Source organism: Phaenicophaeus curvirostris, chromosome 5, assembly GCF_032191515.1.
Source record: "Phaenicophaeus curvirostris isolate KB17595 chromosome 5, BPBGC_Pcur_1.0, whole genome shotgun sequence".
Classification (NCBI taxonomy): Eukaryota; Metazoa; Chordata; class Aves; order Cuculiformes; family Cuculidae; genus Phaenicophaeus; species Phaenicophaeus curvirostris.
The window spans coordinates 51,090,360-51,234,538 of NC_091396.1; the positions used below are offsets into that span (position 1 = coordinate 51,090,360).

Below are 144,179 nucleotides of genomic sequence, written 5' to 3' on the forward strand. Positions count from 1 at the left end.
GAAGCATTCAGTTTGTTAAAACTATCCTAGACTATTGGTGTATCAATGGGTCAACTCTGAGGAGCATCTTTTCAACATCAACAATTATTAAGTGGCCAGGTGAGAACTCTGTATTCCATTTAGATTACATCTCTGTACTTCTTCACTTCTCTTTTTCTTTTCCAAATTCAGTAATTTCCTCATCAGGTAGCCTTTTGTATCAGCTATCATAAAGCTACCAAAAGCCCTAGAAAATGCAGACTGGCTAATATGTTAGAACTTATAGGCAAATCATTTGATTATTACATTTGCCTGCCTCGCAACAAAAAGTCAGCATAGCAACATTGTTCTTCACTCACTGTTGAAGTACTACAGGATCTTTTTTTACAGAAATACAAGAACTAACAAGCCACACTACCTAATATTTTGCCAAGCACTGTTTCAGAAACAGAGATAAAGACATTTCTTGCACTCACTTCCAGTTGGGTTTAGGATGATGCCACTTTGCTTTTGTGCTGCTTTCAATCATTGGAACCCTTTGGGTCAAACTTTGCCATCACTGATGGGAATGTATTTGCCACCAGGTGAATGAGGGGAATCTGATACTGCTTACAGTAAGGGAGAAGTAATTGCACTTCAGCTGTTGGATGATAAAATTGATACAGCCTCCTTCACCCACCTGTCTACAAGACTGAGGTTTAACTGAGGGGAACTGTGTGTTTCTTTCAGACTTCCAAATGTGACAATATAAGGACAAAATAAATTACAAGCATCATTTTTAATATACTTACTTGTTCTGCACTGTTCTGAAAACATATCTGAGCCAATCTTCAAAGTGTCAGACTTTGCTACAGCACTGAAAGATTCTAAGAATTTTATTACTGAAATTTTTGAAAGTATCCATTCACTTTGGATATACTAAATTCTGCTTGTCCAGTTCCAAGTAATTCCATCTCTGAGAAGTCTGGGCTTCAGTGGTACTCAGACTTCACAATACCAATACATACCAGCGCGAGCTGTTGTGCAGAAGAATAAGTACTTGAAGATAAAATGATACAGAAGAGTCAATAGCTGGAAACTCCAGTAAACTATCCAAATTAATAGATAAAGCAGAAAAATAGGTTTAAACAAATCAGTTGTTGCACAAATCAACCCCCAACACAGCCAGCAGGGAAATGGGATAGACAGATATTTTACAACATACCAGTACACTTCAGCTCCTAGAACAGAAAGGTGAAGTAAAAATTATTGGCATCATGTTTACACTGCATTTAAGTGCAGTGTAATTAATCCAGCTCCTGAGGGTGAACATTTGATGCACGGTCCAGCTGTCCCCTTGATAATTATTAAGCTAAAAAATAAATATATATTTATATTCTTATGATTCTTGCTATTCAGTGGTTGATAACTTTCCCTTATTTTCTGATCTCTACCCCTCAAATATACACATGTAAGTGGCATGCCTTCCTCCAACTGTAACAGTATGTTGAAATGAACTGTGCCCTTTGCAGACAGAAATTGTAAATGTGATACATAGCAGACCTGCAATTATTAGTAAAATCACTCACTATGCTGATGGCCAATAGCAGATTATTCAAAAGGAAAATAAGCTTAACTATCCTAGAATTAACAAGTATTAAGCAGACATACAGGAAGGAACTGGTAGAAGAAGAATTATACTGGTTGTATAGAGTGCAGATTACTGCTAGTGCAGTGGTTTTACTACCTGATTCCAAAACACTTTGTCTCCAATTGGGACCAGGAGTATTCTTGACCCCAACGGGGGCAATCATAACTTATTGCTAAGGATATCAAGTTGTCTTTGAGAAGATCTGGTAGATTTAGAGACCTGGATTAAAGCATTATGAAACCTAAATGGGCTGCAAGAATCCATGCAGAAACATTACCTATTAGACTGATTGTTTCTGCCCTGGACAGGGAGATGCCCTGACCCATGGCTGATGCCTTTGAGTGGCAGGGGCATAAATTGGCTCTTATGAGACTCCCTCAGAAGTAAAAACCATAATGCTGATTTTTCAAGCTCTTCCTTGAGCAAATTAATGGGCAGATTTATTAGCACAGACTGTTACCTTACTCAGAGTTGGAGGATTTTTGCAAGGAATCACCAAACAGATTAAAACATGTTGGGATTCTGGAGTCTCATAAAGAACTATTACAATGGGCTTTAAAACTGTAAGTGCCTCAATGTCAGACAGACAGAATACCTCATGCTCAGTTGGCAGCAAGGAAATTATGGAAAAGAACGGAATCCTCAAAAAAAAGGGTGAGTCTCCTTACACTCCCTTGAGATACGATTTAAGAAAGATGGATGAACAAAATCAAAAGCAAGGAAAGCCATGGCAGGGATCTTAAATAGACAGTAAGGTCCCTACAACAAGAAAGGATCATCTTAAAGCACAATAATCTTTCAGTGTCTCTCAAGACCCTGAAAGACGCTTAACTTTATCATGGATACAGGAGCACAGAGGAACACGTTATCTCAGAATATTTGAAAGGGCATGGGGACTATGGACCAATTATACAGTTAAAGTTGAAGGAGTTGGGAATAATTTCATTTTTGCTCCTATAGGAAAAGTCAAACTATACTTTCCTGGTGATAAATATCCATGATGGGTACAAGTGACAGATACAGAAACTTCTGACTGCTTATTAGGACTGGGAGACCTTCAAGGTCTCAATTTAACAGACCAAAAGGAGAAAATGTGGACTTCTGGACTTTAATCTGAGTAAATTAAAGTTAACACCTTCAAAACTTTGGAAGAAGTGCCCCGATCTCATGTAGTGAACAAGAAACAGTATTCCTTATCCACTGCAGCTCTTTGTGGAATTAAACCTGAAATTAAGTGATTATTGCAAGAGGGCATTATTAAACACATGCAGTCTAAACGGAATTCACCCACTTGGCCAGTAAAGAAGACCAATGGGAAATGGTGACTCGCAGTGGGTTATAAAAAAACTAAATGCTAACGCTGATGCTTTGCATGCTGCTGTACCTATTAGGAAAGAAATACTGAGTTATCTAAGAAACAATGACAAACCCTTTAAAATGGTAGTTGACATTAAGGATATGTTTTTCAACATATCTGTTGCTTACGGTGATAAAGATAAGCTTGCTTTTACTTTTGAAGGTAAGCAATATACATTTAGTGGCTTACCACAGGGATATATATTTTCTCCCACACTAGCACATAATGTGCTAAGTGGTTTTATGAAGCCAGGGCTAGAAAAGGAAAAGCAAGATGACGTAGATACTTTACAATATATAGATGATATAATAATCTTGGGAAAAGATACGCCTTCAATCAAGAAAATTGGACAGACATTTGGAAACCCTATTGGGTTTCCCCAAAACCTCAAGGGGGAAAATATTATATCTTTAATCAAATTTGGGTATCATACGACCAAAGCTCAAGATCTGAATTTCTGAGCCTGATTCATGAAACAGATACACCATTCTGGTTTTGAGGTCCCAGACCGCAGCCAATTCAATCATTGTACACTGAATGTGACTGGTCCGTACCAATTTTTAACTGGACTAACCATGAAGTGGTTAACGTCACCCTCATTGGAAGGAATCGATACACCCCAAAGTGCTGGAAGCATGGAATCAATTTGTCATTTCCAACTCAATAGGAAATTTCCTGTTCTGCAACATAATGGCAGCCGGGTTTAGCCTGGAGAAGAGGAGGCTGAGGGGAGACCTCATTGCTCTCTACAACTACCTGAAAGAAGGTTGTGGAGAGGAGGGTGCTGGCCTCTTCTCCCAAGTGACAGGGGACAGGACAAGACGGAATGGCCTCAAGCTCTGCCAGGGGAGGTTTAGGCTGAACATTAGGAAAAATTTTTTCACAGAAAGGGTCATTGGGCACTGGCACAGGCTGCCCAGGGAGGTGGTTGGGTCACCTTCCCTGGAGGTGTTTAAGGCACGGGTGGACGAGGTGCCAAGGGTTTAGTGTTTGATAGGAATGGTTGGACTCGATGATCCGGTGGGTCTCTTCCAACCTGTTGACTCTATGATTCTATGATTCTATGATAACTCTGTGGACACTGGCCTGGCACTGTACAGAAACCCACTTTAAACACTCGGGTGGAGCATCACCCTCAGCAGGAATCATTTCCTCCTAGCGTCCGACCTAACTCTTCCCTTCCGACCTCCCCCTCAGGGCTGCCTCCGGAGGGCAGCGCGGTGCCGGGCGCCCCCTGCCGTTCGCTGCCAGCGCGGCGACTCCGCCCCGCCCCGCCGCTGCCCTGTCCCCGCGGCCTTTGTCCCTCGCCGGACACCGTAGTGGCACCTCCCCCCATTGTCGCGTAGAGCACTTCCGCCGGGGCACTTCCGCCGGGGCACTTCCGGCGCGGCGCCCAGGCAGGATGGTGAGGCGGCCGGTGGCTCCCCCGGCCCGGGGTGCCGTCGCGCGAGGGGTGGGGGGCAGGTAGGCCGGCCGGTGGTTCGGTCCATCCGTCCGCCTGTCCGTCCGTCCCTCCCTCCCGGGCCTCCTCGGGCGCCTGTCGCCGTCGCGCGGAGATTTGCGGAGTCAGCGGGCGCAGGGCCCGCGGGCCGGTCCTGCGGGAGCGGAGGCCCCGAGGCCGGGCGGGGCCGCCGCGCTGCTCGCTGCTGTAGGAGTGAGGAGGCTCGCTGGAGGGCGGGCGGCGGAGCCGAGGGGAGGCGCCGCGGCGCACGGTGCCGCCCGTTAATGTGCGGTAGCGAGGGGCAAGCGACAGCGCGGGGAGACCGAGCAGGGGCGGATGGGTTAAAACCCGCAGCCGTAAACGCGTCCTCCCCGGCCGCCTAACTCCACTTTTCTCTTTATTCACAGATTTCTGACGTTTGGTTTGAATGTAGTAGAAGTTTGCTTAGATGGGAGAAATCTCGTTATCTTGTTTGTTTATGTGTAGCTGCCCATAGGCTATGAGTTTCGTCGGGGTGTCCTTGTATCTGCTTGTTGTGTTGTTTCATAGAATCATACAATAGTTTGGGTTGGAAGGAGCATTAAAGATTACCCAGTTCCAGCCCCCCTGCCATGGGCAGGGACACCTCCCACCAGCCCAGGCTGCCCAAGGCCCCATCCAACCTGGCCTTGAACACCTCCGGGGATGGGGCAGCCACAGCTTCCCTGGGCAACCTGTGCCAGGGCCTCATTGCCTTCATGGTGAATAAAATCCTCCATATGTCTAGTGCAGTTTATTGTGTTTTTCTTATTACTTAGGGCCAGAGTCAGAGTGGCGGACATGGTCCTGGTGGCGGCAAGAAGGATGACAAGGTAACTGAAAACAAAACAAATGCCTTGACTTAGAAGGGTCCATGTTGTGGACACTTAGAGGCTTTTACCATTCCCTTTGAAGATGGAAATGTAATGTACATGGCAGATTGTGCCTGAGCTGGCAACTGAATGTGTTTTACCTGTTGATTAAAATGTAACAGAAATGTTCACATCCAGTATTTTCCCTATCCTTTCATGTGCGAGTTTTATTTGTGATTTACTTCAGGTCTCAGCCTTCTGCGTTCTATATTCACTGAAAATTGGCTGTAATCTAAATTAGAAAGAGGGGTCTAAAATATGCAGGAGGAATTTTTTTTTTAACTTTCTTAAAATGTAAGAATAATAGTCCCCTTTGAGCTTCTTGCTGTACATCATAAAGGAGATAATTTTGTTCTGTAGGTGTTCTGCTTCAGTTCAGCTCTCTCTGCGCATCCAATATCCATGTGTGTTTTTTCATTGTTAATACCCTGATTTTCTTTTTTTTCATGCAATTCTCTTTATGATTAAGGATAAGAAAAAGAAATATGAACCTCCAGTTCCAACTAGAGTGGGGAAAAAGAAGAAGAAAACAAAGGGACCGGATGCTGCCAGCAAACTCCCTCTGGGTGAGCATTCTGCTTGCCCCAGCAGTCCCGTGAGCTGTCTGAGAAGTACAGAGCTGTCCTCTCTCATAGATCTGGCTGTATAGAGGTTGCAAATGATTAAACAGGAGGCCAAGTGTGGTTTTGATTTTAATTAACTTAGCAATAATCTTACTTTGTGTTTTTATGCAAGGTGCAGCCCGTGAATTCCCAGGTTAGAGAGAGAAATTGAAATAAGAAAAAATGCAGGTGAAACATTATATTTATAAATGTTTCACCTAGAGTTACAGTGGAACAAGTGAAATAGCTACTGCTGCTTGTGTAGAAGCCGTCAGAAAAGTAGCATTTCTGGTAATGAATTAGTGAACGGTTGGTACCATGTCAAACTTGGTCTAATGTATTGTGATTCTGCTTTGATTACAGTGACTCCTCACACACAGTGTAGACTCAAATTGTTGAAACTGGAGAGAATTAAAGATTATCTCTTAATGGAGGAAGAATTTATCAGGAATCAAGAACAAATGAAACCATTGGAAGAAAAACAAGAGGTGAGGTTTGAGTGAACTGTTACTTCTAATATTACAATGAGTGCTCTATTATAAAATACTTCATACAGAAGCAACAGAAATAAAGTGCTATGAATGTGTGAGTCAATACAAATGTATTATGTATTTTACAGTTCTTCATTAGATGATATTGTCCATTTCAGTAAATGTCATTTTCTTGTGTTTTTAATGGTTTTAGTCCAAGCATGAGTTACTACAGAGGAGTCCACAGTGTCCTTCTTTTGTTTCTTAGTGATCTGTCAAAATGCGCTCCAACATATCCCTTGGTAGAGAAAGGATATTCTGGCTATGCACACCCATATAGTGATGTCAGTAGGATAGGACTAAAATACTAGTGGAGTTTGTTACTGGCCGAGGCTTTTGGGCTGCAAAACATTAGCAAAGGCTGATTCTGTTATGTTTGGTGTAAACTGTTGAGCCAGTGTTGTGCAAGAACGTTTTTCCCTGTGTTCTTGAGTTGCTTCTTGGATTCTTCTTGACAACAGGAAGAGAGATCAAAAGTGGATGATCTGAGGGGAACACCAATGTCTGTGGGTACTTTGGAGGAGATCATTGATGACAATCATGCTATCGTGTCCACATCAGTAGGATCGGAACACTACGTCAGTATTCTATCTTTTGTGGACAAGGATCTGCTGGAGCCGGGCTGCTCTGTTTTGTTAAATCACAAGGTGAGTTGTTTTTTAAAATGAACTTCTTGTACTGTTTTTAACAGGGCTTTTTTTTTCTGAGAGTCACAGGATCGTAGGGTCTGAGAGCTAATGCTGTTTATTTCACACACCTGCATAGATGGGCGTTGGGTTTAGGCTTGAGCTTGTATTAGTGATGCTGCTTGCTGTCTTTGACAACTCTTAATGCTTGAATTAGGTTCATGCTGTGATAGGAGTCCTGATGGATGACACAGACCCTTTAGTTACTGTGATGAAAGTGGAAAAAGCTCCTCAAGAAACATACGCTGACATCGGTGGCCTTGACAACCAGATTCAAGAAATCAAGGTATTCAGTTGTACTAATTTACACTGTAAGTAAGCCAGCAGTGTAACTGAGGTACTGGGAGCCCTAAAGTGTCACAGCAGGGACCAGCTGATGTGCGTGTAGTGTTCTTCTGGGTCTTGCTATAGTGCATTTCTTCATTTCCTTTTGCTTGGCAGACTCATGGACGTAAATCTCTTAAGTGGGTAGCGCACCCATCACAAACTGTACACATGTAAAACTTTCACAGTTGTGGAACCTGTAGAGCCCTCAGGTCGTAAAACCTCTACAATAACTTATTATTTTTACATGTAAAGTTGTGAATTGTTGCAAGATGAGTTAAATTATAAAAAGTACAGAGGTTGTTTCGAGTGTCTGGTGCTGTATGATCTGGGGATTTAGTGGATGGGGGGGTTTTTTTGGCTTGTTTTGTGTGCGGTTTTTTGTTTGGTTGGGTTTTTTTCCTACCAGTAGAGTCCTATCTGAATCCTGGTAAAATGCAACCTTTTTGTTTTGAGTATGTGTCTAAAATCATAAATCCTTTTAAAATATTGATCTGTGGTATCTGGTAACTCATGGTGAAAGGCATCCTCCCACTACAAGGTCTTCCATGAGTGTTTGGGAGTCAGGAACTCACAGGTTCTAAATGCAGCGTCATGCCTTTAGGTTGGAGGAGGAGGAACGCTCACTGCTTCTCTTCCATATGAGAAGTGGGAACAATAGACAGACCATTTCATATAGAGCAGTTGTCTGCCTTAGAATTAGAGGCAAGAGAGACACATACTCTTCAAGGTCTGTCTCGAAATTAGTTGAGTTCTTTCTGCCTCTGTTACTGTTCTCTAAAGTACTGTTCTCAAAATCCCCACAGAATTTCTGTAGAGAGTGCTCACTAGTGATAAAAATTCAAGTTTGTTTTTCTTGTGCTGCAGGAGTCTGTGGAGCTTCCTCTCACTCATCCTGAATATTATGAAGAAATGGGTATAAAGCCACCCAAAGGAGTCATTCTGTATGGCCCACCTGGCACAGGTATCTGACAGTACAAGAACAACTATGCTGAGCTAACACAAGTAAAATAAATTAGGCTTAATTATTGTTTAAGCATTGCCACGTCTGTCACAAATTCAAATGTCGTATGACTGTTGTTAGAGCGCGTTATTTTTTTTGCCTCTGCAAACTAATTACAATATTTATTTCCAACTAAAAATAGGTAAAACTTTATTAGCAAAAGCAGTGGCAAACCAAACCTCAGCAACCTTTCTGAGAGTGGTTGGCTCAGAACTTATTCAGAAATACCTGGGTGACGGTCCAAAGCTTGTTCGTGAACTGTTCCGTGTGGCCGAAGAGCATGCTCCATCGATTGTCTTCATTGATGAAATCGATGCCATTGGTACAAAGAGGTACGGTGTTCAGCTCCCGCTTCACACCCAAGTATCGCCAGGGACAATAAAAGGTTTACTAGAAACACTTTTGTAACTGTAGTGATACTCAGTTTCTTAGCTCTACTAACATTTTCGTAGTACTCTTTTTGGTGTAAGCAATTTTGTCCAAGTTGCATTGCTTTGAAAATCCCTTAGGCTGGTTGGAACTGTCCAACACAAATAGTCTTTACAGCAGTCAAATGCTTTTTAAATAAATAAAAAGGCCCTTTTGTATATTACTGCACAGCTACTGGCCTGAACTCTGCGATAAGGCAGTTTCTGCCCTGTGTGTTTCAGCATAGGTAGAAAGGATTGGACCAAGGGTGAAGTGCAGAACAGACAGAATTCTTCATTAATGTTGCATTGTTTCATGCTGTTTGGATGTAGATTATATAGTCTGATACTAGCAAAATGAAATGGATAAGTTACAATGCAGAGAAGTACCGCTGTGTTTCAGGAAGAGCAGAGTTAAACCAGGATCCACATCAGTAAAGCTAAGGGTGGACAGCTGGAACTGCATGCGTAAGGAAAACTCTGAAATGGAAAACTGAGTGACAGGCTGTATTTTTTATGGAGTGGATGCACGTGCTTTTACGAATGAGTGTTTTTTCCTTTTTTTATGTTTATTTGTATTCCCCTAACAGAATTAACAGATTTCCTAATACATAACAAACATAGAAGGAGGGCAGACTGCACATTGTTGCTGTTACTTTCTTCAGGTAGAATAGTTCAGTGTCTCTTTAGTTACATAGATGTCATTAAATGATTCTGAAAACCTGTTTTTTGTTTTCTGTGGGTAAACATTAAATTTTAAAAAAACCTATTATGAGTGTTTTAATAAGCACACACTGTTTAATTATACATCTGTGATAGTTATGTGAAGTGTGTTCTTAAATTTGCATAGTGCTTTTTCTAACTATATTATTGTCTTTAAAGGTATGACTCAAATTCAGGTGGTGAGAGAGAGATCCAACGTACAATGCTGGAGCTGCTGAACCAGCTGGATGGGTTTGACTCTCGGGGGGATGTTAAAGTTATCATGGCTACAAACAGAATAGAAACACTGGACCCAGCTTTAATTAGGCCAGGTAAGAGACCTCCTGCTGTGATGCTTAAGTCACTTTTCTTATGAAAGGGCTTGTCATAAGTCATCAGCCATAGGCTGGTAAAAAGAATGCGAGTTACTGGTTTGTCTTTATTCATCATCCTTCTATGTTGGTGTATTTGTTAAAATCTGAACCCATTCACAAGTTTCCAGATGGGAGAAAAACCTATGGAAGAGAAGGAATTCCTTCTCTTAATTCCTCTTACATATACATAAACAATTTGAATGTTGTTCCTTTGTATTAAGATGGCACAGGTACTTTCAGTACTCGTTAAGGCAAGCTGTAGTGCAGCAGCATTTTGTTAACGTCTTGAGCAGCTGGGGAAGGCAGGGCAGTCCCACTTCTGCTCCTTAGATGAAAACCTGAGCCTGAACATTGAAAGCCTGGATTTTGATGCAAGGAAACCAGTTTGCTTCCTTACACTGGTGTCACTGGGGGATGAGTGAAGGAGAAGTCATCTCGTACTTTGAATCTGTATTACATGTTGAGCCAAGAGCTTGAACAGGCAAAAGTAGTAGTTTTAAATGGCCACTAAAAATGTGCTAAAGTGTAGCACGCCTGTGGGTTCTGTTAAGTCAGAAGTTAGAAAGCATCACAGAGATCAAAAGAATAAGCTATGTCTCCTGTTAGAGTCTTCAAGTAAATCCTAAGTATCAAAGAGGTTGTGAAGATATTCCTCCTGAAGTAATGGGAGTTAAGACAAAGAGCAAAGGTAACTGAAGATGAATTTGCCAAAGAACTGCTCTGAGCAGTCACTGGACCCAAGGCATTTAGCAAACGCCTCCACAGTGTGAACCTGCTGAGGTGTTTTTTCAAAAGGTCTGGGTTAGTTGCCATCTTAGCCTTACTCCTCCATATCAAAACCAGTTGCTGTTACAGTACAGAGCAGAAAATGCGGTACCAATATTAAAAGATAAGGTAAGAGGAATCTAAAATTTGTTGGAAGGAAACTTCCTATGCTTATTTGGTATTATAAGCATTGCTTGAGCAACAAGGGCACTTCTAGCAGCTAGATAGGCTGATTTCCATGTGTGTGGTAGTCTGGAATATCCCATGTGAGGCCATTAACCCCTTTTTAGAAAAGGTGCTGTAAAACTAGAGAAAAAGAGGAGTGATCCAGAGATAGAAAATATCTTTTTTAAAAGGTTGCTTATTAAAGTTGGAACAATGACTACCAGAACATCCAACGTCTACTGACATAAAGGAAACATCTGGTAGGGACTTGCAACAGAACATCATAGGCAAAACCGTCCTCCTTCAGTTAGGTTTTGGGGTTTGAGGTTTTTTGGTTCTTCTTTTAGGTTGGTTATATGGAGCAGAAGAGTCCTTGCCATAGTGATTTATTTGGTGTGGCAGAAAATCAGACTTTGGAGCTGAATGTGATGTCAAAGTAGAATAAAATTTATTACAAGAACAATTATTTGATTAATGCTGTTCTGTGCTATGACACATTAGGGTTTTTTATATTTACCTGTGGCTCAAGGAAGTGATGACTTTCTGTGCTTCGCAGGTGAGATGTCTCTGCCCTGCACTTTCTACACTAAGACGCTGTTGATTGTGGTGTGAAGTAACAGTTACTTTCAGTCTAACCTTGAAATATTCTTCATGCTCCGTTTCTAATAGCTGCTTGCAAAACACCCAAGACTGAACTTTTCTTTCACACAGGACGTATCGATAGGAAAATAGAGTTCCCTCTACCTGATGAAAAGACCAAGAAACGAATCTTTCAGATTCACACAAGCAGGATGACGCTGGCAGATGATGTGACTTTGGATGAGCTGATTATGGCAAAAGATGATCTTAGTGGTGCAGATATTAAGGTCAGTGTACATGACTATTGTTATGCTTCAAAACACAAATCGGTTTTCATTGTTACTGCATCCAAAACCACTGTCTGTTCAAACTGGTCTCTAGTTACCTGTGGTTCCATCACTGAGGGACAGCTGGATGGCTTTAAAATACCTTTTGCGAGTGAGTGCCGTGTACTTGGCCTTAGTAACAGGAAACTTGTCAAAACATAATTATGAGGTAGCTTGTGCTGATAAGAGTACGTACCTCTGTTACCCGAGTATGAAATCTTAGAAGTAGCAAAGTGGAATGTTGCCCAAACATACAAGGTGTCTTAAATGTTACTTAAGACTGAGCAGGATGAGAGACTTATATTGCAAAGAGATAAAAATGTAGCTGTAGATTAGGAAGCTTCAGCCATGCATAGACTGCTTTTCTAAAGCAGACAGAACACCTTTCTGGAGTTGCCACACTAATGCACTTAAGTAAACATGACATTACTTCATCACCTCCTTGCAGAAGGATACCGTGGGCCACTGTTACAGAGCTGTGGCTGCATCTGTTCCTCAGAGGGAGATGTTGTTGCAAATCTGCCTTTCTGGCATGGAGATGTTACTGCAACTACAGGAGGACATGCTGAGGTAGCTTTATCCAGATTGCTGTATATGCTTCAGTGCTACTGAACAGCATCAAACTTCAGAATGTAGATTTTTGTTAATGCTATTTGGTTTTGCTACAGAGGAGTATGAAGATGCTGCTGTCTTCTGAGGTGCAGCTTGAAGGGCTACACAGAGCCAGCAACTTATTCTTGCTTTCTCTGTTGCAGGCAATTTGTACAGAAGCTGGATTGATGGCTTTGAGGGAACGGCGAATGAAAGTAACAAATGAAGACTTCAAAAAGTCTAAAGAGAATGTTCTCTATAAAAAACAGGAGGGAACCCCAGAGGGACTGTATCTTTAAGTTGTCAGTCTCTTTGGGGAACTTTCAGCAAGAGTTCCTGACAGTCTTGTGTAAAACTACGTAGTCTAGCTAATTTTTATTCCTGAAGAGGTTAAATCCCGGTGGACTGTGAGTTTTCAGTCAGTGCAACGTTTCCTCTCCCAATAAAACATGTGCTTGAACCAACCTGTTCTGGTGGCAAAGACCTGTTGTTTACAAGGAACTGGCTCTTGTCAGTCTTACAGTCAATAGAACGTGGTGGTGCTGTGATCCAAGCCAGACTGCTGCCACAGCACCGTGTCCAGCGAGGAGAGCGTAAGCAGGTTCCCCACCTCTCCATCCTTCCTCAGTAGGATGGTCTTTTACAACTACTGTGTGAGTGCTGTTGGTCTTAGTTCCTTTTCTGTGTCTCTCTTCAGGGCCTAAGTAAGTAGGACAAAAGGCACTTTTGAGTACCTCAGTGTCCTAAGGCACATATATAAAAATCAACGGGAAACATGCAACCTTAGGGAACGGTCAGATAGACATTTAGAAGTACCCATTGCTATCCAGCGCTTGTGCTTAGAGGAAAGCAAGGTAGACACTCATGAGTATTCTTAAAGAGCTACATGTTAACATTAAGGTAGCAGTAAAGAGTTTATAGATTTGTTTTTACCAGAGGGTTAGAGTTCATTATATAAACACACTTTCTTTACACTTGGAGAAAGCCTTGGGAAGGAACCAACATCTGTGCTAGAGCTGTACACTACCCAGGGCAAGCTGTACGTTCTGTGAAGGCACCAACCAGCCTGGGTGCTAGAGGGGTACATAGTGTGCAAAGAATAACTCAACTGCCTGTTGTTCTGCAGTGTAATCTTAAAATGGATTCTTCCCCTCTAAACAAATCTACTGCCTGCAGCTCCATCCTCATAGGAGTCAGATTGCTGTTTTGCCAAGTTGTAGTGATGCATGTGCTGCCTATTAAGTATTCTATGTGCTGTATTTTGTGAAGTACTTGTTGAGTTTCAAGTAATTAATTTCCAAACACTGTACGTGTGATTAAGGTTTATATAAAGTTCCAGTTAAGCAACGTGCAGTCTTTGTTCTTGAAACTTTCTGTGGGAGCAGTTCCTGGCCAGTAACAGCTGCTTGAGATTTACATGAACAGCAACCCCTTTGATAACCACTAGCGCTGTAACAACAATGGTAGCAGCAAGGCCAGAAGATTTTGGTTTTGTTTTTCTATGTTAAAAATTACGTAGTTCATTGTTAAAAACAAACTCTACAGATGAATGGAGTCTTTTATTTAATCTGGATGACAGGAACCCTGAAATAGACTTGTTTTTCATCTGGAGATAGAAAAACAACAAACAAAGTTTTATTACCCATTCTCATAAACCTTATGAGATTCGTCCTTGGAAAGGTCACAAAAACACAGTGATTTTTCAGCATTTCCTAATCATGGCAGTTGATGTCATCATTGCTTGAGGGGCTGAAGAGCATTATAGCATGTGGTGAGCATGGTTTTTCTTTGGGATGTGGCGGTTAATGCTGGCTAGAAGCACCAACCACCAAGGGGTCATTTCACCTTACTGAAGGAAAGCTGCAATGTATTAAACTAAACCTTGTACCCTGTCTGCCACAATAATAACCAAAGAAGAAATGTATTTGAAAATTAAATTATTACTTTTTGCAGCAGAATTTAACTTCTGCTACTTTTTTACAACATTTCTGAACTCGAGTCACAAGTTCAAGATGAAAAAGCAAACAATGAGTATATTCCCCATAAGGACAGGAAAACCTACTGGGGTCTGACTTTAAAGGCAGGACTTACTGGAGAATGGGAGCATCCTCTGACCACCCCAAATGAAGAGGTGGCACTGGGAGAAGCTGTGCGAAAGGAAGGACCCCAGGGAAGGAATGCAGGGAAGAGAAAAGTGACTGAAACAAGAGTCACCACTAAAGGCTGGAACTGAGGATCTGTGAAGGTCCCTCCCAACCATGGCTGTTCTGTGATTCTATGATGCTGAAAAGAAACACAAACATGAGCACAATCAAGCTTCTACCCTCCCAGGACTTTAGAGGAAATAACATTCTGCTTTCCTGGGATATGATTTGTGATGTTCCTGTTCAGTGCACCTCCAACTCAGCTCTGTCATTTCTGAAAGAAGCATAGATTTTTTTAAAAAGTAAGTATTCTTTACAAACACTAACCATAGAATCACAGAAGGGTTTGGGTTGGAAGGGACCTTAAAAATCATCCAGTTCCAGTTTCCCATGCTATGGGCAGGAACACCTCCCACCAGCCCAGGCTGCCCAAGGCCCCATCCAACCTGGCCCTTAACACCTCCAGGGATGGGGCAGCCACAGCTTCCCTGAGCAACCTGTGCCAGAGCCTCACCACTCTTAGCATGAAGAAATTCTTCCTAATGTCTAGTCTAAAGCTTCTCCCCCTCAAATATAAATGGACCCAACTACAAGCCTTTATACAAAGCCCCTCCGCAGCTTTCTTGTAGATCCCTTTCAGATACAGGCGGGTCACTATAAGGTCTCCTTAGAGCCTTCTCTTCTCCAGGCTGAACAAGTCCAACTCTTTCAGCCTGTCCTCATAGCAGCAGTGCTCCAGCCCTCTAATCATTTTCATAGTCCTCCTCTGGACCGGTTCCAACAGCTCCGTATCCTTCTCATGTCGAAGATTCCAGAACTGGACATAATACTCCAGCTGAGGTCTCGCAACAGTGGAGTAAAGGGACAGAATCCCCTCTCTTGACCTGCTGGCCACGCTTCTTTTGATGCAGCCCAGGATACGGTTGGCCTTGTGGGCTGTGAGCATGCATTGCTAGCTCATGTCAAGCTTTTCATCAATCAGCAACCCTAAGTCCTTCTCTGCAGGGCTGCTCTCAATCACATCATCCTCCATCCTGTATTGAAAACAGGCGTTGCTCCAACCCAGGTGCAGGACCTTGCACTTGGCCTTGTTGAACGTCGTAAGAGTCAGACAGGCCCACTTCTCCAGCCTGTCCAGGTTCCTCTGGATGATACTCTGTCCTTCTGGTGTGGCAACTGCACCACTCAGCTTGGTGTCATCTGCAAACTTGCTGAGGGTGCACTTGATCTTGCTGTCTGTATCACTGATGAAGATAATAAGCAGCACTGTTCCCAGTACGCATCCCTGAGGGACACCACTTGTCACAGATCTCCGTGTGGACTTAAAGCCATTGACCACTACTCTTTGAATACAACCGTTCAACCAATTCCTTATCCACTGAACAGTCCACCCATCAAATCCATCTCTCCCACATAGAGAAGGATGTTGCGGGGGACCATGTCAAAGGCTTTACAGAAATCCAGATAGATTACAGTTGTTTTTCCCCATGTGATGTTACCCCATCACAGAAAACCACTAGGTTGGTCAGGCAGGATTTGTCCCTGGTGAAGCCATGCTGGCTGCCCCTAATCACCTCCCTGTCCTCCATGTTCTTTAGCACGGCTTCTAGGAGGATCTGTTCCATGATCTTCCCAGGCACAGAGGTGAGACTGACAGGTCGGTAGTTCCCAGGGTCAACTTTTCTACCCTTTTTAAAAATAGGCACAGTGTTGCCCTTCTTCCAGTCACCAGGGACTTCTCCCTCCTGACCACCATGACTTTTCAGGTAGGGCTTGGCCACCACATCAGCCAGTTCCCTACAGACTGAGATGCATCCCACTGTGTCCCATAGACTTATAAATGTTCAGGTTCTTCGGGTGGTCGTGAACCTGATCCTCCTCTACAGTGCGAGGGGCTTTGCCTCTGGTCACCATCTTGCTGCTCCTTGACGTAGGAGGGGTGAGGAGAGCGGTTGTCAGTGAAGACTAAGGCAAAAGAGTTGTTGAGAACCTCAACATTCTCCTCATCTGTTGATACAAGGTCACCATTTTTGTTCATCGGTTGGGGTACACTTTCTTTAACCTTCCTTTTCTGGTTGACATACCCGTAGAAGCCCTTCTTGTTAGTCTTTGCTTCTCTTGCCAAGTTCAGCTCCAGCCGTGCCTTGGTGTTCCTGACTAATCAATTACTTTTAAAGCAAAATCAGCACCACCTCCAGCCACAGCAATAAAGTACGGCTCTCAAGAAGTGCTGCAGTACCATTGAAAAATCTGCATAGTCTTGGTAATATTTAAAATAATTTTTGAAAGAAATAAAGTAAGTGCAGCCAAACTAAAGTGTTTTATATCTTGCATTGTGCTTCTACAGGAAAACCCAAGCCTTAAGTTGAACAACTTTGTCATTCCATAGCCATAGTTTTCCATGTAATCATATCTCACCAGATGGATGATCCCAATCATCTCAGTGCTGTGACAGTTGTTAGTTTTCTCCTGAAAAACCTCTGAAACAATTTTGGAAATTCTGTGGGTGCAGGTAGTCTCTTCCAGAAAAGATCCATTTTCCGAGTACTTGGGTGTCAAGTGCTAAATACATATTTCAGCATATTGTTTCCTATAAAATGTATGTAACATAACTATCTTTAAATTGTTGCTGTATTTCGTATTACTTCTGTAGGAGTTTGCCTAAAGACTCTTGGATTAGAAGCTACTAATTAAACAGTCATGTTTTCACTACCTTGCCTTCTTTGGAGAGGATTAGACACAGAGCTGACCTCTACTTCTCTTATGATTGCCTATATTTGGGTCAAAATAGAGTAATCCATTACAAAAACTTGTTTAAAATGAGCTGCTTACAGATGCACTATGGATACAACTAACTTCATTTTTAATACATTCACAGTTCTGTTAATTTAAGAAATAAAAAATAATTCGTTTGTTTTGAATTTTCAAATATTCTGGTATATTTATCATAAATACTCATATTAAAATGGTCATCTGTCAAAACATACAACTACAAGTCCAAAATAGGTGCCTGCTGAAGCAAAGTTTTAGCTTTTAGTAACAGTTTATGTACAGCTGTAACTACTGTTTGACTTAGTTATATATACACACACATGCATACCAAGCTGAAGGAAATTACAGAAGTCTGCCAACTGCAGGACAGTGAAGCATCCATTTGGCAGATGTTTATTTCCTGTGCTGTTCACCAAACCATAGTTGGCATGTACTGGATCTCTACTGAACTGTAGGGAATGTAAATTCCAACAACAGAATACAAAACGTGGGCAACATTCAACAGGAGGATATTTATAAGAGGTATATTTCTATGGGAGCCAGCAATACTTCAGGGAAGTGGATGTATTTTTGTGGGCAAAATGCAGTACTCAGTTCCAGAATACCTGCAGACTGGAACTCCATCAGGATAGCAATTTATATAAAAGCTTTAAAAAAAAAAAAAAGGAACCAAACACAGAAAAAAAAAGTACATAGTACCCAAGTCCCAACAGAGTTCCTGTTTGAAAAGAGACAGGTCTAACTGGTAGTTTTGGAACTAGCTTCCATATTTTCTCCACTTTTCTTCAGCCTTCTTTTAAATCTCTAATAGCAGATCCAGCTCTTCCACAGGTACCCGCACCCTCAATTCTTTTTCAGTCATTAAGTCGAGTGTCTCTTGCAAATGATCAGGGAAATACTCCACTGCGTCCAAATAGAGTACCTAGAAAGACAGCGAGAACATTTTCTGTCACCTTTCTAAAGAAGTACACAGATATGCAAACAACTCTGTAGCAAGAACATTAAGAACTATCATGTATTTCTTTAAAACAACACAAACAGAATTAGTACTTCTACAGTGCTGGCAATATAGCTGTTAAAAGTCTTTTCCAACTCTTACTAAGTAATTTTATTCAAAAAGAAAAGACATAGGTCAAGAGAAACAGGTATTACCCAAGTGCTCCTGAATAATTTCCTGTACTATTCACCACATACATTTTTCTTGCCTATGTATTTCTAGTACTACCATGCTCATGATAAAACATGGTCTGAAAGACAGGATGACATCTAGATCACACAGAGAGAAATTTATTATCTCTTTGCCTCGTGCAATGCAACACCTTCCTGTTCTGAAATGCAAACGACACTGACCACTATGTACATTTCCATTTCAGATGCATCTCTTACTTGTAGAAATTCTGACAGTTCTTCTCGTTCAGAAATCTCTCCTTTCATTTGCATATGACTCATTACAATAACTACTAAATTCTAATTTTTTTTAAAATACAGAACTTCAAAAATAAAGAGTATGACAACAGCTTTATATTTTTTCTGTGCTTACCTTTGCCCAAGGACAGTTTTGAAGGGCTTTATAAAACAACCCTCTGCATTTTTCTTTTTCTCCTAGTGAAGCCTGCATGAGGAAAAAAGTGTTCATACTTCAATGCAGTAACAGCTGAAATAATAGAACAACTCTCTCTGAGAGAAATTACCGCTGAAAAGCTTAATGGCCCTCTGCTAAGGAATTCTTGTCGCTATATATTGTGGTAGCTGTGCAATTTGATTTACACTGGTGACATTCTTCAATGTAATCAAAGAGGAAATGTCTTTAAGAAGTTTCACGGCTTTACTTGTAAGACAAGTAATAGAACCAAGAGTAACAGAAAGAGCCTCTGCTGAATGGTTCAGTTACAGTCAGTCCCTGTGCCTGTATTTGCCAATAATACCACAAGGGGAAAGAGTGCAAATCATTAACTAAAACTTACACCTGATGTGCTACACACAGACCACAACAAAAGCATCTCTGGTACAGTGAAGGTGGTAATACATTATTTTTGTGCGCTGGAGAGATCATGCAAACACATTTTCTGAGTCAGCAGAAGCTTATTAAGGCTGGATCAGCTTATATTCACTGAATAATGATGCTACTCAATATTATTACTATAAAAGGGTTTTTTCTATCCTCCACCTTTTTAGCACCTAATAAACATTCCTGCTTGTTCTTATGAAAAAGATATCTTCGGTGAATTAATTGTTAGTGACAAAACTGTTCTATTGTGATAAAATTAGTGATAAAATGATCCTAAGATTCTATTCACAGCATTCTACTAAGGAAACTCTGGCCTGGACAGGCGCACACTCTCCTGGGTGGAAAACTGGTAGAATGGCCGGGCCCAGAGAGTGGTGGTAAATGGAGTTAACTCCTGCTGGAGGCGGGTAACAAGTTGTGTCCCCCAGGTCTTAGCGCTGGGTCCAGCCCTGTTCAATGTCTTTATCAATGACCTGGATGAAGGCATCGAGTGCACCCTTAGCAAGTTTGCAGATGACACTAAGCTGGGTGGAAGTGTTGATCTGCTGGAGGGTAGGGAGGCTCTGCAAAGGGATCTGGACAGGCTGGACCGCTGGGCTGAGTCCAATGGCATGAGGTTTAACAAGGCCAAATGCCGGGTCCTGCACTTGGGGCACAACAACCCTGTGCAGAGCTGCAGACTAGGAGAAGTCTGGCTAGAAAGCTGCCTGGAGGAGAGGGACCTGGGGGTGTTGGTTGACAGCGACTGAACATGAGCCAGCAGTGTGCCCAGGTGGCCAAGAAGGCCACACACAGAATAACCACACAGAATAACCAGGTTGGAAGAGACCCACCGGATCATCGAGTCCAACCATAAAAGATGTTAGCAGAGGATGGCCAATGGCATCTTGGTTTGGATCAGAAACGGTGTGACCAGCAGGTCCAGGGAGGTTATTCTCCCTCTGTACTCGGCACTGGTGAGACTGCTCCTTGAATCCTGTGTTCAGTTCTGGGCCCCTCACCACAAGAAGGATGTTGAGGCTCTGGAGCGAGTCCAGAGAAGAGAAATGAAGCTGATGAAGGGGCTGGAGAACAGGCCTTACTAGGAGCAGCTGAGAGAGCTGGGGTTGTTTAGCCTTGAGACAAGGAGGCTGAGGGGAGACCTGAAAAGAGGTTGTGGAGAGAAGGGTGCTTTAGCTTAAGAGGATCAGGTCACGATTACTTAAGCAAATGGGACATGCCTAAGCCCATGGGCCCTGATGGGACGCACCCAAAAGTGCTGAGGAAGCTGGCAGATGTCATTGCAAGGCTAGTTTTAATAATCTTTGATCGATCACAGCAACTGAGAGAAGTGTACAAAGACTAAGGAAAGTCAAATGCCGCTCACCTTCAAGAAGGGCAAGGAAGACCCAGGGATCTACACACCAGTCATCCTCCCCTTGCTCCCTGGAAAGGTGATGGAGCAGCTAATCCTGGAAACCACTTCCAGGCACGTGAAAATAAAAATAATCTAAAGTAGTCAGCCTGAATTCACCAAAAGTCACGCTTGACCCACTTGATAAATACTATAATCAAATGAGTGGCCTAGTGGATGAGGAAAGAGCAGCGGACATCACTTATCTTGACTTCAGTAAGGCCTTTGACGCTGCCTCCCGTAAGACCTTCCAAGACAAACAGAACTGGATGAGCAGACAGTGAGGTAGATTGAAAACTGGCTCAACATCTGGGCCCAGAGGGTGGTGATGAGTGAAACAAGTCTACTTGGAGGCCAGTAACTAGCAGTGTATGCCTAGGATCAATATTGGGTCCAATCCCACTTACATCTTCGTTAATTGTAAGTCTGATGGAGTACAGTATACCCTCAGCAAGCTTGCAGATGACACAAAATGGAGAGGTGTGGCCGATACACCTGAGAGTCATGCTGCCATCCAGAGGGAACTTGATAGGCTGGAGAAATGGGCCAACAGGAACCTCATCAAGTCAAATAAGCAGAAGTGCAAAGTTCCACTCATGGGAAGGAACAACCCCATGTGCTAATATACGCTGAGGGCCACCCAGCTGTAAAGCAGCTTGGCAGAAAAGGACCTGTGGTTCCTAGTGGACACCAAGTTGAACAGGAGCCAGCAATGTGCCCTTGCTGCAAAGAAGGGCTAATGGTATTCTGGAATACATTAGGAAAAGCATTGCCAACAGGTCCACAACAGCAAATCCTTCATCTCTATTTAGCACTGGTGAGGCCACACCTGGCATCCTGTGCCCACCTGTTGGCTTCCCACTAAAAGCTAGACATGGACACACAGGAGAGAATCCAACAAAGCATCACTACATTGTTTAAGTGACATGGTTATATCTCCTGAGGCTGAGAGCAGCGACTGTCTAGCTTGGAGAAGTGAAGGCTCAGGGGTGGATCTGATCAATGTGCAAAAATGCCTGAAGAAAGGGTGCAAAGGAGAGAGAGCCAGGCTCTTTTCAGTGGTGGCCAGTGACAAGACCAGAGGCAACATGTAAACTGAAACACAGCAGATTCCCTGGGAACATCAGGAAACACTTTTTTACTGTGAGGGTGACTAAGCAGTAGCATGAGCTGCCCAGAGAGTTACAGAGTCTTGGAGATACTCAAAAGCCCTCTGGTCCTTACTATGGACAACTGGCTCTAGGTAGCTCTGCTTGAACAGTAGAGTTGGACAAGTTGATTGCTCCTTCCAACCTCAACCATTTTTGATTGTGAAGTTATACAAAATCAGGAGCTAGATTTGACTGAAATATGAAAGTCTTTATAATTTCCTTACAGAACACAAAAGGTGGTTCTAAAATATAAGTAAGTCATCTTCGCTGATTTTACTTACATAAAAATAGTAAAATCCAAAGTTCCTAAAATTTGCCTCCTCTTTCCTTAAATTTTGCTGCTCTGCCCACTTACCTTTATATTGTGGGTAAGGGTGGGTGGAATTCATCTATTGACATCTTATGACATATTTATTTTTTAATCTAGGCAAGATGGCAATCACAATAATTTGCCTACATCTATATTAGAACACTGTCAGAAGCTATTACTCCTTCTAATCCATGTGAATTACATTTTCCCTAATATTCCCAGCAATAAAGTGCACTACAATTCAAATATATTACCTTGCAAACCATGTAGGTATGGAAACATTTAGTATTCCTTTTTACACAGTATTGTAGCTGTACTCATAAGAAATTCCAAATATGGTAAAAAAAAAAATCCAAAAAACAAAACTGAAAATTGATACTCTCTTCTTACCAGAAAGTTCAAATACATCCTCCACAGCAGTGGACAATGGGTACCATTTTCACTCTGAACTGCATGTTCAAATAGAGCTACAATCCGATTTGTTAACCCAGTTTCAGGAATAGTAGAATGTATTTCATCAACACCTGCCCTGAAACAGAGGAAAAAAACCACAATCCCTTAAAGCCAAGCTAAACGATCACATCCAGGTAAGAGAAGGTAAAGATCAGTGTACTGTCTCTGTTCACACAGCACTGTACAAGAGCCAGGTTTTTGCATTTCATTCTACAGACTGTTATAAACCAGACTTTTAGTAACTGCTAATGTAATCAACACATGTCTAAACATGAAAATCAGTTAAAAGAATATAAATGAGGTATTTTTGTAAAAATTCTTTTAGCATGTTGAAAAATTAACCCTGTCTAACTGGAGGAGATCATTTCTCTTTGAGTACAATAATCCACTGTCATACTATCTTAAGACACTTATCTCAGTGTTCCTTCAAGATCATTTATTATTTGAAACTTGGCATAGCAGCTCAAACCAAATTCCAGTCTGGGTCAGCAAGCCTTTTTCTGGTGCTCAGGCAAGTCTGTTCAAATTTACCCTTGGCACCTTTGTAAGACGATTCATTGGTCCTGGATTGAGGTCTAGCTTATAGCTCTGGATGTCAACCCCGATCACAATACTAATTTACTTTTTCATTCAGAGATTCAAATCCCCTAAATTCCAGGTGTAACAAAAAATCATGTATGTACTTTTCACCAAAGCACTTATTTCAATCTACAGCTGATACAGGCTGGCTTTTTTTTGAGGCTTGAGCTTGGGAAACAGCCTGGAGCACTCAGGGCAATATGACTTCTTTCTGTGTGCATTCTCTTAGCCTGACAGCTTGTTCCACTTGTTCCTAACTTGCCTCTTTTTTCAAGGGTCTTTGAGGTCATGTTTCCTCTCATCTTAACCTTTGCCATGTAGAAAAATTATGTAAGGTACTCTGCATAAAGTCAGGCATTTGAAACATTGTATCTCATGCTGACTTACACATGGTACTGTTTTACCCTTCGTGTTCGCTTTAAGTGAATTCTAGGCACTTGAACAGCAGAAATATAGGAAAGAATCTGAAATAGTCACATGTAACACAAACATTTTCTCAGTTTGTCACAATATCATAAAACATTATTTTTATGCATGTCTGACAGGCCACGTTTCTCTCTATTGGAGTAATTCAGCTCTGCTCTTGCAACATTCTATTTAGCCCTGTACAAGTGTAACCTATAGGAAAGGCTATGCTAGCAGAGAACAGTCTGGAAAGGAACTAAATGTCACAGAGAAAATAATGATTATGGAATGTTAACATTAGTTTCCAGTAACAATAATGAAAATCTATCATAGTGCCAGTCCGTAATTAACAGTAAAACAAATTACAATCTTCCTTTACATTTGGTGGCTGTAGAATTCTTATTACAATTTAGGACGACATACACTGACAGCTCAGGAATGTCACTATCATGTATGCATGCCTGTTGCTAGACTGTGGCAATCAAAGCAGTGTGTGTACCATCGTTTTGAAGTATACTGATAATTCTGTAATTTCATCAAGTGTGAATATTCTAAGCTTCCAGCTATGTAAAGCTTCCAGATAACGCTTTCCTAGAAATCTCTGTTGCTATGTGCAGACACAAAGAACCAAGCCACCAATGTTATTAGAGATAGGTAGGTAGCAGTGGATAGGTAGCTCCAAGCAACAGGCAGACAACAATTAGAGACTAAGGTTCACAAATGAACACATACCTCTGTTCCCCACATCTCCTACCCTCTCCTCCTTTCCCAAGAGCAAAAAAATCTGAGCCCACACCACACTGCGAATTCAGGAAATTTCCAGTCTCTTCTACCTAGCAACAGCTCCTTATGAAAACTCAACTCCCAAGTACTCACTATGGAAACAGATCTGTCACAACTGTATTCTGTGATCCAGGAGTAAAGTAGGGCAGCGAGCTCTGTCAGAAACTGCAGCGTAGCTCTATATTACACTCCTTATTGCTATAGTATTAAAATGCAGCAGTTTCTAATCCCACAGTGTCCTCCTTGGCCACCTAAGTAGGCTCTTATTTATTTAAAAATCACTTAAAGAAACGTGTACCATCTTGATGACAGCAGCAAGTGATCAAATACAAAGAATCACACAATTTGATCCCATAAAAAGGACTTCATCTAGGTCTTTAATTCTATTCAGGATTCTGCCACTGACTCACTATTCAGTCTTAAACAAATAACCTTCCCTAGATACAGCTTCTTCATCTGCAAAATGAGATCTATGACAGCATTTCCTCTCCCATATTAAGTGATTAGACAGACCATAAAAAGCATAATCATAAGGAGCCACAAGATATTACCTCTGGACTTTCTCAATGAGTTTTTTTCTCATCTGATCTGCTTGGATTGCAAACAGCCATGGCTCTAAAGCGTTAGTAGACCTTGTGACACCATCAAAAAATCTTCTTGCTTTGCTAGCACAGTGAGACTTCCTTTGGATGTGGATATATGACCTCCAAAGAGACTGGTTGCTAGGATACCGTTTCAGAGCCTCTGTTAGTGCCTCTCGCAGAGGATTCAAAGGATAAACACTAATTTTCATGTGGAATCTGAGTAAATTTGTACGCAGCACTGTGACAGCTTCAAAAGCAGTGGGAAAATTTTGAACACCAAAATTCTCTCCAGTTTTTTCACATTTCTCCAGACCAGGAGCTTGAAGTTTTTCCGAAGTCTGTGCATATATTAACACTGCAGCATCAATCCCAACAGTCAAATACTGGAACAGTGCGTAACAACCAACCAAGTTAACCAGCTGATTGGCAGCACTGACCGGATCAGAAACTGGTGTTTTACTTAAGTGATCTTGCAGTGCATGCTCGTATGTTTTACGAGCTTTCAAGATATTCACAGGTAACACTTGTCCACTATAGGGCACATATGGTCCATTTTCAGCCAATTTGGTCAGTACATGAACGGCACGTGACATAGCAGCTCCTTCTAGACTTTCTAGTAGTTCCACTTCAAGCTGAGCATAAAGCAGACTGAGGCTGCAGAGCTGGGGACTCTTCAGTCCTCCTGTTCCCGCTGTGCAAAGAGCTGTGTCAAATACCTTCCTGGCATCATCAGTGTTACCAAGCAGCCATTCTAGGTAGGCATACAGTTTCCAGAGAGAAAGGTGGTTACGGTTGTCAGGGGCTTTAAGGAGATTCTTGGCCAACTTTTTACTCTTCCTCCCTTGTGCTTTCAGCTTCTTCTTTTTTTTTGTTTGGAGACACTGAACTACCTGCAGGGGAGAATAAACAGAATAACTGTTGAGAGAGATAAGAGAAGAAAGGGGAAATAAAAAAAGAAACAAACCTCACAGCATTTTTAAAATTTCGTTAACGTGTTTGTTTTCATATTGTTCCATATTTCACCACCAGCAAGATCTGTTGCTCCCAAGTACTCTAAGTTGCCACCACTGCCTGTTGTCAGCTCCCTCCAACACAGCCAAACTGCACAGTCTTATCATTTGTATTCCCGCCACTGCCATTAAGTAATACCAAATTTCACTATTTTAAAATGCCAACTGTTCGAATAGAAGAGCTGCTAACCTGTGATAGTCAAGAAAAGGAAAATAAATGATCCTGACTCGCCAGATGCAGTTTATGACTAGCACAATTAAACCTCCAAGAAGATTTTCACAGTGGGGAATGTGCTGACAGACAAATGTGGAGATTAGATGGGAAGATTGCAGGAGATATTCTGGTCAGGTAGCATTTCAGTAAGAGACAGAACTTCTCCATACAGAAAGAAAACACTAAACTTTCTGAAGCATTAGGAAGACAACATGGACACTCATCCTCTTGTGGGCACCTATTAGAGTAGCTTCACTTAAATAAATCCATATTCAAGTGATAAGGTGTTTTTTCTTTTAATAACACTACACATGTAACTTGTATATGAAGTACTAAGTTTCTGGATAAAGTGTTTATACCATGGTACTGGGGATTATATACTTTGTAGAACAGTTTGGTTAGAGAACTTGACTGACTCACTTTGTCTTGTAAAAAATTACTCGTATGGAAGACAGAAATGGACGCAATGTACCATATAGTAACACTTATCCAAGACGGCAAAAAAATACTGCTAAATGTATGCCATTGTTTAGCACTGACTGAAAAAAAAAGGTTGAGGCTTTTTTACCCCCAGCACAATCTTCATCTTCTGATTTGAATACTTAGTCCTACAAGACTTGAATTTTCATCAATATTTATTTTAACTCAATATAAACATTAATATACAAGAAAGCCACACATCACAAAAGTTGAGTATACGCAGATTTCTCATTACCTTAAATATTTCATATTGTAACCAACAAAGGGACAGGTTAGATTTTTCCTTTCCTGGAAATAGCTGGAATAGAACATGAAAAACATTCTGTATGAACTCCTCTCCTTCTTTATAGTGCCCTATATGATGTCTCCGTCGTGGCATCGTGTCCATATGACCAATACTGTTGAATCCAGAAAGTGGACAATCAACAGAAGTCAGTGGCTTTTCATCAGAAAGCACACTGTCAAATATGTTATTTTCATCCATGGCAATATAGAGATTGGAAGGAAAGAGTTTACTTGTACAGGGAACTCCCAGGAATTGCAAAAATGAGTACAGAAGTTGGTGTTGAAGATCCAGACTAGAAATCCGGATTAAAGATGGTCCAAGATCATCAAATAATACCTAAAAAAGTAAAGAAAAAACCCCAAACTGTTAATTTATGCAAATGAAATTAGCAAACCTGTAATTTATGTAATTAAAAACCTTTTCAAGTCAATAAAGATCAATTACCACCATTAAATGGTAACAGAATTCAAACTAAAAACAGACAAATTAACGTGCTTTTCCAGTCAGACTAAAAATTTGTTATCAAAAGCCCTTCACAGAAAACTTACACAATGAAGGTCTGAAAGATATTACTGCCTAGGGAATTCTAACACATTTTTACTTGAAAAATCAATGTCTGACTTGACCTGTCGCCAAGAAGAAAAAAAATAATAAATCCATCTATCTCACTTGAAGGCAACAAAACCTTTGTTTAATGCATGATCATCTTAAACACAGATTTCTGTGACATGTCCACACACAGATGAGAGAAACCACAGAGCAGCACAGGCAGTTTATCTACTGCCCTTTCCAAAGGTTGCCATGAGCTTCCTATGGCTTTTAGCACTCTCAGCATGAAACCTTGCATAAATTTTGAATTCCAAATACAGAAAATATTTTTTTCCAAACAAAGAAAAGGATCACTCCTCTAAAATATTCATTGGCAATGAATTCAAATGAAAGGATAATTCGTCTTATCATCTCCCCTTGTTTTATTGTATCATAGCAACCTGTCTTTCTGGATCTTCACATTCCTCTTCAGTTTCCGTTTTGGTTTTGTCTGGCCTCCAAGGTAACCAGTGCCTCGCTTCACGAGAATATTCAATATCTAACCAAATGTGCCACTTAGGGAGTGTTTTATCCTTTATTTCTTGATCCTCATCTATCTCTTCATCATCATCATCATCTAAAACCAAATCAAGACACCCAAAATTATTAAGGAAAAACTGAAAAATTAATCCTGCCAATCCAAAGACCAGACTCAATGCACAATTTAACTACTTTAAAAATGTAAACAAACACAGTGTTAATAAAACAGATATAAGACAGAGATGAGAATTTCCAGACCACAGTTCTGGGTTTTGACACCAACTCTGTAAGATTAGCAAGTTTCCAAACCTTTTAAACCACTGAATCATTGTCAGCACTCAGGCTTTCTCATATAGGAGACAAGCTGTGGCCCACTTTTATAAAAAGCAGTTTGCAAGCAGTAGCCAAGAGGCAGTCTCCTTTTGTAGAACTGAGGTTCTTCACTTCATACCTGGGCACACAGACTGAAGTTTGCTCTGTGAATACCCGTGTGCATAAAACATTTTCAGAAAACCACTGTAAGTAAAAAGCAGTACATTAACATTTAACACTGCAAACAAAGCTTGGCAAGGTTGCTTTAAAATACCTGGTATTTTCAACATTTTAATTAAAATCTGCAATTGAAGCAACCAATGTAGTTAAATCCAGACAAAGCGCTTAACTACATCCCACTTTTACTATTATCTTTCTGGACTGACATTAGTGGCAGCACTGCAGACCAGAAGACATAGTGGCACTCAGCAGCAGGGAGGGGGTTTCTGCACCCCTGCTCACCTGGAAGCTCTCCAGCCAAGTGAAGATGCAATTCCTTCATTTTCTGCATCACAAAGAGCTAGAAAAGTTTTTCCACCTATTTCTACTGTATCATTTGGTATAAGACACTGAAATCTGATTCTAGAAATAAAATCTTTAGGCTAGGAACCTTTGAGGCAACTATCATCTAATACTACAATTCTACCTGGTCTACCAATATGATGAAAGAGTTAAGGGAAGTGGCTTCCTTCCTCTTTACATGGGCATGGGTCTCAACCAAGTACTCGCACCTTCAGCCTTTTCAACACAGCAGAGAATATGCCATCCTCACCCTAAATTCTCATACCTAGGAAGGACAATATTCCATAAACAACGGAACACGTACTTAACTCTGTGAAGTGTGATGCAATTTACCTTAATCCTGGTAAATATTTTTAAAAACTAGTATGCAAAAATATAAGAATCAGCTGGTATCATTCTAACCAGAATGTTTAGAAGAACATGTGGACATACAACTACAAATATCGACATGGACATACCAGGCTTAAGAGCAACCCAGCCACCCTTTTCTTGTTGGTGCATCCATGCTTTCCAGCCTCTTGCTCCTTTTTCTCCAATTCGTGGTTCTCCACTATCCCAAAAAGGTTCAAAGAATTCCACCTGTTGTTTTGGGCAGGGGGAAGCAAAACAGAACATGCAGAAAAATAATTTGTGCTGTTGTACAGACACTACAAGGGTCAACTTAGGTTTTCCAGGCCCTACTATCTCTTGCCTGGGTGTTATTTCTGTAACTAAAGACTTTGTTAGATGCTGCTCAAGAATCAGCAGGAACAACTAAGCACTCCAATTATGCCTGTGGCACAGCAACTCTCATCAACTTTTCTCATGAACGTAAAAAAATGTTTTCAAAAGGTACAAAGCTTTAAAGAAAGCAAAAGACTTTTGTGCCAAATGTCCCATACAGATTCTTCAAGGATAAGAATCCAAAGTCCCCAAGATGTGGCTATCTGAAAACATATCTCCCCTCCACCCTGTCTTCCACAGGACCATAAAGAATATGACTAACAGAATGATAATTCAGACAATCGTACACCTCCGGTCAAAGCAAAACGTTACAGTTGGTCATCAACATGACTGGACTGAGGACAAGAGGAAAAGATCAGTAAGTTATTTCATGGTGGTGAACAACTTCAGGTACTTTCCAGTGAGTCTGAAGTCCAGTCTAGTTCTGACTTTGTCACTGCTTATATGCAATCTGTCATCTTTAGATTCATCAATTCCTCCCCTGCGTTACGTGCACTTAGATCTAACGACTGCCTCTCTCCTATTACATGCTTCTGCTGTGTACCACAACTTGGCTTGTACATTGGAGATGTGATTGTTTAATACAAATATTAACAATAAAATTTACAACAATGCAAATATGAACAATAAAACTTACAACAATGAAATTTATAATAATACAAATATTAACAATAAAATTTAAGGTAAATCAAGCGTCAATATATCAGAAAACGCAGGGCTTAAAGCAACTGAAAAATCTCATCCTGCTCCTCAGGGATTTATTCTTTGCTTCAACCGAGAAAGTGAACTGTGAAAACAGTACAGAAACAAGTAACTGAAGACTGAGTCATAACGCTTCTGTGAGAGGGCAGAATGTGCGATCAGCTGTAAATCTGGCATTTCCCTATTTTCAAGACTAGTACCTTCCTAACTAAACATTGTCCTTTTAAATTGATGTTCCTTTCCATCCTGCTTTCTTAAGTTTTTAAACATTACAGATAATCTTGCAGTTTTTCAACAGATTGGAAGTGTAACTCCAGCTTTGCCTCTGTAACAATACCAAATCTCCTGTTCTGCATGATAATTATGATTGAATTCTGAACTTTTGGCTCTTTAAAAGGATACCACTATTATTTCAACTACAGGAGTGCTCCATTAGTAGGCAACAGCATTCATCCAGAGCTCAAAAAAAATTTTAAAAAAATAATAAATGGGTCTCAGTAGTGACTGCTGGGGAAGAAGGTGAGGTAATGAAAGGAAATTCAATTTCTGTCCTCTACAGTAGCCCAGCTGCCCAACTAGTAGCCCTCTCTACCACGCATTGAAAAGGAAGCGGTTCCCAACAATTCAGTGCCAGCCACACTGGCAACAGCCCCCTCTGAATATTAATTTACTAATTATTATTGGGGTGCATGTTCAACATTCTCCTAAGCGAATCAAGAGAAAAAGTGAGTTAGTATTTTTAACAGAATAAGCTGAATGGAATCTCATGAGTCAAATAAAAGATAACTTAAAGCATGAAGATATTGCTAATGTAGCTATCAAAGAATTACTGAAAACAACCGATAACAGAGAACAAACATCTGAAAGAACTGTTTGGAACAGGAAGAGACTATAGTTCCTATCAGCCTTCTCCATCAACAGTAACAAAACCACAGCAGTTCTGGGGACAAGAAGCAGGGGAAGTGCTGATCAGACACAGACTTTGGTCAATCAAATGTTTTGGGTTTTTTTTCCCCCATCTTATTTAATTAAAAAAAAGAGGTCATACATGTCCATTCATGGCTGATAATCACACTTCTATTACATACAGTAGAAGCAACCATTTGGCATGCAGTTTCAGAGGACTGACAAGCATTTTTCCAATGCAAGCATCACTATGAAGAGCCACGAAGCTGTGATTCAAAATATTTCCCTATGTCCTTAAAAATACATCAACATTTTTTTTATTATAGCATTCACTGTAACCCCAAGGACACACATGCATTTAAATGGAAATTGCTACCTGTCCCCTTGTTGGCAGGTCTTTCACACTGTCAGGTTTAAAGAAGGTGAAGTCAATCAGAGCCTGAAACAAAGACACCGCTTTCTCGGAATGGCCAGCCTGTCTCAGAAAGTGGCACTGCTGAATAAATATAGCTGTAAAGAGATAAAATTGTAATATTTCAAATTAATTTTACTGCAGGGTATTTTAATACAGCCCACAACTACACAAAAAGTATACATGAAGTGCTGTAGAGGATAACTGTTTTAGAACAGTACCCACAGGGAGTAACTAGCATAAACGCCTATCAAAATCTTTGTAGTTTAATGAAGACCACCTGCTTTAAATACACCAAATAGATGACTTTATTTATGCCACAAATGCACGGCCCTCGCTGATGAATAAAAGATACACGCACAGGTCCCAACTTCATTTTACCCAACATCTGTCAGAGTGGGTTGTAGCGCTCTGTAGATGCTAGGTATTATTACAATTCACACTGCAAGTGACTACAACAAATGTCCTTGTTGCCTAACGTTTGTATAAGATAGTTGCACTTATAACCTGTCAGTAATATACCATTTTCATTCCAACTGCTATACCTATTTTCTTTTCTTTTATATGAGAACTCAGTTAAGAGACATCTGGTTTTTTTGGCCAAAGTATTACTGCTTGAAAGTAGTGAAGTGTCCTGTCCCTTGACCATCAACAAATTACTTCCACAATCATTGCTATATCCTTCCTACACACCAAGCCTCAAGTCTCAGCTTCAAAACGGAAGCACAGCCCCAATTTTCCTATTCATGTATTAGCAATAAGAGTCTTAAATGAAAGAGCTGGAGAAATAGCAGGTATTATAAACACCTCTATTACCAGGTAGTTCAAGGACATTTCAGAGATATTCCATCACTCTAAATCACATTCAAGTCTTAACAAAACTGTTGCTGTCCAAAACCCAAGTTGCTTTAAATAATCTTAATCAGCTTACAAAAAACCCCAAACCCATAAATCAAGACTTAAATAATTCACTGACAGTTTTGAAAACAGTTCTTCTTAGTCTTCTTCATTTGGGGGATATTAAACAATTAAAATATTTAAGTGTCTAAATACATATATGTAACAGCATACATTAGCATCAATTGTTTCTAATGATCATCTCATTTTTTTAATACTAAGTGGCAAACTATTTACTCCCTTCACTTGTAAATCTGAATACATCAGATGAGTGCACATAAAAATTCAAATTCATCTAGAATAAAAAAACTAGGCATTTCATCTGATTTTCCTGCTAATTCAATGATTCTTTCCAATAACAAAGAATCTGAGATGTCTAAAGATACTTAAACAAAAAGAGTATGTTTAAGTATACACTGGAATCTTTTGAAGCATTTTAATACATTTAGGCACTTTCCCTATCAATTTCAGTACCCAACTGACACTGAAGAAGTTGTCCTTCCCTTCTTTCTCAGCTTCAAACAGATGAACTTTGATTAAAATAGTCTGATTGTAGAGACTTGCTGCCAAACCGGAGACAAAAATAAATGAAAGCATACGATTTTCTGCATGATAAAAAAGAAAACTATATTTGAAGAAACGTGAAGATCAGCATTTTCTTTGTGGTAAAAGCTGAACTCAGCATGCATACATACTTAATTAGTCCGTGATGCTAAGACACTTCTACAGCTGAACTGACCTAAAAGATAAGGATGTTTTTCATCAACTAGGTAGGCATAATTAAAAAAATAGGACTCCCTTTCAACAACAAAATTTACTTATGCTTACCTTCATTTGTTTTATGCTAACAGATCCTAGTAAATTTAAAATACTACAAATTACTATCTCAAAATTAAACTAAAAACTGATCCATAATTTTAAACCCATTTTTATCTGCTTTCTTAGACTTCACATTTTAAAAAGTGACCCGCTTATTTCCAAGCAGATAGCACTGTGTGCTGAACTGAACACTAGATGGCATGATCCACCACTATTTCAAATTAGTTCTTCTGCTTTGTCATTAGCAAAGGTCAAAGGCGGAAGATAACACACCTATAATACATCAACACTGCTATTCACCTCATAATGAATTTGTGAAACTCTTAGCATATTTATCTTAACAAACAACTTGGTAATCCTGCTAAAGTACGCTGTTGGTTCAAATTCAGCCCAAGAATTAGAGTTGAGTCACTAATAAAAATTCTCCGATCAAGAAGTTTCCTGACTGGAAATTTCTCCACTCCTATCATTCAAATTCCAAAGGTGAAAAAAAACCAAACAAACAAAAAAACCCAAACAACAAAACCAATGAAACCAAAAACCCCAAACCCTCAGTGTTCATTAACAAATAACTATAGTCTTAGTACAGAACAACACAACATTAAGAGTGAAACAGAAACACCAATAAATTTTCATTTTAACATACCTACAGACATTACTAGCAAGCATTTTGAAAAATGTCAATCAATCTAATATAGTTAACTAGTTAAAGGAATGCCATTAAAAAACACAGATTTCTCATAGCAGTTGATGAACAGTATTTAATGAGTCAAATATTTTCCGTGCTGGAAAACAAAATGAAAATAAAACCTTCCTGTCTGGAAAAAAAAAAAAAAAAGACGCTGAATAAAACATTTGTCCGAGAACCATTCATTGTAGTAAATGCATGAAGTGCTGGAAATTGGAGACAGTATAAGCAATTAGAAGCTATCAGGCAGTACAATATCCACCTGCCAGCAGAGGATTTTTCCTTTACAGCGCTTTTTCCGGCGCTTGATCCAAGGTGAATTAACTGAAAACCATAAGAGATCTGAACACCTGAAAGTAATTTGTAACCAAGCATCTTAATCTAGAAGTCTAGACTGGATATTGGATAACAGATAGCATCGCTGCTTGAACAGCAGTTATAGGGCTTGGATAAAAATAGAGGTTCCTTGGACTATGCCACATATGAAGAAATATGGACTGCTTTGTAGTAGTCTTTTCTAGATTTAAAACAATTTTTAAAAGGAAAAGAAAACCTCAAATATATTCGTGATTACACTAATATTTCTGACTACTCAATGTATTCATAGTAACCACATACTCATAATAACCATAATGACCCTCCAAGGTAGAAAAGGAAAATTTTCAAAATGAAAAAAATTTTCAAATGGGAGAGGTTAAGTCATTTAGCTCTGAATAAATTTAAAGCCCATGCCAGAACCAAGCATGAACTCGTTTCTTCCCTGGATACAGTCCAGCCTCCTAACCATCTGACTACTTTTCCTTCTAAGGGTAATAATGTAATAAATTATAAGTGGTAGATACATGCATACAATAAATACAAAAAGGCATAATCACATGGTATTCTAGTTTAGAATTCTCCATCTACAAACTGGGACGCTCAAGAAAATGTCACATCAGACCTCCCAACCATGTTCCTTCTTTTTTCTGTATTCAAGTTATTAACTATAAACTTTTGAACAAGAGATAACTGTTTCTCTCACAGGTCAACTTTTTTCTTTTTTTTTTTTAATGAACAGTTTTCAAATATAAAAGCACATATCTTGGCTGTTGGCTGCAATACCCCAGCCTTGACATTTCTACTGTAAACCACTCAACACGTTAGACTTTACTAGATGTTATACCACAAACTCTTCTTGGGAACAAAAGCATCTGCTATATCCATATTTGGTTGGAATATCTGCTTTAATTCTCAGCTAAGAAATCAGTATGCCAGGCACTTCGAAGAGAATAAAAATTTCCTGTAATACATAGGAATCTCTGTTCTTGTAGAGACTATGGTCAACTCCTATGATGATCGTTCTGACCTTAACATGAAATGGAAAGAACCTTACCTAGCATAGCTTCTTCTGTACCAGGCAGTAGAGGATGTGACACCATGCTGCCATCCTGTACAGCTGCCAATGTAGTCAAACATTTTCCATACAGACTATTGATTTTTGAAACAGAAAAGGTCGTGAACTGACTTTGACAGAACAGGAGATATTTCTTCCACAGCTCTGGATTATTGGGATGTAAGAAAATCAGCTTCTGCCATTCTTTGATCAAAGATGGTGGTTCCCAGAATTCTGTGCAAATCTTCAGCCTGGCAAGTTTCAGATCAACATTACTGGGATTACTTTCAATTGCCCTCTCTAAAATAGCCAGTTTCTTCTCCAAGATTAACTTCAATGATTTTCTTCTTATTTCCTGCTCTCCCTTACTTGCATAAGGGCTAGGTCCTCTCACTAATTCATCCTTAAAAAAGAAATAATGACAACATTAGGAAGAATCATCCTAGAATCATGAGAAGAACACTGACATTTGTGAAGATTAATAAACAGTTCATTCTTTACCGACAGAAGATATATACGATTCTACAATTCAGTCCTAAACAAAGGAAACTATAGTATAATGTTCATGTACTTATTACAACCAGGTCTTCAGAACACATACCTGAAAAGAAACAAATTCCATCCACGCATTAACATCTCTTGGGTTTTCTCTGACTTTCTTGTTATGTTCTTCCACTTTTGTCATTAGAATGGAGTTAATGCTGATCCCAGGATCTTGATTTGTTTGCTGCGTATTTACAGATTCATGGTCTGCACCCTTGCACGCTTTTCCTTGCAACCACACTGTAGTTGATGGATCATAAATCCCAAGAGGGTTTACCTCCGTTGTATCAGAAGGATCATCAATTTCCACTTGTAAAACTGGTATAAAAGCAGTTGAGTCAGGTGGCGAACTTTTATTGCAGACAGGAATCCCATCTATATTCAACATCTTCACATTGTCCTTTGTGAAGTAGCGCTCAGGTCGTCTCTGTAATTGCTTCCTTTTTGATGCAGAACTGTCCCAAGTTAAACATTGTTTCTTTGCATCTATGCCAAGACAAGACTCTCCTCTCCTTTTATATCTTAGAAAGAAAAATACAATTAAACATCTTCTGAAGTACACGTTAGAAAAGATACCTTTTTTCTGAAAGAAAGCATGAGTAAGTATTTTAACTCAAACTGAATCAAATAATTTATGGACAGACCTTCAAAAATGCAAGTACTTGGTAACTTTCTCCATAATTAAGACTTTATTTTCTTTTTTTTCAGGGCCATCACAACTTTTCTTATCATAATAAGGTTCCTCTGAGTTCAATGGTATCTATCAGCAGAAGAAAAATTAATTTTTCATCCTATCATTTTAAGCCATGTGGACAAATTTGGAAGAAGAGCAACAGACAGAATTATTTAAGGCTATTTAGATTAGATTTTAAACTGAAAAATCAGAAATCAGTAGTTCAGTCCAGTAATACCCTTCTGTATCCCTAAGCCTCTATACATTTTATATGCCAAGGAGTGGAGAACAAAACAGGGGAGTGGAGAGAGAGAGAGAGAGACGAGGTTCACAAAGGCTGCAATAAGCCTAAGGATTAAGAAAGGAAAATGTCATCTTAAAATATTACCAAGAACACTATTTCAGTTGCAGACATAGTGATGTGCAATGTTAAAATAACACTTTTCATCCCAAACAACAGCTGAGAATCCAAAAGTAGCAGAAAATTGCAATGAACTGTAATTTTCCTTAAAAAATACATACAGTATAAAAATAAAACCTGTAAGTCCTCCCTCCTCGACAAATAATAACTTTTAAAATACAGTAAACAACTTTCCTTGAGAACGTCACATAGTAAGTTTACATACATAACCCACAAGGTCAGTGTAGGCTCCTTTTGATGGGCTTTGCCATTAACTTGAGGAAATGTTCTGAAGGGTGACCATAGTACCAGAAACCCACTAAGAACTTTGAATGTGCAATTTCATCTATCCTCATTTGAAATGTAACAATGCATAAGACAGATATCCTTTGGTACACTGTCTGAGTCACCTAACAGAATCTGTTTAACATGAAAGTACCTGAACTGTGTTTTACAAGGATATCAAACTACTGAACTAAGTAAACCTCTTGGCAAATCTTGTACGAAATAATCAGTATTTCATTTCCCTTTTAGAAACAGAAGCAGAGATCACAAGGGACACTTGCCCAAAGATCACACACAACAGAATCCATGATTTCTGACCTCAAGACCATACTTTGCAATCTTCCTCATGTTGCTACCTCTAGATAGTAGTTGTACAAGCTCACCTGCCTGCAGTCTACCACACAGAATTTTTTTTAATTAAAATCATTTACTTTATCCCAATTTCACAGTATCTTTTGCCTTTTAAAGTATTTATTCCCAGTGCAAATTTAAATTTTGAAATAAACTATTCATTTATCTTATTTTCTCATCTTCTACATAAAAATTTCAGAGCTAGACCCAAGTTAATGAATTTTGACATAGTGACTCTATGATAGCTCAAATACCAGTAGAGGTCAACATACTGTACCTTGCTATGTCCCCTCGATACAGGGATTTGTAGGCCCAGTTTGCAGGGTCTGGTTTCTTGTCTATTCTGAAGGTTTCTGCTGTTAAAGTCTGGATATCATCAAGCCAAATAAAGCGATTGCTGGTAAGATTTGATGTTTTCTTATCTAGACTGCAGAAAAGGAAAAGCAATATATTCTAAACAGTTGTGCACATATTCAGCATTTACAAACCCCAGGAAACAGAGCATTTCTGTAGTTCATAATAATTCAATTTACTCGAAGTAATGGTATATGATCCACTACTGCAAAGTCAGCCATATGCTCTGAAAAAGACAACTAGAAATACACTAAAGAGATCATCAAAACAAAACAAACAGTCCTTGAACTTCCAAAAACTGGATTTAGAGTCATGAAAGGTAATAACCAGATTTAACTAATCAACTGCTTGGAAAACTACAATCTGAACGCCATATATTACTACTTCTAAAATTTACTTTTGTCTTAGTAAGATACTAAATCTAAGAAAAAGAGGATAATATGTAAGATATTATGTTAATTAACTATAGTTATACCTGTGCATTTGATAAAAGAGTGTATCAAGTGCTTTTTGGATTGTAGTTATACAACCGAACTTAAGTGGAAATTGCCACCCGCCTTGGAACTGTAGACAACTAGGAACTTCCAATCTGAATTCATGTTACAAGTATGTAACTTAATAAATTAGTTTTATAGTCTTGAGAAGCTTTCTAAAATTTCACAAGATCCACTGCATTTAGAATGATTTTGTGGTTCAGGTTTCAGAAACAGTATCTTGAAAACTCAGTATTCTCTCAGGGTCAACAATTTATGTAAAGAAGTGAAAACAGACACCCTGAAAGAACTTCAACAATTTTATTTGAGCAAAGCATTGGCTGGTCGGCCTATGTTCAGCATGTAAGTCCATTCCATCCAGCCCAGACACCCTTCCAACAAAGACACAAGTGTCTAGACAGAGCAGAATGGTTTTAGCATCCCAATGATTTTTACTGTGGTCCCTCACAGCCAAGTAAGCCTTAGCTGCCACAAGCCAGCAATGGAGTCTTCACAGGGGAGGCAGTGAGAGCATCTACAGGCATCAGCCAACTCCTCCAGACCCACTACCATTCTTCCACAGGGAAACACTGGCAAGATCCCTTGCGATAGACACATGCCCACAGCTCATGGTTAATCTGTCTTGGGAAAAGTAGTAAACTGGGGGAGAGTCAAGGACTGCCTGGACTATACCCAGCTGTAACAACAATTCTACCAGTTCTTCACTGTCCCCGGGAGCAACTGCAGTGCTATGAATTAGAGACAGAGCTATTGATGCTGAAATAAAAAAGTAGAAACTAGGTAATCAAAGAGAAGCAAGATGGCTGCTCAAACTAGAAAACATGATGAGATATGTGGCTATTGTAAGATGATGTGCACAGCCAGTCAGACTGGGCTACTTTGAATGAAATGATCAAAACCCAAGAGACTGAGAAAAGTATGCTATGTATGCTAGAACTGAACATGCAGTGTGTTCACAGAACCTCTGTTGCTGCTTAAAGATCACGCTAGTCACTAGACGCAGCATTTCCCATTCTATATAAAAATGACACCTCCACTAATTACGTAGTACTTTAAGGCTCCTGGAATTAACAAAAAAGATCTAGCAAAACAATTTCAATTGTTCCATTACCCATCTAGATGTACCATGAGTAAGTATGAAGCACATAGTATAGAACAATGAATGGTTAGACATAAAATAACTGTTAAATCGTACAACAAACTTTGCCTTAACATGAAAAAAGGAAATGCTAACTCTGTGAAGAAGTTATATTTACAAGGCAAACACAGCTGTGTATTACAACTTCTACAGTAATTAAAATTCATGTTCAATGCAACCCTTCTCCAAACTCTCCCAAGGCAACATCCATGAAAGGAAACAAGATGTTACACAAACTCAACATAACCCTCTACGTGACTAAAAATATACTTCACTACCACCATAGCATGATTTGTTCTGCAGAACAGTACTTCACAGAATACTTTAGTCACAGTTTTTCAGATATGACTCTGGTTCTAATTCTGTTTTCATTGCTCTGAATGTAGATTTAGTCATACACAGCTTAGAAAACAAAACCCACCTGTGGCAAGAATCTCATTCAAAGTTGAAGAGACAAGTACAAAACCACAATGAATTTACATCTGGCATAGTATTAATAAATACATACTTAGCTGCTGCTTCCTTTTTGTGATTTCTGCCACTTCCTGAGGCTTTGTCCTTGATGTGCTTAGTGTCCAGGTCCGATTCGCTGCTGCTGGAGTCCCCTTTGGTTTTCTTTTTTGTCTTCTTATAATGGTGATGCTTTTTCTTTTTCTTCTTCCTTTTCCTACTTGACTGTTTCAGACTCTCATCTGTATCGCTTTCCCCTGACAACTCTGATCTTGAAGCTGTCCTGCTTGGAAGCAAGAATATCTATCTTATTATATATACATCTATATATTCAAGTAGTAAAACTGTTAAGAAATACCACCATGAGGAAGTTCAGAATCATTTTACCATTTAAATTTACTCTCCTTGTATTTTTGGACAAGAGAGTTAGCAGCACCACATACAATGAAAATGATATAAATCCACATTGAATAACAACTATATTTTTTCAGCTGCTGGAATTACTGACAACCAGTCTTAAATTTTTAATTGTCAAAAGCATTTTAAAGTGCGATCTGTATAAATATCCGTCATCTTTGCCAAATTAAAGAAGATGACTCAGCTGATAAAATTTCCTAACTTTGCTAAGATAATTTAAGTCAAGCCAAAAGGATGAGAAATCTTCCAGGGTAACCTGCAAAATAAAAAAGTCTGTACTTTTTCTTTTCCTTGTTTTTTTTATGATGTATATAAGAAGTATCAAATATATACTTTTAAAATCACTTCTGGATTAGAAATTCAGATTTCGCCGATCAAAGAACAAATTTTGATGACTGCTGAATTAGTGTTATGATGTAATATAAGGTAGTACCAAACAGTCCATACACAAAACAACTGACAGAACAGAAAAGACAGTTTTGGCAAAACACAGGTATATCATTGTACATACTACACACACTCCTATACTTAACAGTCAACTGAAATATTGAGGGTCTCTAACCCCTTAACTAAAGCACAAGCTCTTTTTAAACAGTTTCTCTGGAATCATTCAATAAAAGGAGTGACACGTCTCAGTATTCCTAATAAGTCAATAAAAGAAAATGCAGCCTTTTACAAGCAAGGCACCCCAAAAAATAAACTTACACAATTTATTTAAGGGCACTAAGAAAAAAGAAACCATGGGAAAACCATTAGCAGGCCTTTAAAACAAACACATATTCCCCCAAACCAAAATAATCAAATCAAAACAGCTCAAAAAACATCAACTATGTTGGAGTAACTAGTTTTTATAGAACTGAGAATGTACCCTAGTAGCAAGCAAAAAGATTAAACGTTTCTCTGTACACTATTCTTTGAAACGTTCTTTTCCAAAGACTAAATATGGCAAGTTTATTACGTCATTCTGTCCGAATGACAATTTGTAAATTTATTAATTGTATGATGTTAAGTCCTGAAAAGATTTGAGGAAATACAAGCAGAATATACAACTAGAAACAGAACAGGGAGGGCAATTCAATCACACAATACATGTAAATATAAGAATATGTATAGGAAAAGATGTATCCAGCTGTGACTGTTATTATAAAGACATGGTATAACATGACCATCAACTTACCGTAAACACAGAAGCTTGTATCAAATTAAAAGTAACCAAATTTTTTAACTTGGCAGCTGCAACTTGATTCCATTAACTATTCCATGCTAATTATAGTGTAGATATGCCAAATATAACAACTATTCTAATGAAGGTACTAAAACTAGTTGTTCAGCAAATGTGGCTGCTTAAAGCCAATTTTTGTAAAAGAATAGCATCACCCACTTCAGTGATCAGCATGTTCTACACAGTCGCACAACCTGATACATTAATTCACATCTCCAACTAGCTTTTAAAAAGTAAAAAATTCAACTGTGGAATGGCTGATTGAACTGGTTTTCACAGAGGAATCACAAAGATGATGCGTAATCTTTACGCGGTTTCAAGGGTCACTTAGGACATTCAAAAGCTAATGAAGAATCATGATCACTCAGTTCCCTTTCCATTCCGAAATAATAACGATTTAAATGCAGCTGTGAGGGGAAAAAATGGGAATGTAATTGCATAAGTATAATTTCTCATTATTTTAAGTTGAAGGACATGGAAGTATTATTCATTCTTTTATATATGACTCAGTTCAGGCCTTTTTAAATACTGAACAGTGGAATGAAAAGCAGCCCTAGAAGCTCCCGATTTTGGTTTCACACAAAAAAAAAGATAAGAAGGACATAAGAAAGAGGCTATTTTAAAATATATCAAAGTATACTCTACCTTATTAGCGGTGATTTTTCAGGGATGAGATCTGTAACTTCTGTAGTGCGCTGATGCAGTAATAGCGCATCTTCTGTAGAGAAGCTTGGGTTACTAAGCCAGTCCAAATCTGCAGGTAAAGAAAAGTACAAATTAGCTGCTGTGCTTTCTAAAGCTGGGTCATTAATCTAATCAGCTGAATTCACAGCAAATGTCACTACATCACCTTTAACAACTGAGCATCTGAAAGCAGTCCATGAAATTTCCATTTAGAGATATCTCACACTCTTGTCTTTATTCTAGGTTGTAATGAAGTAAAATATTTGGAAGCTGGAATCCTCCCTTGATATCAATCTAAGCTTTAAAACCCTCAATATCGTAAGACTTAAAAGTACATGCTGAAAGCAGATGTTTCATACATTACTATGTACTTTAAAAAAATATCTGTCCATGTAAAACTTTTTATTTATGTATTATATAAATGTTATATGTGCATAATTATACAAGATCTTCTAATGAATCTTCATATATTTTACATGTATTAATCACTATACCAATATGTATATATTTACATATTTAAAGATTAACATTGAAACAGTATTGAAGGGCATAATTAAATGAAAGGTGCAGTTTATGAATACAATACAACTTAGATAAAGCTATAAAAATATAATTTATTCACTGGATGGAAAATAATTTTAACACTATTTTGTTGATAGGGACACCCATTACTGATAAAAATACTCAAGTGTTTTATATGAGGTCAAAACATGCCACCGGATTCTCAGTTTTCTAACCACCAAAATACTATTACACTTTTAAATAGTCTGAAAAAAAAGGCTAATTGATGGCAATTTTGATATATTACTTCGCATTAAGCATTCTGTATCAACACCTTGACAATCTCAGCCACAGGATAGGATCTGATACTGACAAGATGTGGAGAGGGATATTTTGGCCAAAATTTCACTGTTATTGAAACTTCTATAACCATTTTCGCCAGAGATTTCATTTCTAGAATTCTTCTAAGTATGCGAGTTTTTCTAGCATACAAAGTAAATACTATTTTTACATAAGCACAGAATTCAACATCAGCCTCTCCGGTGCCAGACCAAAGGAGGTAACAACAAAAGGAACAAATTTGGTCTCCCTGCCTGTTCTCCATGCTATTTACAACCATTTTGCCTCAGTGTTCTTCCTGTCACACTCTCTTTCTGCTTTTGATTACACTGACCTCTAATCCTTAAACAGCACGAACTTGCTGTCTGCCAAACCACACATCTCTCCTCCTTCTAAAGTATTTGCTTCAGAAATAGGTTTTCATATCAGAATTCTTTCTTCCACCTCATATCTCTGAATTGTTGCCCACAAAAGAATTTAAAACAGAGCAGGCTGCAAAACAGTTAGATAAGTTAAACTCATCAAGAAATACATAGAATCAAGCAAAGCTCCAGTTCTTGTTTTACAGGAGACTCTTCCTTGCTACCCCAACCACAGAGGACTTGGTCTTGAACTTCCACCTCCCTGTACAGCCAAACCCATGATCCAGAGCACTCTTACGACCAGAACACACCTCCCACCAGTGCCCCAACCCATGCACCACACAACACTGACACACACCACTTCCCAGATGGAAGTGGCAAACAGAATCACCAAACCTGAGGCAAATACACCACCTTGCTTTGTTGCAAATCAACATGAGATCACACACCCCCTCCCCAGAAAATGCTTAAGACAAATTAATGTAAAATTAGTATAAAAACTGAAACCTTAAAACCATGACCCTCACTTGCCTATATAAATATGACAAAAATCTGCTATTTAATTTTAATTTAAATTAATCCACCTCGGCACAAATGCCTGCATTTTATGCATGTGTCTATGATTCTAAACTTGCAAATCTACCATAAAGCATTCTTCTAAAACCTTTGGTGAGTTTAATTCCCTAAAAAATATTCCCATCTTTGTTCAGATTTGTGTTGTGTTACCTAGACACATCTAACAAAACAGAAAAAAAATCACTGTTTGGCAGAGTCTCTGGTGTAAAGTTTTATCACGTAACATCACAGAACTGTAACTTATTAGGCAGACAGGTCTCCTTAAAATTATTTCATCAGTTCCAGACAATAGATCTAATTTGTCTTTGTCCAGACCTCCAATAACATACTTCAGGCACGAAGATACTCTCTGTAGCCATGGAGTGTCAGTTCTTGTTAATAAATAAATAAATAATAAATAATTGTTTCCCTTTGTAATGCGTAATAAATCATACTTTTCAGTAGAAATAAATTTATTGTAAGGTAGTTCTGTATTGATTCGAATGAAGAATTATTGTTTAAAAATCACTTCAAATATATTAATACTAATATTCATGACAATAAAACACTGGGTTACATTTTTTTTTAAAAAAGCAAGCTTGAAAGCAGAATGAAGTTAAATAATTTGCCTTCAGTTGTACAGAGTTATGGATGACAACATTCAGAATTCAAGACTTAGACTATTCAGATCATTAGGAAAAATGTCTAAGATATTTAAGATCTTGATCTAAAGTCTTTAAGAATGCTGTAAGCATCAAACCAGGCTTTCATGGATTTCAAGAGCATAATACCAGGTTTTTCCAAAGATTAATGCAGATAATGCTTTTTTTTTTTTAAATACTATTCATCAGTGCAAACACGTTAGATACAGACCAGCCCACACTAGGGAAAAAAAAGTTTGCATACAACAGCAAGCATGCTAAATTTTATAACCTTGAGCCTTGGCATAACTTCCAAATGAAGATATGGATCCATAGCAGCCTTAAGAGCTTCAGTCTTAAAAAATAAAAAACAGAAAGCAACTGGTACATTTCTTTTTAAAATGGCATTATTGACCACACTGACAAAATGAATGGAGAAGAAAATAAACACAGCAAGCAGTAAAGCTCCAGCTGTTTTAGAAGACACAATAAAACACAGAGCTGACCAACCCCATACATGTAGGAGTCAAAAAACACACTTCAAACAAAGGCGGCTACACCTGAACTGGCAGAATAGTGGAAAGCAGTTGTCTTTATATTTCTCTGTTTAAGACCAGAACCGCATCCTTAGATACAAGTGAGTTGGCAAAATTGTCGCTCCTCTCCTCCTCCCAGCAAATTAATCCTGCAGCTCACAAAAGGATCAAGCCTCGATTTCTGATTTGTGTCCTCCATCCTTTACAATCCCCACTACTACCACATATTCAGGAATTATCTACGTTCTCTAGACCCTTCTATAGTATTTCGGCACATCCCTTAACCACTGGCTGGGCAAGAGACAGCCTGTGCTGCGTCAGACAGTGATCTCTGGAGACGTTTATTAGGTGACTGATGTACATGTGCTCATTGCCAAGCCCATACATCCTGGTAACAGCTCAAGCTACATGACAGCCTCTCTCAGCCCTGGCACCTAAGCTAGGTTTATCTTTTCTAAGCATATGTAGGTTTTCACAGACCTCCTCTACTTCTGCCATTTCTCTCTCCCACCACAAGAAATTTGACTGAAAGGGTTAGAACTCCTCAACAGGAAGAGAGATTGAGGAAGTAAGCTGGTAGACAGACGTACAGCAAACCTGCATGAGATCCATTTTCATAGGAAATCTGCCTTTAAATACATCAAGATAATGCCTATTATCACCATTAATGATTAGAAATTAACTTCCAAGATGTCGTTTTGACTTAACTTTACCTGAAAGTATCTATTATTCCCTTACAGATGTGAAGTCACTCACTAACTTGGTGCAACATGATTCTAACAGTGAGCACAAGCAGAATACAGTTTACTTTTTATGTTCTAAATTATTGTTCTAGGGCCTCCAAGTAAAATGTACCTTGAGAAATGGAGCCATAAATGTTAATCCCCTGACTGCACCTGCAGCTTGGTTCTACCTCAGCAGATGAGATTAAATTGCATTTTTAAAATGCTGAAGAATCACACCACAAGAACCAAGTCCTGTAGCACAGTCAATATTCCTCTGTGGATACACTGGGGAACATTTAGAATTCTCCAAATACAGTATTTTCTGAACAATTTAATCAAACTGATGTAATACTCAGAAAGAACTGAACAATTTTTTCCATTACACAATATGTAAGAACAAACCACCTTGTAAATAATGTTCAGTGAATCAGTCAGCTGGAAACAAAATTTCAAACATCAAAATGCATTCCAAACTTTAAATCTCTACCTTTTCATGTTTGCTATTTTTCATTGTCAGATGCCTAAGAAGTTTTATCATTTTCACAGACTACATTTACATTCTCAAAGAATAAAAGTTAGAAAAGACTTTTTTGTAACAATATGAACGTACTTGTTACTGTTCTACTCTACCAGCCATATTCATGAACGCAATAGTAGAAGCAATCCAATGGCATTCTTTTTACACCTTCACAAACAGAAAACAAATTAAGAATCTACAGTGCTTGTCAACAGTGGCAATTTTTAAGAGTTATGCAAAGCCTTTTGCTGCCTCTCACAATCCCTAAAATCCGCTCTCAGCAAAAAATCACTGCAATGTCTTACAGACTAGTTCGGACTGTAAATAACACTTTGTGTACCCCTTACCACCATGAATGGGCTCAATTATTACCCCTGCTTTGTTCAGTATGGCTACTGATAAAGTTGTGACTTATCTTCTACCAAAAACTAATTAAGCTTCACAATATAATTGTAAGAAACCATACACAAAATTACTTTGCACTGTAGAGGTTGCTGCAAGTCAGCAATCTGGCAGGATAGGAACAGCGTACAGCACAACTTCCGTTTCAGCAGCGTTTATAAATGGTAAAGGTAGGTTTGCGATAGTACAAGACACAGGTGGTCGGAGGAATGAAACACAGCCAGCATATTTACATTATTACCTCAACTTTTACAATAAAACTATGAAGCAGTCATAAATGACTGCAAAAGACACCTCAGTTTTGCATACCATGTTAAACACAACACACCCTATGATGTCCGTATTATGATGGACTTTGGCTCAGCTCTGAGCAAAGAGTCATCTATCAGAGAGACAGCGAAGTTGCCTGTCAAGTTCTTACGTTCTCTCAAGCTGAACACGTGAAATTTGATATACACCATCATAAACGAGATTCTGAGTTAATGCTTAATTTTTATAACTTACGCTGAAATGTGGTCATTTAAAAAAAAGTACAATATTGGCTGAAACATAAATGAAATAATGTTCCTCAAAGTTTTGGCAGTAATTGTCATATAAAGAACCTCTAGTAGATCAAAATGCAACTCAAACAGTGCTAGTAACTGAAATCTACATCCCATAAGTCAGCCTTAACATCTTTTTGGGTGTAATCTGATCATCCAGACAGATGGTCTGCAGTGATACACACTAGGCATAACAAACTTACTTGCCAGACTTTTAAAATACAAAGCCTTTCTAGTAAAGAGTTTTACTGTAACTCTGCCTGGCAGAGCAGCTCCTCTCTTCCTAGAAGCTGTAATTCGGGATCTTATTATGTCCACTACTTGTTGCACCAAGTGTCATTACCAGAAAGGCTCCTGACTGTGGCTAGAACATCTCTGCACTGGCAGGCTGAGCATCAGCAGCTGCAATGCCATCAGCAGGTAATGCAGAATTATTTAGAACAAGGAGCTAAGCCCAGCCTCTACTGCTAAAAGCTTCAAACATCCACCATACTGACTGGACCAAGCACACAAGAAATTAAACCCAGGTATACAACTCTCTTAGAGCCTCCTTTTGCTGTGGTGTCCAGAGAACGGGCAGACACAAGGGTAGTGGAAGGTGGCAACCAAAAAGCACAGTTCAAAACATCTCCCAGCAGAATTAATAAACTTTGTGCATACTTCAGAGTTTAGCATTATGCCTGACAGGGTTCTTTACTCGTTTAATAAAAACATAACTGCTGGACAGTAACCATGGCAGTCAAAATGACAAACTGAATCATAACCTCACTCATAACCTTTCAAGAGAATATCCTTTGCAAGCAAAACTTAGCTTAATAAGCAAGGAAATGAGAAAACATTTTTTCAGTTACCCAAGGCTAGCAGGGAAAATAAAACAAACTCAAAATCTGGGGTTTTTTGCCCAAAGCAAACCTTCTCTACCACACATCCAAAGCTAACATACTCAAGGATGAGTATTTCACAGCCCTGCCTCCGGCATCCACCATCAGAGATGGAGTTGATATCGAAAATGTCAGCAAATAAACTCTCTAAGACCCTTTTTGGAGTTTAAGAAAGGAAGCATCCTTCATCAGGTCTGGGCAACACGAGGGAGCAATCTCTATCAATTGTGTGCAGCGAGACAAGAGCTGGTCACAGAAAGTATTTCCCAGTCACATGCATACATATGAATTTTCCCAGAAAACTTATGTATGATCTACTATTTTCCAAGGACTCATTATAATGTTATTACAAACCCCACAACAGTCAAATCTCTTGCTAATTTGGAGCTTCGGAGCCAGCTCTCTGCCTGGCCTTGCACTTAAGATGGGGAAAGGCTGTGAATAGAGAAAACTAGAGAGGTCCAGGGAGGTTATTCTCCCTCTGTACTCGGCACTGGTGAGCCCGCTCCTCGAATCCTGTGTTCAGTTCTGGGCCCCTCAACACAAGAAGGATGTTGAGGCTTTGGAGCGAGTCCAGAGAAGAGCAACGAAGCTGGTGAAGGGGCTGGAGAACAGGCCTTATGAGGAGCGGCTGAGAGAGCTGGGGTTGTTTAGCCTGGAGGAGGCTGAGAGGAGACCTTATTGCTCTCTACAACTATCTGAAAGGAGGTTGTGGAGAGGAGGATGATGGCCTCTTCTCCCAAGTGACAGGGGACAGGACAAGAGGGAATGGCCTCAAGCTCCACCAGGGGAGATTTAGGTTGGACATTAGGAAAAGAATTTTCACATAAAGTGTCATTGGGTACTGGAACAGGCTGCCCAGGGAGGTGGTTGAGTCACCTTCCCTGGAGGTGTTTAAGGCACAGGTGGACGAGGTGCTAACGGGCATGGTTTAGTGTTTGATGGGAATGGTTGGACTCGATGATCCAGTGAGTCTCTTCCAACCTGGTTATTCTATGATTCTATGACTACAAAAGAAACATTTATTCACCACAGATCACACCCACACAAGACGTTATCATATCCAAAGAATGAAGAGCGTCTGGGAAAAAATCACTGAAGGAAAATACGCTATCAAAGGAGCATGGTGTTTAACTTTACAAGGAATACAGTTACTTAGGTGAAACTTCAACGGGAAATACTCCAATTCTCGCGACAGCGACCGCTCCTCCGGCAGCAGCCCCCCCCTCCCCGCCCCCCGCAAGGGGCCGCCCCTCCCGAGGACTCCCCGCGCACAAAGGCGCTTCGCTCGGGCGCTCCCAGCGCGGGGGAGGCTGCGGGCAGCCCCCAGGGCGGCAGGGTCCGTGCGGGGGGCCGGGGCGCTGCTGGCGGGGGAGAGAGAGGGCGCCTGCAGGCCTTTACCTTTGGTGGCGGCACCGGTGCCGCCGGCGGGGGGCTCCCCGGGCTCGGCGAAGGCCGGGAACAGGGCCATGTCCCCGCCGGCCAAGATGGCGCCGCGCGCGGGGCACGCCGGGAGGTGCCCTTCGCCCGCCCAAAATGGCGGCGGCGCGGGCGGAGTAGGGGGCGGCGCGGTTAGAGCTGGGGCTGCGGGGACGGGGGGGCACCTCACAACACAACGCGGGGAGCAGGTCTGGGCCCCTCGGTGTAAGAAAGACGTTGAGGCTCTGGAGCGTGTCCAGAGAAGAGCGATGAAGCTGGTGAAGGGGCTGAAGAACAAGCCTTACGAGGAGCGGCTGAGAGAGCTGGGGTTGTTTAGCCTGGAGAAGAGGAGGCTGAGGGGAGACCTTATCGCTCTCTACAACTACCTGAAAGGAGGTTGTGGAGAGGAGGGTGCTGGCCTCTTCTCCCAAGTGACAGGGGGCAGGACAAGAGGGAATGGCCTCAAGCTGTGTCGGCGCGGTGGGGGGGACAGGTGTCAGGCTGGATATCAGGGAAAAAAATTTCACCAAAAGGGTTATCCGGCACTGGAACAGGCTGCCCAGGGAGATGTTTGAGTCACCTTCCCTGCAGGTATTTAAAAGATGGGTAGATTACATACTCAAGGATATGGGTAAGTGGCAGATAGGTGCAGTTGGACTCGATGACCTCAAAGGTCTTTTCCAACCTGGTGATTCTATGATCAGGCCCACCCAGCATGGGTTTATGAAAGGCAGGTCCTGCCAAACAAACCTGATCACCTTCCATGACAAGGTGACCTGCTTGATGGATGAGTGAAAGGCTGTGGATATAGTGTGCCTGGACTTTAGTAAAGCCTTTGACACTGTTTCTCGCAGTATCCTACTTGAGAAGATGGCCTGGAGAGGCACACTGTCTGCTGGGTTAAAAACTGGCTGGATGGCTGGTCCCAAAGAGTGGTGGGAAATGGAGTTAAATCCACTTGGAGGCTGGTCAGAAGCGGTGTTCCCCAGGGCTCAGTGCTGGGTCAATTCTGTTCAATATTTTTATTAATGATCTGGATGAAGAGACTGTACCCTTAGTACAGACACAGATAACACTAAGCAGGGAGGAAGTGTTGACTTGTTTGAGGGTAAGGAGGCTCTGCAAACAGATCTGAACAGGCTGGATCGATGGGCTGAGGCCAATGGGATGAGGTTCAACAAGGCGAAGTGCGAAGTCCTGCACTTGGGACACAACAGCCCCGAGCAGTACTACAGGCTTGGGGAAGAGTGGCTTGGTTGACAGACGACTGAATGAACCAGCAGTGTGCCAAGGTGGCCAATAGTGTCTTGGCCAATATCAGAAACAGTGTGGCCAGCAGGACCAGGGAGGTGGTTCTGCCTTTCTACTCAGCACTGGTAGGGCCACACGTCAAACACTGTGTTCGTTTTTGGGCCCCTTACTATAAGAAAGACATTGAGGCCCTGGAGTAAATCAGAAGAGAGCAGCAAAGCTGGTGAAGGGGCTGGAGAACAAGTCTTGTGGGGAGCAACTGAGGGAACTGGGGCTGTTTAGCCTACAGAAGAGGAGGCTGAGGGGAGACCTTATCACTGTCTACAACTACCTGAAAGGAGGTTATAGTGAGGTGGGTGTTGGTCTCTTCTCCCAAGTGACAGGTGATTGGACAAGAGGGAATGGCCTCAAGTTGCACCAGGGAAGGTTCAGATTGGACATTAGAAAAAGTTTTTTCACTGAAAAGGTTATCAGGCACTGGTTGAGGCTTCCCAGGGAGGTGGTCAAGTCACCATCCCTGGATGTGTTTAAAAGACCGGTAGATGAAATGCTTAGTGAAATGGTTTAGTAGTGGACAGGTATGGTTAGGACTGATGTTCTCAAATGTCTTTTTCAACCTAGTGATTATATGGTTCTCTGCATACCTTGTGCCTTCAGCTGCCATCACTGCAGGGACTGGAGAAGGGGAGTGCAGGGGGAAGAAGAGGGGGGTGGGGGAATTTCCAGAGCCAGCCTTTTCTTCACCACCACCTTGTCTTCCCTTGTGGGGTTCACTGTGAGGGAATACCTGAACAATGTCTCCTTGAGACTGGAATGCACAGCTGTATAAAGGAGAATGTTCTAAGAAGCCTTGTTTCCTTTCTGTTTGTACCCATTTTATGTTTGAAGACCTATCTAGCCAGATATCCTCTATTGGGTACCAGTAGCAAGGGCTGAGGGAAGCAATGGCCTGTGGTCAGTCAGTCCTCTATTATCCTCCAACCAGGGAGTTGCCCATCGTGTTTACTGGCATTCATGAGCCTGCACTCCATAAAGGAACTGGGAGAGTCTTCTGTGATTTTACACTTTGTTCCGGCTTGGGCAGGTTGTTTCACATCTTAATTATGTGTTATCTGAAACAGTTATTTCCTTTTTGTCTCAAGCCCAGTGCCCCATTCTTTCATGGTGAGGAAAAAAAAGCATCCCTATTCCCTTTCTCTGCAAAAGTTTACACACTGTTGAGATGTTTTGCTTCAGTATTCTCCTCTCTGGCCTGAAAAGTCTGCCTTTTTTTTCTTCACGTACTAAAGCCTCTCCATAATGTTCTTGTTGAATTTCTTTGGTTTTTCTAACTCCTACACTAATCCTGCTGCACAACCAGAATTTCATGTAGTGATTAAGCTATAGGTGTACAATGGATTTAGGGATTAAATGGAATTATGACTGGTTTGTTTTATGCTCTTTTCCCAGTATCTTCTGATCATTCTGTTTGGCTTTTGGCTTCTCCTGAGCTACAATGTGTCTTAAGAGCCCGTTGCTGAGTGGCAAAAGATAATAGGTAACTATTGTGTATAGACTTTAGGATTAGCTTCCCCATACACACTACTTCGCACATACCAAGATGATTTTTTAGGCCACTTTATAATTTATTTCTTAATACTTCAGTGACCTTTCTCAGTCAGCTTTCCGGTTGATTATCCTGAATACTTTTGCATCATCTGCAGACTTCGTCAACTATATCTTCACTGCCATTTGCAGCCCATCTGTAGTATTATGTCCAGTTCTGGAATACTCAACATAGAAGCCTATGGAACTGTAGGAATGGGTCCAGAGGAGGGCTACAAAGATGATCAGATGGCACCTCCCATTTGAGGACAGGCTGAGAGAGTTGGGCTTGTTCAGCCTGGAGAAGACAAGGCTCCAGGGAAACCTTATAGCAGCCTTTCAGTACCTGAAGCGGACTACAAGAACCTGGGGAGGGACTGTCTACAAAGGCATGTAGTGATAGGACAAAAGGAATGGCTTTAAATTGGAGAGGGGCAGATTTAGACTAGACATTAGGAAGAAATTCTTCATGATGAGGGCGGTGAGGCCCTGGCCCAGGTTGCCCAGGGAAGCTGTGGCTGCCCCATCCCTGGAGGTGTTCAAGGCCAGGTTGGATGGGGCCTTGGGCAGCCTGGGCTGGTGGGAGGTGTCCCTGCCCATGGCAGGGGGGTTGGAACTGCATGATCTTTAAGGTCCCTTCCAAACCAAACCATGCTATTCTGATACATTATCTTTCAGCTGCTCATGGTGATGGTAGCTAACAACTTCTCAACAAAGAAAATACAGAAAATGTGCTTTTTAGAAGTAAAGCAAATGACTGAAGACGAGTTTATATAAATCCTAAGTACAGATTTATGCTTGGCATCCATGGAAATTAGCCCCAGTTATGGATACAGAGAGGGATAAATTAACAAAGGGTGTTATTATTGTTGCCATACATATATATAATATTACTGTGACATCAAAAAAGAAACCCCTCACCATAATTAACACTACCACATAAATGCAAGCCTGTTATCACAAGTGGAAGTCATAAGTTCTGTGAGTGTTGCTTTTAGTTTATTGCATTTATTTGTACAAGTACTTCCTATTCATAATTAGTAGAAACTGGTAACGTAATAAAATCTGTGACATTGACATTTTCCTTGATTTACTTGAGCAAGCAATGCCCATTCTGATGAAATGTAGTTTTCTGCGATGTACTTAGCTCCACATCTAAGAAGTTTTATTTGCAGCTTTTGTCTTAAAACTCTGCAAAATGCATTTTAATGTTATACAAATACTTAAGTAAGCCTTTATAGGCAAATTGTTATAAATAAATTATAATTATATTATAATTATAAATATATTATAAATAAATTGTTTGCCTTGACTCAGTTGAGCCAAGCCTTTCCTTAGGATTTAGTGAATAACCTGCCCAAAACACGTCTTAATGTCTAGAATGAAGTTACCTGAAACACTCAGCATTGTTTCTTCAGTTCTATCCTAATAACAGCAAACCATCAAGCCTTTCTCAATACAGACAAAGCCACAGCAGCTGTATGCAACAAGAGTTCCTTGTAAATGAGAAGGAACAAACTAGAGGAACTAACAAGTTCCTTACTTAAGAACACTCAGGTCCGCTTTTTACAGTCCACCTATTTAACATACTGAAGTCTGATATAGTTAGTATTTTTTATTAATAACCCATTTTACGGATTTTTCTTCTTTGGAAAGACTTAAGGTGTGTAATATACTGAACTGCCTAACCAGATGTGAGAGTGAGAGTTTTCAGTAGATTTGGGACTTAAGGGGGTTTTTTTATATATATTTTGACAAAAAACATAGCATTCTATTTGGGGACAAAATTCCTCTTTCATCAGGTCCATAACATTTTTCTTACAACAATAAAATTGTTCTAGATATTTGTGAATATGACTGTTGTGAAATGGGTGCAATATGAATTAGTAATGCAGGGGTCCTCACCAGGGTCTGAAAGGTCACAGCAGGGCAGTTTGGTTCGTGGCATCACACACTCTCATTTTGCTCTGCCATGCTATCCACACTTTAACTTTACATCCTGTGATTTCATACCTCTCGTATAATTCATATTTTCTGTTGCTTCTCCATGCTTTCTTTTTCCTCTGTGGTAAATCCTGCAGTTAGTTCTTCCTTCCATTCTGATGATCAAGGATGTCCTGCTAGGACTAGGTTCATCTCTCCGTAAGATATCACGAGACATCCTATTCACAAAGGAGGGTTTGTTCTCATATGCAAAAACTTAGAGAACAAGCCTTATAGTAAAGTATGAGAAATGGTGTAATTTAAAGCATCCACAGTGGGTACCTTGAATAAAAGCATCAGAAATAAAGGCAACCATTTTGAGTAAGGGCGATATTGCACTCATTTAAAGAAATAAGCATTCCTATAATATTGCAGAATTTTGTAAGATTGTAAGAGCAGAGGTTATGTTAGAGAGGACACAAAATGAATTCTGCCCGCAGAGCTAGAGGGACAATTGGACGTATTTACATGTGCATTCTTTGACTGCCTTGACTGACCCCTGCGGGATGGATTAGCAGGCTGCCACCTCTGTGCTGCACCAGCCTTTCCAAAACTCATGGATGTACTGACCGAGTGTTGCGCGATGATGCACTTGTATCACGGTAAGGACACTTAAGCAGCTTACTCTAATAAGAAAATATGTGGTTTTAACAGGACACATTTAGCATGTTCCAACAGCAAGAGGAACTGGGCATATGTAAAAGGAGGGTGCTATAGCTTTATCTCCCCACAGAGAGACCTATGGAGCACAACAGGGTTTCCAATAACACAGGTTTCTGTTCCAATGGCGTGCCAAGTTTCCAGCCTTCCTCTACATTTTCCCAGCTCCTTCTCAGGTTTCTTTCACTGAGAAATCCTTTTGTGTACGCCAGTGCTACTCAGATGTATTGAGATATACTCAGTAATTTTACCAAGGGCTAGTTTTTTATTGAGACCCGCTTGGCAGGCAGAAATGCGAGGGCTGGGGTTTCAGCTCTGCCTGGTGCAGGGTGCTGCTGCCAGGCTGTAACTTCAGCCCTGCCCCGTGGCCAGCCTTGCCAGGAGCACAGTGCGGAAGAGAGGACCTCCTGCAGTAGCATCGCATGTTAGGGACTTTAGTGGTAGCTGATAAGGTCCCCGCAACCAGTTTATTTCTTCTTTCTACCCTGCTGTCAGGGCGCTGTGTGGGCTGGCGGCTGCCAGGGGACCAGGAGCTGCCAGGGCCCGGACAGAAGCTACCCAGCCAGGAGCAGGGCACAGGGACAGCCCCTGCTCTGGAATGGGCACCATCCTGGGGACAGACATGGGCCTGCAGGCATTCCTGGCTCAGTGGGGCCCATGCCAGGCAGGGCTGTGGGCAGCTGGAGACCAGCTTGGCTGCAGTACTGCTGGAGCAGGGGCTGGTGACCCTGGGGGGAGCTGAAATGGGGTCCCAGGCCATGGGCAGGGTTGGGGAGCCCCTGGAGAAAGCTGGGCAGGAACAGTCAGGCCTGTCACTGTCCTCAGGACCATGACACCTTCGCCCCACTCCGTTCCCCTTCGAAGCTCCTGCTGAACTTCCCACCCCTTCACCTTTCCCACCTCCACCATTCATGTGATGAGGGACAAGACCGGCCTCCCCCGAGTCTGGTTGTGGGTTGGCAGCCACTGATGCCACACTGCCGGCTCTCCTCCCTGCCTACTTGCTTCCCCAGGTAACCAGATTCATCCCACGAGCACCAGGAATTCTGTGCTGGGGGCGTTTCGGAGAGGAAGCAACATAGAGGTCTCCATCATCTCATGTTTTTGACGTCACTTGAGACATGCAGCTCAACAAGTCACCTTCTAAGAAAAAAACCCTTCTTAAATGTCTAGATATTATTCTTCCAGTGCTCAAAACTGACATTTCAAAACTGAACGTTGTTTGATGCAAAGATATAATTTTACATCTCTTTCAAAAGCGCTTCTATTGTATTTTAAAGGGAAATGAGCTGACTCATATTTAGAAACAAATTCTAATTATTAACTTTCTGTCAGCTTTTAATGACATATTGTATTATATGCACAGTAAGTATCCTACCTGAGGGGATTGCATAATACTGCTATTAAATTTGATGTACCATATTCTGTCCCTGAAATACCCATTCTGCAGGTCAGTACATATTCTTTTATGCAGATTTTGAAAATTATGTTATTGCTCATTGAAAATATACAATTCTACTGCCTTTTTCTTCTTACAGTATTAAATAATACCTGAATAAAATCTTAGCAGTTTTAATTATTAATATAACAGGTATATAGAATCATACCGAACATTCTTCCTTCAACAGATAAATAGGAACCAAGCATGTATAAGTTGATATTATTCACAGTTGCACTGTTGCTAATATTTTTACAAAGGTTGCCAGACCTTCTTTCTAATGCTTTTACAAATCTGGTGACTTATCTACTGATCCAAGTTTTATCTGTAAAATCTTCAGTTATGATAAGCATTGTATCAAATGTTTGCTGGTTAGATCAGCTATTGAGGGTATGTTTGTGATTGACATACGTAATAAAGGTAACTGGTTCAGTTCAGATATCAATTCTATACTATAAAAACCTAAAGGGCATTTTTGTTCTTGATTATTCAAGCTGCGTGGCAGCGCTGGCCTTGAACTCTGAACTAAAGCCATGGTCAGACTAACCTTGTATGCATGTATGAAATATGTATATACTGTTCCATAACATGAAACAGAAACAGCAACTGAATTAATATAAAAACTTTTGTTTCAAGGCCATCCTCTAGATAGGCCTCTCAGGGGTTTAGATATAAACCTCAGACTTTTAACTTTTGCTATACGCTCATGTGTGCATATGTGAATATAAATTATAAAAAAATTAGGGTCTTGAGATTGTTCCCATTACGTTTACTGAGAATTGTGCTTTAAACAAAACTAAACCTAGAAGAGGAAGGAAGTATTTGCAGATATAAGTGGAGCATTCTGTGTTGCTAGAAGGGCTCACTAGCGGTTTTTACACTCATTCTCAGGGCAAAGACTAGAGAATTTTAAGAAATACTGAATGAACGGAACTGTCTACATATCCAAAACCATGCAACTTTATCCAGTATCTTTTTTTTGCAGGGAAACACAATGCAAGGAGTTTGGTTCCTGAAAAAAACCCAAACCAATCAAACAAAAAACTCACCCCATCCCCCAACCTTTATTTTTGGGCTTTTCTTATATCTACTGCCTTGAAGGGCCACCATTCTTCCTTATAAAACAACACAGGACTAGATCTTCCTGTAATAATGCATTTGACACACCCTTTTATCCTCAAATCAAAACAAGTGTCATGAGGTGGCTTTGTGGCTTCATCCTGCAGCCGTAGATGAAAATTCCAGTTACTGTAATGGGGATCTTTTTGGTGTCTTGGGATCATAGGATAAAATTTTTTAATTTGTGGGAGGAGTAATTTCCCTGACGAACCTTTCAAAATGTAGCCCGTAAAACACAGTTAGCATGATTAAATAAGCAGTATTTTAAAAATACAGGGGCTACACTGTCTAACAGTTGGCATTTTCCATATTCTATTATTCATTCCTTTGGAAACATAAGCAAGTCTTCTGCCTTTCCCCTGAGCTTCATGATCTCTTACGTAATATCCATCCTAATTTCTCATTAGACTTTTCCCCCAAATAAAGTTTACCTAGCCATTTATCCCTGGTCTCTAAGCTTTTGTGACCACAGGTCTGGAAGGGATGGTCTGAGACTGAGTTCAGACTTCTCTGCAGAAAACCTTACCGCAGAAGTCTGTTCATATATTCCATTTTGAAATTTGTTGGGCTTTTCTACCCACAACTCCTGTTGTAAGACTGTTCCAGAACCTCATTTTTCTGATGATTAGAAACATCCTGACCTCTTTCTTCATTTCATTCATGCTCTGTTTATATCCTTCTGTTTCTGGGCCAACATTTTCCAATGGCTTAAAATAGCTTTTCGCTTCCCCGAGGTGCTAACCTGGATGTAATCTATGCATAGATACTAATAATATGCCACTCAGCCTTTCTTCCATTAAGTAATTAAGTAATTTTAAAATTTTGTGAGATAGTTGCTCTGTCCATTGATTTTTTTTCAATTTTCTTAATTCATATTCTAAAGTAGAATTGTACATGGTATTCCAGATGCAGTGGTACTCTACAGAACCATCTACTTCTCATGCTCTACTGAAAATATTCTACAGTCTGTATTTATCATTTAGTTGGCTGAATCATACTAGTGGCTTATAATGACCATGATCAATAATTACATTCAGGCATTTCCAATCTATCACTTCCCCTGGATCAATCCCTGTTATACCAGAAAATCTTGTTCTCAAGCCCTAAGGACACGGCCTTGTATTTTTTATTAAATTTAACTTTACTTCTGTTACTCCAGCCTGCTAGGTCACCTGTTTCCTAATAATGAAATCCTTGATATGCCTCGTTGTAAGGCCTCTCAGATTTTGCCATCAGCAAGTTTAATTAGCATGCTCTTATTTTGTGCCATTGCCTTTATTAATTAAGATTGGGCCAAATGCTGGTATAAGAAACTCCAGTTGAAATCCCTCTCTGGTCTCGTGGTGCCCTTTCCAGCCTATTGTCATCATTCTTTTAGCCAGTTCTTTATCTAACTTACGTTACTTAATGCTGTTTCCCATTTCAACTGATAATCTCACAAGTACTACATTGCCAAGTGCTTTATTTGAGAAAAATCAATTTGATCTATCGGGTTTCCATCCATAAAAATTATGCTGCCGTTAAAGTACACTCATGATCTCCCTTTAGTAAAACTGGGCTGCATTTTATCCCATCTGCCATTTATATCCATAGTGTTCACTATTTTCAAAATTTGTTTTATTGCTTTGTGTGTTATTGTGACTACCAGAATAATTGCAAATCATTCTTTATAAAAAGAAAAGTTTGCCATATAGCACCACCCCAATATGACAGATGGATTAAAACCTCTACCACAAGCCATAATACTTGATGGCCTTGTTATTTCCTTAGTCAATAACGCCTCTCCATTTGAGCTCTCTAGTTTAGCTTCCATGCCATGGTTCTTTTCACTTCTCTTCTAGCAGGAAACTTAGCTTTGACTTTCCTTTCTACATCTTTGTTCTGAAAACTGCAAAAATTACTCATTAGGCTGGGGAATGTAGCTAAACCATATATAACCTCAGTGCTTTGTGGCTTCTTCTTTTTCAGCTTGTTGCAACGTGCTACCTACATTGCTAAATAGTCTTTTGCTTTTTGTTTTAGTCTTTTGCAAGATCTAGTTCTGGTTAGGTTTGGCAAATCCTCCTTGATTCCTGCAACTCCAAGTCTTCCAAGTCATAGCTTTCATCATTCATTCATTTCCCTTCTCCATTCCATGCAGACCTTTTCTTTGTTTTTACTGTAACTGCTGAGGTGGTTACTCATCCCACTTCCATAACTGGAATGTAAATTCCAGACAGGTTTTGCATCTCTGAGTTTGATAAATTCCAGATCTCCGTCACGTTTAAGCCATTGATTTATTTAGGGCATTCAAATACCTCAATTACTATGTCTAATCTACGAACATTTGTTCTTATGGTATTAAAAAGCCCTCCAAAACTTTAATTGTTGAAACGGCCTCATTTATTTTTCCATTTAATTTAGCTTTTTCAACCAGGTGGGGATGGAGAGGGAACTGCTGTTTTCATTTTAAATACAGCCAGCTCTCTTCCCTGTTATTTTTACCCACTTAAAATTAGTCTGACACAGCATCACTTTGTGCGTAGTAAAAGAAAAGGCTGTTGTTGTCACTTGCACAAATATCTGGAGGGTACTGGTAGTAGTAGCTCATGCTTTCCAATGTACATCTGCATTTTTCAGTCTTTCTCTAACCTTGTTAGAAATCTCCCTTGTCCCCATGTTTCACCAACAACTGAGCTGTGATGCTTGCAGAATTTCCTTCCCCCAGTTTCCATCTATGCTGAAAATTTCCATTAATTTAGCTGTCATCAAGATTCCAAACTTCCCTCCAGTTTTCTAGAAAATTTCAGTTTGTAAATACTATTACATAGGTATCCTTTATTGAAAAGTTTTATTACCAGACAATTTCTTTAATGCTTGAATTGTATACAATGTCACCTCCCTGACAGAATGCTGATGGCTGTCACTGGAAAACCAATATAACAGGCATTGAAACTACCTGATATACACATGGAAAAAAAATCTACAACATAATGAACTGGAATCCTGCTGTCATGAACTATTACCCTGTTCTTTCAGCACACTGAGGATTACTATGCCTATAAAAACACAAACCTAACATGCCTGAATTATGGATGGCATCACTAAGTCACAAGAATACATTAACTGGGACTAAACAACTATATATTTATTAAAATGAAATCCTCTATCTTACTAACAGTGAAAGTCCTTTTAACAAACTGCAATTATTCTACTGAAGTACTGTTACTTTTGACCTGAAGAGCAGCAATGCGCTGCACAACCTTGAGGAGAGGAGAATGCATAGGCAAGTACACTTGGTAAGCACCATAACAGCATTAGGAAATTTAATTTTTATGCAGAGAAGAAAGGACATTCATTTCATTTTTATGGTCTTTCCTCAAAGGTATGACCATGCTTCTTCCACACGCTTCTTCACCTTACCTGTCCCTCAGTGTTTTCCTATACCTATTAAGTTGCATAAAAGCAGTTCTTTTGACTCAGAGGGCTGGAAAAAACCAGCTGTACGTGCATTAAATGTGTTAGGAGGAAAAGTAAGGGTGATGGTAATTCAAACCTAGTTCTTAGAGAAATAAAATGGCCTAAGAAAGAATACTTTGAATGTCCATGTACCTTCATCAGGGTATGACGAAAGTACATATATATGTCTACACAAGTTTTTTTTCTACAGTTTATTTTATACACATATGCAGGTGTGGAGCAGTTTGAAATTTACAAACTTCCAAGGAAACTGATCATGCCAAAAATCTGCTCCTCAGTCTGTACTACAAACATGAATGTGCACAACTTCATCAAAATGTTTGCAATAATCTTCTTTCCCACATGAGCAGGAGGCTGGACTAGAAGACCTTCTGAAGGCCTTCCAAGCTGACCCAAGGTACGATCCTGTATGAATTCTCCCTCCCTCTAGAATTCTTTCTCATAACGACTGTTCCACATCCAGACGTGCATAAAATTGGATGACAACCCCTTTCCAAATAGCTTACAGACTAAATCTGTCTCCCATATATACATATTTCCTTTATTTTTTTAAATTCTTCTCAGATTCTTCATCACTTTCTCTCAGATCAGCAATTTTGTTCAAAGCTGTTGGGCTTTCATAAGCCCTGAGTGAAACCATGTGAAAAATAACTATGAGACAGAAAAGGGTAAAAAAGAAAAATTTAAAAATCTACTGAATTTGTATAACCTAGTATCATTTGTTCAGAATTTCTTGCACAAGTGGAGGAGTACCATTTAAATATGGGAAACCTCTAAAATGCTGCAGTGACAGTGTATTACTCCATACACTTTACTTTTATAAACAGCCTTAGTCCATTAATTTCTGTCTACTTTTTCCATTATTATCTTTATTACATATGAGCTGTTCTCTGTATAATTTAGCCTAGCAAGTATATTAGGTTATCATTGCAAACTAGAAATCTTATATTAAAAAATAAAGGAAGTCCACATAGAACTAACTAGAAATGCAGCTAACAGAAATACGTACCTGACCATATCTACGTAATTCATTAGTGACTAAGAAATTATTATTAGTGTTCATCAGTATATACAGAACAATTTGATAAATCTTTAAAGTATAGCCAACCACGGTAGACAGTCTTGTACTGGAAGAGATAAAACACTGCAGCTGTACTTCCCAAGAACTGTAACCATTGATTCCTGATATTTAGGACAGTTCAGTGTCCTAAAATCCAAACAACACTGAAATGGTACTTTTACCACCTTTGCTACCAAAAGGGTGCCAGAGAGTTTTAGAATGTAGTACTTCATTCAAAGTCAGCATATTGCCATTTTAATAAAGAAGGCACCTCACATGCTTAAATTATAAACTTCTGGCATGTACACACTGAAAGAGCAAGCTGCACTCCACCCCAAACTATGTTGCAGCCTTTGGCAGAAGCATACAGTCACCTCGTATGAACTGTGGCATCTCTAAACACTGTCTAAGCAGCCTTCAGTTAGGAAGAGCTGCATGAAGCAGGCTCTGCTAGGTTCGTCCAAGTTCACTTATAGAACACTGTACCTGGGGTTTGTGAGTTGGTATCCCAGATTAGTTAGTAGACAAATCCGTAACAATACACTGGAAAGGAAAAAACCTCAAATGTCGATGTTATATAAGTGCTTGAACGACCATAATCATTGATGGAGGCCCTGTACTGGAGTATCACTGCTGAAATATGACCCCTGAAGACTTTAAGATCTAGTCTAGAAAGCATCCTATTTTAAAATGCTAACATCAGGGTTTTTCTTTGGCTGCTAGAAGTAATTACTTTTTATTGCTCTTCAGTAAATAATGATTTGAGAAAGGTAAGTTAATAGGACTGGCAGTTGCAGACAAGCCTGGAGACAATATTCAGATAATCAGCACAATATGTTCAGTGAATTGTCATGAACACAGATAAGTTCGGGAGGGGTACAAGGAGAGACTAAAGGGAAAAGGGAGGGAGGAAAGCAATTAGAAAGGCTACAGTTAGATAATGAGAGCTGCTGAATAACATTTGTACATTAATAGCTGTAGCCAAACAGAGACAGTTTCCTGGTTACAGAATTTGTTCTTCTCAAGTCAGGAGAAATACAGTATTTCCAGGTGATCTCTGTTGTTCAGGGATTCCTTTGCCTGGCATTGCTGACTGTATTTTAATAGCCACATTGGGCGGGAGCTTTCTCCAGAGGCAGATTCTGACCTCTTTCTTCCCTGTTGAGGAAACAGCTTGACAGCTATCAGTTCCTTTCCTTGTCAAGAGAATTTTTTGCTCATTGGCAAAGTGCCTGGTCTGCATTTATTCCTTTTGTTTGGATTTCTTTTCCATTTCAATGAAATTTTTAGCACACAAAAATTCTCACCTCAAGGAAAATCATGGTGTGACCTATCACATGCCACTTCTAGAAGTGACTTTTGAAGCCTGATGATAAGCTCTCTCCCTCTGCCCTGTACCATTTTCTCCCCCACAAGTGGTGCAGAGCAAGAGAGGCAGCAGCAAGGGTTTATTTCTCTGCAACTTCTGACCCTATGACACCATGCTTGTAGGGCAGAGATCTCCCTAGGCCACTTCATTTGTAACCTTTTCCTCACTGAAGTCACTGACAAAGATGACTGGGATCCTGAGGCTTTATTGTTTTTCATTCCCAACAAGCCATGAAGTGCACAGTGGTACAACGCTCAGTGAAGCCATCTAGTTTTATACAGAGTACTGTGAGTGCTCTGTGATTTTCCAGCCCTGCAGTTTTCTAAGTGGTGGCTCAGTACTAAAACAAAGAGAATACTGTTTTCATATCCTAAAGAGAAATAATATTTATTAATGCCATTCCTAAATTATTTTATTTGCAGGGAAGAAAAAGCTTTCCCTCAAATTTCCAGCTATCTACCTCCATTTTTCATTTTTTAATATTTCATCTTTTCAGAACAAACATGTTTGGTGATGTTGGAAGCATTGTTTTATTTGAGATTACTCCTAATTTACAAAGCTATAGCTATTAAAATTAGTGGAATTACAGGAGTCTAGCTGCCTTGTGGCTACTGTTTCATGATAAAAAATGGCAATGGTAGCTTAAAGCTTTCTAATACTCCCTTTGCTCCTCAGCTGCGCCAACACAGATGCTTGTAGGGTGCTTAATTAAGGCTCATTAAAAGGCTGTCAGCGCTAAGTCAAGGAACTGACTGGATTTTAAAACCAAAAATAATTACTGATTTTGAAAAGTTGTGCTAGCACAACTGAATGGGTGGCATGCCACAGGCTCAAGAGGCAAAAGAAATTAAAAGAAGCAGGAACACTTCAAGCTGATACCGCTGCTTGAACAGTAGTGAAATAACAGCCTATGCAAGATTAAAACTGAGAGCAGGCTTGTAACATGCATAGAGCCAATTCTCAATTATCTATGATTAATTATCTACATTGATTATCTGTGCCACAAATGTAAAACAACTTTGTATCCAGCACAGTTATTAGCTGAGGCCCACCACTGTACAAATGTCTCTTGCAAGACTGTGCCTGCCTGGAAACAATGCACGCACCGTCGTGCACAGCCAGAGATCATAAATTCTGTCATACCAAAGCTGCCTTTTAAGAAACAGCCAAGGCTTCTCCTCACCGTGTTCCCAGAGCCAGGAGTCACAGACAGCACGCTGCAGTCACACCTCCCTGCTTCCCCTCAGGAGCAGCTCAAACCCAGCTGGGCTGCAGGCCAACGGCAGCCGACTGCGTGCAGAGACAGCTGAAACGATCCCCAGCATGCGGGATTATGGGAGACCCTTCAGGTCAGGTGAATATGATACACATGCATGGATCCAGTTTGGATATCTGACCCAACAAACTCTCCTACAGGGAACTAAGGAGATAGATAGAATTTAAACACCAGCAGCAAGAAGCCCAGCCAGTTTCTAGAGGAAAGTACGGGAGCAGAATGAAAAGGCCAAAATGTCATAGGTGACACCACCAGTGGGGCATTTACACTATAAAGAATTACTTGCAAAAGAAAACATTACAATTAGGGTAGGATGTCGAGAAGCATTCCATCTTTGGCTCCGCTCCAGCCTGACTGTGCTGGATGACACAGAGGATCCAGGTGAAGTTATAACACAACTATTTCTTGGTTGTTACAGAGCTAACACAAAGCTCACAAGCTCAGCAGTTTCCTACAGACAACAATGAAATGATCTCCTCTCAGTGCGGAAGGACATTTTAGCACTAGATAGCTGATTTGCAGCTGATTATTCTGCATATTTATATTGCACCATAAATGTGATTACTATTTTGGATTGTTTTAAAAGAATATATTTTGCCATAGGAAAGCAAGCCAACTTCCAAGTGAACGCAAGTATTTTTATTCTAATGGAATAGCTATCACTTTGCCTATAATGAGTCATCAAAAATTCAAAACTAATTGTTTTAATTCTTTGCAACTACTCACATAAGGTGCACAGTTTCATTAAAGCAGTTGGCTTTGGGACTTTCATTTCCGTGTGTTTTATCTGCCCCATATAAACACCAATGAAGCCAAACAGGATGGTGGCCTGTTCTTATGTTGCAGTCTTGTGTGATATAATATTCTCTAGTAATGCCAATTCTTTTTGGCCCAAAGAGTCGGCCAGCTTTCCATATCTTTAAGATTGTTTCCCTTAGGAGTAGAAAATGAAATTTGATACAATCCTTTTTATTTAGGAAGAAGGAGCACAAAGAAATTCAGGTGAGTAGGAACAATTTATTTACCTGTATTTCCCAGACTCTGCATTCTAAAAGTCTTCATTCCAGCATTGCTGATGCCACACAGATAGAATTACAGCAGCTTCCAGACCACTTCCTCAGTTCTGAAATAATTTCTAAATCCTCAGAAAACCATCTGGACTATTTGACCCTTCTGTTGTCTGCACCTGCATGTGACCCAGTAAGTACAATATTTTCTACAGCTCGTTATCTCAGTCAAAGTAAATTGTAATTGGTTTTTGTGGTTTCTGAACGGAAGTAGCTCTCATGGTCACTACTTTGAAGAAAACGGTTGAATTGTCCAATGGTCGACACAGCAGCATGCTCTTCATACTTCATATTTTCATATTGTCAAAAAAATCCCTTTGGAATTGCACAGAATCTCTTAGCTTAGCCAGATATCACAGACAATCCCATGTGCCCATCCACTCAAGCCAAGAGAATTACCGCAGGGATGGATTTGGCAGTACAGCATTTTGAACCAAGTTCCCTTAAAGCAAGAAAACAGCTCAAATGCACAAATCTGGCTGTGTTTGAAGGTTCTGTTTTGCAGCCATCTGTGCAGGTTTTTATTGTTAAATAGGAGTAAAACAAATTCTGGACTAAATGATACTAATTTATATATGTGTTTAGGTAAAAAAACCAAACCCAAAATGCAGAAATAGGATAGCTGAAAGTAACTAGAAAAAGCTGTTTTGAATTATTAGAAAACTCAGAAAACATTGTTTGAGTAAAACATTAAGCATTCAGCTTAAGACATGTTGACACTGCAAATTAACATAAGAATCCAAATATGATTTCTTAATCTAAAAGATGCAATCAGCTGAAGGCGGTTTACTGGGCATTGGTTTCTCAGAACATGAGAGCTGAAATGTTGCCTCCTTTGTAATGGTACATACAATCTTTTATCATTTTTGTAGAAGAAGTTATGTACTTGATTACTGTTTGCCAAATCAATGACTAATTACACAGTGAAACAAATTGCTACAGAAACCCACTGAGGCCAACAACCAAGTGAATTCTAAAAATGTATATGAATAACAAACTACTGAGAGCTGTGGTTATTCACCATAATTCTGGAAGCCTTTCACATGTCATACTTAAAATTTAAGAAGATCTCTTGCTGTTACAGCTTAGAATACAGTCTTTTAGGGAGACAGACTGCCTTGTTACCAGCAGCGAGTACTTCATTCAAGGACCTGATCTTGCCATAGCTGTAGAAAGATACTGACCCAATGAATCTCGTTTGATCCAGTAAAGTATTTTCTATATATCAACCTCTGAGCTCCCTGTTACATCCCTCATGTTTTGCAGATAAAAAAAGCAGGGTGCATGCCAATTTAATGTACTTTTTTGCCATTTTGATTTATCATTAACAACCATTTTAAGAATGAGGCACATAAATAATGTCACTGGTTTATAGATTTTTTTACCATACCAACTCAACTATGTTTTAATCTCTGCAGACAGAGTTGGTTTTTTTTTTTTAAATACAGCTTTGCACAAAAACTCAATCCACATTTTGCCTTCACTCTTGTTTGAGGCCAGCTTCCAATCAATTTAAGAAGGAGAGCACAGGAAGCATTTAACCACTGAAGTGCGCCCAGATTCAGACAAGGTCAATAATCCTCTTAATTAGAAATACTACTTTTGCTTTTTTAACACTACTTACATTGCAAGGAATGTCACAAGAGGCACAGACCTGTGCTGTGGAGCAAAGACCGCTGCAAAAGGAGTTCCCAGCCCACTAGCCTTTGCACTGCACTGTCTCCCTGTCTCCAGGGTGCTCTGGCACAGCAGTTACTCTGGGACAGCAGGTGCAACCCAGGAGGGAGCTCCTCTGCGCCTGGAGTTCTGTAGGAGCAGCAGCCAACGCCTACCCGCTGAGGGCAGCCACTCTTGCCCCTCCACCGTCACTGCCCTTGGTGCAGGAGCCTGACCAGAGCCACCTTTTCCAAGACTCTGGGAACAAGACGGGGTGGAAGAGGGATGTGGGTGGAGTGGAGATGGATGAGGGAACAGAGATGGCTTCTTTTTGCAGAGATGTGGGAGACGAATTAAATTCTAGGTCTGCAACATGTGATGCATGGACACAGGTACAGCAGTGGTATTAGAAGGCAGGAGTGGAGGTACACGTTTCCTGCACATCCATGCAGACCAGTCTGGGAACAGAAGTTTGATGCTGTAAGTTGCACTAAAGTCTTTCCCCTACCCAATGGATCAAGTCTGGAAGCCCATGCTCTCCATCAGTCTATTTTATTGTCATGGAATCTATGTTATCTAGGATAGATAATAAACAAGACTTACACTCAGGAAATTAATCATGTTACCAATCAGCACACCCTCACAATGGTAGAAGACTCAGAGCCATAAACTCCTGCCATAAAATCTGTGACACAATTAGTCACAGAATAATAGAATAACCAGGTTGGAAGAGACCCACCGGATCATCGAGTCCAACTATTCCTATCAAACACTAAACCATGCTCCTTAGCACCTCGTCCACCTGTGCCTTAAACACCTCCAGGGAAGGTGAATCAACCACCTCCCTGGGCAGCCTCTGCCAGTGCCCAATGACCCTTTCTGTGAAAAATTTTTTCCTAATGTCCAACCTAAATCTCCCCTGGTGGAGCTTGAGGCCATTCCCTCTTGTCACCTGGGAGAAGAGGCCAGAACCCTCCTCTCTACAACCTCCTTTCAGGTAGTTGTAGAGAGCAATGAGGTCTCCCCTCAGCCTCCTCTTCTCAAGGCTAAACAACCCCAGCTCTCTCAGCTGTTCCTCATAAGTCTTCTTCTCCAGCCCCTTCACCAGCTTTGTTGCTCTTCTCTGGACTCACTCCAGAGCCTCAACATCCTTCTTGTGCTGAGGGGCCCAGAACTGAACACAGGATTCAAGGAGTGGTCTCACCAGTGCCGAGTACACAGGGAGAATAACCTCCCTGTCCTGCTGGTCACGCCGTTTCTGATACAAGCCAAGATGCCATTGGCCTTCTTGGCCACCTGGGCACACTGCTGGCTCATGTTCAGTCGCTGTCAACCAACACCCCCAGGTCCCTCTCCTCCAGGCAGCTTTCTAGCCAGACTTCTCCTAGTCTGTAGCACTGCACAGGGTTGTTGTGCCCCAAGTGCAGGACCCGACACTTGGCCTTGTTAAACCTCATGCCATTAGACTCAGCCCAGTGGTCCAGCCTGGTCAGATCCCTTTGCAGAGCCTCCCTACCCTCCAGCAGATCGACACTTCCACCCAACTTAGTGTCGTCCGCAAACTTGCTAAGGGTGCACTCGATGCCTTCATCCAGGTCATTGATGAAGACATTGAACAGGGCTGGACCCAGCACTGAGCCCTGGGGAACCCCACTTGTCACTGGCCTCCAGCTGGATTTCACACCATTTCCCACCACTCTCTGGGCCCGGCCAGCCAACCAGTTTTCCACCCAGGAGAGTGTGCGCCTGTCTAGGCCAGAGGCTGACAGTTTCTCAAGCAGAATGCTGTGAGAAACTGTGTCAAAGGCTTTACTGAAGTCCAGGAAGACCACATCCACAGCCTTTCCCTCATCCAGCAGCTGAGTCACTTTGTCATAGAAGGTGATCAATGGGGTATTACAGAAAAAAACTCACCCACCATGTAACAGCTTAGTCTGGCCTTTTAAGAAACCAGAGAGGACATGGCACATGATTATTGACTGCAGGGCTTTAAATAAAGCAACTGGCCCTTTAACAGCCCTTGTTCCCAGCCTCGTAGATATGAACGTGCTCTTCTGTGTGTGGGAGCGTTAGCTACAAAAGGTATGGTCTTTATGACCCCGATACAAGAGCAAGACAAACCACAAATTCCATTTACTTTGAGTAGTAGACAATATAGTTTTATTACCTATCCCAAGGTGTTAAACCTAGTTCCACCATTACCCATGCCATGTTAGCTAAAGAGCTAGAATCAATCATCCTCCCAACAGAAGTAACAATTTTGGAATATATAGACGATATTCTAACTGAAGGACATGATGAGGAAATGGCTCACCAAAGGATGAAGGCTATCATCCAGCATTTACAATAATTAAATATTAGTGTATTCCTGACTTGAAAGAGCAAGATCCAAGTCAAGAAGCTACATTTTGAAGTATGCAATGGACAGGAGGACTGAAGACTGTTCCAGATTCAAGCACCTTCTGATAAAAAGGCATTATAAGATTTATTATAAACTTTTGGGCTTTGGAGGTCACACATTCCTGGATTCAGTATTTTAGGGGAAATATTCTACAATTTGCTGAAGAAAAACACAACATGAAATTGGAAACAAAATTGTTATGAAACAGTAAGTGTTTTAAAGGATGAAATTTAGTAACCAATCTATAGGAACCATTAACCTTTCACACCCAAGTACACTTCAAATAGGCGTAGGTTATGAGGGATATCAATGGGCATTATGGCAACAAGATGTGCACAGTAAAAACACTTACCTGTTATGTTTTGCTCTGCATCACGGCAAGGTTCCCAACTACACTCCATTTCAGAGAGTGCTGTTACCTGCATATAAAGGCCTGCCAACTACCAATCCATTAATTCAAGAAAGGGAAATCAAGATTTGTGTGCCCATTCCTATTTCAAAACCAATTTTAACTGGTAAGCCATTATTCTTAATTGTAGCTTAGGAAACTGCTGTGCAGCAATGGACTTTGTCACCAGGTGATAAGTGATAGGATGAATAAAGAAAACAAATGATTGGAGTGCAGAGTGAACTGGGATGCCTACTGAATACTCCGATCTACCCTCCACTCCAATAACTGATGTGCCACCATGGGAAGGCAAGACAAAAGAAGTTTGGTTCACAGTGGCTAGAGAACTGGGTGAAAAACAATAGTCAGGTTGAGACATTTGGCGAAAAACACTGGAAAAAGATTTATGATACGTACCAATGTAAGTGCCTATCCATAGGACATGTATCTGCTCACCAAAAACTAAAAATCCTGAGGCAAAGTGGCATCAGACAGCGGATCATTTGGCTAAAATAAATGTACTGCAAATCTTGAGGCAGAAAGGCCAGTAAGTGGTTACAGAAGTGGCTAGGAGACATTGAGAATTACGATTTATTTCAGTAAGCTGCAAGGAGAGGATGACCTGTGACAAAAGCTCTGGCAATACACATTGTAGATGCATGCCACTTTTTTCAAACAATGGTACAGTACCTGTCAGAAGGACAACAGTTTACCCATCTCAGGGAATACAAACTACACTGAGTAACTTGTCAAGTAGATTAGATTGGTTCTTTAAAGTGGACACTTGAAGGCTGGGAATACATCCTTACAGAAATACAAACAGTGGTGTAGGGAATGTGTACCCCACACAGGCTGCAACTGGTCCCACAATCATTGCTGCTTTAAATCAGTGGCTTGCTACTCTTCTCCTTCTCAGAGAAATACAATCTGATAATGGATCACATTTTAAAAATAAAGTTTTACAAAAGCAAATAAGTATGGAATTCTGCAAGGATTAAGTTAACAATACCTGGGGCTTGGATTATGTCCAAGACCTAGATGTCTTCTCTTGCAGGAAAATACAGGGTTACATCATCACCGTGGGAATTCTGACACTGCGAACGTATACCTGAGAACTAATCTCTAACGGCTTCTGCTTTTTTACATTGCCTTTGCAACAAATTAGGGGTTGAACATCAGCTGCAAACCAACTTTAAAACTAGTTAGAGGAAGGATACTGTCTGCATTAGCCCGAGGTCAACGACTGACAGTAGGTGATAATGTTAAGAGTAATTCTAAGACATAAAATTAACCTGACTTTAACTACATGTAATACTGGATGGGAAATTGCTAATTATTTTAACAATAAAAAGAAGTGGTTACTACAGACACGTAAGGCCACAAATCATACCTTAACAGCTCATAAGAATTATGCTTTAATTGTAAATGGTGAGAACAGAGTAATAATATACACCAATTTCTCCATAAGCACTGCTGATAATCAATAGGATGTTGACATAAATAGACAAAATTAAGATACCACTTGTTCCTGATTGTGTATCTTACAAAGCAATTAAACAAACTCTTAACAAAGGTACTCCTTTACTTAATGCAACAGCATGATAGATAAGAACCCATGATTATTGCTCCAAAATTAAAGACAATGAACATACATTTGAACTCAACCAACATAAGCACCGGTGCAGGATATACAACTAGAAGAGTTTGCATGATGCAAACTTTGCTGGGTGGAATTGGTACAGGATCAGGAATATTGAATTAATTTGATACTAAAATTCTAGCAAATAAATTATCAGCATTGGAAGAATGAAAGCTGGTGTCACCAGAATAACTGCAAGCTGGTTACCAACAGCTTTTCAACCTTCCATACGAGACTGGCAAGGTACTTGGCACCTTTAGCGACAAACTAATGTATTGCTGTGGTCCCCATGACTAACCACCAAAACCATACCACAGGAAGCCAGCTCTGCTTTATCTTGTATTCTATTTCAATTAACTAGAATGTATCAGGTTAATCAGATTTGGGTAGCCACTAAAAGTAGTCAAAGACAACCCTAGAACAAATGTTCCCTGACTTGGTGAAAGACAAATTCAAAGGAGAATGGCTTAAAACTATTGAGGGCCCTGATGATAATGCACCTACAGAGGAGTTAATGTTTCAATTGCAAGGAATTGCACTGATGAGTGCCACTCATGCAATAATCACATCCTTATTGCTGTCATTCATAAAGTCTTTAATAAAAAGATTTAGATGCCTATAGTAGAAAGTGATTGTTTGCATTGTAATACAACTGACATTTATGAAATTAGTAAACACTACACCTACTGGCTATCAAGCTGAGGATGGACTTGCCCTACTATGCCTACAACTCCAGTATGAAACACTCCTCTGTTAATCTGCATCTGGCAGCACTTCTACAGTAATGAGATAGAAGTATATGGTAATAGTTTGGGATGTGTTTGTATCTACCTTCAATACTACCCACTTTGAAGATGATGTAAATTTTGGACCTGGCAACATTTGCTGCTGGAGGCTCAGGTAAGACCTTATTGCTGTCTACAACTACCCGAAAGGAGGTCTCTCCTCCCAACATCTGTCTGAAACTGGAAGATATTTAGATGAAAAACAAGCAAAAATGATAAAGATAATAATTAACTGATTTGATTAGTGAAAGTGGAAACCAGCCTTACTGAACATAATTGTATGATGTCTTTACAGGTTTGTCACCAAAAGATACAATGTACTGAAACTAATGATACATCCTATGCTTACACTGTTAATAATCATTGTATTATGAATTTTTGTAACCTTGATATTGATAACTCAAGTTAAATCACACACTAAAACTGTAAATAATCCGCTTTCCACATGCTCCCACCCTCAGCATTCACAGGCAAGACGGCTGGTATTCATATGACAAATGTATTAAGCTCACTGTGCAACACCAATAATTGTTGAATGCTGGGCTTAGCCAAGGGGTGGAATGCAGCCACCCTACAGCCCCCTACAATGCACCAAGTTGCAGAGGAGATGAGCAAAAAAATAATTATCTCAATGAACAGTGTAAACAATGACCACCAGTTATCCTAAAGCTGAAGTTATCTTAACAGAAAGGGGGCTGCATGGTTACAGCTGTTCCAGTAGGTCAACACTGTATAAACAGCCTTCCCAAAGACAACTAGCAGAGACTAATGCCTTCCTAAGCTTGCCGGACCAACACGGCAGGGATGAAGTGTATACATGACTCAGCCAACAACAGAGTAGAGAAACTGAGCAACCAACAACATGCACTTTGGAGAGAGCAATGGGCTTAAACTGGCTTCAACCTATATACTCCTTCCGGGTGACCAGGCATGCCCAGCACCATGATGGTGACCCGTAACAAGAATTACGTTTTTATTGTGATTCACCTGTATATTGCAATTGCCATGTTATCCTTGTGTTTTGATTTCAGTATGTTAATGTATCACTCTCATAAATCAAAATCCCATGTAACACCAAATATATCAAATAAACAAATTTGGTATTAAACATTCAACCCTCATGTGGAGTATCTAAAAGAATCTAGTCAGAGACTATTGAACTCTGACACATGAAAATTTGATGCTGCAATCAAGCAAGATCAAATACAGGAGAAAACCCTTCTTGTAAGTCGGAAATAACTGTTGTTAGACAAAACCAGCTATGCTAAGACTTTTATTGTGGTGCTAAGCAGTATTTCAGATCATTGAATTCAGTTGACAGTAATCTAAATGGCAGTTTGTGCTCTGTGTCTTTTCCCAGCAAGAGCATCAAGGTAGATGTGAATACTGGCAAATGACACTAAATGCAGAAAATATAACATATTTTCTAGCACAGGTAGAATTCAGTGAAATCAGACATCCTCTTAATTGTTTAGATTCCAGGTGCTACTGGATTTTCCAGCAACTGGCAAAACTCTGCAGAACTTCGCTGAATGCTGGACAATTTGCTTATCTTAAGTGCTCCACTAAAATATCTGACAGTATCACAACCACTTAGATCAACCGCATTCCTAACTCACCTCAGACTTTAAAAAAACAAAGTAATAAAGTCTTCCTGAGGAATTCTTTTCAACTAAAAATAAATTTGCACTAGTTAAAGAGAAAATAATGTATAATAATACTTGGTGTACTAATTATGACAGTCTTGTGTTCTCGTGCATTTGTTCTTGGCTGACCCAAAACTCACTTATGAAGTTTATCTGACATCAGCTTTTATTAAAATAGAAGATAAAAACAAACAAACAAAAAAGCATAATTTTAGCAACTTTAGTATCTTTGCCAAACTTTAATCACTTGGGCTGAAAAATTCCATGACGATTGTCTGGTTTGGCCTGTACAAACTTCATTCAAAATTGCTCATAATAATACTCTAATAATAACAGCTACAGAAAAGCCCATATAGAAATTAATAATTTCATCTTCAGAATAGGACTTGACTACTTACAGCAAATACAGCAGAGTCATACTCCAAACAAAGAGGCTAAAGCAAATCTCTGAATAGCTATTCACTAAATAGCACCATCTAACCTGAACACTGAATCAGACAGCGGTCCCAAGTTAAAAAATAGCACACGATGATGTTTTTCAAGGCTGTCACAGAATATAAACAACCAGCCTTAACTTTAATGCTTCCCAGCTTTTCCATGCTTGAACTTGCAACTATAATGCCTTTACTTGACCGTGTTTACACGCGCACATTTGCACACATACCTAAATGCAATAAATATACATTCAAAACAGTCCAAATGTTGCAAGTCCTAGAAGAACACATTACCTGAAAAGGAAAAATTCAAACTATTCTCCTAATATGAACACGTAGTTCCATATTCTGCTCCTTGGTAGTACCATTCAGGCTCCATAAGATGGCAGACCTGCATATATTTAACAGATGTTAGTGTAATGACATTGCTGTAAATACATTGCTTTTAAAATGGTTGCTTTAAATGGATGGCACATCTTTTTAGTCAAAATGTTTTGAATGTGCTGTATTTAGAACTGTAATGAACTCTGCTTACTGCTCTGTATTACCTTTCCAATAGTGATTGATGGCTTTGGACATGGCCTACATAGAGTACTTGTGAAAAAATGAAATGTAGCATTATCACTCAGAGTTGATTGATTTGGAATTAACTAAACTTGATCGATGCAACTCTTTCTCAGAAACATGTAATTGGCATTTATTCCTACTGATTAAATCTAACAACTTGTTCTCTAAGTAAGATAATTCTTAGAATATAATTGCTGATTTGAACACACCGAAGTTCAAGTTTATCTTTTAAACACTTCGCTGTACAGGAGACTATTTGAGGCAACAGTGATTTACTTGTTAACCCTGAAGATGGTGTATTTATTTCCCATTGAACAATGATGTCTCTTCTAAAAACTTTTTTCAGGTTCTCTGACATCAATGTAGTTTCATTATCTGTATATTATAGTAAATTTATACAAAAAATTGCCTTTATGACTAAGGTTTTTGTGGAGAATAGTGTGATGCGTTTACCAGTGCTTTATACCCATTTCCTTTCCATTTGTTAAGACCTCAAGCTCATTTAGACCTAAGATTTTCAACCATGAATTTTTTGAAAATGCTATCATACTTTAAACGACCAAGTAAGAAACAGAATGAATTTGCAATCTTGCTTTTATGTTTAAGTTTAGCAAACCCTCACTCTTAAACGTTACAATTATAATTACACAGGCATGTAATTTTCCCATAAAGGTTTCATTGCACTTGTTCCACTTGGCTAGGACTACATGGAAAAGTGGCTAGATTGTTATTAATATTTCAAAATAACTTTTGGAAAAAAGACAGTAAGAAGTGTTCGTGCCAGCAGGAGAGCAGTTTATACCTACTAAGGCTGTGAAAAGGAAATCACAATAATTTTAAAATAAAAAGTGTTCTACCTCCTAGTGAGCAAATGGAATAAAGGAAACAAATTACTATGGAATTTAACTCAAAGTCCTTCAAACCGCACATGAGAAATGCTACCCTGAAAACTTCAGTTAGGAAGAAAACTTCCACTGGAGTCAAGAAACTGGGCTGTTATGTTCACATGCAAATTCACAACATTTTCATATGTAAACATGCTCTTTAATAATTGCTTAGCAGTGAAACCTTATTTAAAATACTGCTCCCTGACGCATTCACAGACTTCTTGCTGACTCACTGTTCAAGAATGGGATTTTGAAAAAGAGCAACAAAAACATGCCAATAACAGAAATATTGAAGAATTCAGATAATATCATGAACATCTGCACCCCACTTCCACGTCCAGTTACTGCATCTATCTTCGCAGATGTGCCAAGAAGTTTTTGCTTGTTTGGCACTCTCATCACTTTTAAAGCAGTCCTGTAATGCTCTTACTGGTACAGAGAGGCCTTTGTTATTTGTTTGCTTCTGGTTTATCTGCGCTTATTTCAATTAGAGACACATAAAACCCCTGCACGAGTGGTTACAGCACATCTGCAGTGCCTTATGCAGCAGGGCTGCAACGTGCTCTGGCCTGGCCGAAGGGGCCTGGGATGTCCATCCATGTCCCAAAGTCCTGGATGGAGGCTGGCCGGCCTGGCAAGCCTGTGCACCGCCTCCTGTTTGCATCTCATTTTGCAAAAGCACCTCTTTTTGTGTTGACAGACTTTGCAGCGTTTCAGCAAGACCTTTAAGAGCTCACTCATCACGTTAGCCTGCATCTCCTCCTCCAGCTGCTGCTCATGCTGTCATCTGGAGCAGCAGTCCAAGAAACGCTGCTCACAGCGACAGAGAAAGGGGAAGACAAGCACTTTTGCACTGCCTCGATTCGTACCTCTGACACCCAGTGTTAGGCAAAAGGAATGAGAAGACAGGCTTTGTGTTTCATGACAATAAAATAGACTGATGGAGAGCACGGGCTCCCAGACTTAATCCCTTGGGTAGGGGGAAGATTTTGGTGTAACTGATAGCATCAAACTCCTGTTCCCAGACTGCACATCCATGTCTGGGTGCCTCCACTCCTGCCTTCTAATACCACTGCTGTACCTGTGTCCATGCATCACATGTTGCAGACCTAGAATTTAATTCGTCTCCCACATCTCTGCAAAAAGAAGCCAGCTCCGTTCCCTCATCCATCTCCACTCCACCCACATCCCTCTTCCACCCCGTCTTGTTCCCAGAGTCTTGGAAAAGGTGGCTCTGGTCAGGCTCCTGCACCAAGGGCAGTGACGGTGGAGGGGCAAGAGTGGCTGCCCTCAGCGGGTAGGCGTTGGCTGCTGCTCCTACAGAACTCCAGGCGCAGAGGAGCTCCCTCCTGGGTTGCACCTGCTGTCCCAGAGTAACTGCTGTGCCAGAGCACCCTGGAGACAGGGAGACAGTGCAGTGCAAAGGCTAGTGGGCTGGGAACTCCTTTTGCTCCACAGCACAGGTCTGTGCCTCTTGTGACATTCCTTGCAATGTAAGTAGTGTTAAAAAAGCAAAAGTAGTATTTCTAATTAACAGGATTATTGACCTTGTCTGAATCTCGGAGCCCTTCAGTGCTTAAATGCTTCCTGTGCTCTCCTTCTTAAATTGATTGGAAGCTGGCCTCAAACAAGAGCGAAGGCAAAATGTGGATTGAGTTTTTGAGCAAAGCTGCATTTAAAGAAAAAAAAAAAACCAAAAAACACCACTAAACCAGCGCGAGCGCAGAGACCGGCGGGGAGCTGCAGGCGATCGCTGCTCCCGCAGCCCCAGGCGCAGCGGGGCCTCCCCGGGTCACACCCGCCGTTTCCACAGCGACCCCGCAGGCCGGAGCGCACCAGGGACACGGGAGCGGCCGCAGGGCGCAGGGCGGCAGGGCCCGGGGCCTCCGGCACAGACCCCGCGGGGCCGCGCCGCCTCCCGCCCCGCCGCCCCGAGGCGGGAAGCGCAGCGCCGGGCGGGGCCGGCAGCGCGCGCTCTCTCCGCCGCGCCCGCCCCGCGGGAGCCCTCCGGCCCGCGCGCTCCGGCAGCTTCACTTGACGCATTGCAGGTGCGAGGCAGCCAATGGCGGGGCCCGGCTCTCACCGGGTAACCATTGCGGAGCCGCGCTAGCCAATCAGGCGCCCCTTGACATCAGCGCTGCCTCACAGGCCGCCGCACCGCCGTGCCAGCAGTCCGTAACCTTCCGCCAGAGGATATAGGTCCCGGCTCCAGCCAGCCCTTCCCGCCTGGCGCTCACAGTTCCCGAAGGGATGCGGTGGGGCCTGCCCTGTGCCGGCGGGAGCCCGTTGCTCTCTCCCGCGCCGGCAGCGCTTCCCGGCCCGCATCCTCCCTTTGGGGTCGGTGGGTAACACGCGCACGCAGAATCCCTAGGCTGGAGACCTGTGAGATCATGGACTCCAGCCGTACCTTCCCGCTCCCGAGCCGTATGCCGAGCTCCTCATCCACCCGCATTTTAAACACCTCCAGGGAGGGTGACTCGCCCGCCTTCCTGGGCAGCCTCTGCCAGCGCCCGGGAACGCGTCTGGTGAAGAACTGTCTCCTCACGTCCAACCTGAACCTCTCTTGGCGCAGGCTGAGGCCGCACCTGCCCGCTGCCCCATCCCAAGTGATAAGTGCACAGGTTCTGCTGAGGCTGTGTCTTCACGCCAACGCGACGCCGCAGCTGCTGGCCTGGGACAGCGATGCCAGATCCCTTACCTTGTCAAACACCCAGCTGGAACACTGCACGAGGGGCTGGCAAGGGTATCTAAAGACGTTTACACTCTAAAGGACACTCCTTGGCTCCACTGGAGGCCAAAGGATTGATGCAAGCATCTCCGGGCAGCCAAAATTCAAACAATAACTTTTTTTTTTTTTTTTTTTTTTGCAAGAACTGAGCTAGATGATAACTTGGTACCCAGGAACCCATCACGGAACAGGGTTCATTTCTTTTTTTTTTTTTTTAATAAGCTTCTGGGCCAGCAGTATGTCCCAGAGGAGAGAACAAGATGAAATAAACTAAAGAAAGAAGTGGGAGGTGGAGTAGGAAGGTATCTATGTTTAAGTTATTTGACCTCATAATATAATAACAACAAATTATTTCATTGTGAGTATTTGCTTTTCACTTATTTAATGCCGAATATCTTGTTTCAGTTATATTTTAGTTAAGGAGATTGGTGCTCTATAAGCACCTAAAATAGAATATGGAGATAGAGACAGCAGAAGCAGAATGGATGCCAAAGTGAAATGATCTGGAGTGCTGAGCACTGCATCAGCCCACACACAGGCCCACCCCAAGGATAGTGATGCGGAGAAGGCTTAGATGGTGCTCCCTGCTTGGAAGAATGATGTCAGTATTGGCAGGCCTGAAACCAAACTGAAGGCTAACCAAAATAAACTCATTATATGTACTTCCCATCTATATAGTATAAAAATCCCATTCCCGGTGCACTGACCTTTGTGTTAGGTTTGTGCTCTTTTAACAACACTGCTGACAGCCTCACAGGCAGCACGTGACAGCGCACTTACTAAATATTAGAACTTAATTAGCATCTATAATAGTTTTACTACCACAAAAATAATAACAAATAGCCATAGTGTGGGAAAGGTCAGTCCTGCTTGTTAGGAAAGGTGTGCACAAAGTGCTAGGTGCCTGGGACAGGCCAGATTTTAGGCTTATTCTTATTTCACAGAAGCCAACAGCCTCAGAATAAGCAAGGCAGAACAGAGATTTGATTAGGCAGCTGATATCACCTGTACCCTCACAAAAACGTTGTAAGGAATAGCAGGCCCAATAGGACAGCTGTGTCTTCCAGGTGTACAAAGGAGGTTTTTTGTAACATTTCTGGAATTTCAACAGTGATGTGAGGTGCTTTAGGATGGGGGCACACACGTGCTCCAAGGATCACACTTCAAGAGGCTGGACTTGATACGTGCTAGTGCCCCCAAAGGTAAGAAACCGAAGTTCTAGACAAAGAACTGGATCAAAGAGAAACCTTAAGGGCGGTATCAAAACTCATGTTCTGGAGGCATCATATGTTCCTGTTGTTTCAAAAGTTCTTCTCACTAAAAAACTTTAAAAAGACAAGCTCAGTAGAGGATTTCCCAGGTACTACCACACCAGGTTCCCAGGGCAGAGGCAGTCTGTTGGCTCTCAAGCAACAGGCTGCGGAGATTGGAATTTATTTTTACAGTTTCTCAGAACCGATACTAGAAGTGTATCTTCACTTCAGGGTTGTTGAGCAACATAGGGGTTATTTCATATCAGGTGGGTTTATTATTGACACAGGCACAAACAAAGAATACCTGTGTGAAGAAGGGTAGTGATTTCATACCTTTCTTCGTGTACTTTAGATGAATGAGGAAGAGTATTGCCTGGCAATGATTCAGGCTTCCAGCATCTCTTAAGTAAATTGGGATGCATGTGTAATACTCACCTCAGGCTAGCTTCATAGTATGGCAGATTAGAATACTGGATGCTCTTGGAAAGCAGTATTTGACATCCATTAACTCAGGTGGTTTTGATCTTGTAGCCTCTTATCCCAGTGAATCAGACAAACTGATAGAAACTCCTCAGGTATGTGAGAGAAAGGAAGGGAAGAATAAATCCCTAGGTGATGCAAATTAACATGGATTTATTGACTTCAAGGCATGTTTACAGTTGCTGAGAATTTGTACCGGAAACAATAATTCTATAATTATGACTATCCTTGAAATGCATATGTGGAGTTGTTGAATTTTTTACCTCTAGCTATAGCACGAAGACTTATGACAGCCATACCTGACCTAAAGAATTTTTTTTAACATAGACCTACTACAAAATTACAATTTGGAGTTAAGTAAAGGAGATTAGAGGATTTATCTATGGATCTGACATACCCATCTGCCTATGCCATATATATTCTCATACATATATTTGTTAAATTTAGCTGGGACTTTTATTGCAAAATTAATATCCCAGTTTGCTTCACAGGAATATTGAGATGAAAATGAATTACTTATGGACAAAGGAGATGTGTAAAAAACAATGCAAATGGCTCATTTAATAATTACCATTATGTAAAGAAGCAATCCGGAACATCTTTGAAGATTTTTTTTTTCTCCTATGTTAAATAGGACAAACGGCAATGAAGAAACAGCAGTACTGGAGTTGAACAAACCAATTTCCAGCTTTTCTTCAGGACTTAAATTCTGAAGCATACTTGTTCACCATTGTTTATTCTACTATTACAAGCTATATATTGGTTCAAAATCTGTAGCTAACAGCAACAGCTGCTCAGCTTTTATCTACTTGTTCTAAGACAGAAATTTGAACCTATGAAGTAAACCAGGTTTTGGCCCAGTCAGTTTTCCAGCGTATTCTTAAGAAATTAAATGCAAAATCAAGCCATTCCTAATAAGGTGAGAATTGTTTCATTGTTTGTTACATTGCATTGTTTAAAATTTTGAGGAATCCCTCTACTGAAATTAGAAACAATTTTTCCTGTCATTAGAATGACTGTTCCCATGCACTTTTTTTGACAGAGGTATTAAATGGAATCACCATGAAGTAATATAGTTCATATACATGGATCCAACAGTGAGTGAGCATGACCTAGACATGCTTGACAATGTTATGTAAAAATACAAAATACTTAGCAAACACATACATAAATATTCTGTCCGCTTCTGCATTTCATTCTTGAAAAACAGTGGATAAAATTTGGCTTTTATCCATGAAAACACTAACAATAACAAAACATAAAAAATAGAAAAATGAAAGGAGTAACTTCTGTTTATACCATGAATCATCCAATGTTTGCCTTCCTATGAAACTGGCAATTAGAAGAACTGAGAAGGAAAATCCCATTTTCACATACTCCAGTGTTTCTAGAGAACTCTTCACAGGACTATGAAGAAAGGTTGTGTTTTTAAGACTGTGAAAAAAAAATGTTGGGTTTTTTTTTTCATTTATTTTACATCTCAAGGGTAAAAAAGTAGGGGAAAGCACTTTGGTTTAACAGAATTATTATATAATGTTTAACCAGCAAGATGTAGAACTGAGTTTATGAATGGGAGCAGGTCAGTAATTCCCACCTTTGAAGTCTTTCAAAAATAGAACCTTTTATGTTTCCCAGCTCAAACAACCCTGAGTTTACAACACAAAACTCTTTGACTATTGGGCTTCAAGGATGCTAATTTACACAGCTACACACAAAAGGATTCACTAGTTTAATTGCAATGTGTAAATAATTTAAGTCTAACCAACGGCTAAATTAGTTTTATATCAGCACCTAAAACTTTACAAGACAACGGACACTCAGTGTAGGTAGCAACTACTTTTATTCAGCTGTACATCGATGGTCTTCTAACACTTAATGCTTATTGAAAATTCACAATTGTATGTGATTTTCATACACAGCAGTGAGAATGAAGCAAATATAAAGAAATGATGAGCATATGAAAGATTGGGTAGTTTTGTGGGGTTTTTCTCTCAAAGAAAAAGAAAACATAATCTACTGCAACATAGATGTTCCCATTTAAAAGAGCTACCAAGTCTGGAAATTCAAATGTTAAGATTAAAGCAGTCTTTACTTTCACATCTTGTATAAATGTGGTCAAATTCAATTCTGTTCTAGCTTTTTATGTCAGTGGAGTTCCACCCACTTATTTGCAATCTTTCTGAAGCTCATAGAGTATTTTTGTAAGGATACTGGCTTAGATTTTCACAGATGCTAATGGCATTTAGAAATATTAATTGTGTGAAAATGGTCTCTCCAAAAAACATTGCCTATATGAACAGAATTTTGTAGAGAGGGCAAACACCCCTATTTTCTGATATACCAAATGAATTCCAGTTGACTGGAAAAGCAGTACAACAAATTCACATCCAGTTTGGGTAGCTCACAGAAACAACTGGCAATATTGTAGCCATGAAAACTAATTATGAATTTGTTCCAGTTGCACAGATGTTGCATATACTTACATACTTGGTTTTGGCTTCTTATACTTCTAACTTAATATGCGCTGGTTATCTATGCCTCTTGCCATCATATCAGCCTCCCAGCTGTGCATTAAATGATTTGACAAACTTCTGTCCGTCTGTTCTTACATCCATTCTCCCTGGGGCAGATGCCTGTGAAATGTTTTAGGTTTGATTTTTTTTCAACTTAACAATTGATATTGATAGTTATAATGTGAGGCCATGTTCTTCAGTGCTTATTTGAACAAAGCCAAGGCTGAAAAGCTCACCTTGCATGTCAGGAGTAAAGTTTATTATAATATTTTTTTACTTCTTAACAGAATTCCTCCTTATATCTTAGGCTGCTCCAAGGAATGGACACGTTAAGTATCTGCAGAAATGGAGACAAACACTGTAATCTTACTATCCCATTAAGGCAAAATTTAGAAATGCAGTACTAGGTAGAATGGTTGCAAGTCTTTTAACTATGCAACTAGTAAATGCATAAAATAATCTTGTTAATATTAGCAGCTTAAACACAAGTCAACAAAAGCATGTTCAGTGATAGCGAGTAAAATAATTCAGAACAGTAAAGCTATCCAGGCAGAAATTAGTCTTGATAGCTATCGCATAGCCCTCTGTTCGTAACAGAGCTCTCTAGCAACGGGATGGCCAAGTTCTATGGTTTTAGGCACAAACACTGAGTAATTCCATGGCCCAGTCCAGCTCCCACTGAGATCCAGGAGATTTTGAATGAGACTGTAGAACCTGGCAAATCATTTGACATTGTGTGTCATTGGAGTGACAGGGGCATTTCTTGCCTGCCCACAACTGAATGTAAATTTTAAGAGAACAAAGAATACTGATCAAAATCTAGCTGTACAATTGAGTGAAAGCAAATGTACAAGAAGCAGGCAGATGCCAGTTTAGGTTAGTTTTTTTCTACATTAAATAAGCAGCAAAACATTAGTATTCTGTTTTGTTTACATTTATCACTGCCATATGTCAAATTAGGAAAAAAAAAATTCCCTTTAGTCAGAATGTTATTTTTGAGCATTAGCTGTGAAATATTTCCAAATACAGAATGATGCAATTTAACAGAAACTACTGCAGAACCTAACTGTGGCACCTTAACTGATGATTCTGACTTTTTTTTCTTAAATAAAGCAAGGTAACTGCATTCCAAACTACTTTAAAAGTAACTTTATTTTATAATTCCATTTTTAATATAAATGAATTATTAGTGTGAACCATCAAGAGTTAGCAAAAGTAGACACAAAAAGTTTTTGTATTTTAAAAGGAAATAGGAATAAATGCACAACAATCCTTCTGCTTAAAGGCTCCGTTAATCTTTGGCAACATTCATTGAGTGTGACTGAGTGTCATTTTACTTTACATTTCCAAGTTTATTCACGTATGTCCAAAAGCTGTAATGCTGATAGCTTGTAAAAAATCTACATAAATTTTAATTCCTTGTCTTATATTTCTCCTTAGCAGATAAAGCTAATCCCTTCATTTTTTAACAAGTGAAGGTTTGCATCAATGGAAGAACATATTTCATGCACTTAAAAATTAACTTTAAAAGGACCACAATGAGACACCCACATGCTAAACTATCACATTTAAACGCTGGTAAGATTATTCTCCTGAGGATACCTTCAGCCTTCCATTTTGAAACATTTTGGCCAAAGACCATGAAGCTGCATTAGCTATTTATCTTTGTGAGATAATTGTAAAAATTTCTCAGCTCAATATTTACATAGGATTTAGTGTTTCAATAATGAGATCTTCACCCATGTAGGACCACAATGAGGTGAATGATTTGTGCATGAACATTGTTACTCACACATCCCTGTGAGGCTCAGGGAGTTCCAAGATTGACTTATCCAAGTAAAAGCTCTTGTAGCCTGAATCAATCAAACATTGTACCATGTTTTCCAGAAAGAAATTAAGCTGGGACAGGAAGAGCTTAAAATTATTGGTCTGGTTTGAAAACAAGTGATCGATTTGCATGTTCTTCCACAGGAAAAAAAGAAAAAAAAAAAAGAATTAAAAAAAGGAACAACTGCTTAGTGGCTTTAAAAGAGTGTATATTAAAAATAAGAGGCTGGCCATTCTGCACTAATGGAAGCTGTCTATAAACCTATCATTTGCTGATTAGCCAGCTGCAAATCATTTTTCTGACACTATTTCAGACACTACGAGCTCCTACACAAATTTTAGAATCTTTTGGGGACTATATATATACAGTATATATACTATTTAGTTTGCAATGAGAAATCCTTCTAGATTGCAAACAGGTTAACTGTTGTGTTTGCCAGCCTATCGCTGTGTTCCAGAAAGGCAGGCAAATAAATTGTAACTGAAGTGGTAGCGCTAGTGGAATTGTCAAACAGAACTCAACCCATTTTGTCTTTATTTCAAACACTCCAAGTACGCACAATCTTTCAAAAAAAGAAAAACGCATTTTAAAAGATTTAATGCTGCACTACAAACAGATCATCGAAATTATGACCACGTTTGAAATACCGCTAGGCTCCCAACCCAGAGAGAGGCCTAAACTAAAACCTTAATGAAAAATACATCAAACTACAAGGAGGCTCAAAAACCTCAGGGTACGTGTCAGGAACGGAACCAAACCCCTTGGGTGCAAGGTGGGTCCGTGTTTGTGCTTCCACAAGTTCGAGAGGAGGTGCGGGGCGAGGGCTGCGGGGCGAGGGCTGCGGGATTTACCTGCGTTATCACCGGCTGGGGGGCAAAATCCTCACGCCCAGCGTCCGGCATCAGGGCGAGCTGCCGCCTCGCTCGCAGGCTGCACCTCGGCTGCGGGTCCCACCGGCAAACCGCGACAATTACAAGACAAGGCAGCCGCTCGAGCTTCAGCTGCAGCGCCCCTGCCCTTCGGGTTGCCTCTAGGAACGGGCTTTACCGGCGCTCCCCGCTCTCCCGGGGCCGCCGCCCGGGGGAACGCGAAGGCCCCGGCCCTCCCCGCGCGGGGTCTCGGGGCGAGGGGGGGAGGGGGAGAGGGCGGCCCTCGCCGCAGCGCCGGGGGGGCGGGGCCTCGCGCGGAGGGGCGGGGCCGCTGCCGCAGTCACCCTCGCAGCCAGCGCGCCGGGGAGGAGAGAAAAAGGCCCCGCTGCGGCGGAGGGATACGGCGCGCGCTATATAGCGGCGCGGCGCAGGCTCACAGCCCCAGCACTTCCCCGAGCCGCGCCGGGAGGAGGCAGACGCCGCCGCCGCTCGTGGTCGCGCAGTTCGTGCCGCCGCCGCGCCATGGTAGGGAGCCGCACCGACCGCGCGGGGGGCCGCCCGAAGGGTCGCCGGGGACGGCGGAGCCGCGCTGTGCCCGGGCAGGGCGAGGGCCGCGGGGCGAGCGGGCTGGAGGTTATGGGCTCCCTCTCCCCTCCCCCACCCCCCATCGGCCGCGGCCCTTCCTGCTCAGCCTCCGCTTCCTCCGCCGTCCCCGAGGGCAGGGCCGGCAGCTCCCGGGGGAGGGCACCGCGCTGCGCCCCCGCCGCCCCATCCCCCCGAAAAACGGAGCGGCCGCGGCGCGGCCCGTCGCCGCCCGCATTACATCATGTCTCCTCCTCTTCCTCCCCGCGCGCCCCCGGCTGCGGGGACCGGGGCGGGGTTGGGATCGGCCCGGCGCTCGCGGGGGGCGGCGGGGGCGGCGCGGCCTCCCTTCCCCGGGGCGCCGTCCGCCGAGCCTCCCGCAGCGTCGCCTCCGGCCCGGGCTCCGCGCGAAAAAGCGTTTCCCCGGCTGTTGTTGGCCTCCCCCGGGGTCGCCGGCTGCTCTCGAGCCGCGTTCTGGCGGTGCGGGTGTTCCTGGGCTCCATCTCCCGTCGGGGCGGGCTGACATCACCGGGACGGGCTTCGATGACTTGGCTGGGTGGGGTGGTGGCTCCAGCCCCGGGTACCTTTGTCCTGCGGCTCGGGAACGGGAACCCCGCGGCTTCCCGCCTCGGGCATCGCGGTGGTGCGAGGCGGTGGAGTTGTTTTAACGGGAAATCCGATTTGATGAAACGTCTAGTGAGCTCCAGTTGATGGGGCAGGGAGCCGGAGCTGCGGGTCGGAGGGTTTTGCCGAGGTGTGGCTCCGTTTCCTGTTCTGCAGGGCACTGAGTCTGTTACGTAAATTCTTTAGATAATCTTGTAAAACCTCGCCTGTTCTGCGAAATGAGAAAAAAGAGTGTGGAAAGTCGAACTGGATTTTGAACTCGAGTTGTCTGCTGTTTTTTTAAAAAGATTTACTAAATTTGAGCCGTCTCTAGCTGTTAACGCTTGTACCCGTTTCTGCCTATCCCATAGTGCCTGCAGGGAATTAAAATATTTAAACGCTAAAAAAAAAGAAGCTGTAAACAACTATTTACGGATAAAAATCTACATATGCCACTTACTATAAACACATACAGCAGATATCCAGCCCTGCCGTGTTCCCCTGTGCAAGAGCTTCACAGATGGTGTAGCCTGTTAATTCTCTATGGTATTTGTCGATGCGGTGAAGTGGCTTTTATGCTTGAATAATGATATTTTAGGACAAAAGGGTTATGAGACGCCGCCTTTCTCTGACCTACAAAATTCTTTTCTGTTAGTAAAGACTGTCCAATAAAATTAGCGTAAAATGAGTTGGTGCCTTGTATTCAGCAGTATGTATGACTGACTACCATAGATGTCTTTTTTTTTTTAATCACTAGGAAAATACATATTTTTTCATGAAGAACTGGTTAGCTTCTTTTGTGTCTAAGCAGCAGAGGTTTTTGTGATACGCTAGCTGTACAGAGAGGCTTCTGGAAGGATGCGGTTAGCATAATTAAGGGCTAGGAAAGCGTATATAATTGCCCACCAAGGCATATACCTTTGGATGCAGCAGTGGTTTCTTGATGTTCAGAAGGTCGCAGGCAAGCATTTTAGATCTTGTCAATTAAAATTATGCATAAAGCAGCCTGCATGTCTGGGTGGCATTTTAAGCTGCTTGGCTGAATGGAGAAATAATGCAATGCTTGAAAACTGTAATTTTATTTGTCAGAGATTGCAAAAATCTCTGTAATACTGGGTATTAATTTCTCCTGGTATCATGGCACAGCCATTCCTGTTAGGCTTGCAGTATAGGCTGATAATTGATGCAGTGTGGTGGGGAGGGCAGACTTCAGCTGCCTTAGATCACTAGGTGGCATGCTTGCTGTTAGCCCACTAGTGTGCCAATACCCCCACGAAGGATCAGGGTCATTGTACAGCTGGAAATGACATCGGATGTGGTGTGAAACCCCAAACCCACGTCATTAAGGATATTGGGCCTCTTTGACCAATTGCAAGGAGCCTGCACTGTGTCCACTTGACCAAATCGGGCTTCTCGAGTCAAAGGGTGTCTGGTTCTTCATGTGCAATTTCGGAATAAGTTAGCTTGTGTGCTTTTGGAAATGGCCGCATGGTGTAGGTGAGGGAGGAATCTCCTTGCAGAGGCACAATTTCAAGAGTTGAAAGCAGTTTTATAAAACTAATGAAAAATCCCTGCTGAAATCTAAAGAAAGTGTCTTGTGGCATAGCTAGAGGTAAACAGTATTCTAAAATATTCTATTCTTTGTGTAGGCTGATCAGCTGACTGAAGAACAGATTGCTGGTAAGTGTCTTGATGAGAAATGATTAATTTTTTGCTAACTGCTTGTGACTAAGAAAACCTATTATCTTAAACATAGTGGGGGGAAAAAACCCTCTGACAGTTTTAAATCTACTTTTTTATAAAAGCAGTTTTAAAAAAAATCCAGAAGATAACTGATTCACTGCCTCTCAATTTAGACTGCTTGTTCCTTGGACTACACATAATGATTTTTTTAGACTTTCAGACTTGAGCCAAGTCCTTCTAGATTTCTTGCAAACAGAAATAATTGCTAGACTTGAATGAACTTCTTGGACTCAAAGCAGACCTAGGTACTCTTTTCTTTTTAATAAAGAGCAGATAAGCTTGAAATGGGAACAAATAAATGTAATATGGATTTATTACACACTTACAAGACGTTGGCTTGGATTACTTCTAACTGAGTGTCTGTAATTCAGACTGATTAGGAGGAGTGTTATCTGACTTTCTGAGACCAGTCAAGCACTTGTGGCTGACATTAATTCTTTCTGTCTGCTGCCTTAAAAATAAGTGGTAAAAGACAACATTTATTGTTCCTGTAACACTGTTAGTGGTGAAGGGAACCCAGTGGGTCCATGCACTTATCCCAGGCAGCTGCTCTTTATGGTCTGTGTACAACTGTGCCTCAAGCAAGATGTTAAAATGCGTTACGGAACTACAGTGCAGATAACAGCCACATGAAATAATTTTGAATATGCTATGCAAGTTGTCTTTGTACTGTAATTTCTTCATTAATATTTGAATGTTATTTTTTCTCAATACATGGACAGTTAAATTAGATAAAATGTTTCTTAAAAATTGTACTAGATGTTGTCAGTGCTGGCCATTTTTAGTATGCAGTTTTCTAATTCTAGTGATGTTACTAAATGCTGGGACTGTTTCTGCCTCTAGAGTTCAAGGAAGCCTTTTCCCTATTTGACAAAGATGGTGATGGTACTATCACAACAAAAGAACTGGGAACTGTCATGAGGTCATTGGGTCAAAATCCAACAGAAGCAGAATTACAGGATATGATCAACGAGGTAGATGCTGATGGTAAGTGTTGGAAAGGTAGTTATGAGTGCCTTGATAGTCTTGTGATAGTCTACGCTTGGGCTTGGGCTGAATAGAGAGGATTCTGTGGCATTGATCCTTTGAAGCAGTTCCAAAATACTTTATAGAATCTAAGGGGTGTTGATTTTCTTGATTGCTCTGCACAGTAAACAGTCAAATATGTTGGCAGTATTAGCAAGAATCTAAGAAAGAGGATGGGCAGAGACAAAGTTAAGCCATGTCTTTAATATTTTATGGGTGACAGGCTTCCAATTGCTGCCTGACTTGCCCTGACCCGCTGTTAACCTGTGTTTCCACTCAGCTTTTCTATGTATGTTTCATCAGCCCATGTTGGTTGTAATAGTTGTACTAATGTCTGTGGTTTTGTTTAAGGCCAAAAATGTGGTAGGAGTGGAACAGTGCTACACTTCAAAGAGTTGAAAACCCAACAGGGAGGGACTATCTAGTCTAATGTAGTATATTAGATCACTAGTAGATAGAGGTAAGGAGTTCGAAGCAAAGGCAGAAGAGCCTTCCCATGTCAAATCTGTCAGTTATTTTAAATGGATGCCAGAGAGGGTAACTGAGTGCTTTATTTCTGAGACTCCAGACAGGCTAGCAGTTGTAAAAAGCAGCTTTCCCCTGCTCTGTGATGTCAAGGCTCTTGCCTTGTATGTTGATTGTGATGGTGAGTTTTCTTTACCATCTATGTACAAGAAGACTGAAAGTATGTTGGCAAGAGTATAGATTATCTGATATTTGGACTACATTAATTACAACTGCTTTCCTAAAAGTGTAAGTTGACCTTGGTTGCTGATTCTTGGGTGCAGATACTGAGAAACTTCAGGGTTTGCAGTGCTGTGTAGAGTTTGTGTATAGTGAATTCTGTAGGGTACAGTCTGTGATGCTGCACTGCTTGGTTAAAGTGACTGAGGACTTCAGATAAGCATGCCTGCCCATCTGTTTAAGCTTGTTTTATGGCAGAATGTTTTGCTGTTATCCTAAGTGTTCATTGAGGATTTTTCAAAACTGAGTACAAGACCTGTGTTTAGATGTAGCTGGTAGATTGAGCTGGCAATGATGATATACAGCTGTATATGCCTCAATCTGGAATCCCTAAGCTGCAAAGGTTTTCTTAAACTGCATTTATTTTAGCTTCTTTGCTATACTTACCTAGTGAGTTAGTACCTGTAGCTTGAGGGAAATGTAGATTTTAGTTGCACAGTAAACTATTATTGCAAGATTTTCAGCATGTAGGGCTGAATCCTGACTATAGTAGTTTGTGTTGTTTTAAATAACTGGCTGCTTCACTATACCACTTTCTTGGCTTTGAGCAGCCTGAATTGAGTCCTTGTTTGAATGAACTTTTAAGTCTTAGGAGTAAGGCTTGGATGTTACTGAGGTTTCTTAGTTTTGCAGTGGAATAGCTTTAAGAACTCCTACTGCTAAGCTTATGAGGAATACCAAATAATTCCAGCAGCATCAGGAAAGCTGCTACTTTCAAATCCTTGTGTATTACTTTTGTGGTGTACAACATGGTGATAAGAAAGTTGATTTGTAACAAGTGACAAGTATTTATGAGCAGCTTGGTGAAGTGTAATTTTATCAAATTTCAGATACTATGGATTTGTAGTGCCAGCTCAACAGAAATTGGTAGATTTTAAAGAAACCGAAAGTACAGTTTTGGGAAGTGCTTTGAAGTAAATGCAACTCTTAGTAGTATTTAACCTTGGAGCATCAGGCAGATGTTGTACTTGCAGCTTTGATGGCAAATGGTGTGGCTTGACCTGGAGAAAAGGCAACAATTGATTTTATGCTGAAATGTTGCAATGATGGTGGCTACTGCGCATTCTGATGGCAAAAAGGAAGTGATAGCAACTGAGGGAGAAGAATCAGTTCTTCTGTAAGAGTGGTTTACAGAGGATGTCAGTCTTGTCCCTGGCTAAACTAAATGCCATTTTATTTTTTTAATAAAGAAAAACATGGAAGTTTAATTTTTGGAAGTTTCTTTTCATTAAGGCAATGGCACTATCGACTTCCCTGAATTTTTAACCATGATGGCCAGAAAAATGAAGGACACAGACAGTGAGGAAGAAATCCGTGAGGCATTCCGAGTCTTTGACAAGGTATTAATAAAAATACAAAGTGATGTCTCTCTTTTTCCATCTGTTCTCTCCCTTGCCTAAAAGGACAAGAAAAGTCTTCTATTAGAAGCAGAGTAGTTGGAAACAGGACTAGGACTGTCACAGGCTGGTTCTCCCTGCTTTATGCGGAAGGTCTAAGCTTTATGTTCATCCATGAAGAAAGCTTTCTGGCCTTTCCTTAGGAGCAGAACTTGATGCTTGGGGTGGGAGTGGAGGGAGAGGATTATGTACCTTCTGACTTTTGGGGAATGGGGAGGTGTTTGCATGGATGCACAAGTTTTTATTTATGGAAACTTTTGAAGCGAAGATTTTCATCAGTGTTTAGAGGAACATAAAGTATTGCATGTTCTGTTTTCAAATGTGTACTTCGAGGTTGCTTTCAGGAAGACCTGAACTCAACTCCGTCTGCCTTCTTTTAAGGATACTTGGGGCACCCATGGAGACGATCAGTTACTGCTAGAACAGGGGTTCCCCTCTTTGGATTCCTTGGATACGACAGAAGTTACAAGAGAAACAGTGTTGAGCAATGGCTGGTGCAGCTGCTAAGCTGATGCATGTGTAGAAGAAAGCCTTGTTACTTCTCCTTTTTATGGAAGAAAGTGTCACTCTAGTACTTTGCTGGAAGATGTGCTATAAGAAATGTTTGATTGTTTAGTACTTCATCCATCCTGTGGAGTTATTTCTGCAGGCTGGATTTGTGCTTGAAGCCGCTGTGTTAGCTTACCTAATGGTGATGGCTATGTGAACAAACCCTGCTCTCAGCTAATGTGATCTTCCTGTAGGTGGAAGAGGACAATTTCTGAAATGGTTAGGGATGAGCTCTATGTTGGGATGCTACACTCATGGGAACACCGACTTAGAAGTGTCATCCTCTTCTTTTTGTTTTTGTGTTTTGGTTTTTTTTTTTTTTGGCTACAAAGCTTTTCATGACTCTAGGGTTAGAATTTAAATGATTTCTTTTGAAGTTTTTTTCTTATCCAAAAAGCCTAACCTAGCCACCTGTGGCCTGGCTGTAAAGGTGTGACTACAGAGAAGAGAAAGCTGACTTTATTCTTGCTGGTGAGGAAATTGGTCCTTTTTTTGGCCTTGCTTAGACAGCAGAGTAAACAAAAATGTTTTGTTTCTGATTTTATTTTTGAAGGCTCTTGGAAAGCATTAAAAATACTTTATCGCAGCTAGAAATCAGGCATGCAGTTATTCTTCTATACATTTATTGTACTGTAAAAATATGGTGATATGTATGCTTCACAGGGCAGTGGGACTAGGACATGCTGTAGGGTTATACAGTGTACCAGGCCTGTATATCTGTTCCAAGTGCCATAAGGCTAGTTTAGAAGCAGTTACTGGAAACCTGGATGTAATTTCAGAGTTAATCAATGTCAGATTTTTTGATTATCATTTTGTGCAACTCTTTTCTCGCAGGATGGCAATGGCTATATCAGTGCAGCAGAACTACGTCACGTTATGACAAACTTAGGAGAAAAGCTAACAGATGAAGAAGTAGACGAAATGATCAGAGAAGCAGACATTGATGGGGATGGGCAAGTCAACTATGAAGGTAAAAAGATGGTTGGCTCAGAATGATTACTCGGGTTGAGTGAAAGCCTGTTGCATAGGGCATTAGTTTCTAGTACTTGAGACACTGGCTTATTTGGTTCTCCCCTTCTGTGGACAAAACCTTAGATGCAGTGGAAGGTTGTTTTTTTTTTTGCCAAGTGTCTTTAAGAGAAGGCTTAACTTCCAGTACTCTGGAGACAGTAAATCACAGTGACTTTTTGTCGTTTCAGAATTCGTACAGATGATGACTGCAAAGTGAAGAGACCTCCTTTACACCTTTTTTCCTCTAGAAGAATCAAATTGAATCTTTTACTTACCTCTTGCAAAAAAAAATGTTCATTTATTCATTCTGTTTCTGTATAGCAAAACTGAATGTCAAAATACCTTCTGTCCACAAACTGCATGTAATGGTTGGTGGTCCTGTCCCCAAAAGATAAAGTTAAACATCAGTTTTACAATATAAACAATTGTACTACCTTGAAAATAAAAAAAGGAAGCACTTAGTGAACTCAAAAGTTCCATTTGCTAATGACTATTACACTGTTTGGGCTGGCCAGTTTTTCATGCATGCAGCTTGACAATTGAGCACAGTCAGACATTTGTATTAAAAGGAAAAAAAAACAAACCAACCTAAAAGATCCACTCTTTTGTTGAGCAGTGGATTCTAGTTCAATTTGTAGTATAAATTGTCATAGCTGGTTTACTTTAAAATTGGTTTATACCTCAGGATGGTATGCAGCAAAATGGTTGAAGGATGCAAAACATAGCGAAAATGCCCTAAAGGTTGAATGGTTTTCCTGTACGTAGCAATGTGCTCCAAAAATGATCTTAACTATGGATGGCATGTCTGTGTTAAAATACTGGTTTAACATTGTCTGCATTGCACTATAGTGAAACGGGTGTCGGGCTGTTACCGTTCACAAAATTTTTAAAAGAAATCTTCACCAAGGGAGCATCTTTGGACTCTCATATTTTTAAAACCTTCTGTACCATGACTTGGAGCTGGCGGAGTAGCCTGTGGACTTCAGCACAACTATCAACATCGCTGTTCAAGATATTACAATTTATGTCCATTCCAAGTTGTAAATGCTAGTCTTTTTTTCCAATAAAAGACCATTAACTTAAAGGTGGTGTTAAATGCTTTGTAAAGCTAAAATATATATATATAATTGAGATAATAAACCAAAAAAGCAGTAGGAGGGAAGTGTTTCTATGAATGACTTGCTGCTAAATTATAATGCACATGTATGCAATAAGTTATCCCCTATCTTTTCAAGATGGCAAGAACTGACCTCCTGTAACCCAAGACCTTTGCTATAAATAAATGAACTTGTGCTTGCCTTTCATATTACGACAATGTTAATTTAGTTGGTCTCAAAAGTCGTGTAATGCTGACCCGTCAACTATCAGCACAGAAGTAACACCTCATTTCACTAAAGTGGAGAGCTCTTAGCATGCATGTCAGTACTGGGGAAACGTGTATAGGTTGCTTATGTTTTTTTTTGACAGGTTATAGAAAACAGTTGCAGAATTCAAACAGCATGGACTTCATAGATATCTATGATTCTCAAACATGCCAAAAATGCATACCCACTGAAATAAAACAAAAGGACATTTCTTTTACAGTATGTAGGAAAACCCTGAGCCTTTTTGGAAAGTGGGGCTATTAAGTCTTTATTATCTTCTCTTGACTATCTTCTCAAACACTTGCATGAATTTTGTGGGGTGGAGAAGAGGACTAGGGTTAATTTAAAAATCATCTTGTTACTTCTGCTTTGCATGCACTAGCAGTGCTTAGTCATTCCAGGTCTCCAAGTGAGTGTTCTCTAATCCTTCAGCTTCCCCATGAATGAGTGGCAAAGCAGCCATGTCCACTCTTCTTTGTTTGAAAGAAGAATGCTTTTTTTTTTTTTTTTTTTTAATAGTAGAGCCTCCATGTGGAAGGCTTTTATGCTTGGGAGGGACTACAGCTTAATTACTTGACTGTATACTTGCTTCCAAAAGTAACTGGAGTTGCAAACCTTAATTGCTTAATTGCCTTTGGTTGTGGAGAGTATTGATACTATCTCTTGGAAGAGATGCAAGTCTCCATTCATCCTGTCTAACTGAGGTGCCTGTGTTAAGAACTTGGTTGCTTGAAATGCAGCTTTGCTCAGTGGGGGTCGGCACCTCCAGAAGGCAGCTGAGACTATGCCTTCAGTGATTTTTTTTCTTTTTTTCTAATTATTTTAATTTTTTCCTGAGGGGTGTGTTCTGGGTGAAGAGGGACCCAAACACCTTAACCAAGTGCCTAAAAGTTAGATGGGCTGAATGTAGGCAATTGTTTAGATCTCTGGTTATTGTAAAGGCTTTTCTGCTATGGCTGTGTATGCTGTCTTAGCAAACTGGCCATGGTGATGGGAATGTCTTGACTACCGTTTGAAAGTGGTCTTGCATGGCAGCTGCAGACTGCTACTTCAGTAGTGCTTGAGGAAAGCTGCACTGATACTGTAGACGAGCTTTTAAAGAGAACGTGCTTGAGAGACAGGCAAGGTAGGAGCAATGGTTGCTGCTCTGAACTAATTACTTCTGCCTGGGTGTGCAGAGAGATCTTGTCTAGTAGGTAAATGCTTCTTACCATCTATGTCATTCACTCACGGTTGGTAGGGTAGTTCATTTAAGAATAGCTGCTTTTAGCTTATTCAGTATGCTCTGTGCTTGCTAGCAAAGAGACCTCATTCCTGCAAGAGGTTCTTGGCTTGATTAGAAATTGTCTGGCAGTGTGCAGTGTTGGTATGCCCTGTAACTGAATCTGCCTGGAGGTATCTAATTATTAACTGACTTCAGTACCACATCAACCTCGAGTAAATGTATCCTCTGTACAGGACTAGCTCTGTTCCCTTCTGCGTAGTGAATATCTAGAGAAATGAAATGGTGTCATCAAGGACATTTTTGATTTTTTTTATTTTTTCTCCCTGTGAGTGTGTGTGTGTGGCTTTGGCTTCTTCCAAATGTGAAAGTGTGGGCTGGATACACTTGGTGCATGGCTTAGAAACATGGGACTGGAAAGAACTTCCTGGGTCATCAGATCCAGTCCCCTGCTATTGCAGGCAACCGTGTCATATAATCCTTTTAATAAACTGATCAAGCTTAACCACCTGCTTGTAAGTGGCTTGTTTTCATGGAAGTTCTGTAACTCATGTTGCTTTCAACTGATGCAAGTAGTATATGAAATATGAAGTTAATCAAAAGGTCCTCCAGCTTAGCTTTAGGTTTATCATTACACTTACTTAACTGACTTTCTCAAACCTGTTATTCTTTGCACAACACTCAAGAAAGTGTTGAATCTTTACACCCCCTTGCTATGAATAAGAGTTGGTGTGCTTGCTTATTTTTTTTAATGGAAAAGATGGATGTCTGGCTTGTTGAAATTTGTTAGATATGTTAATTGTCAAGGCAAGAAACAACTGAGTTACTTGTATTTGATACATAAATTTAAGGCTAGAGTATACATAACCATTTTTAAAATACATCAACTTGCAGTGTAGTTTTATATTTAATACTGAAATTGTACTGCTAAAGTTTAAACTGCTGTTAATCATATTCCTCTTCTGATCATAATGAAAAAATAAAGGGTAAGAAAATGCTTAACATAGATTATTCATTATCATGCTTATTTTATTAATATTTCAGGCACTGAAACATCTCCAGATATGGGGCATTTGTTTTGTTTGCTGGGGTGGGGCAAAGAGGCGGGGAATTACTGGTGGGGTAAAACATTCTTATCCCTCAACCGTTTGTAATACTTGTGTAGCTTCAGAAACACAGATGCTATCAAGAAATCACCCTACACTTTACGGATGCATTAAACGTGGGTGTGGGTCTGGTCTGTGGGCAGCGCACGATGTAGCAGGTCACAGCCCCTGCGCCCTGCCCAGGTGAGTGGGGGGGTGGGGGGGAAGAGGCTGTACCTTGGTCCCTATAATGCAGTGCACTTGTGATGTGAGTGCAGATCCTTGTTCCCAGGTGACACCATCCTAAACAAAAAACACGACTTGGGGTTTAGAAATAACAGAGGTAATACAGCTTGCTTTTTCCCTACCATGAAACTAACTGGAACACTTGTCTTGCTGCAGTCTGGTTGGGGATTTTGGTTTGGGGGTTTGGGGGTTTGGTTGGGGATTTTTGTTTTGTTTTTAAAATGTAATGACCAAATGAAATCTGACAGAAAGGACTGTGGCAGGACCACAGCACGTCTTCTGACCAGAGGCATTGAGCCCTCAAGCAAGGATTGGCAATGAAGGCTGTTGCCACATCTCTCTTGAATGACATCTAGGAAAGCAAATGGTTTACTTACAAATAGAGTGGGTGGACCACTTAAATCAGTAAGACAAACACAAAAGTTGTGTTGGATTTTTATATAATAACTTTGCAAATCCAAAATATTAAAGGTTTCTCTCTGTTTTAAATCCAAATACATGATTTTGAAGTAATTAATTTGACACGTATGGATCTTGAGTTCCAAGGATTCCTGATGTTTGTTATAGAAGGCCCGAGTACTTTAAGGATTTTATACTTTCTAAGAACTCCTATCAGTGAGTATCCTAGGTAAGCAGAAGGTATTTTTAATAGTTAATAATTTGCTTTAAGTTTTATACTAATAAATCTGTTTTCAAACAAATATCACAATAAATGGCAGAGCTGCTGATTAGGTAGCCACAGAATCTCCAATAGTCCCATGGATGATTAAGCATATCTGTTGCTACCAGTGAGCAAGTGCTTGTGTTGCTCTCCCCCCTGCTGGTGAGGGTAACCTGGAGCAGAGTAGAGCCGACCAGCCTGTCGTGCTTTCCTCCCTGTAGCTACAGGGATTCTTCCTTCCCTGTGCCATGCTACTGCAGCAGGGGGTTAAATTTCTCTTGGGTCCCTGTGGAGGCTGAGATGCTGAGTGACACCAGTACCATGCAGTGATGTTACGGAAACAAAGTTGAGAAGCAGGTCATTGCCACCACAGACCCTAACAAAGAGGATGCAAGTTGCCTTTTCCAGCATCTCTGTAGGTGTTGGACAAAGCTGCCTCTAGCTAGCAGTGAGTACCACAGCCTCATACGTGGTGGCTTCTTGTTGTGATGTTTCATAGATGCTTTGTGGATTGGGAAATCTTGTACAGATCTCCAAAGAGCCACTTGCATTTCTGTTGCCTCAGAAGTCAGCATCTGCGGAAATACTGAGAGAATTATTCATAGTGCAGCCATTTCCTGGCAAAAAAGGTAATCTTCTAAGATAATTAGTGGTTGAAGTACAGTAAGAAAACTGGGATAATCACCCAAAAATGAATTAAAATTTCTGAATGGTTTTATTTATTTATTTATTTCTAGATCTCTAAATATGATATATTTGAAAAACACCCTTGAACAAAAGTCCTGCTTGCCCTTCTAGTTTCAATAATTAAAATTAACATAGTATTTGAATAGGAACCAAATGGATCAACTGAGAAATCCATAAAAAGGCATTAGATAGCATTCCCCATTTTACTGGTTTGTAGTGGGGTTGGCAATAACAATGCTGACAGTGTAGTAAGTATTCTGCAAAGGATATAGTGAAATAAACAGATAGGGTGAGAGCAAAACCAGTACCTGAGCATGGGATTGCTTTGTAGTCTTATCTGATGGCGTATTCATTGCCCATAAAGCTATAAATGCTTGGCTGTGAGCTCACTGGGCACTAAGCTTTTCTAGCAGCAGTGCTGTCACTCATTTTGTCCACTTTTGCTAGCTTAACCCTCAAAGCACACCCCCCCCCTCTCCCTCCCAGCTTACTCTACAGATACCTGAAAATGCACAATCTGGAAAAGTTAATTGTAAGCCTTCTGTGGTTCAGAACTTGCCAAATGCGCTCTGCTTATTCGGAGCTTTCTTTACACACACACTAAAAAAGAACGATTTCCTCCAGATATTCTGGCAGGAGACAAAATATAACCATGGTTTCAGACAGGATTTTACCTAGCCTCTTTTGTTAAGTAAATTATTTTAACTGAGAGTATTTAGCTCCCTGGAAATGTGTGTAGTGTAAAAATTCCGACACATACACCAGATGCCCTGACAATTAATCAATGTGCATGATGCTGTCCACACTACATAGCTGAATTAAAGACGAGTATATTCAATCAGTAAATCAAGTCAATAAGTAAAACATCTTTTCATAGCCAAAGACAACACCTTGCTCTACAGCACAGCTACAAAAGTGGAGCTAAAGTATTAAAATTGTCTTACTGATTTGTTTTCCATCAAATTAATTTATAGAGGAAGGTAAGTAATTTTCTCAGTAGCTTGGGTTAGTGTTCTTTTCTATATCAAACATTTGCACACATGGAAAATATTTTGACAAAAGAATGGTCTTAGGGCCACCAAGCTAAGCATTCAAAATTTAAAAAATACCCAGTTAAGGTTATCCATGACATTCCAATTTGGCCTATTGCAAATGTGATCGCAAAACCTTGTGACACTGTCTTGTCTCCTGTTATGCTGCCCACAGCATCTTTGCATCAGTGTATTAAACATTTCATTTCAACTTTCTTTTTAAATGCATTGTTCCATACACTGCACACTTCCCAGCTCATGTTCCAAAGACAGAATTATTAGTTTCCTTGGTTTTCCTATAGCACTTGGGTATCTGAATGCTTCACAAACACTTCTTTCTTTTTAGGGGACACAGTGAAGCAAAGGTATCCTTAATCCTCACCAAATAAGCAGCTGAAACAGTATTTCTGACAGCTCTACCTGAGACTGTTTCATTTGTCTGAATCATAATCATGCCTTCTGTGTGGTGCAAAGAGACCTCACCGGTAACAATGTCCTTTGTGTCTGAAAGTCAGTCTAAGCCTCTGGGTCAGGCAGTTGTTGACCAACACGGTTAGAGGAAGGGCCCACCTGTAGAGAGCAGAGTCCAAATGGTTGACCCACCCTACATGAGGACATGACGCAGAGCCTGCCTCACCCGGCAGGTCAGCTTTTCTCTTCTTACAGCTCCTGTATCACTCACTACACGTTGCCTAATTCCTGCAACGCAAGGATAGAGATCAACTACACAGCATTTCTTTCATCACACCACTCTGATTCATGCCCAGAGCAGCTCCCCTTGTGCCAAGAAGAGAAGGAGCTGAAATAAATAGGGTGATTTCACTCTGGGACTACAAAATGGGAGGGGGGGGGATGGAAGGGAAGTAGGGGAATAAAAGTGACAAAGAAACTCAATTCTGGCACATCCTAACTCTGAGGCATAACTTTGTGCTTTTGCTGCCGTTTCAACATTGTAATTTACTGCTGCAAGAATGAAAGCAGAATTACACTCCTAGCACATGAAATTTCATTATGTGGCATCATGGTGACACCCCCATGAGTCATCTGAGCCGCTGCCGTTGGGTTCCACACAGACCCTGACCTCTTGAGGTAACAGAGAGATGGCAAGCAAAGCTCTTCCGCTTCCTCAGCCAACCTAAAAGGGGGAGGGAGCACTTTGCCCATGGGTTTGCAGAGGAAAGGTGGATTCGTGGACTGGGAGCAGCTCAAGGCTCTGCAGAAGGCTGTGCTTTAGTGATCCTAGGCTCTTCCACGCATCCACTGTGACCATGCTCCCATACCTCCAGTGCTTGAACTGTCCTGCCCCCTCCCTTCTCCTCCGTTTTATTATCTACCCTTATCAAGTCCACCTTACGTCTCACAGACTTCTCTAAGTTTCCTTGTCCCATGGCCCTTGCCTCTTTTTCATCTTCTCTGCTGTCATGGGTTATCTCCAGTGGGCAGCTAAGCCCCACCAGCCACTTGCTTGCTCCCCTTCCCAGTGGGATAATAAGAGAATTCGAAGGTAAAACATTCAAAAATTCATGGGTTGAGACAAAGACATTTTAATCAGGGAAGTAAAAGCCATGTTCACAAGCAAAGCAAAACAAGGAATTCATTCACCACTCCCTGTCAGCTTGCAGGTGTTCAACTGTTCCTAGAAAAACAGGGCTCCATCACGTCATGGTTATCTGGGGACACAAACACCACCACTCTGAGCATCTTCCCCCTCCTTCTTCTTCCATCAGCTTTTGTCACTGTGCACAAAGTCATGTGGTATGGAATATCCCCTAGCCAGCTGGGGTCAGCTGTCCTGGCTGTGTGCCCCCCCAGCTTCTTGTGCACCCCTAGCTCACAGTGGGGCAGCATGAGGAGCAGAAAAGGCCTTGAGTCTGTGTTAGCACTGCTCTGCAATAACTAAAACGTCCCTATATTATCAACACTATTTGGATCACAAATCCAAAACCCGGCACCATATAAGCTACTATGAAGATAATGAACTCCATCCCAGCCAAACCCAGTATATGAGCTCATCTATTTCTCTCTGATCAGGGCTGCCAATGACATCTTCTTCCAGCTCTCCATTCCACAAGCACCCACCAACTTTTTCTCCTAACCTGCTGATTTCTCCTCCATGTTGCCTAAGACAGGGTGATCACTCATGTTAGGACACAGAAGAAATTATTCCTGCTCTCTGCTCAGGCCTGAGGTTGATACGTGTATCTAAGCCTCGTCTGGCTTGCAGCAGCAGAGAGTTGTAGTTGTAAACCCAACGCAACCCAAACTGAGATACAGAGCAGGTTGCCCTGAGCTTCAGGCTCTAGGGGAAGGCTTCTGCTTTCCTGAAATCCTCCTTATAGTTCAGAAAATGCTTTTGAAAATGTGAAATGCAGCACTCTCTACCACGTATACACAGACATATCTTTTTGCATTCAAGTAGAGCTTTGCTGTCCATTTCTCTCGAGCAGCATCCGAGTAGGTGTAAGTGTAAGCAGCCACCTCACCCACCACTGACACCAGCCATCTTGAGCCTAAAATGTAGCAGAGTTTTAAGGAAATGGCTTTGCACAGGGGTTGTTCCCAGTGGAGATCAAGGCATCAAGTTTTGAACTTGGGGCCATAGTGTGGTGCAGGATGTGTGTAAGCCTGAGACAGCAAGGAAATTGGGACAAGGGACAGACTCTCCCAAAGCACTGTGATCTCTCCCAGCACTCTTCTCCAACCAACTCTCCCTCTCTCTTCCATTCTAATAAAATCTCCACCTCCTCTTAGGCTTCATGAGCCACAATTTACCTGTTGTACAAAGAGCACTGAACTTAATTCTCTTAAAAGGAAACTTTATATTAGGAGAACAGTTCCTAAGGTGCTGCCAGGAGTACTGGCCCCAAGAAAGTCCAAGTAGGAAGCTCTCAATTGCAGGAGTATGCCTGCAGAAAAAGTCACATAAAGTTTGATTGCGCTGATATTAAATTATTATGGTAGTTTGAAATTTTATGAAGCAGTAGTTATAATAATGCCATTTTAGTACTCTGTACTTAGAAACATTAGACCTGCTTCTATACAGTAGGTAGTTACTATCAGGGGAAGAATAATCTTTCTTCTCTGATATGGCAAAAAGCTACTTCATATCAAAGCTATTGCCATTAGTGAATATGTATAAATGAAAAAGTAAAATCTAATAAAATATATATAGCTGGATACTTTTTCAGACTTTTCCAGTACATTTCTTACTATGAAATAATGGAATGTAGTTTAGTGCTTGTCGTTTTAACAGATAAGGGAAGAATTCAGAGTCCTATTCATGATTTATGTCCATCACACACAAGTGACTTCACACTGCCAGTCAAATGATGATGTTCCTTCAAGGATGAAATATGAAGCTAATGTGTTAATTACTATGCAATACTAAATCTCACATGCAGCTTTAGTTCCTAAGCTATTACCCAGAGGTTATAGCATCTGCTTGTATGGCGACGTAGGCATTTTTAGCGATCTACAGCACGTAAGGCATTGTCTAGACCAAATTCCAGATTAAATTAATATGAGCAGTTAATACAGTTACAGTTGGGGTAGCTGAGTAGCTGGTCACGTGGCTGAACTGGCGAGAAAAGGGGACCATTTTTGTAGGGTTATTGCTGGCTGCACAAGCTGACTGCTAGTCATGGAGTTTACTTCAGTTCTTCAGTCTTACTCAATTGGATTGGCAAACTCTTTTAACATGCAGATTTTCTTATTAATTGAGTATACTTTCTTCTGGGTTAATAGGTTGCTGTTAAATATTTCAGCCTGGGATTTGACCCATTTTGCAAATTTGTCACCTAACAGAAAATTTTATCCCGATTTTATGTTTCCTGATATGAAAACTCCATCACTCTTCCATAAAAGTAAGTGAAAGCATCATTCTGCTATCATTGTGTTTTTTTCCTGCACTACCAGCTCAGTGCCCATGCACTCTGGCAATCAGGCAGGATTAGCTGAACAAGGCAGATTCATCGCTAGCTCAGAATTTCTTTGATTCTGGAGATGTAGGTCAGACCAAGTTTTACAAAATGAGGTTTTGTGGTTCCATTTAATTTTTTATTATAGTCCCTGTAAAAAAGAAAATAGATTTAAAAGGAAAAAGGTGTTACTGGTACAAACGAAGGCGGAAAAGCCAGCCTGATGGACTTAGGGAGGAATAGAAGATGAGTGTGTTTGGCAAAGCACTCACACAGAAGAGCTTTACTAGGGATGATGAAAGATTTCTGTAGAGCCAGCTCCAAGAGAATCCCTGCAGAGAAGAGAGGTGAGCAGGGACAGGATGTCAGAGGGAAGATCTAAAATAGATGAAAAAAGGTGAAACATGTAAATAGACGTGGGAATGCCACAAATTATAGTAGCCCTGCTGCAAAGCCACCACAGCCTGCATTAATCTCTCAGACTGCCTGCACAGGCTAGAGGGGAAGAACCAATGCACAGGGAAAGATTTCAGGAGTGCTCGGCAGGGATGTGTCTAATGTGTACATTGGGAAAAAAATACGTAGAGGTGACAACTAGACTTGCTGCTGGGAAAGCTGTTCCCCTGTACAAGCTTTGTCCAATGCGATGCCTGTTGCCACTTATCTGGAAGGCAAGCAGCTGAGGACCACACAGTTGCTGTCATCATACACTGCTGTGACAAGCCCTGGGGTCATGTCTGATAGCCTGCCAGTCCCCAGACTTTAACTACTTCCTTCTGGGAAACTGAAAAGCATCTACATTGTGAGAGAAGTCAATGCTCCAAGCCTGCTTACCCTATTTTTTTAGAGTGTACTCTGTGTCCAGTTATTTTTCATATGCAGCTCTCCTCAGCTTCTGAAATATAAGTAGACAGCAGTTTAGCATTGAAGCCTCACACAGGACTAAGCTTAAACATGGACTGTTTGATTGAAAACTGTCAAATGAGAGTTAAAGCATACCTGGAACAGTTGTGAATGGTTTAAAATACAATATGGTGTTTTCTATCTCCTTTCTTTAGCCTCTAGCTCTAATTTTTCATGTCATTATACCAGTTTTAAAACCAGTGAAATAAAGACTACTGAGAAGGTCCCAAATTGACACGTAGTGGCAAAATCAAATGCAAATGCTTTCCTCATTTTGAATAGATTAGCAAATGATCTAGAAAGAAGAATATGGCACAGAGCCACCCAGCCCAAGTTCATCGGTACAAATGCAACCTGCAAGAAGTTAACAGAAGTTATTGCCAGCAAATGCCTGCTTGGCAGTCTGCAGAGGAATGCTGCTTATAACAGTACCCTACGTGAATACTTATGATTGCTGATTTCCCCTTTCGCAGGAGCTGCTATGACAGGGGACAGTACTCAAGTCTCCCAGCCTGGTGCTACTCCAGCTGCAAAATACACATCCTCATTTTCACTGCACTGAGTACTCGCAGCTCTGAAGTTCAACTATACGCCTCTACAGACCACCCTGCAGGTGCCAAGCGGAGGCCAAGACTCAGTGTTATCACAGTGGTGGCCAGGGGTTGCTCAACCAGCAAGGGCTGTTGTCTGCCAGGCATCCTCATTGTCGCTCTTTGCAGGGGGCTGGGGCTCGCTGCTGTGAAGGGCACGTGTGCTGGCCTGGCTGACTCGAGTTTGGGTACCTGCTGGGCACCTGCCACCTCCCAGGCAGGTTTTGCTGCCCATGCTGAGCACCCTGCTGGTCCTGCCAGTTCTGGCAGTTGATGAACCCAGTTTAAACCAGCCAGGAGAGCTCCACACAATGCTTTGGCTGCTGGGGATTACATACTTAAAGCCTACTCTGGCTGCTCCACAGGGCCAAACAGGAAAAAGGGACTTGTTGTTATTGTTGATACCATTATTGGAGCCAACAGGCTGATGTGAGCTTTCTGCTCACTGCTTTTTATTGCCCTCCACAAGGAAGTCAGCCGTGGAGCTGGTTCCTTCCTGCCCAGCTGAAACCTCCTTGTGGCCATTGGAGCAGAGCAGCTGGAAGGCTGAGCCCTGTGGGGCCAGCAGAGCCCAGCCTGGCACTTGCGACTCGCTATCACATGATGCCCCAACTGCCCAGCCCAGGGAAATGTGCTGAGACATCTGCATGTGGGCAGGCTGGAGGCACTGGAGGAAACTGGTCACAGCTCAGCAGCTCCCTGTGCTGCCAACTGGGATATAACACTGGATGCAGGCTGTACACTGTGATCTGCATTAGACATTGGCAGCTGACCCTCACCAAAACTTATGGTGAATTTAGATTTAAACTTTGTAAGTGGCCTCTATCACGTTCGAGAAAAACACACCCCATTCCCATCCTCGTGTCCAAAATACAGTGTTTGTGAAATTCAGATCTAGAGAGAAATTTCAGACCTTTAAACCTCCCCACCACTCACTTCCTTAGAGCACACCAGACACGCTGTTCATTTTTTTTTTGCCTTTCTGGATCAATATGAACGTCCTCAATACTTTTAGAATTGATCTTTATAAATATTGTCAGGAAAATAAAGACCAGAAAAGAAGAGTCATTTAAGCCAAGGGACAGTGCTGGTAGAAGGACAAAGAGGTAGGAAGGGGCCCAGGGTAAACCTACACTGGAAGTTAAAGGTTTCCTGGCATCAGAGGAACGTGGCTCTGAAGCGCTTGCTCTGTATGTAACCATGGGAGAAAAAGAGATGGCTAATTTTTGCTCAAGTCTTACCAAAAAGGAATAGAAAATGAGATTGTCTGAATCTTCCAAAAGCTGTCCCCAAGCCTGTCTTCATAGTGGCACTCGCTGTGGGGCTAAATAGCCAGGACTCTTCATTTTAGTACATTTCTGGAAGAGTTTTGTGGGCAGACTTGATGTTTTCTCACTGTCCAGTCAGTCTCCTTGATAGTAACTGAAAAGTTTCCTCATTTTTTTGGTTTACATTTTGCTGTAGTTTTAAGAATATTTTTTAGCTATTAGCTATTCTGCTTATTATGCCCACAGCAAACTAGGCAGAAGAGGAGATTTCAATCAAATCCATGGAATTCTGGGTATCTTGTGGAACTCTGTTGTTTTTTTTTCCCCAGTCAAAAAGCTCTGACAGTTTTGTAAAAACGTTATTAGTGAACTGCCTGCCTGCATAAAAGCAACATTACCCCATTATGTCCATATGCCCAAATTATTGACTCAGATTCTGTCTGTCTTCATTTTATGTGTTTTTAGATAACTAACAAAGTTTCTTAAGAGCATGCTTAGGTCAATGAGCTCAAGAGCTAATGCTCAGAGAGGAGAAATTAATGGGAAATAATAAGAAGAGCTCTATAAGGATTTATGAGCCTCTTTTTGGTGAGGCTGAAGCCTGGTTTGAGGCAATAGTGGCAGGTATGTTGTTACAATATGCCAAATACTTTATTTATTTTTTTTGCTGGAACAAGTTTGATAGTGACAGCTGACTTCCCCCAGGGCAAGTGGCCTCTTATGAACATTATCTTCACTGTCAGCCTTGTTGGATGTCTTGAAGGACAAGCTGAGAACTAATTGGGAGCTGGACAGCAATGGGCTCATACATAGGGATGAGCCCTGTGCCACGAATAGGTGGGGTAAGGAAACCACTTCCAAACATCATGTGTTACTGAGTAATTAGAAGATTTTGATCTTTGGGCTGCACAAGTTCTGTTATTCACCCAGCCATTCTCTGAATTATTCACAACTCATTTAAAAAGATAAGGGAATGAAATATAAGGCGCATGCACATAAATCACAGTGAGATCTTGCCAGTATCTGCTATGGTCAAGAATGAAACCAAGCTTCCATTACAATCTCTTCGTCTTGTGCTCTCCTAACTTAGAATATAATATAAAAATAGAAACAACGACTCTGAAGCAAATATATTTGGTTTAATCACTTCTCAAGATTAATATTTAGGGGAAGTTTGACTATCGCCTTTTTGCTGTCACCCAAAGGTTTTTTTTCCTTTTAAAAAGGAAACAAACAAAGAAATTAAATGCAAAGTGTTCAAGACAATGAATGCCAGGATATGAAAAAGGGAACTTTCTAATCGCCTCATTATCTAACACTGCATTTTGTATCTATCTCTGCTAGGTTTAATATAAATGTAAATAAATAACATCTTTAGTCTAGCTTGTACCTTGCATGCTATTCAGGAGGCCACGTTTTCAAAGTCAGCGCTAGCTTGGTTGAAAAGAGAATAGGAACTGCAGAGCAGCAAATATTTTGGAAAAAAGTCTGGCCTCTTTCTTAGGCAGCCAAGGCTTCTGTTGATGAATAGAAGGAATATCACTCTCACACCAGTTTGCCCCTCTGAATAAAGTTACTGAGATGGCATTGCTTGAGTTTCAGTGCACCATTTTGAAGTTGTGTTTTCTCAATGTGATTAGGTAATATATAGTACTATGCTGAAAAAAAGGGAATTGTGCACTCTTAGAGAATGAAATGATCCATTAGAAAAATACATGTATTAATGCAGAATTTCAATGAATATTTAATATTACAGAAATGTCACTTTGAGTTACAGTTCACTTATACACAAAATCTCATTGATTTTAATTGAGGGCAAATTTGCTACTTCTCTTTTCTTTAACAAGTTGTTCATTAAGTGGTTGTGAGTTTTTGACTGAACCATGCAGCACTTGAAAAGACCAGTATCTTTGCTCAGTTATGATTTCTACTGAAAGTCTCCATTAGAATTGCAAGTTTGCCCTACATTAGCAACTGTACTGATGGAATTACCCTCTTTGGGGCCACTTTTTATTTTACAGCAACAATTTCCATGTTTTGTTTTAATTTTATTTCTACTCCTTTAGGCTGGTTTCCTAATGAGTTTCTCTGAGTCTGGTGCAAGAGCTTAGGTGCTGCAGGCAATTCAGTGCTATTCTGTAAATCCATTGCTTAGGTGGTGTCATAGACTAAATGAATTTAACAAACTTACTGTGTAATAATCTCCTCACAGTGAAATGTGTACAGCATCTTGTTGCTATTAAGAGAACAGTTAATTAAAATATGGAAAACATTTGGAATTGGGTGCTATAAAAGCAGTCATAGCATCAAAGAAGGATCAGGGTCTGGTATTTGGCTTTGGGCATAAAGACAGTTCACAAAGCTCTGGATAGTTTAGTAAATTCCTAGGCAGCAATAGTATGTATAGGCAACAAGATTAGTGGCTTTAATGACTTGTCTGTCTGTATGTTATGGTATGAAAATATTGCAAAATCATTTTCCATGGTTGAATTCTCATAACACTGATGGTGATAGTTTCATTGATGGCTTGAACCTTCTTAACCTGACAGAATAGCTCTTAGAAATACTGTATCCCCTTGACTATAATTTATTTTAACAGATAATGTGGACTATGAGTACTTGGAAATACACCGGTGGGGTTGATATTAGCAGATATGCTCAGCAATCCTATGAGACGCTGAGAAATTTCTAGTGAAACCAGCGAGAGGCAGAGTGTCAGCTCCTGGCTGGCTTGAGCCTTTCCAGGACACAAATTAGGTCCTATCTGCTTCTCTGCACTTTTGCTGAAAATGCTCACTCTTTTATGCTGGCTATTGTTGCTCTGCTTTATTATTGCTTTAGACAAAGTAACAGAGTAATCAGTCAATGTTTTTATAATCATATCAAACTAGTGACTTAGTGGGACATCATATTTTTCTGGGGGGATTTTACAAAACTTGTCATCTGAAATGGAAACACATCAAGTGGTGCAGTCCCATTACCCAGTAAAAGATCATTGGAACAAATATGCAACATCATATACAATAGAGTTGGACAGTGTATTTATTTGGAAGAAAATACTGAATAATTGCTCCAATTAGAGTGGTGTTTGTCCAGACCATCTTTGTTGGACTTGAAAAGGATATATGGTACTCTTCTTGCTGCCCTTTCCTGGTTTTTTTTTCCCCTCTCTTCACACTCCCTTAATCTCCTGGCTTGCTTGCTGTCAACGGCTACTGCAAGCCGTGCGATTCAAGAAAAGACCTACAAATTGGACTCTTGTGATTCTTATTATACATCTGTGTCCAAACAAAATAAAAGGCAGCGTTTGAAGAGACAGAGCCTGCTGACTTTTTGTCAGGCCCCATGGAGGTCTTTCTGAGGGCCTGGAATCCTGTCTAGTGTAGGGGGGGAGCACAGGAGGATGCACTCCTATTTTCTCCACTCTTTAGTCACATGGAAAACATCAGGATTTGAGCTCTGTGACTGGCAGTTTCCTTCTGGACATGAACACTCCATGCAATATCATGACAGGAAAAGATGGCATGCTCTTGAAACTGAAGCCAGGTCTTAAAGAAGATAACTGCGCATGGAGATGCTGCCCTGCTGGCTGCCAGTCTCATCTTGAGTCTTGTCCTAGTTCTTGGTGCCTCTTCCAGATTCCCCCCTGCCTACAGCACTCGCTTCTGCTGCTGGTTTCCTAACGTGTATGAGCCGCAGCTGCAGTGGAAATCTGCGCTCTGTTTCTCAGTGTGGAGTGGAGATGCTTGGCATCACAGCAAGAGCAATCCTTGAAGTTTCCTGGGGTGTTCACAAACTCAGGGGCTGGTACCTTTTGTCAGGAGAGGGCACAGGCCTGGAAGGTGCCCAGCAGGTGCTTTATCCCTCAGCACCCGCCTGTTACTATGAGAGTCATGGCAGAGTTCAGATTTAATTTTGCTTTCTTCACATGAAACTTACTTAAAATTAAATCTTATAGCTAACTTTAGGTCTTTCTGCTATTTGGAGTGTGAGGTGAATATAATACCTTCCCTAAAAGATCATATGAGGTTCTGGAGGGCTCCTGAGACTCTCAGCAATATTCTAACCAGTCTTCAAGATAGAGAAAAAACCCAAATGTGTTTCACTCTGCATCTGCACACATAGCACTAGTATGATTCATCACGCTTCCCTTCTTTCTGAGAAGCTGCCTTCACAGCCATTTGGTCCTCATATGTTCTTTCACAGAACTGAATTGGGCATCTTTTCAGAATTACAGAGCAAAATGTTCACACCATAATCACAAGATGGTAGAAGCTGTGGTTTGGTTTTTTTTTTCTGGCACTTGGGCATATGCATTTGTTCCCTGCAACATATTTCAAGTTTCACTGGTGGATGTGGTACTCACAAAAGGGTTAATGAGTTCTCTGCAGTTGCTAGGTAATTCTCTCTTGTCATTGGGACCACTTACTAGTTAGTGACAGCCTTTCTGATGATGTAATGCTTAAATAGTAATTGTGGAGTGCATTAAAGTACCTTTTTCTTTCTTCTTGTTTCCTTTAGAAAGCTAGGAAATGAAACATAAATGCTTATAACATTGTGATATTATGGCTGCACAGATAAATCAACCATAAGCCAGAAAATTCAGAAACTGAACATTGGTCTAAGGAGACATCTTCATCCCTGGGAGAGTGAGCTCTCTTGCAAATGTGTTGTAATACAGATTTTGGTAAGAAGTACTGTTGCTTCATAATTCTTAGACCAATGTAGATTGAAACGATGGGTCCAAGTGATGCATCACTACAATAATAAATACAGAAATGTTGAATCGCTTATATTGCAGTTAAAAATTCCTTTGCTCATGTGCATTTTATTTTTCTTATTTCTGTTTAATTCAGCAATTAGAGCCACTGGGAGTGTTTGGATTCAGATTATATTTGGACAGACCGCATCATTCAAACCTATGTGCAGACTGAGATGCAGCCAGAACCCATGTGGTCAGACCAGTTCCAGAGGTTCATTCTTTGGATATCAGATGTGAAGTAATGGCTAACTCATTCTTAAGAAGCAGAAAAACATATTAAAGTGAAAAAAAACCCCAAAACTCCAACAAACCTGTTCAATAAGAATTTCATTCTCACTTCTGTTTGTTTCATTCAGCCAAGTAGTCCGGCCCCAGTTTCCTTTTTTCCTAGCCTGGGAAATACCAGAGGAGATAGCTGAGATTCAGTGGGGTTTTACACCCTTAAGATCCTTAGAGCTTGCGAGAGCTCTTAACCCTGTTTGTGGTTGCTTCCCCAGCCTCCTGAGACCCTCTCCTCCAAACCCCCTTTGTGTCGACTAGGCTTGCTTTGCTGTCACCTGCCTTAAGGCTGCACAACCACAAATGAGGCCGATTTAAAGTAAGCATAGTGCAGGCTCAGAAAGTGGTCCCGGATCAGCATGCCGATGCCTTCCTTCATGTGGCCTTTTTCTTTTTCACCATGAACATTTCAGTGCATGAAATAGCATTGGAGTCTGGGGACTCGGGGTGCTTACAAAGTGTCTGGCTCTCTTTTCATGCAACCAGGGCAAATCCACTTGTGGATGCCGTCTCTTAGGCAGGATCTTACCCTAGATTATAAAGCAATCACATAATGGAGAATTGGGTATTTATATAGCTGATGCCATACAAATGGAGAGAGACAGTTATGGGGAGTCACCAGGTGCTTTTTTTTAAAAAAAAAATCTCTTTGTGTGATCATTTATAAACCATTTTGTGACTAGGAGAAACTGCATGCTCACTCAAACCTATATAACTGTGCTGAGCTCAGCTGACGTGCCTGGATGTTGCTGAGCGAGCTGTCTTAACCAGCAACAGTGGCAACCCAGCATCTTTGTACTTCCCATTTGTCAAATTAAAAGATTTTTAATTTTTAATCTGTTTCAGGCTTTCCCTTCTGTGTATAATCCTACAGTGCTGTGTTCTGTGGACACATTAAAGGAGACCGATTGCTCTCTGAGATGTGTGTGGGATTCAGTGCCAGGAGAGAACACGAAGTCTTCAGCACCCAGCATTTCTATGCCACTGACAAAACTAGCAAGGATAAAATATGCAAGCTGAAAGGCAAAGGGAAACAATCATGTCCTTTTGTGAGGCTTTCTCTGTGTTTTGGGACGTGCAATCATAATAATGGTGGACATGGCATAGAAAATAATACACAGAATGCGTTCACTCTTGTAGTCAGGTTCAGTACAGGTATTATTTACCGGAACTGCAGTGTATAGAGACTGTTTGCAGGCCAAGTCTCTCCTATGACAGATCATTCAGATGCTTGTGGCAAGCACAGTGACCACTGATATGAAAAAGCAGCAGTAGTAAAATAACTTACTACAGACGGCGAAACACTTCAGATAGATTTTATTATACTAAGTTAAGGTTTAGCCTGTATGGAGGTAGACATGCTATAATAAGGATGGTGAAATATCACCACAGCTGTGAATGGCGTTACATTTGATTCCATTTGATCAGATAGGAGGTTTCATGCTAATCACTCATTTGTCTCATCTCAAAAACCATAATCACCTTCTACAAATACCTCATATATAATGCATTATCCCAGCCAAGGGAGCACGCACTGTTTTGAAGTCATTCTGTTTTGCACTCGTGTTTCTCCCTACACAGAGCAGGTGGTTAAATGCCTATTGCTGTGCTCAACAACATCCGTGGGTAGCACATCCATTCCAAAGGGCTGACATACACATGCATGTGAGGTGAAGTCTAGCTTACTGATTTGGTCATTTCTCCATTTCTAAAGCCATCATTAACAGCAGTGTCGTGTCTAATGCATGGGAAGCATCTGAGAGAATCACAGAATCATTGAACACATCAAGGGAAGAAGGTTTAGCTCCACAAATCAAGGCTTTCAGAGATCATCCCAGGATCTGTCATTGTCTGCCACTTAAGTAACAAATCCACAACATAGACTAATATAGGATGGTAAGACATTACACTACTTTATTACTGAAATTGAACTATTACTTTGGCACTTTTTAAAAATACTTTTCCCTCTAAGGATCAATGGTTTCCACAAACATCAGTCACACCAACATACACTTACAACCATCCTGCCTGCAATGTCATCAGTTGCGATTTCCCTTGCCTTCCAGAGAAAGGACATAGCATGCAAGCAGTCTGCCTGCCCTCGTCCAAGTATAAATCTTGGTACAAAGCATGGCACAAGTACCATTCACCTGGTCTATGTTCCATCTAATAATCTGCTGATCTAACTACAGATAAGTATATTTGAGTTTAGATCAGCATCTATCTAAGATCTTTCCCCATACTTTGTGGCTTCTGTATGGATCCACAAATCTTCCTTCTTCTTTCAATCATTTCCTTTGACCATGGCTTATTCTACAAGTGGAAAGGTCTCAGCTAATATAAAAGCCTTCTCCAACCTCATTTTTTTCTCCTCATTTACACCCTGCCAGGTTAATGAGTTGTAGCACCAAAATTTGGCTTCTGTGTCCAGCTGCTGGCACATCTAATGTAGTCAATATACCCACCTGGTTTTACCTCCCAGCCAGCCCTTGGAGACCCCTCTGTACAGTGGGGTAGGTGTGCAGGGGAGCCATGTGTGGGGATCTGTGCCCCTACCCATACACTCAAATCAGAACGCCCATGGTTCTGGGCAGCAGTGGGTGATTCTGTGGCCCGTGGGGAGCTCTGCTCCATCTTCCTTCCCCTAGCACTGTCCAGGTCTAGTTCTAGACTGAGAATGCACATTTTGTCCTCCTAGTCCAGCAACGATTCCCTTCACCAGACCCTTCCTACAGTAGCTTTGTCAGCAGAACTGGGCTCCTGACAAGTTATTTCTATTCCATACAAGCTCTGGGCCATTCTCATCAAATGGCTGCAAAGGTTTGCGTCTGCTTCTTCCCTCCTCAATAAATCTGCAATTTTGGAAGCAGATTTAATTCTTCTGATCCGTCTGTTTGTTATGCTGGATTTCTAAGGCACTTATGCTTGGCTTGGTGATTCCTCAGAAAGGGAATGGTGCCCATTGTAGTTAACCCTGTAAAATGTCTAATGAATAATTAAATAGCATGTTGTCTGTAATTCAGCTTTGTCAGTTTGGTCAGTCAATTGCTGGTTGCTGCTGCTATCAGACAAAATCCTTGCTGTGAAGCTTGTTTAAAATTCAGCATTTGCTAATTAGCATTGTTCCAAATGTAATTCTAAGTGCCACTTCTTCAGGCAATTCAACAAAACAATGTCGAACTTCAGTATCTCTATGGAGACCATCTATAATTTAAAAGACAGAAACAACAGTTTAATGCCTTGTAATACTTAAAAAAATCTCCAGTAGCTCTTTCCAAAATACCCCCAAAATACAAACAGAAAAAGGATTGTGCCTTACTAGTATACAAAGTCAATTTGATGAAGATCACTGAATGGTGATAAAGATGATCCAGTGCAACTAGTTAAGGCGTAAGTTAAAGCACCAGGATTAGTCTCAGGGGCTTAAATTGAATAGTGAATAAATATTTAAAATGTAAAAGATCAAATTGTTAGGCACACGTGCCAGCTGTAGGAAGGTAAAAGCTTTTAGCTGGATTTCTGCACAGAAAGACCAAGGAATGAATTCAACAGCTCTGCTAACCATCTGGTTCTCAGGACTATAAGCCATGACTGATCTTGATTTCCAGGGCAGAAACAAAGCAAGTTTGATCACCCACACCGGGCATCTTGCCTCCAGCAACAACTTATATCTGGTGCTTCAGAGAAAAACAACATTGGGCATGACAGAAGGACAGGGCCTCCTGTAAATAACCGGCAACCACACAGGCGAACTCTGGTGAATGAGTAATGCAAGATGTATCTACCAGGCTGTACCTTCTCCTGTACAGCAGTATTACAGCTGATCAAAAACCTGGTGCTGGAGCTGGTGGTGCCGCAGCACATTCGGGAGAGGAGAACTGCCTCCCTGCAACAGGGCACAGCGATAAACACAGCTCCTTAGGCTTGCTGACAGGTCACCAATGCATCAGAAACTCTAAAATACTGGACAGACAACAGTGATGGGTATGGTGTGGGAGAAACACACAGATGGCAAAAGCCACGTCCCCTACAGCCCAGGAGCACAGTAAGGGTGAAGGCTGAAGGGGTAGCAGAGAAGGTCCCAGCAGCCCTGAGAGAGCTCTGTCCTGGTTCAGACCTGCACTTTGCACCTGGCAGCTTTGGGGAGATTCCTGGTCTGGTGGCGCATCGTGAAATCAGCAGGGAAAGTGGGAAAGGGAAAATGGGAAAGGAGGAAAGACAGGAGAGAGTCTGGGTGGGGAGGGTGGTGGTCATAGCCCTTCTCAAAGCTGGGTCAGAGGCACCAGATAGGAGAGTGGATAAGCCACATCCCATGACGGACGGGAAAGACACGGCCCCTCGCAAGGCCCAGCACCATACCAGGCAGGCTTCGGGCAAAAACGCTGTGCTGAATTTTGCAGGTAAAGGGGAACATGATGAGTACAAATCTCACCATGCAACCTGTGGGAAGAGGTAGGATAAAAGGTAGGTCGCTCTGTCTGAAAAGAATAAACAGGAGCTAAAGAAAACTTCTAAAACTAAGGTCCTTATTGCTCAGATTTCTCTACATGTTTTTCAACGCCTTGCAGCTGAGAGCTTTTGCTCAACTCATGTGAAATATCCTAAAATAAATAACGCTATCTTCTCCAATGGTGCATTAGAATCAGAGTAGGAGTTTCTAAAAAGCCAAGCGGAAATGTGTGGTCTAATTTCTAGCTGAATTGATCAAAGATCAGTTTTCTTACATCCTTAAAGGTATTTTAATATGGTAGGATTTCTTATTATATGTTTTCAGATCACAGGATATATTTACTCTATTTACTTAAAATTGTTAAGGAATACATGTTACCTGATTCATTATTTTATTTCCTTTGCCCCTTCAGCTACAATGTTCATTAGTGCCTGTAAAAAGAGATATTTAATGAGATGTTTACTTCGTTTAATTAAAGTCTAGTATTTTCTGACTGGAATACAATATCTATTTAGTGCTTTTTTTTCTACATTAGATACACGTTAACTATGTAACTGGATATTAACAGTGAATGGAGATTTTGTTCTTTAATAACAACAATCCTATCTTTTTTTCCTTATTTTTCACTTACTGTTCCAGCTGATGTCAGTGGAAGGACATATGTAGTGATAAGACAATTCAATGCACTTCGCGTTGCATGTGCAGCGGTATTTTTCTTGAAGAAACAAATGATTTTTGCACACCAGACTTAGTTTTTAGGTGACTTATCTGATTTCTTGTCTTGCAAGATCTTCATTTGGAGCACCAGGATATATGCAGTCAGGGGAGGAAAAAATGCTTTGGTCATGGCAGTTTCCAGAAGTCCTGCTTGGCATATGATTAGGGGTGACCTACTCTGCTGCTGCCCTTGCGAGCTTGATGCTCAGTTTACTCTCTTTTGTCTTCTTTTACCTCTTTGTTTTCTTGCTGTCCTAATATGCACTCTTGCTGTATGTGACTACTTATCAGAGCAGAACCAACAGTAGGTAGTGAAATCCCTCTGCTCCCAGGTGGTAGGGTGCTGGTCCAATGAATGAGCTGTATATGCTACAGCTGTTAAGCATCTGCAAGAGCATACAGAGGGTGCAGTTCTGCAATAAAATGGCTCTCTGCTTCAGCAAAGGTGAAATCAATGGCCTGTGGCTGCAAAACCATAGGTTTGAATTTACATCACAACTGTTAACGAATTAAAGAGAGTGAATAGCTGGAAGTTTCGTGCATCTTTCTCCCTACAAACCAAGCGTATGAATCAAGGCACAGCCGACCATACCAAGCCAAACAGAGGAAGAGCTGGATCAAGTGAGGTGGATTTTGGCAAGAGCCTTATCCACAAATATCAATCTTTCTTGATTAGCCAACATTTAGCTTGAAATTGTTCCTCATTGACATACCTCCAGCTCCAGCAAGGGAGTGTCTCACTGATGAAGGCAACTGAGAGCCAAAGAGGCCCCACCTCTCTAATTAGATATATGTACATTTTGAAAACAAAAATTCATGTTCCCTCTTCAATCTGTTTCCTTTTTTTTTCTCTGTCTGCTGGTGTAAACAGATACAGGACTTGTGATGTCTGTGTGATGCCTTCTGGGTTGCATTGGAGATTTCTGCTTCAGATCTCTCTTTAAATATCGTGTCTCTTCCACTTCAGACTAGACCAGCTATTATTGTTTTAAGAATATTAGAAGTGTTTCTAAAAATGTAATAAATTAAAATCTACCATTGTGTGTCTCTTCTTCCTTTCAAATGACATTGTTTGGGCAATACAACATAAAAAACCACCTCACTACAGTAATGTATGGCACTGAACTATCATGCAAGCACTATCTTTTTGGTGATTTGTTAAAACAATGCATCATTAAAACATCATCGGTATAGATATATATTACTCAGCTACCAACTGGCTAGCAACTGTGTATATGGGGACTTAGATGTGTTTAATGTATTAAATCAGAAGTGCATGGATTTGAATCTGAAATAATAATAGTTGAATGCTGTAAGAATGGTGTGAAGTTGTATATTAATAGGTACAATGAGAGCCTCCGCAAGACATTTCAATTAAAAAAAAAAAAAGCTGTTTTAATGATGTGGTGGAAGCTGCCCTTCTGCCACCCACATTGTTTTCCTGTTCCAGAATGGGCCAGAAAAGAAAGAAAAAGGAAAAATAAAAAGATATAGGGCAATAGTCCAAAGGCATCACTGCCTCCCACTGCTTTGATGGGAAATTGGAAAAATAATAAAAGCCAGTGAAAATTTAAATGGAGAAAAGCAGTACCATTCTTTTAGGATTTGCTGACAGCTTTGGGTCTTTTTAATATCCCTGGCTTTGAAGTTAAAGCAGGATCTCTGATCTTTAATGTACTGAAGTGAGGTGGACCATGGGCGTGGGCAATAAAAAGAATGAAAAGCAAGCATGACTATATGTGATTCATTAGTTTCTAGCAAATTATGTGGCTTTGTCCTGGAGCATTTTTTAAATACCCTGACTTTTTCTACAATGACTCCCTTTGCCCAGATGAAAATACGGGGTCACAGTTCTTGAGGTAAAAATAGTGTTGCCAGAGCCTTTCACAGACTATTTCCACTTGTGCCAGAACATAAGATGTACTTAAACTTTCTGGACACTCTCTTCCTGACCCCCACCTTTTTGGGAATATTCAGGAAATACTCGGGGGGTGGGGAAAGGCCATTGCATTCTTCTATATGGGTTCTTTTTGCCTCCAAGCACAAGCTAGAGGCAGAAGCTGTATTACACACCTCAGCCTGCTCCGGTGTATGGTGAGTGTATGGTTTTGTAGGGATTCTCGATGACCTGAAAGCTAACTATTTATTTTTAAATCATTGATTCTTAATTTTACATGGTAAAAACACTTGGTTAATAATTTCATCTCATAACCCATCTCTGAACCATAGAAAAATTAATAATTTTTCAGAAGCTTATTACAGCAAAGCATAAAACCTGGTTTACTAAGCTCAAGGAGCCCGTTAGTGTCAGAGCAGGGATTGCAGTCAGTAGGCTTCGTCTGCATTTTTATAGGCTCTAAACCATATTTACCTTCCAGAAATTCCAGTGGTGCCTCACATTTGTTAACCATTTTTTATCAGTCTGATTTCTTACATCACTAGCTTAACCAAACTTTCAGGTCCACTATTACAGCACAGTAGATCCAGCACAGTAATATGCAATATAAATTACTTCTTACCAGACTGTCTTTGTTCCTAAAGATCAAAGTGGATGATTATCCCACCAAGAGGCATTTTGTGGTCAGGGTTTGGAAAGGATAATCCAAATTCCAGAGTAATCTCTAAGGTTTATATACCCTACTCTGTAAACAAGAAAGCTACCTACTAATAGTAGACAGAAATCAGGATGAGTTATGGTTCAGTGACTGAACTCATGTTGTTCAGCTATATTAACAGAAGGAGAGAGACATGGGAGCAGGGAACAGTAGGTTCAGCAGCACAGGGAAACCACTTGGTAGCATTTTGAAGTGATGGGGGAGAGGAGGAGTGTATTTCCGATGCCTGAAGAATCATTTTCCATACAAAGACCTTTCCTTGTATACAGCCTCAAGTACATCCTGCACTCCACCAAGGCACTCGGCATTGCCAGGCACTGGGTCATCACATACCCTATAACTTCCAATAATTAATTCCTATTTCCTCTGAAAGAATATGTTACATCAATGAATATCATTGACACAGTGAGGTGGCAGAGAATGTCCTGTTTCTGCTGTTAGTGATGCAGTGTAGGACATAGAAAATAAACTGCCTAGCAATTTAAAGGTCTCATCTGGGAACACGATGTGGGTGTAAAAATACAGTGGTACAGGGCACCGCAAACTCATCTGTTCTTTTTACAGTTTGGGCCATATTTTTTCTTATGGCTTTCAGCAAGTCCCTCAGGTTTTCTAAGCCCAGCCTGTAAAATCAGCCTTGCAGTCCTTTGTCATGTCCTGCCTAAGGGAGCATTAAAGATTGATTCATTCTTGCTTGAAAATTGCTGTGAAGATGAAAACTGCAGTATAAATTCTGCCTATTGTTCCAGTGGCCTCGTGATTTCAAAGGCTGCCAGGGTTAAAATGGTAGGTGACTGATTTAAGTGGAAATCAAGACGCAGTGTAGCCGATGCAGGAGTCAGACAGAATGCATTTGCCAGCAGCGGCCTGAGTGGGAATGATGCACAGAGAGATGATACATAAAGCTCTTCAATACCATAAAGGCACACATAAAAAAAATCTCATTAGTGTGTTTTGCACTCTCTAGCCACTGTTCCTACAACTCTATTGGGCTCTGACAGTAGCAAGAAACATGTTAATGAAACAGAACAGTATCTGGACCATCTGGGAAGGATATTGTGTCAGGTTGTATGATAAGATACACAGACATCCTTTGGAGTTTGCCAAGAGTGAGACCATAATATGCACACTTAGAATAAAACCCCAGCCTTTGCAAGCAGATAGCAAAATATCAGAGAGGCAAAGAGGTGGGAAGAAAAGCTCACACTGTGACACACAGTGGCTCTGTCAGAGCACATGAAAGGAGCTGGCAAATATCCGTCAATGCCTTTCATAAAACCTGTCAAGGTTAGAGGCAAATACCAAAGCAACAGATACCAGCGTGCCAGATTTGGTTAGAGCCAGAGTACAAACCCATAAATCTACCCCACAAGGATGGTGCAGGTGGTTGTTGCTGTGGATGGGAAAGCCAGTGCAGGAAAGAGTCTGGAGGCTTTCACTTGTTTTTCTCTTTAAGAAATAGAACAGAAAAATTAACAGGGTTAATTACTAACCTTGAAAATTCATCATTAATTAAAACCCAGCACTGACTCATTTAAGTCCAGGCATGTTGGGCACTCACAATGTAGATGATGATGCTTGAGACTGAATCCTAATCTCACCTAATTGAACTTGCTGTGGATCTGGACAGCCTCCATTGCAGCACTGAAATAGGCCTGGGAATGGGAAGGGTTCTGAGTGGCGTGCTGGCCACCATCATCAACTACCTGAAAGGAGGTTGTGGAGAGGAGGGAGCTGGCCTCTTCTGCCAGGTGACAGGGGACAGGACAAGAGGGAATGGCCTCAAGCTCCACCAGGGGAGGTTCGGGCTCGACATAAGGAAATAATTCTTCACTGAAAGGGTCATTAGGCAATGGAACGGTCTGCCCAGGGAGATGGTTGACTCGTCTTCCCTGAAGGTGTTTAATGTGCGGGTGGATGAGGTACTAAGGGGCATGGTTTAGAGATTGGTGGGAATGGTTGGACCTGATGATCCAGTGGGTCTCTTCCAACCTGGTGATTCTATGATTCTATGATTCTATGATCTGAAGGAGAGCTTCAGATCACAGAATGGAGAGCTAAGGCAGCCTTAAATCAGGAGCTACATTTGGGAGCTGGCCTGAAATGCAATGAAATCTGTGGAAAGAGCCCCACACATAAAGAAAAAGGTGTTCTAACTCATGTGAGCACAGGGACAAAGCAGCACAGAATGGTCTGGTAACCTACCAAGGTGCCACTGCACTCCCTGCAAAAGCCCTTTCCTTCCACACATTTAGAGGACCAATAATAGTTAATTACAACATTACCCTTATACATTGCATTTCAGTCATGGCATTTTATAAGCATTACCAAACAAGGCTTCTGAGTCTTCCTGAGAGGTAAGAGTGATTGCTATCTGCATTTTATGGCTGGATAAGCAATGGCCTGGGGAAACAAAAGGCTGATTGGTCCTAGCGTTGCCCAAGTGGGCAAGGGGAAAGATAGGGACCATGAAAACTCCCCTTTTCTCTTGTGTGGCCTTGCCCAGCCCAGATGTCCTCCCAATAAATAGCCTGGCAACAGTTTCCCCAGAGGGATAGGACTGTGCAACCCATCACACATGTGCCAGCAGCAAGGAACTGCTCTTCAGGGAAGAGAAAACAGCATCATGTTGACTGACAGACAATTTGCTTGACACCAGCAGGGCGATTTTTGTAGCCGAGGACTGGTACCCAGGACTCTCAGCGCCAACTTCTCTGCTGCCAGCAAGTTCACATGACTTGGACATAGCTGAAATGAATAGTTTGTAAGTGAGTGGGCCAAGAATTTTATCATCTGAAAAAAGGGAGATGATTATGATCAGGGTCAAGACATTGGAATGACTGCTCATAACCAAGCTGTCTTACTAGATTGCTAGCTCCAATTTTGGACCCAGATGTTGTAGCATATAAAAGCTGACATAAATTTATCATAGAAAAGTTGCCTCTGGGCACTGTAGTCCAGTCATCAGCTGTGCACACAGTAATTTAATGCTGCTTCTGGGCTTTCAGGGTAAACTCTTTTATGTATGCTTTTATGTAACATACCTACGCACATGCACGTATGTGCAGGAGAATTTGGGAACAGTTTCACTGAATTCTGTGTGAAGAAATTAGTCTCGCTGAATGCCATGTTGAATTTCATTGTTCTCGTATCACTGCACATCTGACACAGCTGTGGCCTTCTCTGGCAGACCAACAGGCCAACTCCTGCAGCAGGTATGTGGAAAAGGCCTTCTGTACACACCACTGCTTTCTGCAGTCCTGTCCCTCCCCTAAGAGGCTTTAAATGATATAAAACATACTGCTGTTTCTCTTGCTACTGCTTTTTCACCCAACAAAATAAATGATTGTGAAGACCCACTTTGCCTTCCTCTGAGCACAGCCTCCTCCATGTGTAGTGAAGATAAATATTCAGGCAAGCCACTCATCTCAAAAAACATCTAGGCAAGCATTGACACTACTTTAAAAACTCCCTGCCTGATGCTGTAGTGGTAATTGCCACAGAAAAGCCAGTAAACGATATAAGCAAATATGATGCCTTTGAGAATCAGGAGAAGAAAGCAATAGTAATGCTTGCTGTTCTGCAACCTCTTCAAAACCAGAACCAAAACAACCAAATTTTTTTTCCTAGTTATATTCTCATCTTTTTCCCTAGGCCTTTTCCATAAGGTACTTAGTGGAAATGAAAGAAATAGTTTTATATAGAAAAATACATAGCACTGAAAAGAGACTGATCTCTTTTCTCTAGGTGCTCGAATGCTGTACCAGTCTATATAGTGTTTGAAAACCATGTGGGAAGTAGATCATTCTCTCTTAAATTCAATAGGCTTTTAGAATCACATTTATTCACTTCTATAGAGGTTTTCCATATGGGATTCCAGAGCCTCTTATATAAGAAAGAGCCCCCTTTTCTCCTCTTCTCTCCCTCTTTTGTGCTTGTTCTTTTACCAGCACAAAGCTGAAATGAACAATAGTATACACTAGGCTTTACATCCTGCAGCATCCAGGATTCTGAAGAACAAAGACTGAATGCCAAGGGGCTAAAGATAGCAGCTACAGTGCCGTGGGTAACACCAGCTCCAGCAGAAAGTTCTGGTGCTGGTTGGAAGAGGGTTCATTTTAGGAGCCAAAGAAAATGCAGACTGAAAGATGGTTCTGATGTGGGCTGGCTACAAAATCCTGACTGAGTCACTCTGCCTCTCCGAGCTGCATTTTCTGCAGCTGTAAAATGGGTTTTTGGCCCAGAAGCCTGGGCAATTGTTTTATAAGGCATTACAAAGGACTGTGAGGACGATAAGCAAATAGCTTTGCCTTTTTTTCATGTGGGAGGGCAGGAGCAAAGACAGAAGGGGAAAAAGCAAATACATTGAGTGGGAGTGTGGGGACAAGAGTTGGGACAATTTATTACTTTGGTTTCCATCTCATTCTGGTAAAGAGCATACAGCTGGGTGAATTCGCTTTTTCGACCACTCTGCCTGATGAGCATTTCATAGCGGTGGGACCCCGGCCCCATACCTGCCAGAGGCTGCCCCTTGCCACCCTGGTGCCAGCATCACCTCCCCAGCAGTGCTTACTCTGCTCGCTCCCACCTCAAGTAGCTGAGCCCAGCTGGCTGCTCACAGCTTTGATCCGTGAGGGTGTCTGGGGTGACTGTGACTTTATACCCTGCCATCACTGCATCACCTTGCCTTCCCTTGGTCTGAAAACTAGACTGGGGAAACACGTCTCTTTGCCCAGCTGGTTTGTTACAGAAGAGGAAAATAAACTCTTTTTCAGCCCCCTGACTCAGATGTTCCTCTGGAGACCTTGGCACAAGGCAGGATGCCACCCGTGGGACCTGGAAGAAGGTGGCAGGGAGTGGGGCAGGTCAGAGCTCTGAGTGAAGGATGTGGGGAAAACAAGGTCTTGCTTTTGTCCCTTTCTCACCGAATGTCTGGGAAATCGTGTCCTTGTCTGCTGCTATAATCACTGATTACATGCCATTTGCCTGTTGTATTAAAGCTGCTTGCTTAATTAATATCATTTTAAAGGGCGGTCTTGGCATGAGGGAGACAAGCTGTTTTGAGCTCCAGTAAACACATTTAGTATGTGATCATCGTAAGCAGCTCCTGCAGCATTTCTGTGGTGAGCAGACAGAAAGCACCATGAGTTAATGAACTGTGTTTCAACCACCTGATGCTGGTCAAGGCTTTGATCTATCAGGTTTAAGGCTGGGTGGAGGAGGGGAGACAGCGCGTTTTGCTGTGCTCCCCGGTACCACTGAAACTGTTAATCAGTCTGCTCTGCAGTCTACTGCAGAGTTTGCTTTATTAAAGCTCCCTGCTGCCTGCACACGTTCTCTGGCACAGACACTGAGAGACAAGCAAACACCCAAGTGCAGAATACTCACACTGCTGCATTGCAGAGTTTACTGGCATAAAATGATGGGGGTAGGTAAGTGCAGGTGGAAGCTTGGGTCCTCCCTCAGTCTACCCACAGCTGCAGTCTCATGAATTTCTGTAATGGGGAATATGAGGGGTGGGGGTAAAATAGGTACATTTAGGGCTCTCTTTCCATCTCCTAAATGTCTGGATATTTAGCATTGCTTGTTCTAATCTCAAGTATGATCTATGTTGCTTAATGTGGTTTTTGTTCACTGTTATTCTGTAAAACTAAGAATTTATTTCCTTTGAGGTACTTGATGGGATAAGCATAATTTTATTTGTTGTTGTTACAAGCTAACCTTGCCTCTGCCCAGAGGCCCTCTTTAAGACTGAGGATGCCATTGTGCTGTTGAAGTATTCAAAGTAAATTCAGTCCCCCCTTCAAGCAGCTTGCAGCCTGAGTATTAGAGGCTTTCTGGCTTTCCTATAGGTTGTCTCACACAGAAGCTTGAGCAGGGTGAAGTCACTTCCATAGGAAATTTTAGGTGACTAATTCAGTTCATGTTTTCCCCCTAATAATCTCAACTGCAGGGTTACAATTTTTCTTCTTTTTTTTTTCTCTTGTGCCAGCACAGAAATATTTGATAATTCAAATCATTTATTGATGTTTAACACCAAATAGCTGTTCTGTTTTGAAATGTCTGTTACCACATCGGATTTGTTGTTTTCAACAGACAGTATTTTCTGGAAGAAAGCTGGTATTTGCTTAAGAATTCTTAGGCTTTCCTAATCTACTGCTGAAAATATGCACACAGAAATTTAATTATAATAATTTTGTTCTTTGTAAGCAGCTAATTCAGGATTTCTTACAAACCTGAGGAAAACAAGGGGAAATAGCTGCTTTTTTTTTTTTAATGGAACAAGGATGGCTCAGATTTCTTCTCCCTTCATGCTTCCTAGTGATACAAAACTGCAGTCTCTGCCTTACTCAGCTTATGTCTAATTACAGAGTATTTAGCAAAAGAATTCATGTGCAAGTTTTAGATTTGAAGTTAACCATCCATTACACTCTGCTTTGTTAACAGATGTCAGCTGAACAGCAGTTACAGTCTAATAGGGAGAAACTCATCTAGAGGCCTATGTGAAGGTAGGTTCACATCAGTCTGATTCAAGAATTTGTAGCTTGGGAGAGTTTGGGGAAAAGGAAATATTCTAGGCTGTTTTTCATAGAGAAGACAGGATGTTTCAGTGCAAGTGTGACATCTGTGGCACCACTGGTTACTGCAGTCTGCTGGGACAAGCTGGCCAGCAGGACTGGATATCATGGGAATTAAAGCTCTGTGTTCATATGGCAGCTTAACTGTCGAATGCACGTATTGTCTGAGAGAAAATTGTGATTTACCTAAAAAGAACTACTGGGGCTTGAGTTTTGGAGCTGCTGAAGATCCCCAAACTCCCATAGAAATTAGTGTGAGTCCTGGGTACCAGATGCTTCCAAAAGCATTTTTCTTATCAAGATGAAGATTGCAAAAGAGAAGCCAAATATGATTTCATTGATATTTCAATCCTCCACACCCTACTCTTCATACCAATAAAATGAGGAAGACATTTTACTTCCTTTAAGAAGATTTAAGGGTTAATAAGAGATAATACAATCTTAGGAATCCTGCAAGGAAGACATTGGGAAGTGACATAATTGTTTTGCTGTTAAATTGCTCAAAAATGGCCACTTACTCATCATTCAAATCCTACTTTAATTCACTTCCTCCGGTGACCCTTTCAGTGTTAATCCACCACACTGAAGTGTTGCAGTTTTAATTAAAAAAGAAATCTCAATCTCACTAAGCTTAGTCTGCCATCTGATCATGCAGTATGGTTTACAGACAGTGTTATCTGTCTAATTTACATCATAAAACCGTGACTAAAGCAAGGCAGAACACACTGGCAGCCCTCAGTAAATATTGTTGCTCTAGTCAAAATCTGTAATGTTTTAAGCAAAGCTCTACTGTAAGAATGGAGATGCAAGAACACCACAGGCAGCGCTGCATGCAAGGAGAGTTACAGGGACACAGAGAGCTCAGTGGGATACTTCATTAAATTGAAATCTCTAAATTGAGTTTGGAGCAGCTTCTGAAGATATATGTTCCAGTCAGCCACAAGATATGGATTTGAGGCAGGATTTACTGGATTAAATTATTTGGCTTCTGGTATAATGAAGGCTAGTAGTCCCTATAGACCTTTAAAATCTATGATCTTAATTATTGGCGGTGGTTATGTCCCAGGTCACTTGGAACTCCATAAATCAAATAGCCTGGTGAGCTGCAAAGCTATGAACTGTCCTGAGGGTCTGTGCGGGGCAAAAATTCACACTGGGCTGACTAATATTCCCAAATCTTGCTCCAGTAGGTGATGGGATGAACATAAGTCCGGGAGTCCGGCGAAAGTCTTTTCTGAATTGTTCTTATGTTTGGGTCAAGGTAAAGCAGCTGTCCCAGGGCAATACAAGGGTGAAGAAGGGCAGTAAAAACCAGCCTTGCTGTTCAGCTCCTGACAGCACTGGCACATTGAGGTAGCAAATGTGATCTAAGAGTCACTGAGTGAGAACAGAGCCCTACAACAACTATTTTTCACATTACTGCGAGATTTTTAAGACATTGTGGGAGGAAAGCAGTGGGGGAAGGAAGAAGAGAGAGAAACTGGATCTTGTATTTCTTATTAGCAGAGCAAGGAAGGAGGCGCCAAGAGCTGTGTCACCCTGCAAGCTCTTTACCTCACAGGAAGATGAACCACACCTGGCAGAAATTAAATATTAATGTATCCAATCATGTCCAAAAGTACATAAAGATTAAGGGATGGGTTATGATACCTTTTGAAAACAAGATCTAATTCAATTCATTTGCATACCCTGCAGATTAGCATTGTGGGTTAGTGCACTTCTACCACTAGGCTTCCTTGAAGTTATAGGAAAACCGTATTCAACAAACTGCGGGCACTGAATTGAAGCATCTGGTCAGGGAAAACCGATCAAACTACATCATCTTAATTGTGACCTAGTTTGGGATGCAGTAGAGTGGCAGCAACCCCTGGTAGAAAGAAACAGTAAATTGATTTTGCTAAGAACCTCATCAATCACTGATTACAGTGACCTATGGATCATTAATCTCATTAAAAAGTTCAGCCTCACGGCAGAAGTAATAGCAGGTACACTGAAAGTGTATAAATTAGATATTCTTTCAGAAATTTGAATGGGTCTGACTGGCTTCCCTGAGGAGATCTCCATTTCTAATTTAGGCAAACTCTTCACTGACTCTAGTTGAACTTCAGCCATTGTGTCAGACATTGTCTTTAAGGCCTGCAGAGGCAGTCCGGGCAGGATCTGGCCTGTTATTGAGCTGTGTTTATAATACTGAAGTTAGGGAAGGAAGAGCTCAATAAATGGGCATGCTACATCACCTCTTAATGTTGAGATCTTCTTGACAACAGATTGCTGTCTGAGCTCTTTAGGTGAGGTGATTGGTAAATAGGCTGGGAATGCATCTGGGAGTGCACAGGCAAGCATGATTTTCTGTGTTTCTGTGAATCCAATGAGTTTTGCATTGTTCTTGAGGATGATATATAATAAACAGTAAAGAAAGTCAGCTGTTCACATTGGTCCTTTTAACTATGGCAGAGACTGTTGTATCACTGCACTTAAGATTTTGTTGTCATCACCATGGGCTTTCATATAAAAACGATGAGTTGCAAGAGATCCTTTTTGGTAGATGTGCAAATTTTGGAGCAATTTCGCTTAATAATGCCGTGGTCTACTTTTTGTCAGTAGATCTGTTTAGCGTATGGCCAAAACAGAGAGATGAAATCCTGCAAGATGGGATGAGCTGATTTAATGACCATCCGCTACTGAATAGGGAGTTCCTGCTGTCTCTTGACTACTTGAATTTCCAGCTGTTCTCACCTATCATTTACCTTGTGCCAACTCTGGTGCTTGCCATACCCACCTGTGACCTTCATCCACCTGCTAATACAGAGGAAACCTAACCCAACAAAAAGAAAATGGTTATTTTTCTCCCATCTTCAGGAGCTCCATGAGCTAATGGTTAGGGCCAATGAGAATTCAGATTTGCACAGGAGCGAGGGGAAGTGAATGGTCAGGAACATGAATGCAAATGGAAAGAAATGTGAGGAGGTGGCTGGGCTGTGAGGTCATGACTTGGCAGCAGTGCATAGATCAGACAGCTCACCTGCTCATGGAACCTCTGAAGCACTGGGCAGAGATACCATCAGTGTACAGATGATACACAGATCAATAACTCATTTCCTGTGCTTCCAGTCAGTACTGAGTCCCAGTTTTCCAGTAACTATAAATTGAAACCAATGGAGTTAAAAACCAGAGAAAGTGTAATTAGTCAATCAAATAAATTGGTTGTGATATGCCTGATTGGGTTCTCTTTACTGTCAAGAGCTGGACAAGTGAATTTGGGATGTTTCTGAATACCTATTTGTAGAGTTGTAAGAGCATGCATGCAGCTGCCAAAACTGCTTCTGTGCAGACTACATCTGGAAAAATTGTACTTGTTCCTCTCGGACCTCATGAACATGTCCATGACTATGAGTGCATCTGCACACTGCATTTGTAGTCAGATTTGCTAATTGGCCCTGATCTCCCACCCATTTACAGGCAACCATGTCAGCCTGGCTCCTGTCTCAATCAAGATAAATAGCCACCTCTGTGAAGAAAATTGGGTGGATGTGGGAGGGTTATTCACAAGGTTCTGGACACCACAGGTACTACTAACACAGACCTGGCCATGTTCATTCCTTCTCCCCAAGAGTGTTGTCCAGCATCCATATGCTTATACGCATGCCCATAAACATCACTTGCCTCTGCTCACTCACAAGTCTCCTAGCTGGCATGAAAAGTACAAATCTGGGGAGGTCTAAATCAATCCTCTCATTATTTGACCGCTTGGGTTTTTGTAGTGAACTTTGTAATTAAAAAACCCAAAAGTTTGTTAGGTGCAAAAGAAATTTAGGACTTTCACATTCAGGACTTCCAGGGTGTCTGTATGTCATGAACTGGCTGAGGCCAGTTGGTGCTGGGTTTGACCTACATCAGATTCATCAAGACAAAGGCTGCACGAGTAAAGAAATGGTGCAGCTTCACATACATCCCTCTATCACGAGATACACTGGTTTGGGACTGATGTGCTTAGGACAAATGGTGGGGACCCAAGCACAAGGCCATGGCTCTGACATTGCTCCTAGCTCTGGTAGATGTCTTGCCTGAGTAATATTTACTTGAGGGATGTGAGTAAAAACTTACATTTAGGTACAACAATGTTTTGGAAAGAGGTGCTGTCTGATTCGGGTGTTCTTCAGCAGAGGTGGTCACCTCAGGGGCCATGTCAAAAGAAACTAATCTCACCCTATTTCTTGGGTATCACTCACAAACACACACATGCAAACACACATACATGAGCAGTGTTTTCCTCCAGCAGCCTCCCATCTATGTTTGCCAGTAACGACGTCAAGGCCCCAAGAGCACTCCCGTGTAACAACTTGGTATGTCACAGCTTGGCTGGCAGCTAAGAGCCAGGCACAGAATTGGGGCAACAGTAGCGCACAAACACCATCTGGCCAAAATCAGCTCTAACAGGCATCTGTGTGCAGCCATCCACAGCCCTGGCCTTGTCTCCACCCGAACAAGTGATGCTTTCTTTGGTGGGACTCTGATGTTGTGTCCTGAGAAGCAACGGTAGCAGAAGCAGGTGCTGTGTTCTAGCAACAGCCTCTGCACTCATTTATTAGGCTTGTTTGCCTTATGAGGACGGTGCTGGTGGGGTCCTCTGCTCTGCTGATCCCAGTGTGAGGGAGCTGTGGAGATGTTTGCCACCAATGGCAGATGGCAGTGGGGCTTGGTAGGATGCCAGACTTGTTCCAAGAGTGTGGTCATGGTTCATGTGCTCCTGAGGGACACAGGCCAAATTGTACAGGACAGGCAGAGGACAAGGGCTTCCTCCAGGTATGAGCTGCAAAGACAGTTTAAACAGGCTTTTGGTCTCCTCTATAACAGGGTCTCAGTATATAATGATGCATTTGAACACAGTATACAGAGCCAAGGCCTAATCACAGGGAAACACACCAGATCATTGCTCCCTAAATTGTTGAGTTAAACGTGCAATACCTAATATTTATATTAACTTATATATGGAATGTTTTTGGAAAGTACCTGTTTGTACCAAGATCCCCCAACTGAAACATTTCAGCTACAGAGTTCTCAGCGTGGAACTCATTATTCTGAAACTTGCTTTCCCAATTAGCTGGAAAGAGCCTAATTGTTTTCACCCTTTGGATCACATTTTAACTCCTGTAATAGCTTTACCTGAGATAGATTGATAAGCACAGATTTCTTTAACAACGCTATGATTACGGACTGATTACACTTGCTGCGTGAGTGAAACTTTTCATGTAATTGGTCATGAATTTAGGGAGAGATTTTTCAAACTCTATTAGCAGTTCAGCTGGACTGTCTCTTCTGACTGGAACGATTCCCATCTGTCACATAAGGGTATTTCATTGAGCCGTACACTTTATTAAATGTAAATATGTGAATGTAAACTTACACCAAAATGAAAGTCCTGAGTCTACTTACTCCCCATTATGAAGTCAGGGTCTCTGTCACGTAGTTTTGACTGGTTCAGCTGGACACGACTACTCCTTGGCAGCCCTGTGCATCATCAGACATGTCTGCCTCATCCTTTCCTGACTAAAGGGTAGATTATGTGATCTCAAGCTATTGCCAGCAACCTGGACTTAAACTGCATAGCTCATAGGTACCACGTGACTAAGCTTGTGGTTAGACTGGTGTTTTCACCTATATATTGTTGTGTTTTGTCTATAAATATTAGAATATAAGCTCTGCCTTCACAGGCAATACACCATGGTGTTGAAGAGGTTCGGGAAAATACGCTCTATGAGAAAATACAGAGAAAATTTAAGGTGTTTTGTTTAGAGAAAAGTTGACTGTTTAGAGAAAGGATAATTATTTTCAGATATATAAAATGTTGCTACAGAGAGGAAGGGATAGCCTGTTCATTATACATGCTATGGACAGGACAAGAAGTATGGTGCTTGAATTGCAATAGGATAGATCAAGGGAAAAACTTCCTGTCATTAAGGAGGTGAAAGATGGAAAACAATTATCAGAAGGGTATGGATTTCCACTATTTCACCAAATGCCTGTTGGCCATGTTGTAGGCAGGAGCAGGGCATCAGCATAGCATGAGCAGGAAGAGATGATCTTGGACCAAAGGGATAACAGCCTCAGCACCCGTGAGCAAACCCCAGGTCACTACGAGCAACAGCATAGAGGCCCACGTTCCTTTGCCTCCTCCATTGATGTGGTTGCATAAATATCTGCCACAGGTATAGCTCATTCAGACTTATTTTCTAAGCATAGTCATTAAATTACAGAGCTGAGAGAAGAGCACAAGTAGTCAAATTCTTAGTTATCTGTTCTGCCCAGTAGACCACAAACATCACTGTTATCCTGAAACATGAAATTAAAGCCAGGCTAATAATGATTTTTCACCACAGTACCATTTAACACAGAGGTGTTAGCACCAGCAGCCCAAGACTTAGTGGACTATGGGAGACCTTAATTTCAAGGCGTGGATTTTTTTAGTGGAAAGTGATTTGGTGGGCTAGAATGGTATTTTTAGTGTCCTCCCATGGATGCACTGTGAGCAATACATGATCTTTGTGCCATCGTTTTTGTAGCAGGTCATATTTTTGCGGTGTCAAGCATGCTGCTGTCTTTTCTGCAATAAAGCTCACCTAATCAAAACAAGTCAGAGCTTATCTAAGCCCCTAGCTGGAGATATCTCTGTGGTGGCTACAGAGCTGGGTTTCCTAGCAACCTAAAAGGCAGTAGACAGGGCTTTGTCGACATTCATCTATTACATACAAGCCTCCTCCTCTGCCCCCCCCCCCCCCCGGTTTGAATGTTATGGGTGTGACATCAACTGACAAAAGTCGGGAAATTCAGAGCTAGGGCTGATTTTCAATCCTTGCCACCAGTCACACTGAAAAACAAAAGGCACAGTCATGTGAGTGATGAGCAGAGCAAACCAATGTTTATATTTCCTGGCTTTTGTCCCAAAAGAGATGCCATTTAAATGAGGTGATGAGGTGCTCAGTATTAATTTCCTCTGTTTAAGACAGGTTTATTTCTCATGGTAGCTAGCATGATGGCAGTACTGTCATCTTTCCCATGGTCTCCCTTCTTCCTCAGAGAGGCCAGCTTACATGAGGGAAGAGGTATCTTGGCCTCTCTGTGATCTTTGGTTTCTCCATGGTGAAACCAGTTTTCACATCAGTGGCTTCAAAGGCAAAGGCTGTGAGCCTGCTCTACACAGGGCCACCACTGCACCCTTTGGAGGTAAAGAAGCTCCATAACCATTAGCCCAGGGTGGAGCTGGTGAAGCATATGGGTTAAAAATGCTGCATCTTGCTACTGGTGCCCAAGTTTGGAAATAAGAAGACATTTTTTATTTTTTTTAATTAATTCTTCTTATCAAGCATTATGAAAACAAAAGATCAGGAAAAAAAAGAATTAATGTAGTTGGGTTTTTTCCCAGACCAAAAAATATAATTAGGACCGATGAATGGTCTGAAAAGTGATACTTCAGCAATATAATTTATTTCTCCACTTGTACCAATAGTAGTGTTTAAAATATTGCAGCTTGCTGCTTGTGGAGGAGACTGATGGAAGAAGTGATGGGGGAACTACTATTGCTGCTGATTGCCACTTCAAATCCTCTGGGAAAAAGGCCTCTGGAAGTGAATGGGAACTGATCACCTCCCTACAGATTTATTGAGTCATCCCACAGAATTTAACAGAAAACAATTCTTTTGCTCCAAATTGGTATAATGTGGTTTAAAAGCGCTAGAAAAAAGATGTGTTAGTTTTCACAATCTAAGTTATCATCGGGGTAAATTAACTTAACCTGACTTCTGTGCAACTCCCTGAATGTGTACGAGCTCAGTTACTGACTACATAGCTACATTTGAAAATATGTGTATTTGCAGTGCTTTAGTGATTTAATCTCTGCTTCTTTCACACAAAAATAACAGCCCATTTCAAAATCCGATTGAGGCCTGACATGAAGGATTTATCTCAATATAAATTTTTGCAGCCTATTTGGGAAGGTTCTGAAACGGTTTGTAGAGAAAGTTCTGATGAAACTTAGCTATAGTTCAGGACTCTGATGTGGTAAGGAAAATCCCCTGAACTGCTGTCAGTGGATGAGCAGCTGGCTTTCATCCACTCCATTCTTCACTGTAATCTTCATTAACATAAGAGTTGGTGTTTTGCTCCCCTCTCATGGATGCCATAAGGTTTGAACTCTGAGGGGCTGGTGGAATAAAAGCACTTACACAGGCCTCTCTGCTCACCACTGCCAGCGTTTCTTTAGCAAGCACATAACGAATATATGAACATACACCACGAAGGAGAGGAATTACTATGCACAAGCCTTTGAAAGAAACAGAAGCAGAAGGACATTCTTGCACTTTCTGCCAACACCATATTTACTGTCCATCCATTTGTTCCCCATGTAGCCTCCCCACTGGCAAAGCCCCTATTACGTTTGTGAAGATGAGACAACGGGAAATCAATATGCACAGGAAATGCACACATTGTTCCATGGGCTCCTTGCAGGAATCCCTGCATTCACATGACCCATTTTCCAAAGTTTTGTTGTCTTTTTTTTTTTTCTATGGGCAGGTAAGAGGAAAAGGGATAATGTTGCACAACTCTATGCAGATTAGCGGTAAATTCATGTCCATACATTGAGGTGGGCAAAATAACCGTATTTTTCCCCAGAGTGCTTATTTGTAACACATGCATGAATTCACTTAACAAGCTTAAATTATTTATTGAACTTTGGGATGAATGGAGAGTATGAGGGGGGACAACAAAACTAGCAGAGATAATTGAATACACTTAGCAATCACAGCAACTTTACATAGCTGTATTATATTCTCTATGGATATCACAGCTGGGACAACATGGCTAGAGTTTTAAAATGTCTAAGAATTTATGTCTTAAGATACTTATGTCTTATCAATACTTGGAAACTTTCACATCAAACATTTTTAGCTTGGTTCAAATATGTACCTCTCTAATTCATGTTAAAATACTGTAACCTAGAGCGCTTTCCCTTTGTCGTTTTTTCAGGACTCAGGTAAGCAGGAAGAGTCTCTGAGAGGGTCTCTCCTGGCACTGAAGTCTGCCTTGGGGATGCCACAGGCTGCCAATGGCAGGTGAATTAAAACACAGAAGGCAGAAATCCCTCAAATTTGGCAGTGTTTGTAATCCCAAATGAGATGAAGGAGACAGGTTGTAATAACAGGTTGATTTGACTTGTAAAACTGGTAAAGTTTTTCAGCACTGTATCAAATCATAAGTTTCGAGCTTTTTTCCAGCTGAGCCTAAATTTGTACCTTTGCTCTTGTTCTGACTTCAACCAGGACCTGAAACCCACAGTCTGCAGCAATGCATCCATGTCAGCTCACACCTAATTATCAGCTTAATTAGAGCAGCTCTGGGGAAACTCTGCTCCTTGGTTTCCCTTCCTCTGTAGTGCCCGATGCCGCTCATGGCAGGACCATGGTTCAGCACGAAGCGTTCAGGGTGGCTGAGCCTTCCTGGTGACGCACGGCGGGTTCAGGGTGAAGGTCTCTGCTGGGGATTTTCCTCTCTCTTCTGAGATAATTGACCTTGATGCCACCACGAGGCTCTGCCCCAGGTTGTACCACTCGCACCACAGCTAATTACCTTAGCTGGAGCTGGGGACTAATGCCTGGCAGTTTAATTTGGGAGAGCAATATGAAGGTCACTTAGGAAGGTAATGCAGTCCTGTTGATTGAACATGTGGATAATGGCACCACAAAAACATAATCTACTTTGTGGGAACATGATAAACCCGGTTTATGTATGCAATTGGCAAGTAGCGCTTCTGAGTGTTACTCCATCAGATAATCCAGACAGCAAAGCAATTACATATGCCTCCAGTCCCATAATATGGCTTTAATCTAAAGCTTACGTCATTTTCATATTTGTAGGGTATTAAAAGTAACTCATCTATTTCCTGCTGGTTTCCTGATTTTTATTCATTGAATGTTCATTAAATATGTAACCAAGAAAAGGTAGCTTAAGAGGAAGATTTTCGGTCTTCCAAAGGGCAAAATCTCAGTGGGACAAGCCTTCTTTTTCCATCTAGAGTAATGTCTTTAGAAGCCTCAGAAAACTAACTGGTGTTTGCAGAGCAGCTTTGTTGAGAGTATGCAGATGGTTGAGGTGTCCCTTGTGAGACTCACCACATGCACGAAGCTCAGGTGGTCCGTGGATGGGCAGTAAACTTGCTGTGTAGATCTATGCAGCCCAGCCAGCACAATGCACATCAGGGAGATTGGGTCTCCTGCCCAGCAGTTGCACACCCCTTTCTGTGCTGGGCAGGGTTGTGAGAGGGAAGGAAGGAAGTGGCTGTAATGTTAAGGTGTGATTGATGTGATCCAGAGGAAGCTTCTGCAGATGGAGGCTGCAGATTTATTGTGCTGCCGGCCTCTGGTCTCAAGCAGGTCCTGTCTTCTAGCTATTGGGATCAGGGTCCTGCATCAAAGCTATAACAGGGTTAATTTATGATTCAGCTACTAGGCAGAGGGATGCCTTTCTGACCAGGGAACATCTCATCTGTACACATATTTGTCATCAGGTGTGTAGTGATTCAGTGTTGAATTCTCAGAGATAGTCTGGTAATTCCACATTTTCCCTGAAAACAAAGGACCTAGAGAGAGTTGCCACTCATGCTGTGCCACTGTGAGCTTGGGAGTATGTGGTGATGGACCCAACACTGAGGACCAGGCTCTAAAATGCAAAATCTTTTAAAGAGTGGTTGGACACTTTTTTCCCCCCTTCTTTTTTCTCTAGAGAGGAAGTGTTTTTTTTTTTCTCCTGTTACTCTTCTGAGATATGTTTCATTTGTTTACCTCTTGCATTTTACTAAATATCATCTGAAGGGACGTGTAGGCTCTATGTCAACAACATGCATAAACATACGCCTGTCTACAAGCATATGTGGTTAGATGGTTCTTGTGCTTAATGACAGGAGCATCTGTCTGATATGAGGAAACCTCTAGCTAAAGCACTGCCATTGCCTGGTTTGTCAGCATCGTCTCCTCTTACCTGGCACTAGGATGTTCAAACTACTACCAAGAAATTGTTTTCAATCATGCCGGAACTTCTCTGGGGACGGTAAAAATGCCAAGAGGGCTTTAGGGCAGGGTTCAGCACATGAAGCCCAATCTCTGACAGAGATTTCTGGATCCTGTGTTCATCCCAGTTTTGTCCTCTTTCTCTGTCTGCCTCACTGAATTTTTCAGACCTTTTCATTCTCTTTCTCAACGGAAAAAAAACCTTGTCATCTCAGGACACAGAATCAGAATCATATAGTGGTTTGAGATGGAAGGGGCATGTTTTCTAACCCAGAAAGAGGAGTATGAGTGCCATTGAAGAGAGAACTGGTGAGGTCTCCTCCAGAACAGTGTGTTCAGATCTGGTCATCCCCTGCTCCAGAGAGATTAACTACAGTAGAAAAAAATGCAGAGGATATCCGGAAGATGAATAACTTATCTGACAAGAAGATATTAGAAGTGAGACTTACTATTAAGCAATGTGAAAGGGTAAGAGTGAAGTCTTGCTCTATTTGGATGTGGATTCACAATTGCTTTAAACTGATTGCTGCCCAGGCTGTTAGCATATGGGTTGTTTACTTCTCTCTGCCTGTGCTGCATAGCCCTGACGCCTCCCTTGGCCCAATGATTATGCTTGGATACCTGTGTGATCAGGGATCTTTTCTGTGGTAATTTTCAGGTAGATGAGTTTTCCAAGACTGGCTAACCATGAGGCCAGCCACAGTGTGTGAACACTAAAGCAGTATAGAGGAAAAAGTGTGACCACACTGTCAAGAGCAGAGATGCAGGATGTGTCCGTGCCACCGCCTGGAGGGAGGGGATGCTTGTTTGGCAGCAGATCATGCACAGAGTGAGCTTAAGCTAAGCGTGAAACCAGAACTGAGAGGTTAACATCATCCAGGGAGAACTATTTAAGCTATGGTACAAGGCTGGCACAAGAACATGTGGACATATGGCTATGAATAAAATTAGGTTGGAAATTAAAAGGCTCCTAGCCATGAGAGGAGTGAGGTTCCAAATTAGCTTTCCAATGGAAGTAAGGAGGTTCAGAAGTCAAACAAGTGTGAGATGAAGCTCAAGGAGATTTACACAACACAGTTGCTGCAATAGTGAGAAATGTAGACCAAAGAACCAGGAGATGTATTTCCACCCTCTCTCTCCTGCTTGCTTTCACTTTGATTTTCTCTGTCACCCTCCTTTCTCCTTCTCTTTTTTTCCTGATCCATTTTATACCTGGATAGCAGGTTGCTCCTCTCTGTGCATTTTCTCCATTGCCGTTACATCATTTGGCAGAACAAGGCAAAGGCAAATCCCATTCTGGTACATTTCCATGGGCCCATTGAAGTGTGCAGGCAGAGCCAGCATGGGGCTGACCCTCGGGTCATGGGAGTAGGGGCCGTGGGAGGCAATGATGCCCTGATGACACAGCACAGTCCTTGCCCTCTCAGCTCACAGCTGGTTCCCTTTGCTGCTCTGCCATGGACATGCTCGTGCCTTTGCAGGCCGCTCAGCTTCGAAGCACCAGTTTTCTGCTGGGGGAAGCTGATGGCACAATATCTACTCAAGGTTGTTAAGAGGTTAGATTAATTTAGAGGATGAGATGCCCTGAGATGTCAAAATGCCTGTGTAAATTACTATGTTTCTGTGCAGCAGAAAGGTCCAAAATACATGAGCAGCTGTAATGAACGTCACTGTAAACATGATGTTCTGTTTAATTGGAAACAGAGAGGCTGACCAGGTAGCATTTGTCACGGGTAAGAAGGAGATGCCCTCAGAGCCCAATACCAGGAGCTGAATGGCAGCTGCACCTCATCCTCCTCCTGGCTCTACCTGTGAGTATCCATCACTTGTGAAGTCTGGTCCTCCCATGCCCAGCAGGGCTGGTCTGAGGCAAAGCAGCAGGGTGTCAGCCTTCCTCTGCTGTACCAGTGGCTCTGTCAGAGTGTGTGATTTGGTTCTGCACCTTTAGGCTCTGAAATTCAGCTTGTAGAGAGCAGCTTGTTTTAACATATAATAAATACCAAAAAGGTCTCTTTGGCAGTGTGTATGATATTTCCTGGCACAGGTTGCTTCATTTGCACTGGAGCCCACTTGCAGTGATTGTATTTTACAGCTTGTGGAAGAGTTGTTTATTTTTCACAATATGCTGTTTAGTAAAAAAAGCAAGCATGTCTTTCAAGAAGTTGATCAATTAATACAAAACCAAGTAATATAGATGCTAGATACACCAAGACATTTTTTTCTTCAATTGCACTATTGCAGCAGATGTTTAGGTCACGGGCAGTCACCTGAAAATTTGCCACTTCTGTTAGTTGGTGTTAGTGCTTTCACTTCACAGAAAGAAAACTATTGCTTTTCACAGTTCAGGCTATGATTTTCCATGAGGCCCTTATCTATATATCAGCTAGTTGCCATTGGGGTGCTCCTTCTCACACCCTGGCCATGGGAGCCTACCTCCTCCCTCAAGCAGCTCCAGTACTAACCAGCCCTGATGCCATCCATTTCAGCAAGCTAAACTGGAAGAAAGCTATTTGCTTTTTTTTTTTTTTTACCATGTCCAAAGTCATGGGAACAGGCCACAGAGTAGCAAAGCCTGAGGAACTTGCAGTACAGTGAATTCAGACTGGTGAGGAGTAACAGCATCCATGTGTTGCCTACAGTTCCCAGCAAGCTGATTTAAAGAGTCTTGTGGCTCAATTCAGATCCTGCTGGAGCTTTCCTTAATTGCCACAGTGATGTAACTTAGCTCCTCTCAATGAAACCCAGACATTAGAAATGATATGCATCTACGTACATGCCCATCTAAATACAGTATTAACAACAGGGTGAAGGGGAATAATAGAATATTGGGCACTGGAACAGGCTGCCCAGGGAGGTGGTTGAGTCACCTTCCCTGGAAGTGTTTAAGGGACGGGTGGACGATGTGCTGAGGGGCATGGTTTAGTGTTTGATAGGAATGGTTGGACTCGATAATCTGGTGGGTCTTTTCCAACCTGGTGATTCTATGATTCTATGAACTACAATTCCCTCTCTTGACCAGTGTTACCTGCATTTTCCCATGTTGGAAAATATAAGTTAATACTCATTAAGATGAGAGCACAATACAAAGTGGAAAGTTTCAAAGTGTCTGCCACCTGTGTTTGTGCAAATTAAAATCTCATCTATGGGAAACCCTGGTTTTTTTTTTTTCCTGTAGATTTTAGATTCCATAATCAGCACTCTGGCATGAGATGTATGCTGTCATTCTGCCCACTTTAATGCAGCTTACATTCCATCAGTCCCACAGAACCTAACAAGAGGTCGATATCCTACACTGGTACCTATTTCACCATCAAGTACTGGGTAGAAGGGCTGCCAGCTGGAAGTGCCTGTAACATAGGCAGGAGAATGTCACGTGGTGTCTTTTGGGCATCACGGTCCCTCTGAACAGCTACTGAATATTCAGAGCATTTACAGTTTTGGTGTTGTTTTTTTTGGTTTTGTTAGTTTTTTTTTTCCTTTGGAAGTTTCTGGTGAGCTTTACTCTTTAGCAAAAACATTTTATTTACAGCAAATGCACACAAAATCTTCTTTGTCTGCTTGCAATAGAATAAATAATACCCAGGCCATTTTTGTGCCCCAGATCTGCTTGTATTCTGTGCCCGTAGATATTCCTGCTGACTCTTTCTTGGGGTCATTCTTGCAAGATTCCCCATTGCTGTCTGAGCAGTTTTTACTGGTTTTTTTCCTCCTCTCTCTCTCTCTCTCACACACACACACACACACACACACTGGAACTTGCATTGGTTTGGGCCAGAGAATCCCTCTTTTCGACTCATCATAGGGGCCCAGAGGCTGGTCTAATGTGTTGGATGGATGTTACTTTTATCAGGTGTTTCACTCTACAAAGGGTCTTAACTGAACCTGAAGGAAATGTTCTTACTGGTTTTATCAGATCTATGATTTTGAGTAACAGATATTAATGCCTTCCAGTATTATTAGTTCTCTTGCAGCAACGGGTAAAAGATCAGATCTTAGAGAAACACTTATCAGCTGTGATCTATTTATATAAATATGAGCCTGTAAATAATGAAGTTCTTCACTTTCTGAAACATCCTTGATTATCATAATCAAGAGGTTTCATTACAACCTGCAGGATGTACCCATGCACATAACAAAACTTTGTATGGTGCCAAAATATCCTCTCTAGTTGAATGGATCATACAATAAAAATGGAAGAAATTGTCCAGCACGGTGGAAATCATCTGCTTAAAATTAATCATGACTGAACAAACTGCCTGAGGAGTGGAAGGAGCTCAAAAAGTCAGCAGAGCCCATGTTCTGGGTGCAAAGTGATGTTATCTACTGATCTGTGTGGAATCATGCACATTTACATTACTTATTTGTGGAAAGGTATGTCAGATGAAGAGAAAAAATAAATAGCTGGTACTCTATTGGGTTAGATCTGATGAATACCTGCCCAGAAGCTAACCTAATATCTGTGTGCTAGACACCCTGATGTGATGCCCAGGCCACAGAACAGTCTGTGATAGTTTGATTTTTTTGGTGAAAGGCTTTATTTACTGAGGCAGATTAAATAAAATGACACAGAAAATCTCATTGGGAAGAATTCCCAATGGGAATTGGGTGGGAAGAATTCAGCTAATGTTCGTGGTAGCTCAGTGAGCTGAGTGAAGCTATAGATGTGTTTGTCTGCAGATCTCATTGCTGCTCCATCCTGCCATCACGTTCATGGCTGTTTTGCCTCTACGGGATTTTCCTCACTGTCTTATCTTCTCCAGACATGGTCAATGCTGCCTCAAAACCTGACTGCCCAGCCACTCAGTTGGCTGTCGTTCGCATGGCATCAGCATGTAGTGCCTTTTCAGACATCGGCTTCTTTACTTCTTGTATGGTTTCGGTTTGAATCATGTGAGATCAGAATGAGCTGAGGATCTATAGATGGTTTCCTGTGCTCCCCTGCCTATTCCGTGTTGGATTGTAGTTTCACAAATACAGTTTCATTAGAAAGGCCTGCAGCGGAGATTGCCTTCCCACTCTTTCCTGTTTACTTGATACTGCTTGTGTGTGCCAGAGAGAATAGTCTTTTTCTTCTTTGCATTCCCAATATCAGACGTCTATAGATACATAGAGACCACTTAAGTCTAATTTTACAGAGTTTCTGTAGGAGGGAATATGGGGTTAAAGCAGTTCATTTGGGCTTGAGAACACTGGGATCTTTTTCTTGCCTGATATACAGATGTATTGGATAATTTGGTTGATTTCTTCTTTTCTTAAGTGTCCATTTAAAATGGGAATAATGACATCTAGATATTAAGGATCATAGCAACCCAGAGCTGACTGCTGTAGCAGTGGGCATCACCATCGCAGTTTTAAGCTTACTACCACTGGGAACAAGGCAGGAGATTTCAGCCTGGCCTTGCACACCAGTATGAATCAGGATTCCCACAAGACCGGTACAATTTGCCCTGAAGTGCTAGCTGCTGGCTGCCACTAGATTGTGTGCACGTGGCTGCCTGTGCAATTATGGTACAGACTCACTTGCATGTCCTGCCTATTTCTGTGGTGCTGCAGTCAGCCTGAAAAGCAACGTAGCCTAGGGCCTCTTGATGCTCCTTGTAAGAGAAAGAAGAACCAGTTGTTAAAATGGCCTGTGTTTTCTCACTTATCCCTTTCTCAAAAGACAGAAATGTTTGGAAGATGTAGGATGATCCAGTGGGTCTTTTCCAACCTAGTGATTCTGTGATTCTGTGAGTTGCTGCAATGAATTGGTGACTGTGACCCCGCCAGCCTGGTATTTTGTCTGGCGGGGACACCCACCAGACATCTAGCAGGATAAGGCAAGAAGCAGCGTAGAAGGCTAATGGTAATATGCCATGAATAAAAACCCCTTCCTTCAAGGTGGGATATTACAGGGAACATGATTTATACTCCCTCCAAAATTCTTAGATTTTGTACTTATGATGTACTTTTAGCTCATTAAAATGCCTAGTCTCCCTTTGAATCTACACTTTGATTCTATTCTCCACTTGGATAACAGCTTGTGACAATGAATTTCTTTGTCTAATTATTCTTCGTGTGGAATAATATTTTTTGAAAGGCTTTGAACTACCAAACTTTCCATTTAGTGACTATCCTCTGAATCTCTCATAAGAATGTTATGTCTTTTCTGTATCAGTTCTACAGGACTTCAGAAGGACACCTGTGTGTTGTATGAACCTTCTAGTATTATGGGGGTTTTTTGAGCCTTAATGATGAAATGGAATACGGTAAAGTTAAAAAAAAAGTTATATTTTTCCTGCAATGGGCAATACTTGCTCAAACTAGGGAAAAAAAAGAAAACTTCCTGTCACTTAAAATCTAAATTTTTCCTCTAGTGTAGCTGCTTGGCTTCTTTTTCAGCCAATCTATGACATGTGAATTTATATGAAGACATGTGAATGTATATGAAGACATCTCTGTTCCTTCTGATGAGGTTGGTGCCATGTTTTGGCAACTAACTAGCACTGAAGATTCAAATGATCGAAATCACAGAATCACAGAATCACAGAATAACCAGGTTGGAAGAGACCCACTGGATCATCGAGTCCAACCGTTCCCATCAAACACTAAACCATATCCCTCGGCACCTCATCCACCCGTGCCTTAAACACCTCCAGGGAAGGTGACTCAACCACCTCCCTGGGCAGCCTGTTCCAGTGCCCAATGACCCTTTCTGTAAAGAATTTTTTCCTAACATCTAGCCTAAACCTCCCCTGGTGGAGCTTGAGGCCATTCCCTCTTGTCCTGTCCCCTATCACTTGGAAGAAGAGGCCAGCACCCTCCTCTCTACAACGTCCTTTCAGGGAGTTGTAGAGAGCAATGAGGTCACCCCTCAGCCTCCTCTTCTCCAGGCTAAACAACCCCAGCTCTCTCAGCCTCTCCTCATAAGGCCTGTTCTCCAGCCCCTTCACCAGCTTTGTTGCTCTTCTCTGGACTCTCTCCAGAGCCTCAACATC

At 41.2% G+C, this 144,179-nt stretch overlaps 3 protein-coding genes and 2 long non-coding RNA genes across 5 annotated transcripts; 3 read left to right on the forward strand and 2 right to left on the reverse strand.

Annotated features, from left to right (window-relative positions):
- The first annotated feature begins 4,347 nt into the window (after positions 1-4,347).
- Positions 4,348-12,815, forward strand: PSMC1 (proteasome 26S subunit, ATPase 1). Its single transcript, XM_069858735.1, has 11 exons — positions 4,348-4,371; positions 5,205-5,258; positions 5,767-5,863; positions 6,263-6,387; positions 6,891-7,076; positions 7,273-7,401; positions 8,307-8,403; positions 8,585-8,774; positions 9,732-9,883; positions 11,567-11,721; positions 12,516-12,815. The coding sequence occupies exons 1-11, from the start codon at positions 4,369-4,371 to the stop codon at positions 12,648-12,650; spliced, it is 1,323 nt and encodes a 440-aa protein (XP_069714836.1). The 5' UTR covers positions 4,348-4,368; the 3' UTR covers positions 12,651-12,815.
- Positions 12,816-18,043: 5,228 nt separating this feature from the next.
- On the reverse strand, positions 18,044-49,835 carry NRDE2 (NRDE-2, necessary for RNA interference, domain containing). Its single transcript, XM_069858693.1, has 14 exons — positions 49,758-49,835; positions 42,317-42,425; positions 40,091-40,315; positions 37,874-38,023; positions 35,946-36,408; positions 35,345-35,747; positions 31,533-31,666; positions 29,284-29,404; positions 27,913-28,088; positions 26,873-27,259; positions 24,901-25,823; positions 22,520-22,658; positions 18,808-18,879; positions 18,044-18,189 (listed from the first exon to the last, which is right to left on the reverse strand). Exons 1-14 carry the CDS (start codon positions 49,825-49,827, stop codon positions 18,064-18,066), a joined length of 3,498 nt encoding a protein of 1,165 aa, XP_069714794.1. The 5' UTR covers positions 49,828-49,835; the 3' UTR covers positions 18,044-18,063.
- A 32,862-nt stretch (positions 49,836-82,697) lies between these two features.
- On the reverse strand, positions 82,698-86,354 carry LOC138720713 (uncharacterized). Its single transcript, XR_011337458.1, has 3 exons — positions 86,098-86,354; positions 83,655-83,755; positions 82,698-83,538 (listed from the first exon to the last, which is right to left on the reverse strand). It is a non-coding gene; the product is annotated as an uncharacterized lncRNA (long non-coding RNA).
- Positions 86,355-86,429: 75 nt separating this feature from the next.
- CALM1 (calmodulin 1) lies at positions 86,430-95,074 on the forward strand. The gene is made up of 6 exons (XM_069858754.1): positions 86,430-86,640; positions 88,950-88,980; positions 89,887-90,030; positions 92,047-92,153; positions 93,594-93,729; positions 93,959-95,074. The coding sequence occupies exons 1-6, from the start codon at positions 86,638-86,640 to the stop codon at positions 93,985-93,987; spliced, it is 450 nt and encodes a 149-aa protein (XP_069714855.1). The 5' UTR covers positions 86,430-86,637; the 3' UTR covers positions 93,988-95,074.
- A 29,807-nt stretch (positions 95,075-124,881) lies between these two features.
- On the forward strand, positions 124,882-133,913 carry LOC138720714 (uncharacterized). The gene is made up of 3 exons (XR_011337459.1): positions 124,882-124,995; positions 126,015-126,076; positions 133,650-133,913. It is a non-coding gene; the product is annotated as an uncharacterized lncRNA (long non-coding RNA).
- Positions 133,914-144,179: the final 10,266 nt, after the last annotated feature.

Coding starts and splice junctions, on each gene's coding strand:
- PSMC1 (XM_069858735.1), top strand. Junction 8,775..9,731: donor GATGCCATTGGTACAAAGAG/GTACGGTGTTCA, acceptor TTGTCTTTAAAG/GTATGACTCAAATTCAGGTG. Junction 9,884..11,566: donor CCCAGCTTTAATTAGGCCAG/GTAAGAGACCTC, acceptor TCTTTCACACAG/GACGTATCGATAGGAAAATA.
- NRDE2 (XM_069858693.1), bottom strand. CDS start 49,827: ATGGCCCTGTTCCCGGCCTTCGCCGAGCCCGGGGAGCCCCCCGCCGGC. Junction 40,316..42,316: donor GAAAAATCACCGCTAATAAG/GTAGAGTATACT, acceptor GCTTCCAAGCAG/GACAGCTTCAAGATCAGAGT. Junction 22,659..24,900: donor CTCATTGAGAAAGTCCAGAG/GTAATATCTTGT, acceptor CCTCTGTTTCAG/GGCAGGTGTTGATGAAATAC.
- CALM1 (XM_069858754.1), top strand. Junction 92,154..93,593: donor CATTCCGAGTCTTTGACAAG/GTATTAATAAAA, acceptor CTTTTCTCGCAG/GATGGCAATGGCTATATCAG. Junction 93,730..93,958: donor TGGGCAAGTCAACTATGAAG/GTAAAAAGATGG, acceptor TTGTCGTTTCAG/AATTCGTACAGATGATGACT.